At 41.1% G+C, this 144179-nt stretch overlaps 2 protein-coding genes across 2 annotated transcripts in view; one reads left to right on the top strand and one right to left on the bottom strand.

Moving 5' to 3' along the window:
* Positions 1 to 5594: 5594 nt before the first annotated feature.
* On the bottom strand, positions 5595 to 116863 carry LOC129190985 (protocadherin-16-like). Its single transcript, XM_054793876.1, has 21 exons — positions 116574 to 116863; positions 101575 to 103382; positions 31803 to 31991; positions 31045 to 31276; positions 30702 to 30938; positions 29424 to 30452; positions 28717 to 28904; positions 28544 to 28640; positions 26692 to 26849; positions 23023 to 23869; positions 17915 to 18154; positions 15353 to 15478; positions 14713 to 14922; positions 13587 to 14453; positions 12434 to 12547; positions 12148 to 12359; positions 11680 to 11831; positions 11438 to 11568; positions 10586 to 10872; positions 9528 to 9669; positions 5595 to 9372 (listed from the first exon to the last, which is right to left on the bottom strand). Exons 2-21 carry the CDS (start codon positions 103360 to 103362, stop codon positions 6776 to 6778), a joined length of 9843 nt encoding a protein of 3280 aa, XP_054649851.1. The 5' UTR covers positions 103363 to 103382; positions 116574 to 116863; the 3' UTR covers positions 5595 to 6775.
* A 22119-nt stretch (positions 116864 to 138982) lies between these two features.
* urb1 (URB1 ribosome biogenesis homolog) overlaps positions 138983 to 144179 on the top strand; it is a 34962-nt gene continuing 29765 nt past the window's right edge. The window contains exons 1-5 of the mRNA XM_054795034.1: positions 138983 to 139205; positions 139298 to 139437; positions 143734 to 143885; positions 143977 to 144106; positions 144177 to 144179. The exon at positions 144177 to 144179 is cut by the window's right edge and continues 94 nt beyond it. Of these exons, the coding sequence (XP_054651009.1) occupies positions 139079 to 139205; positions 139298 to 139437; positions 143734 to 143885; positions 143977 to 144106; positions 144177 to 144179 (552 nt within the window). The 5' untranslated portion in view covers positions 138983 to 139078. The remainder of the gene's footprint in view (positions 139206 to 139297; positions 139438 to 143733; positions 143886 to 143976; positions 144107 to 144176) is intronic.

Below are 144179 nucleotides of genomic sequence, written 5' to 3' on the forward strand. Positions count from 1 at the left end.
CTGTTTGGACAAGGGTTTGTAGGAAGCTGAGCACGGAGCATCCCTGGAGTCTCAGGGAAACGGCAGGAGAAACTTCCGTGCAAACTGTAGCTATGAAGGCTTTATGGGTAATCCAAGCATGAAAAGAAGGATCGCTCTACTGCTCTGGCCTCGTTTTCGCTGGACGGTAGCCTTGGCTTGTTGGGAGAAGAGTCCCAGCCATCCAAAAAGCTCCTTCAGATAAAGCAGCTCAGCCCTCAAATTTAAAGATCTACATTCCTAACATACATTAAAATTTCCCCTTGATTGATCCGCCACATTATATCGTTTCACCGACACCAGATCAGCGCCTTGCCTGCTTTTGAAGCTTTGGCGAGGCCGCGATGGCACAGAGCTCCTCAGCAGAACAGCCATGTTAAAACCATTATGTCCCCCAGTCGTTTTAGTCATTATGCCTTCAAGGCTGCAAAAGCCGTCGACTTCTGAGGAGCACGAAGGCTTTGTGGAAAATGTGGATGATGAGGGTAAATGTTTTGGGCTACCTCTTTAATGACAGGTGGCCGCGCCACAAGCTACATGTTCACTCCAAGCAAATAGAACAAAAATAGCTTTTCATTCAAACATCATCAAGGAAGAAATGTAAGAAAAGCAGAAGATCAAGGACAGACCCTTGAGGTACACCCTGTCATTCATCAGGTGAAGTATTATTGTATAGTATAGTATAGTATAGTATAGTATATAGAATTTTTTATTTTTTTTAGCAAAGCGTCAGTAATGAACTCATTCAATCCCAGCCATTTTAGACTATTTTGACTGATCTCAGACTCCTGTCTTTCATCAGAAAAAAAAGTTAGTTTCCTTTTGTCTTCTTTAGGAATCAGCAGTAGAACGCAGGTACGTTTCAGGAAAATATCAGTTCCCGACTAGAAAAGGGAGAAAAGCAGCTTTTTGTGAAAAGATACATTTCAAGCATAACTTTCACTTTGACACAAATATGTTTTGCTTTTGTGACAGCTCAAATATCTAAACTACTATGCCAACATAAACAACGCAAAAAAGGGGTTGTTTTACATCAAAATAAGTTATTTACAAATATAAACACCACAAACTGTTTACAATTTTCACATTTCGAACTGAACTATGTGTGTGTATGCATAAAAATGTCCCTACATTGCATAACCTCCTACACGCCACACTCCTCCACGCTCTCTCACGTCCTCCACGTTTTTTCCGTCCACATGATCGCTGCCGAGCTCTTATCAAATGGACTTCTGCCACCTTGTGGCCGTTTCTATGGCTTAAAATTGCTCTGAAGTGAAATCCATTTGTGGAGAGTTGTGTCATCACCTCTTGCGTAAAAAAAAAGTAAAACACGTATAAATACATTGTTGGGATTGGGTGTTCGGGTTTATAAAAACGCATAACTATCCATCCGTCCATTTTTTATGCCGCTTATCCTCATTAGGGTCGCGGAGGTATGCGGGAGCCTATCCCAGCTAACTTCGGGCGAGAGGCGGGGTACACCCTGGACTGGTCGCCAGCCAATCGCAAAAACCTAGAGGATCAAGGCTAGATCCTTGCGGCACACCACACCATTGCTTTGATAATACATCAGTTGTTCAAAATCAAGTTTATTTAAAAAATACTTGTGAAGCATGCAAGCAAAGAACAGAAATAAGAGTTGCATACTGGTGCGATACAGTTGGGAACTTGTCAGTACTACCTGAAGTGATCCTACTGGCACAGGGGCGTCCAAATGATTTCCAGCAAGGAACTCATACTCATGTAGCTATGCTAAGATGTTATATACTGGATATTTCAAGAAAAAAAGGGCATCTCAGCTTTGTGATATGGGTGAAAAAGCCTGTTATTAGTATCAACTTAGGTCTTTGCTCTGTTTTCCCACATTTTTGCTGTTTTTTTTTTCACATTCCAAATATTTCAACTATCTTCTTAAATCATCTTTGTAAATTTTTTCTCGTAATGTTATGATGTTCTTCACAAAATATTAGAACTTTTTCCCAACCTAATATTCCAAAAATTACAGCGTTATTTTCTTTAGTTTGGTTCTCCTAATATTACAACTTAAAACAAATAACATCCGTTTTGCTTAATATTTCGACCTTATGCTACTAAAATGACATTATTTTTCCTCATAATATTACATGTTTATTCTTGTAAAATTGCATTTTTTTTCTCGTTAGAATACGATTTCTTTCTCTTTGTATGCTGACTTTATTCCTGCAAAATTGCATCTGTTTTTAAATTTTCCAACTATTTCAAATTTCTTCTTGTAAATTTTCTTCTCATAATATTATGACTTAATTCATATAATATTTTGACCTTATTGCCATCATGCAACCTTTTTCATCAAGCTAACATTCCAAAAATTACAACTTTATTTTGTTTTGTTGGTTTCTCCTATTACGACTTAAAAAACATCTGTTTTCCTTAATATTTCAACTACTAAATTACATTACACATATTTATTATTTCTTGAATTCAATTCAATTCAATTGTGTTTTTCCCCTTTTTTATCAGAATGCTGGCCCTTGAAACTTTCCATGGCTCCATTTTGGGTTATTGAGGTGAGAAACACTATTGAATTGAAGAAATAACTCATAGCAAACCAGGAAGATGGTGTCCATGTGGTGTCTTGCTTCCCTGTTGTGTCTTTGGGAACCCTCACTTCTTGAAGTGAGGGTTCAATCTGTCAATCTGTCTTCAATGAGGGTAAAAGTAAATTTTCATTTATTCCTTTCATTCGTCATTTATACGCGTGTGTTCTGTGTTAACATTTTTGGCAGTCAATCACTGCTGACATCATTGACGGGATACGTAGTGGACTTCCGCTTCCGGTTGCCATTTTGTGACTTAGCAAGCTAGATTATTTGTTATTGTTTACTGCACGTAAAACTAGCATTGTAAAACTATATTCACTATTTAACTATGTTAAATGTTAACATTTTTGGCTTTCTGGACCTGATTAATTGGATTTACATGACTTGTTATGGGAAAAATTGATTCAGTTTGCACTAACCGTTTTGGTTATAGCCTGACCTTCTGGAATGAATTAACGACGCTAACCGAGGTTCCACTGTAGCTAAATGCATGTGCGTTAGCTTAGCTGCATATGATGGCGATTTAACGTCTCTTCTACTTGGCAGATTCATTACAGTTTATGTCTAGACAATAAGAATCGCTTACTTATCCCATTAATCAGTTGAAAGGATGTTTACGTCTTCTAATCACGACAGCGGTGACAACTCAATCGAGTCACAAAGCAGGAAAAAAAGCTTGCATGTTAAGGGAGCAGCCTCCTCCTGTGTATGCACTTTGTGTTGACGGCAAAATGACAGATCTCATTTGGTTTATCCCGAGCCTTTAATTTGAGCTTTGAGTAATGGCTTGGCCCGCCCTCTTACTCATATCATCTGTTGTGTAAATAGTGACCCCTGACATTAGGTGCTCCGCTTTATGGGAACCGCATTCGGCTCATTACCGTGACACCGCCGCCAAGCGTATCATCAACGGATTGTCCCGTTCAGTCAGCTCCACCCTTATTTCCAGTGCGGAGATGACAAAAAATAAAACATCCCTGCTTGGTGTGCGCAATAGCTGACAAAAGGGTTTATATGGCAGCTCTGAAAAAAAACAAGAAAAAATGTACTGGCCCCTTTTTTAGAGTTATCAGATAGGAAATACCCTGGCAATGACATGAATTTGTTAGCTGGATGCTAGAAAAACCATTAGCGCAGGGGATGATGCACTCTTGAAAAACAGCCTCTGCCTTCTTGCCTTGTTGGACAGCTAGCTATGCTTTTAAATCAACCAAGAAAGCAATAAAAACTGGTAGCGTCATCATTTTAAACTGCAAGTCTCATTCAAAGCAACCCTAAATACATTTACAGCAGAGCCGTATTTTCCGGGACCACCAACGACTGGCGAAAAACAGCAATTAATACGCCCATAAAAATGACGCACACACACACGGATCGCTGCCCCCCTCCAAATCCTCCTGATGGCTTGACTTGGACATTTTTGCAACAATTTTTGCGACTGTTGTAATTAGATTGTGTATGCGCAAACGACAGTGAGGCCCCTTTCCCTGACCCGAAGGCGTAGGGAAGTAACCCTCTCGTACACTGGGGATGACTCCAACATGTAGGCACGGATCTAGGGGGTTATTAACTCATTCAATCCCAGCCATTTTTCAAAAGACAACCCCTCCAGTACCTGCCATTTTTAGGCACACAGACTATTGTGTTCTATGGCTATGCAAACATGGAACCTACCAAAAGAAAGATGAGACTCATCTTTCTATCTTTTCCGTTCTTTAGTAATCAACAAGGGAGAAAAACAGCTTTTTGTGAAAAGATGCATTTCAAAAATGTCTTTCACGTTGTCACAAAGCTCAAATATCTCTACAACTGTACCACAACATAAACAATACAAAAAAGGGTTGTTTTACCTCAAAATAATAATTTATGTACAAATATAACACCATGAACTATTTACAATTTCACATTTGGAACTAAACTGTGCGTGCGCACGCGTGCGTGTGTGCATGCGCTAAAATTCAATGCGTAACCTTCTGCATGCTCTTCCACTTCCTCCTTGCTGTCGAGTGTGTATTTACATGCAAAAGGCCCTCGCCCTCGACCACCACCCAACACACAATGCACTGGATCCATATGTTTACCCCTGCAGGTAGGAGATTCAATGTGGCTTTTTCAAGCATGAGTGAAGGCCAGAACAACAGGCGCTCGCCTGCGAGCCCCTCTCCATGGTCAGGACCGGTGTCCCATGTCAAGGAGAAGTGCGGCCTCTCACTCATTGTCTGGCCAGTCACCGCGGACCTGTTCACCTTGGGAGACTCTACCAGGGGCATATATCCATCCATCCATCTTCTGATTATCCAAGATCGGGTTGCAGGAGCAGCAGCCTAAGCAGAGAAGCCCAGACCTCCTTCTCCCTGGCTACTTCGTCCAGCTCCTCCCGACGGATCCCAAAGCGTTCCCAGGCCAGTTGAGAGACATAGTCTCTCCCCAATGTGTCCTGGGTCTTCCCCAAGGACTCCTACCGGTCAGATGTGTCCTGAACACCTCCCCAGAGAGGCGTCCGAGAGGCATCCTGACCAGATATCCGAGCCACCTCATCTGGCTCCTCTCAATGCGGAGGAGCAGCGGTTCTACTCCAAGTTTCCCTCGGATGACAGTGCTTCTCACCTTATCTCGAAGGGAGAGGGTAGAAACGTAGATCGATTGGTAAATTGAGAGCTTTGCCTTTCGGCCCAGCTCCCTCTTCGCAACAACGGACCGATGCAGAGCCTGAGTAAGGGTTACCTCGAGGTCTTGTTCACAAGTCAGGGAAGGATGGAACGCAAGATCGACAGGCGGATTGGTTACCAGGGGCATATAGCTCCGGAAAATATAGCTGATATAATTTATGAATGATTACCGACTTATGATGAAGGAGATGTTTTCTGTGATAAAAAAAGGCTTATTTTCCAGGGAAAATAAATTAACCATAAATCAGCAAATTTTCCAGACCATGAACTTTGGATCGCAAATGTGCTTGGATCCACTGTACATCAATTTCCAAAAAATATGACAAAAGCAGAAACAAGAGAGGACACACCCGTTTTTCACCAAAGTTCTTTAATCAGGCACTTAGCTCAAAACATTGCTGCGGACAAGCCTAGAAATGTGAAAGTATACAAAAAGCCGAGGGTACCTCCAGTCTATCAATTAGCGAGTGTTCATGTACATACCTTGCTTACAGAAACACAATAATTTACAAAGCCTCTGAGCTTTTAGGTCCGCCAACACAATAAATAAAACGCCGCTCGTGTTGTTTAAAGTCAAGTTGTCAAGCATTAAACGCTGGGTACCCGAGAAAGGAAGTAAAATAATGGCAAAAGTGAAGGGAAGGGTTTTTTTTTTTTTACTCAATACAATTCATACTAAATCATGAAATGGCTTATAGGCATCTGTGTGGTGAATTATGGTGGAACACGAAGCATAAAACATTCTTTGCTGGTGTTGGAACATTCATACTGTAATTCATTTGCCATCCACTACATCAAATAACATTTGACTTTGATATCATCATCTCCACACAATCAAAGATGGAGCAGCATACTTTTTGGAGCTTGCCTGGTGTATTCTTAATCCCTTTCATGACGTTGCGCTGCAGTGATGGAAAATGAGACGCGTTAAGGCCGGTCGTGATAAATTAAAGCCCCTGACAAGATTTTCCTCTCACAAATTGAAAGGAACACTTTGGAGCGCTTCACATTCTTGATTCATGATAACCTGATGATGCTCCATTAAGACTAAGACGCCGCGTTCTAGATATATTTACAATGTACAATTTGTAACAAGAATCCCCATTCATCAAAGTGTTCATTTGAGCGTTAAATCCATCTTACAGTACAAACAAGGGTACAGTACAAGCTACAAATATACATATACAGGAACAAGAGCTTTTTTTTAAAATACTCTTTGAGACTTGAATGCCAGATCTGCCATAGAAGTATAAAAATATAGACAATGCTTTTCTACAAAATATTGACATCATGTATGAATCCCCGTTTGAATGTGCAAATCAACACTGATCAACAGGAGCACAAAGAGTTTTGTTCCTAATAAAAAACAAAGTCAATTTCGGCCTTGAGTCTCCCAGTTCAGTTTTTCTTCATGAAGGACCTAAGCCGGATCGGTAAAAGAACGGATGTGACCCAACATTGTGGTCGTAAAGTGGAAATTCTGCGGTTGGGATCTGTTTCTACAGTTTAAATCCTCAACTCTGCTTGGTCACTGTGCTCCAGATTGTGTTCTGTCGCGCTGATGATAGACGCCGAGGGGCCCTGTGAGACGCTGAAGGGCGTGACGGCCGGAGAGCGCGCCGCCAGTGGCGACAGTGAGGGGGAGAAACTTGGCGACATGGCCACAGAGCAGATGGATCCGTCGCTGCTGAGGGGTGATCGCCGGAAAGAAGACAGGTGAGGGTACGTCCTCCCCACGGCAGGCTTGGGTGGGACAGTTTTTGCCCCGGGGTGGGCTACGCATGTTATAAGCGGAGGGGGGTCGATTCTTGACTCCGCTTTGCTTTTGTGGTGGAAGGACCTGCGAGGGTGAGGGGGTGCGGTTTCATCTTTTAAACGCGCGATCTCTGTAAAAACACTGGCTAAGGGTTGGAACTGGGGGCACCAATTCAGCAGGTAGTCCCAGTTGTAGCTGCCCCTCAGCTCCTCATCACTGGCCACGATGGCAGTCAAGGAGCCATCTACGGCTGGCTTTCCATCCTCAGGGAAAGAGTAGTCCTTATGGTGAGAGATGCTGAGCCCCCGCCCCATGCCTACATAGCCTCCCCCCTCATCCCTGTAGACTGGAACCTGCCCAGCTAGCAAAGTACCATTCAGGCTTCCCATTTTCTTCCCTTTGAACCAATCAACAGAAGGCTCACAAGACACGTCCGACAATTGATCAGCATCCTGCTGGATTCCAGAGTCCGGACCTCGGGCTGAGATGCGTTCCTGCATGGAGGAGGAGATACTAGACACACGAGGGTATTCATTTATCATCCTGATCTCGTCGTCTTCTGCCGCCTCAGCCTCTGCAGAGCCACGGCCGCTTGAGTGGGAGGGGTCCAGGGATCCTCCGCGAGTGTACGGACCCCCGCTGCTGCTACCGCTGCTCTGATCAGCCGCATACCCAGGGAGGGCCTGATGGTAAATAATTTCACTTGCTGCTATTTTTGTCTCCTCAAACTTGTGCAGCATGGTGCCTGACGTCTTACTTCGGCCGTGTCTTTTGTGCTCCTTCCTCTGGCGCCTCAGTTTGACAAAAAAGAGCGCCACGGCGATTATACTCAGTATGACTATTGTTCCGAGTGAAACTGCGATGACAATAACAAGCAGCATGTTCATGTCTGTGGCCAAGCCAAACGACGTGTGGGTCACGTCGATGGTCACTTTGACTGCCGCCGTGCGTGACGTATGGAGAGGGCTATGGGCGGTCACGTCCAGCGTCATGAGGCGGACTTCTCGTTTAGAGCGGCTGACGTGTCTGCTGTAGCTGTCCATCTTCAAAAAGATTGCACCAGTTGATTTATTGACCTCAAAATAAGGTGAACTGTCAGCCAGTGAGTAGAGGACAATGCCATCCAGGCCCCCGTCTTCATCTCTGGCTTGCACTTTTCCGATGACTTGACCTTTCTTTGCACCCTCTGGCACTTTGAGTGAGACCTCGGGGGAGGTAAAAACCGGATCATACTCGTCCTCCCCTGTGACATAAACCTGCACTGTGACCGTAGCAGAATAGTTTCCAGCGTCCATGGCTACAGCCAGAAAACTGAAGGAATTCACCTTCTCAAAGTCAAAGGTAGAGCGAGTGCGTACTTCTCCAGATGTTTGGTTAATGAAGAAGGCCTCAGTTCCATCTTTAGAGTCTTTTACAATGTAGTATTTCAACTTTCCAAAAACCCCTCTGTCATGGTCAATGGCGTGCAGCATGGTGACTAAGGCATTCTTGGGCTGGTTTTCCCTGATGGTAGCTGTTACTTGATTGAGTGGAAAGAAGGGCCAGTGGTCATTGATATCCTTCACATCGATGCTGATTGGGGCAAAGGCGTAGTGTCCCAAGCCGTCTGTTGCTTGAACAACAATCATGTGGGACAACTGGCTTTCACTGCCCAGAGGTCGCTTTAACTTCAGCGCCCCAGTCCACTGGTCCACTTGGAAAAGGCTGGTCTTGTCCCCTGAGCTTATTGAGTACTGAACTTCCGCATTGGGAGCAGAGTCCGGATCAGTGGCGGATAAATGCAGTACTTCTGTCCCAGCAGCGGCACTCTCGCTCAGTACCACGCTGTACTCGACCCTGCTGAAAGCTGGAGGGTTGTCGTTCACATCGGTAACGCTGATTAGGACAGGCACGCTGGAGCTACGCTGAGGGATCCCACGATCTGATACCACGACCGTCAGGTTATAACTTGACACGGCTTCAAAATCCAGATCCTCCACCAGAATCAGGCTTCCGACTGTCTGGAAACCTTTCCCTTCCAAGAAGCGCACACTGCTCTCAATCTGGAAGGCATTACCCAAGTTGCCACTGGCGATGGCAAAATCAAAACCACAGTTGTCCCGCGACAGGTCTCCGTCCACTGCCTCTAAGGCTAGAACTGTGGAGCCTGGAAGTTGGTCTTCAGACACATAAGCTCTGTACTCTGACTGGTGGAAGGTGGGGGTGTTGTCGTTGATATCGGAAACTTGAACTTGGATGGTAGCGACGGAGGAGAGTGATGGAGTGCCCTGGTCTCGAGCCTCCACAACCACAAGTATGGAGGGATTCTCAAAATCAAACTCTGTTTTTTGGTTGATGAACAGCGTGCCTGTGAGGAAACAAAACAGAATATAACCTTGGATAAGTATTTATCCTGGGACCTTGAGCAAAATAACATTTATGAGAGTCTTTTGGAAAAAAAAGTTGAGTAATTCAGGAGGCTTTGTTTGGGAAAATGGTTCAAATGAAGTACAGTATTATTACCATTGCTTGGGTCAATGGAGAAGACCCCCCTGGTTGATGACATGACCCTGTAGATGATCTTTCCATTCTCCCCAGAGTCGGAGTCGGTGGCTGTGACTGTGATGAGAGCACTTCCTGCTGGGATGTGCTCTGACACCGTCACCTGCAGGACGAAGCATGGCACATTTATTAATAAATAAGTGCAGATGCATCTTCAAGGAAAACTGCACTTGTTTTGGAATTTTGCCCATCATCCACAATCCTTTTATGAGACATAAAGACGTCTTTCTCTTTTCTGTGCGTTCTAAAGATACTGTATAAAAAGAGATAAAAAGAGACAGCTCATTACTGCAAGTAATGGGACACACCTATGCCACCTACAAAGCCTGCTATTAAAACCCCTCCAAAAACTCCCAAAAAGGTGTTATGGTTTTGCATCCGTGCTGTGAGCACGTAGTAACAGGCACATTCATGATAACATGTATTACTTACAGTATTTTGTCGACTTTTGGTCCTTTTAAGCATTACTGTAACGTCCTTCCTCGGCACATTGATTTCACAAAGCAACATAGAAACTAACGGTAAACCTAGCCTTAACTTTTCCAAACTAAAAAAAAAAACAACAACACAGCAGTAGTCGCAGCAGCTCCAATATGTAGCTTTACCCTTCAGTACAAGTTTGGGTGAAGCTAGTCGCTAGCCGGCTACTACATAGCTGGCTGGTCGCTAGCCGGTGTGTTGTGGCAAGGCGTCTGTACGGCAGTAACGTATTTCGACGTTGATAATAATAATAACAATGTCGCTGTAGCTTGGTTAATATGCACGTCACATTATATTCAAATGGAGCTTTGTTGGCCTTTTTTGGATTTTTTTCAGAAGGCTTTATAGGCGGAATATGTTTTTCCCATTACGTGCATTCTTAGCTCCGTCTTTTTAGCGGTTTTTATATCTTTAGAACGCACAGACAGAAAAGAGAAAGACATAATGTGTTCATGTCTTACATAACAATTGTCGATGATGGGCAAAATTCCAAAAAAGTGCACTTTTCCTTGAAACAATCATCTGTGTTGAGGCCATACCTGATACAAGTCTTGAGTGAAGGTGGGCGTGTTGTCATTCACGTCCTCCACCAACACTGTCAGATTGGCCTCGCTTTGGTGCTCCGAGTCAGACGATCGGATGGTGAGAGTGTACCACGTCCTCTCCTCGTAATCAAGCGCTCCGGTCAGAGACACGCCTCCTCCGTAGCAGTGGATTCCAAACATGCCCTTGCTGTCACTATCCAGGTGTAGCTTGTAGGAAAGGGCTGGCCCGGAATCCACGTCATTTCCTGTCACCTGACTGATAACCGTGCCAATCAGAGTGTCTGATTGTGAAGACAAGAGGAGTGCATTTTAGTTAACGTGGTTGTATTTCGATGAGGCTATAATGTATTTTCTACAAGCTTATTTCATATACAGTGTGGCAACATCTTACTGTGACTACTTTTTCATAATGCTAACCAGAACTGTTCTGCCAGGGGATAATTACATCTGTGAAAGCCTTCAAAGTGTACATTTCCAGCTCTGCCATGATGCTAGTCCTAGTCATTCCCGCTTATTAGCCTTTGGACCATGGTCAGCAGGCCTTAAGGGACATGCAGCTTTCTGTTCCAGGGCTGAATTTCCATCCATTCATTTTCTTCACCGCTTATCCTGGGTCGGGTTGCGGGAGGAGTTGGAACCCCGTCAGCTGCCTTGAGCGTGAGGCGGACTATACGCTGGACTGCTCACCAGTCAAACATACTGTTGCCTAACTGTGAATGAGGCATTGAGCAGGAATCAAGCCTGCACTGGCTCACTGAAAGTCAGCTATGTGAACCACTACCTTCACTACCTTGGGCCAAGATTAATGGATTTCAACATGTGGACTAAATCCCTTTGTCCACTTACCCTCGGGCACTCGTATCTCCCGTGGCAGAGGAATCATGGGACTGTTGTCATTGAGGTCGATGATGATCACAGTGAGGGTGGCAGAGCCAGCCAGTCGTGGGGTTCCACGGTCTGTTGCAGTGACGACGAGCCTGGCACCGCAATGGCACAGTAGAGGGAGTACTTTGAACCATCTGCACTTTTAAGCTCTTGGCAGATCTTTTGAACGCATGAAGCAAGAAGAGAAAAACACAAAGCCTCACTTTGTTTGTGTCCAGATCTCTCGGTCCATGATGGCTGTGGTGCTGACGCTGCCAGTCAGGGGGTCTATCTTGAACAAACCACTCATGGACGATGACCTAATGGAGTAAGTCACCTGACCGTTTTGACCCTGGTCCATGTCGTCGGCTGCAACCTGCACAAAGATTGGATGTGGAGATATGAAAATACAGTGCATGCGCAAGAGCTGTTTCAGCGTAACTCGATCTAGTGAGAAATATTGCCAATGGAGTCCAAATGAAATAAAAATGGACCCGCTTCCATGGCATAACTGATTGTATACACTTAGCAGGAGCACTGAGAATACAGCCATTCATTACTGCACTGCACTGAGACTATCCAGGCTGCTGGAGACTGGAGAGTGTTTCTATTCTACTTCACAATTTCACACTTAAACAACGGCCAACCACAATAAACTGGGGTGGGGAGGTGGGTGTAACAGGCTACCGCACCTGGATAATAGGAAAATCGTGACCCTGTGCCTCTCGAATGTAGGCTACGTAGTTTTGGAGCTGGAAGCGCGGCAAATTGTCATTGACATCTTGCAGGATCAAGTTAACCGCCATATAGGAGCTGGAGGATGCCGTCTCGGCTTTCACCACAAGGCGGAGTTTGGGGGTCTCCTCGTAGTCCAGCCCTTCAGATTTCTGGACCCATATTTCACCTGGAAAAAACCCCTCAATGTAACAGTAAATTTGGGTAAATTTTCTGAGTGGACGCTGCGACTTCGACACTTACCGGTAACAGTGTTTATTCCAAAAGATTGCATCTTGTTTCCGCTGAAGAGACTGTAGCTGACACCAGTTTGAGACCCATCTGGGTACTGTGCTCGGGTCTGTGTTACTACTGTGCCTGCAATATAAAATACACCCATTGGTGACACATTTCTATTACCCCTTTTCCACTGCACTTTGGTGCTGGTGCAGATTTAGTTCAGGGCTGGAGTTGAACTATTGTTGGCTGTGAACAGGCCCTGCACCAGATTCATTTTCCATTGTCCTGGGGAGGTGTGTCATTACGTCATAAGGGTTACGCTTCCGATCAGGAAAAGATCAGCGTTAGTCACTCAATTTGAATAATGTTAATTTCTCATACGTCCAGACGAACATCAAGGAGTTGCCTGGAACTTTTATTTTGAAGATCACTAATCTTCCGTCAGATTTTGCCAAACTACCAAACAATTAAGCTATTATGCGGCTATTGTGCAGCTATTATTTTGTGTAATATTCAAGTAAAGAATAACTTTATGTAAGACTGCAGTATTTGTTCCAGGACGTTACCATAAAGCAGTGACCAAACACAGCTCTACCACGGAGATGCAACTTCCTGCTCTTCAAAATAAAATTCTTGTCTCCACAACCAATGCGCGATTGTATGCTAGAAATAACCATAAAAAACATTATTTAAATGTAATATGAGTGTGGATTAAAGGAATAAACCTAGATGGTGACTTACAGTACACATTTATATTCATAGTTTGTATGTGGTGCCAACACACTCCTTCATAGCAAATATTGATTTAATATTAAGAAATGTGCAAACAAATTTCAATTTTAATAATCCTCCACATCATTTACTGCATTGTCCGATGGACGTTGTGGTCAGCGGCGCAAAATCTATTCAGACATTTGCATAAAGTCTGCTCATATTTACAAAAAATGAGTCACGGAAGTTGAAACGGAGGTAGCAGGCGGTGCATTTAGCACTCAGCCCAGCAAGCTTTTGGAGCCAGACTTGAACCAAAAAATACGGCACCAGTGCAGCACCCCTGTGGAACCATGATAATGCAAAACAAACACTTTGAAAACATACTCTGAACCGGATCTGAACCAGTCACAGTGGAAAAGGGCTAGATGACATAAAGCTGACATTTTCTAGAATCTTGCCCTACCTTTTGCAGCGTTCTCCTGCAGACTGACATCTCGTGCCGTGCGAGAGAAGCGAATCCCCCTGTAGGTCTGTTCCTTGATATAAATAATGACCACCCCCAAGGAGGACTGGGCCGGATTTCCCTGGTCCATGGCCTGCACTATCAAAGTCCTCTGGGTTTGTGTCATAGTCTGCAGCTTCTCTGTGGCTTGGATGTCTCCAGTCAGCGAGTTGATGGTGAAGCCCCTCACAGAGTGGGCAAAGCGATAAAAAACAGAGCCATTGGCCCCAAAGTCTTTGTCCTCTGCCCTCATGGTGGCCAGCACTCGATGGCTTGACACACTGCTCGCAGAGATGTTCAAAATAAGCGGGTCATGAATGAAAAAAGGAGCGTTGTCGTTGACATCCTGAATGTGGACCGTGACCTGAGCGGTGGCGTTGCGAGGGTTTGAAGGCGAGGAGTCGGTGGCGCACACTTCAAAGGTGTAAGCGGCGGTTCTCTCTCTATCAAGAGGCGCCGCTGTGATTATACGGCCTGTGTTCTGGTCGATGATGAACACACTCTTGGATCCATGGCTCAGGAAGTACACGACCTGGCTGTTGGAGCCTTCGTCCAGATCAGTGGCTTTCACATCCAGGACCAACGAACCGATCGGTACATCTTCGGACACGTCCGCAGTGTAGCTGCTGCTGGTGAACTGGGGGCTATGGTCGTTCATGTCCATCACTGTCACCTCCACTGTGGCAGTACTGCTGAGGGGCGGGTGGCCCTGATCCTGAGCTGTGACCGTGAGTGTGTATCTGGCTCTTTTCTCCCGATCCAGGGGCCCGGAGGTGGACAGTGCACCAGACTGTCTGTCCAAGTGGAAATCCCCTCCAGGGTCTCCAGCTACAAAGAGCGCAAAGTCAGCACAGCCTAAATTGAGTGTGTCAATCCTGATAGCTAAAATGCCAAAAACATAAAGTCCTATAGGACTAGACAGATGGTTAGTACATCACAGCTTTTCTTGCATTTCTTGGAGGAAAAAGCCCAATATTTTACAAGCAATAAGTGTTTGGACCTGGAAAAGTAATAGCACAATTGTCTTCAACAAGCTGCAGTCTATTAATTGATATGTCCATGACGAGAGATTGTTTCCCATCCTCACCTGCAATTCTGTAGTTTATCTTCCCACTGTCTTCCGCATCCTGGTCTGTGGCTCGCAGCGTGAAAAGAAGCAACGACTCCAAGTTCTCGGGCACCTCGATGCTGTAGTAGAGGCGTCCAAAGACGGGGGCGTTGTCATTCTCATCCAAAACTCGGATCTTCACTGTGGTTTTGGCATGATTTGGGGGAAGGCCTCCGTCTTTTGCATAAACTGAGGCCAAAAAATAAGGAAATGAAGCAAAAATCATGAAATCGGTAAGTTTCCCGAGGCAAAGTGTTGCGTGATTGACAGCAGCGGTCAGGCAATAGGTAACGAGAGAAAAGGTAAACACATGCTTGCAAGTCCAAATGTCACATTAAGCGATTTGGAAGAGTAATGAGCCCACCACAATCTAATGGGCCCGAAGTGTTTTTGTTCTGTCTGGTTGAGTGTGATTGCTTTACCTTTGATCTTAAATTCCCTGTGCAATCTATTGGATTTTTCTTTATATACTGAGCTAAATTACGGTCTTAATCTTGTGCACTAAGAATAAGCATAATGAAGCATAATCAACATGTAAGGTCGCTAATGGACAAATCTGAGAGATGTTTTGCAAATTTTCATTTAATGGTGATGTTGTAGGATCATTACAGGGTTGTACCTGTCACAGTGTAGTACTCCCGCAGCTCCCTGTCCAGTGGCCGAGTGGTGGTTATGATGCCTGTCACAGGGTTGATAGTAAAACCCTCCACTGAGACGCCGCCATATGTCACCTGGCCATTGGTTCCTTATGGACAAACACACACACACGGTTTGCTTGGATTAAAAAAGACTTTAGAAAATCCTGTAGAGTTTTTCTCTACTGTGTCATACTATTTTTTTTATGTAAGCCCGTTTCCACCACTGAAAGAAAAAAAACATCTCCCAATGGTAAGTCATTATTATGAGATAATAAGTCAAAATTATGAGATGAGAAAGTCATAATTCTGAAATAAAAAAGTCAAAATTATGAGATAAATTCCACCGCTGAAAGAAAAAAGAAATCTCAAGAGGAAGTCATAATTATGAGAGGAAAAAGTCAAAATTATGAGAAAAGAAAGTCATCATTATGAGATGGGAAAGTCATAATTATGAGAGGAAAAAGTCAAAATTATGAGAAAAGAAAGTCATCATTATGAGATGGGAAAGTCATAATTATGAGAGAAAAAGTCAAAATTATGAGATAAAAAGTCATACTTGGGAGATAAAAAGTCAAAATTACAAGGTCAAAAGTCTAAATTATGAGATAAAAAATCTAAATTATGAGATAAAAAATCTAAATTAATTAAATTTTTAAAATATTTTGTTATAAACTTTTATAAATTAATAAAAAATCCAACATATAAAGTCAAAATAATGAGAAAAAAAGTCTTAATTATGAGATAAAATGTCATAACAATGAGATAAAAAGATAAAAACTGCGCATGTGCTGAAGGCTCCAGTGAAGAAAATGGCACACGCTCACTTTGTCTCATAATTTCAACATTTTATCTCACATTTTATCGTAATTTCGAATTTTTATCTCGTAATCACAACTTTCTTATCTCATAATTTAGACTTTTTATCTCATAATTATGATTTACCATTTGGATATTTTTTTTCTTTCAGTGGCGGAAACAGGCTTCCATAATTTTTCTCTAGTGTGTCTTATTTGTTTGTCGCTGCGTCAGCACTCAGCAGCAGCGCTTCTCCAGGTGTTTGGGCGCCACGTTGCGTGCTAACACAATGGAATCTGGCAAGCTCGCTTGTTTACTTCACTAATTGCTTTTTGGATTGAACGTTTACAATACTTTTCTTTTATTTGCTTCTCAGACTCACCGCGCGGAAATTCGCGCCCTCATTTGAGAAAACAAAACAACAACAAAAAAACAAAAATGAAGAACAAGAGAAGAATGTGCATTGGAATCGCAGTGTACAATTGTGCAAACGACATGGTTTTAACATCTAACTTAGTTGTCATCATGCTATAATTCACAGGAGAGGACGAGTGGATGGGTCGTCTCTCTTACAGTTCCCTGCTTCAAAGGATGTGGCAGGAGAAAAAATTGGTTCTGTCCTTCAGCTGGCGGTGACGGCCTTATTTTGGAAAATCCACACTAATTTTGGCCCTGAATGCAAAAATACACCTTGCAAAGTATGCTGAAAGGCCAAAAAAAATAGTGGAACAGTCACGACAGGGCATGACATGATAGTATGTATGGGTCATAAACAAAGATCTACAGCAGGGGTGTCCAAAGTGCGGCCCGGGGATCATGTGCGGACCTTGGCTGTTTTTTTATTGGCCCCTTGCACATTCTAAAAGTACAATTGAAAAAGAAAACCAAAGAACAAAAAAACAACAGCAAAAATTGAAAAATCAGCAGTAATTTTACAAGAATAAATTCAAAATATTAAGGAAAAACATTTGTAATCTAACGAGAAAATGTCAATTTTACAAGAATAAAGTCAAAATGTTAAGGAAAAACAATTGTAATCTAACAAGAAAATGTCATAATTTTACAAGAATAAAGTCCTCATATTATGGGGAAAAATAATGTCATTTTAGTAGCATAATGTTGAACTATATAAATAAATACACATTTCTCTTAAATATTCTGAAAAACAATATTCTGAAAATTATGTTGCGGAAAAAGTTACACGATAAAATTTTAAATAGTTGGAAAATAAAAAAAAAATCAGCAGAAATGGGAAAAAAAGAAAAAAATCTTTAAAAAAAACAAAAAACTCTATAATAATAAGTAATATTATGAGACACAAAACAAAAAGTTGTCATTTTTGGAAAATTTGTTTAGGAAAAAAGTTATAATATCATGGGAATAAAGTCAAAATATTGTGGGAATAAAGTCATAATATTATGAGTAGAAAACGTACGAAGATTATTTGAGAAGAAAGTTTAAATATTTGGACATTTTTAAAAAACAACAAAAATGGGAAAAAAAAGATTTTTTTCACCCTTATGAGAAAGCTGAGATGCAGTTTTTTCTTGAAAGGAATATAACTTCTTAGCATATCTTTATAAAATATCAGAGTGGCAAAGTTGCATCCTTTCGTTTTTCAGTATGCGGCCCCTGGTGGAAGAGGTTTGGACACCCCCGATCTACAGTAAAACAGCCTTTAGACGAAACAATACAATGCTGTTTCGTTTTTCATGTGGAAAAGACAGCATAGGAAGCACAAGTTTCACCTTGGTCCCGGTCTAAGGCCGACACCGTCAACACCGTCGTCCCTCCAGGCTGGTTCTCTGCGATCTGGGCTTCGTAGTGGCTCTCCTCAAACCAGGGCGCCTCATCGTTGACGTCCACCACGAAGACACACAGCAGTTGACTGGATGATCGCTGGGGGGTCCCGTGGTCCTCGGCCACGATGGTCAGGTTGAAGACGTCCTGCTCCTCCCGGTCCAGAGGTTTGAAGATAGACAGGGAACCTGCAGAGAAGATGGCTCAGGGGTGATTTCCTGTGTGTGTGTGGAGGATGGGTGTGTTTGGGTTACTGATGGTCTCACAGGAGCAGTTGTGAGACAACTAGGAAACATGCTGAAATCATCAGAGGCACTAAAAGGTGCCACTCTGCACCAGTCGTGCGATCAGGAAAAAAGTGTGAAACGTTGCCGTGTGAGGGCCAAATCAAATAAAATACACACACACACTCGCACACACACACACACACACTCACAGACTACCTGAACACTTCTAACACCACCAACGCTGCTCTAACAGCCTGGCCACAATTTACAAGATTTTCCACAGGAGAGCATGGCGGTAAACACACACTCCAGACACGCAACAGCCCGGCATGCCGTGCTCTCAAACCTTCCTTTTTTCATCGTCCTGCCTTCTTAGGCTGTGGCGCTCGCATCGAATCCCTTTCAATTTCATGCCTTCAAATTGCAAGATGAAAGAAAGAGACAGCCGACGCCAGTTTGTTTTGGACCTTTTTTTTTTTTGTGCGTGCTCGTATCTTTCTCAAATAGTTTGCCCTTGAGCTTTTAATCTGGTCCGAGTTACCGGCTTGTATGTTTCTTTCACTGGCTTTGACTCCTGCGTGAGCCGCTGTAACCCTGGTCACTGGTAACACATGTGTGCAAGGTACGAGGAAAAAAGAGTGGGAAAAAGGAAATTTCATTCCGGGTGTTTCTACCGTCTTAAGCCTATGTGTGGTTTGTGGCACCAACACTTTTGGACTTCACAGGGGAGGATGCTGTCTGGCATGTACAGTATACAGGTATGCATATATTATACAGTGTAACCATGGCTGGTGTCATTAGTCCATTCCAAAAGGTCCGACCAAATCGATTTTTCCCAGAAGAAATAATGTAAAATCCAATCAATTCGTTCTAGAAAGCCAAAAATATTAACACAAAACATGTTTTTATAGTTTTACAAAAAACAAAATAACCCAAACGAAGCCAAAGAAAGTTGCAATTCAAGTTGAATTCAAGAAATAACTAATAGCAAAGCAGGAGGGTGAAGTTCGTGTTGATCTTGCTGCCACATTGTGTCTTCAGTGAAGGTAAAAGTAACCTTCAATGATCATTTATCCCTTTCATTCGTCATTTATATGCATTTAGAATGAGTTTATTATGCATGTCACTCTATACTTGTGAAACTATGAAAACCTCTTTTCTGACGTGTGGCTTAACTGTATTAGTTAACAAAGAACTACAGAGTGGACTGCTGATGACATCACAGACGAGTGACGCTTCCGGTTCCCGTTTCCATGTATTAGCAAGCTAATAGGATGCTAACGTGGACATTGTGTGATAAAAATACGTTAGGAACACATACAGTGTATTAATAACACAACAAAACGCGGCCCATATTGTACGCTAACTGGAAAATGTATGCAAATCGAGGCAAAACACACTAATCAAGGTTCCACTGTAATGATTAATGAATAAATTCATTCTAATCCATATCAGACAGTGTGATATTCAGAATCTTTCTTCTTTATACTTTGTAAAAAACATACCTTTGTACTGTTTCAGAGTTCCTTACTCAATCCATTCCATCATTTTTCTAATACATTTTGATATGCTAAACATCATAACGTACAAAAGTCATAATTATGAGACAGGAAATTCATAATTATGAGATTAAAAAATCACAATTATTAGATTAAAAAGCCGTAATTATGAGATAGTCAAAATTATTTGATAAAAAGTCGAAATGATGAGATAAAGTCATAATACTGAGCTAAAAAGTCAAAAATTATGACATAAATCATAATAATGAGATAAAAAGTCGACGTTATAAGATAAAAAGTCCTAATTATGAAATAAGAAGTCAAAGTTATGATATAAAGAGTCAAAATTACAAGATGAAAAGTCAGTAAAAAACGTATGTTTGTACTCTATCATAAACCACTACAATGCTTGAGTTCTTTACTCTATCCGTCCCATCGTTTTCCACATATTGATATGCTAAACATCATGCTAAACATCATAATGTAAAAAAAGTCAATTATAAGATAAGAAAGTCATAATTATTAGCTAAAAAGTCGAAATCATGTGGTAAAAAGTCATAATTATGAGCTAAAGTGGAAATTGTGAGATTAAAAAATTAAAATTTTGAGATAAAGTCACAATAATGACATAAAAAGTCATGACATCAATTGTAATTATGAGATAAAAGGTCAAAATTATGAGATAAAAAGTCAAAATTAAAAGATAAAAAGTCATAATTACGAGATAAAAAAAGTCATGAGATAAAAATTGAAATTATGGGATTAAAAAGTCATCATAATGAGATAAAAGTAAAAAGTAAAAAACATATGCTTGTACTGTTTTATAAACCACTACATTACTTCAGTTCTTCACTGAATCCGTTCCATCGTTTTACTCCACCTATTGATACGCTAAACAACGCTCAACATGTCTCCATGTCCCCTCCAAACAGGAGCAAACCGGGTGCTCAAAGGATTTACCTTTTGTGTCCTTAACGTTTCCATCCCGGGCTTTGAGGAGGGGGGCCGGAGCGACGAGAGTAGACACGTGTCTCAAACGCCACAACAAAAACCCACGGGACCAAATTGCCCGAGGTCAGCGTTTGGACTAAAGCGACACAGTCTCACGCAAGCTCACAAACACACGAGACACGACGACGCACACATAAACACACGTAACTGATCCCCCTCCTCTAATGGTTCCCAGAAGCCTGAGAAGGAGAAGGAGGCTCTTTGCTCTTTCATGGATCATGTGCACATATGTGTGTTTATGTGTGTGTACGTGTGTGTGTTTAATATTTGTCAGGCCTCTTAGTCTGTCTGCCCTCCGACTGAGAGAAATAAGTCATAAAAGGAGAAACAAGAGTGATCTCCTCAGAACTTCTGCATATAAATACAAGAACCTGTGTGTTTACAGTCGGTGGGGGTGGGGTGGGGTGGGTGGTTTGGTGTCCCAGGGTGAGCAGATATACAACGCGCAGAGAAATTTTACAGGTGCTGCAAATTCTTCAAAAGGGGCCGTGAAATGACATGAACAGGTGAGCAGATGTGGAATGGAATTCCCGGCAGGTGGTGGAAATGGAAAAAAGCCAGCGTGAGATGGATGATCCACTTATTGAACGTAAAGATGCAGCCAATTCAGGCTTGAACTGCGCTTACACTTAGTTGACATGTATCCAGAACTTCTAAAGTCTTTTCTGCAAAATACTGAGGCCAGAGAGCAGACATACAACAAAGACAACCAGCTCTCGAGTCTCCTGGGGGGCGGCGCTAATGCCTTCCGTGGATGAGAATGATCACAACGGTGAACAAGCCATCAGAAATTCCTGGAGTCGGGACCAATTTGAATGGTTTCCTAAACATAGCGCTCTCTTTCGCATTTATGTCAAGAAAAAAATCTGCTCTTGGCTCCAAAATAGATGAGAGACAAGTTCTTTAAAAATAATGACAGGCACAATTCAATAAAACTTACATGCAAGCAGACAAGTCAATACAACCCGAACTGACGGCTTCTCGAGAAAATCTCTCACCATTCATGCTGAAATATTAGTTACTATAGGAAACGTGTGCTTCTGTGAAGGGCAGACTCACATGCCAAGACACCCAAGGCTACTTGAATCAGGTGATAAGCATGTGGAGGACTTGCTTTGGAGACGAGAGGTCTGGAGCAGATAATCAGAGCAAGCCGGTGTGGCATTGATGTGTAATGTCCAATTTATCTTAACGACTGACGTTTTGCACCACAAAAGGGTGAAATCGTTCTTGTTCGTGCATGTTGCGATCCATTCAATGGCCTGAGAACACCGTCAGGGAGGTCACAAGATGTTAACGGTGGATCGGCTTGCTAGCCAGGTTACGCTACACCGGGGGCATAAAACTCGTTGTCACCGTGGGCCACATCGCAGTAATGGTTACCCTCAGGGGGCCACCTGTAACTGTGAAACCATATTTATCTATCATCGTCTCATGATATTATGATACATACAATTATTACCATTTTCACTAGTCAAGGTCTCAAACGTAAACTTGAGTATACATCTATTGCATAATTCTATAATAATAATAATTGTGTTAATAAAAAATAAATATATAAATTATTCATTAATATAAAATAAGAAAATAACAATTTTACATTGGATTTCATAACAAAAAATAAGAACGTTTACATCAAAATTGACAACAAATACATTTAATGAAACATTTTTTAAAATGTGAAATGTCATTTAATTTAATAAAAAAATAATTATCTTTTTAGTTAAAAACAATTTTAGTTACAATTTTTCACTTAATATAATATAAATATATTTAAATAATTAAAAACAATTAAATATATAACAATTTTATTAACAATAATATTCAAATAATATATAAATATTACTATATTAAAACATACAATGAATAATAATAATATAAAAATTTAAAAAACATGTATATAAATTAAAATAATGAAATAAAACAAGTGTCTTTTTGATATGCATTATTTCCAGTCTTTCTCAGGCCACATAAAATAATATTGAGGGCCAAATGTGGTCCCCGGGCCTTGTGTTTGACACCTGTGGTCTACAAAGAGGTCAAGTATATTGTTTTGTCAGCGTTTTGGTACAACCTTTGCAGAGTGTCGGTCAGTTTCAAGTCAGGCGTGGAAGTAAAGCAACTAGGAAGAGAGATGGAAGAGCATAGTTAGCCTCCACTAACGTTCTACCTCTCGGTCAGAGATGCTGTGATGTCATTGTGAATTCCAACATGGCTGCTACCAATCTGTAAGGCTGCAGGTTATTATCTAATTTCGGGTGATGGGGTTCATAAGGCCTGTTTACCCAACATCCCAATCCTACCTCAAGCGGGACTTACCAGTGTTTGGGTTGAGGCTGAAGGTTCCGCCAGTGTTCCCTGACTGGACCCTATAGGTCACCCTGCCGTTCTCCCCTCGGTCCACGTCTCTGGCCATGACGTAGAGCGCCACAAAGCCGATGGGCTGGTCCTCCATCACGCTCACCGCCGTGGGCGAGCTGAACACCGGCTCGTTGTCGTTCTCGTCGGTCACATAAAGCCTCGCAGTGACCGAACTCCACTGCCTCTCGCTGGCGTCCAGGGCGGAGTCAGTTGCTTTTACGACAAGGATCAGGCCGGGGTTGACCTCGTGGTCCAGCTCTTGGTTTAGGGTTAGGATCCCAGTGGAAGAGTCAAGGGTGAGTAGACCCGGAACGTCGGGCCACTGTTGGACGATGGAGTACCTCAGGTCGCTATTGGGCCCGCTGCCGTCCTTGTCTATGGCTTGGAATGTGTAGACAGACGTGCCCGGCGGGACGCTCTCAGAGATGACGATAGTAACGGGGTCCTCGGGGAACTGGGGGGCGTGGTCATTGCTGTCCTTTATGTTAATGTCAAGGTTGACGAGGGTGCTAATGGGCGGAGCCTGAGAGAAGTCGTCCACCTCGATCTTGAGCGTGTAGTGAGCGTCTTGCTCATAGTCAAGAGGACGAGCCAGGTAGACGTCTCCCGTCAGGCGATCCACGACAAAGGTGCCGTCCCTATCAGTACCCCCCACCACCATGTAGGTCACCTCGCCCCCTGCTGGGCTTTCTCTATCGTGGAGGCGGACTGAACCAATGACTGAACCCGGCTTGGCCTCTTCCACCGAGTTGAACGCTATAGAATGTGAGTTGGTCTTTGAAGACGATTTGTTCATGTTGAGAACCTGCAATGAAAGACAGGATGTTTATTTGAGGAGCATCAGCATGAATTTAACGTCCCTCCGACAGCCCCTGGTGGCAGCGTTTTGTTTTTTTTTACCAAGTACAAAATATGTCATGGATTTTTGGCACAAGTAGAAACACATTTAGTCTCAGATTTGTGTTCTTTGGGAAAATAAAACCAGTTACAAGGAGTTTTTACAGACTTGAATCACATTAAGCCTGTTTGATCTGATACGTTTGATCGGGTCTGGAACCTGATGCCACTGGCAGGGAAAAAAAAGACTGTAAAATTCACACTAACAGTCGTCATTATTGTATTGTTAGAAAACAGCTCTTTTTAAGGCAATTGAATAAAAAAAAAACACAGGGAAGTTACACTACTGCTACAAATAAACTCGTAATAAATAATAAACATCATCATAATTAAAAACATTTATTGAATTTTTTTTTTTTTTAAAGTAAAGTATATGGAAAATGCTGTAATTATAGCCGGCGTTTATTTTCCTAAATCACAAAGAAATTTGAATTCTGTGGCTTCACTCTATTATGGTTTTTCAAAAATATACTTATAAATAAATAATGCTGTCAAAAAGTTTTGAAAAATTTGTCAAAAAATATGCACACTTAAGCAAATTGTACACATTTTTTGCCTAAATGAAGCATTTTCAAGCATAAAAGAATAAAAATATAAGGCATTCTGAAGACGCATTCAAACACGTGTATTATGATATAACGTGATGATCTGTAGTACTCTACAGTGGTCACTGGGTGTCAGTATTGTTACTGTAATGTTCGGTGAGACACACAAGCACCAGACTTGATATGGCACAACAGGCACAGTAATCCCTAACACAGGCTTCTGTTGCGCCTGTAAACCATGCCAAGCTAAAACTCAACTCTGAACCCCGGATGTCACTTCCTGTTCGCCCCCCACTCAGCTTTTATTTACAGTTGTCCCTTGCAATATCGATTATCGTTCCCTATTTTTCAGAAATTAATTACAGGGTAATTAATAAATGCGGTACACTGTGGTCTATTATTAGTCAAAGCATATTGAAATACAAGTGATATGTGGGTCAATAGGTGGCAGTAATGGCACAAAACATTGAGACATTAGCTTACATTACATTACCGTCACACTTCATGAAGTCATGAAGTCATCCATGGCATGTCCCACAGTGAAAAAAAACTTCTTCATTCCGTCTGGAAGTGGTACGTTTTTGGCTCCTTACATTTAGAAGAAGTAAAGTCAGGGCTAACTGCTTAGCTTGCTAGCTAGTGGCCGTCTCGAGTGGCCGTCTCGTCCCTGCAGCATAAGAGTTGTAATGTGGTGTAAACAATGAATAATAAAAGTGTAAATGTGACTATAGGTGTGTTATTTCATGTCTATAGGGCTCTAATAATGTTAAAAACTGTATTTAGAGAGTCATGAACAGGTTTTCTATGCTCTAACTAGAAAAATATTCAATTTATTAACATTGAATCCTATATTGTGGAAATTCATTTAACACATTTTGTCTTATAATATCTACTATATTGGCCGTCTCGTCCCTGCAGCATAAAAGTTGTAATGTGGTGTAAACAATGAATAATAGGAGTGTAAATGTGAATGCCCAATGTGACTATTGGGGTGTTATGTCATCTCTAGAGGGCTCTAATGATGTTAAAAAGCATATTTAGAAGGTCGTAAACAAGTTTTATATGCTCTAACTACGAAAATATAAGGAATCCTACTTGGCGGAAATTCACTTGTCACGGTCGTGTCTGAAACCTATTAACCGCGATAAACGAGGGATTATTGTACTGCACAACACGGCAAATTAAAAGCAGTTACGAATAAATTTCTCATAGTGCCGATGAGTTGATTGTAAACAACAGTACAGCAAGTGTGACACGCATGACTTACGCACTTACACTGAGTAGCAACATTTTAAAGTAAGTGCACAGGTAAATAAAATAATTATGTCATACTGCCATCTTGTGGCACTTTTTAAGAAAAACAAGATCAGGAGGGTGCCTACAGCCACAGCTGCTAATGCCATTGCTGTTGTGGACCATGCACAGGGCTTGCAGTTCATTAAATAGCGCCATTAATTGGAGCATTTACGGTAATTCTAATGAATGGGAAAAAAATGAACAGTAGTCTAGTCAGCATTGCATGGCAGTAATAAGCCTTCATGATATCTGACATGACAAGTTATAAATTGCTTCCACATTAGATGGAAAAAAGGAGACTGTGAGTAGATGACAGGCTTAGAAAATAACCCTGAAAAGATGATTAAAGGACATAAAATCAACTCAACGGGTTAGGACAACATTGCACTGTTTAATTCAATTATTGAATAATTATGTCTTTCAGTCTTTTTTTTTTTTCAGTTCGGAAAAACTGAGTTATAAATTTGTTTATATGGCAAAGTCAATTTTCCTGGAAGGAACACGTTCCTTCCACGGTGTCAGCTTTCTGCTCTGGGTTAGAAATTAAAGAATACACTAAATAGTATTTTGTCCTGCCACTCATTGCAAAAAAGGGGGCTACTGTTTTTAAAAAGTGTTGAAGTCGCGCCGTCGAGCCTCGATCAGAGCGGCCCACAGCTGGCACTCATCACCACGCCAGCTGGGAGTGTTTGATTCAGACCCACTTTTCCATTTCACGTCTTTTGAAACGTCACAGGGGAAGAAAACGGGACGGAGGCTTGTCAGGGTGAGGCTGATACGTCTGAGGGGCCCACAGACGTCGCGGACCCCTCTTGGCCCCCGCGTCTAAATACAGTAGGTGAGTGCTGAGTGTGTGTTTGGCCTGGCTGGGCTCCAGATGAAGACTGACCTGGATGGTGAGGGGGCAGGAGGCACTGCGAGGAGGTAGTCCTCTGTCCGTGGCCATCACCGTCAACGCATACTCGGAACGCTCCGAGTGGATGAGAGGGGATGATGAGTGCAGGTCGCCAGTGTTTGGATTCAGAAAGAAGCGCTCAGCCCTCGGACCTACAAGACACGTGGTCCAAAACTTTATATACATGTAGAAATATAGGGTTCAAAGCAATACAATTCAAGCTGTTTTAGCAATTCCACCTTTTTGTGGTCACAATTGAGGTCGTATTTGTATGTTTTTCGAAACCTGAACGCCCAATCCCAAAGACGTATTTATACATCTTTTACCTTTTTTTTGCGCGACAGGCAAAAAGAAGTAATGATCCAACTGCACACTAATGGATGTCACTTTTACAGCAGTTTTAAGCCATAAAATGGTCACAAGGTGGCAGAAGTGCATCTGATAAGAGCTCGGCATGTGAATTTGAATGGAAAAAAACATTCATGACACTAAGGAGGAGGTGGAGGAACGTGGAGGAGTGTAGCCTGCAGAAGGTTACGCAGTATGGGGAAATTTTAACGCATTCACACGCACACATACGCGCTAATGCACGCGTGCACACATTGAGTCCAGTTCCAAATGTGAAAATTGTGAATAGTTCATGGTGTTATTTTTGTAAATAAATTGTTTTTATGATATAAAACAACCCTGTTTTGTGTTGTTTATGTTTTAGTATAGTTGTTTAGATAACTGAGCTGTCACAAAAGCATAAAGTCAAAGTGAAAGTTATGACTGAAATCTTTTCACAAAAACCTGATTTTCTCCCTTTTTTAGTCGGGATCTGATATTTTCCTGAAACTTACCTATATATGTTCTATTGCTCATTACTAATGAATGGAAAAAGGTAGAGATGAACTTTTTTTCTGATGATAGACGGGAATCTAATATTTCTTTTGGTAGATTCCATGTTTACATAGGTATAGAAGACATATTTTGTGTGTCTTGAAAGATCAGTCAAAATTGTCTCAAATGGCCGGTACTGAAGGGGTTGTCTTTTAAAAAATGGCTGGGATTGAATGAGTTAAAAAAATACCCTCAGACAGTAAGACAGTAAGGGGGTGTTCAAAACCATTTCCATCAGCGGGCTGCAAATATCCTCCAGGCCACACTTTGGACACCCTAGTCTTAAGGCAATGTACAGCAATCAACAGTAGCTCAAAAACATGTTTCCAAGGTGAAAAAGTCAAGTGTAAATGATACAAAAGCAGAAACTCTGTGTGTCTCACACCACTGGAACCCAAAGGGCAGAACGTTTTTGCGTGCCTCTACTTTTTTTTTGGGATGTAGCCGAGCCAATAAGCGAATCCTCCAACCTAAGTAGAGGACACAAAAAAGGACCAATGCGATTTAAATATTTTGGAATAAATTCAGCATTTGACGCGGCCAGGAAAGTAGGAAAGTTTTTACCTACACCTACACAAGTCCCCTGTTGGTAGCCTGCTATAGCTAAATAGTTAGCTTACTAGCTAGTTATACTGTACCAGAAGGAAATGATGATGGTTGTGATTTAAACTTTTTGGTATGGATTGAATATGTGATCATGGCAGGAAAGAGGGAAAGTTGTTTTAGCTAAATTAGGTTAACAACTGAACATTATAGTTAGCTAGTTAGTTGTACTAGATACCAGAAGGTAATGAGGATGTGTTTGATTTAAGTATATTTGTTTAAATTCAGCATTTCAGAGGGCAAAGAAACAGTGTAAGTTGTTTTAGCTACATTAAGTCCACTGTCACATGTTGCATGTCTGCAGACAAATTTTATTTTGATCAGAGATGCCCACTTCATGATTTACTACTTGATATTGTACCTGACAAAGAGTAGAGTACGGTGCCATTCTCTCCTTCATCAGGGTCTTTGGCTTGTATTGTACCCAGAAGAACCCCAGAGGACTGACCCTCTGATACCTGTTGATTAGACAAATAAATATCACCAATGTCATGAACCACATGTCATTTTTTGTCTATGGTCTTGTAAGATCACCTGAAGTATCATCTTTTTCCCAGCCTGTCTGTGGATAAATACTGGAGCATTGTCGTTGTCGTCCAGGACACTTATGAAGACGGTGCCGGTGGCGCTGCGAGCGGGCGAACCTCCATCTTGAACGACCACCGCCAGCTGGTAACTGGACTGCTGCTCTCGGTCCAGAGTGGCCCTTGTGCTCATCTCACCTGAAGCAGCGGAAAGGCCTCATTGGGGGTGATTGTACAAGCGACAGTAGCGATGCAGGCATTAACGGATGACACACGAGTATTAAGATGTACGAGCACGTCTGCATGCGCAGTACATGTTGCAAGCGTGGCAGATGCTGTTGAGACTCAGAAGGCTGCCAGAAAGTCATCACAAATCAGAGAACACGTTTCCTCCCACAGACTAACAGAGTCAGCAGGCCAATTAGAGCACAAGACGATGCTAGCGCTGTCAACACCGTCTGAATTATTTATCGTGGTAAGGAAAATACTATTTTATCTTTAATTGTTTTTTTTACTATAAATAATTGAAATGTTCTGTGGGGAGAATGTATCATAATAAATGTCACTCTGAAACATCTTTTATTTGCAACTTTGAACAAGAATACTCCTGGTTGACATATCCAAAAACGGTAGTCAGGGTGTTACGTACAAGCAAACAAACCGAAAAGCAAACCCCCTTAAAGTACTTACGCTCAGTACATCCCATTCACGACTAACCTGTGTGTGTGTTTATATGGAAGTTGCGGTCAGGGTGCAGCAGGCGGTATCCGAGGCGTCCGTTGGGGCCGCTGTCCCGATCAGTCGCCAACACGTAACCGAAGCCCGTCCCTGCCGGCAGGTTTTCTTTCACCGCCATGAAGACCCTCGCCTGCGTGAGTCGAGGGGAGTTGTCGTTTTCATCTGTCACGGATATCCGTACGGTGGCGCTGCCGGTCTTTTTCAAATGTCCTTGACCCGCAGTAGCCAGCACTGTTAGGAGATACATGTCCTTGACTTCTCGGTCCAGGGCGCTCTTCACAAAGAGCCAGCCGCTGTCTGCAACGATGCCAAAACCAGCAGCGTCACCATCCGGGCGCAGGTGATAAGCAAGAGGGCTGAAATAACCGGAGCCAGACGTTTCTCTGTTCAAGGCACGGACCCGCAGGATGCGTGTGTTTATCGGAGTGCCTTCTTTTAGTTCCACTCGGTAGCTTAGGGTATCAAACATGGGTCCCTGGTCATTCTCTGCTTGGACATGGACCACCAGCATGAATGTAGCGGTAAGCTGAGGCACTCCATTATCTTTGGCAATCACTTGGAGATCATAGCGGGGAATACTCTCATAGTTAAGGACCCCCACCAATCGTATCTCCCCACTGCTGCGTTCTATGCTAAAGGTCCTCTGCACCCCAGTCGGAGAGGACAGATCAAAAGACAGCTGGCCATTAGCTCCAGAGTCTCTGTCCTCAGCTTGTACGCGATACACAACAGTTCCCATTTCAGTTTGCTCTGGAAGCAGCAGGGACTCAGAGGAGGAGGGAAGAAACACAGGCGGGTTGTCATTAACGTCCTCGATGGTGATGTGTACGCAGGTCTGACCAAAGGCCGGGGGGTTGCCGGTGCGGACCTGCACTTCCAAGTCAAGAGACGACTGGACTTCGTGATCTAAGGAAAGACTGGAGCGCAGGGCCCCAGTATCAGGATCCACTGTGAAGTATCCTGTGGGGTCCCCGGAGCTGATGGTGTAGGCAATATCTCTTGAGGTTCCTGGCAGGCGGGGAAAAGAGACACAAACCAGAGGCAAGTTATCATCACCCAGGAGGCTGCAGTGAAAGCACTTAAGCATACTCCGAAGAGGCCATTTTTCAATTTAAAAGGGTGGATTATAAAAGCTTGGAATATGAAAGTATAAACAGTTGTGAAATGGAATTTATGATTGATGTAAATTTACAGGTAAGCGTGTGTTGATCCCAAGGGAGTTAAGACTGATTGACGGGTGCAGCTTCTGGTCCGTACCTATCTTACTTTTGGCCTGAACGGTACCCACGACGGTCCCCTGCAAGACATCCTCGGAAACGGTGAAGTAGTACTGCGCTTGTTCAAAGACAGGGGGTGCCACCAAGCCTGCCACCACACTGATGTTGACCTTGGCATTAACAAGGGCAACCAGACCTCCGCCATCCTGAGCTGAGATCACCATCGGTATGACCGTGTTGGCCTTGCCGTGGACGGGCCGAGAAAGAGAGATCACACCTGCACAATCAAGGGTACATTGAATGGAGTCATCATGTTTAATGGCCGTTAGCCTGGGTATTATACACAAATCTACAGATGTATAAAATAAAGAGGATGCACCGACCTGTGTCTTTGTTGAGGGTGAAGTAAGGAGAAGAGCCTCCAGATGCAGTTTTGTACGTAATCTTGCCATTTTCCCCCGAGTCTGAGTCATAGGCCATCACTCGGACCACAGAAGTCCCAGGAGCGCTTTGCGAGCTCAGGCTGACAGCATAGCTCAGCGGGTAAAAGGCGGGTCTGTTGTCGTTAATGTCCACCAGGTCTACCTTCACGTAGGCTAGCGTGCTCAGTCCGCCCTGTCCGAGAAACAAAAAGATCTCTTGTTATTTTATACCGTCACATTGGATAAATCACCAAACACTCATATGTGTTGCAAGTAGAGCGTATTAATGGCGCAGGGGAATAGCAGAAATAAAATTCAATGCATAGAGTGACCTCTGAGAATAGTCCCAACAGGTCAGATTGATAGCCTCCCCCAGGAGAGGCCTGCTCAGGGCGAGAGGTCTTTCCGCAGTCTGTTTCATAGGCTTTTCATTTGTGCCGAATACAATGCAGCCATTTCATTTGGACCAGGTGGCAAAAACAAAGGAGGCAGCCGTTCAACCCAATAAAATATTACTGCTTGACAGCTGAGGCAGTTTTTTTTCCCCCATCTAATCGTTTTAACATGGCCATCATTTTCTTTCATTTCTCAGCTTGTATTTTCATAGGATTATTTCAACCAAGTCTATGCTCTGCAGCCCGCACAGCTTACACTTGGTGTTGCTGGGTTTATGGGACACATTAGTGTAAAGTATTGTTTTCATAAAGACCAGGCCTCACCCCGTCCACCGCAGTAACCGTGAAGTCATAGCTGCTCTGGCCGACATCCCGATCCAGTGCGGCACGAGTGCAGATGACACCGGTCTCCTTGTCGATGGTGAACTGAGAGGCAATGGCATTGTTAAGGCCCGAGCCCAGGGAGTAGGTGATGGAGCCGAAGGAGCCGCCATCTGCATCTGTTGCTATCACCTATGAAGAAGAAAGCATGGCTGGTTGAATAATGACAATCCCAAAGTCAGAAGTCAAACGCAGGATATATTACAGTCCAACAAGAGCATGATAGCAGGTGCTGTTTGAAAGCATCTTTGGATTCTATTTTATTTATTTGAGCCAAGCAGGCCCTCTGGCAGGATGTGGGCTCTCGGGGAATGAAGGAGGATGACTTCTCCAGGATCCGGGAAGGATGCCAGCATGGGAAACTGCCTGCTTCAGGACTGGCGTCTGTCTACAAAGGACAGTGACAGCGGCGGCTGCGGAACAGCGGTATACCACACAGTTCGCTTCAGTGTGGCGCATTATACCCTGTAATGTCCCCCACGCTTGTGGTGTGGTTTTAATAAGAGCACGCCATCTACAGAGGGCTGGAAGCGCTGGCGTCGTAAAAAACGTAGCTCACGAATCGTCAGCCACGCAGTCGTTTACTACATACAGGATCTCCCACGACAGAGCGGGGCAAACAACGCTGACACCAGGCCCCTGCAGACCAGCAGCATAACAGTTCTCTTACAGTAAGATTCAATCTAACAGGTTTATTACTCCGTCCCTATTATTATGTTTTCATCACAATTTTTTGGTTGTTTGACTATGTGAAATGTTCTCACACAATTTCAACAAAACTCTGCTCTTAAAGTTTTGGCATACATGTTGTGGGTATCTATGAAGGTGTACAATCAGTATTGATCTATATCAGGATTGTTCGGCCTTGGCGGAGGTCTTCTGGACACCAAATGCAGTCTCAGGAACACTTATTACATATATTTTAACATTAGACAGCCAGATGTTCAATTTATGAGACCCTTAAAAAGCCTCCAGCCGGAATTTTAGATTTGTTTTTCTCAGTCGGGATTTCTATTGCTGTTTAAATCCTGCCTTTCTTCACGGTCTGATTGTACTGTCATTGGCTGTTCCTTCGTCAATGTTCATGCAATCATTGGGCGATCTACATGTCAGTTATAATACGCAGAACCACTGATCTGTCAGTGACTTTATCAACACTGAGGAGATGCCATGACATCACTGCTACATCATCGCTTTCCTGTCCATAATCTCCTTGGAGAAAAATACCAATATTTTGGAAATGTTAAGTGTTAGAGCTCAGAAAAGTAATCGCTCAGCTGTCCAAATTGCACTGTACATTTTGCTCTTTCACCGAGTTGGAATCATTAAGCGACAGTGCTGCTATGAAGTAGGATCAAACGTAAATGTTTGTCTCTCAGCATCTACAACACAAGTCAGGGGTGTGCAATCTTTTCACAGCAAGGGCCGCATACAGGAAAATTGAAGGATGCGGGGGGCCTCTTATATACATGGAATAAAATATCTCATTAATAATCATCCATCCATCTTATCTGAGGTCAGGTTGCGAGGGCATCAGCCTAAGACGAGAAGCACAGGCTTCCCTCTGCCCGGCCACTTTGTCCAGCTCCTCCCAGCGGATCCAGCTGAGAGACGTGGTCTCTCCAACGTGTCCTGGGTCTTCCCTGAGGCCTCCTACCGGTCAGATGTCCCCTGAACACCTCCCCGGGGAGGTGTCTGGGAGGCATCCTAATCAGGTGCCTGAGCAACCACATCTGGCTCCACTCAATGCGAAGGAGCAGCGACACTACTCAGAGACATAGCATCTCACCGTTTCTCTAAGGGAGAGTTGAGCCACCCTACGGAGAAAACGGCCATTTGTACCCGATATCTTGTCCTTTCGGTCACTACCCAAAGCTCATGACCATAGGTGAAGGTAGGAACGGTGATCCACTGGTAAATTTAGAGCTTTGCCTCCATTAATAATCAAGTGATTTTTATTTTTCCCCAATATGCCGAGGGCCGTTAAATAGCCCCCGGGCCGCACTTTAGACCCGCCCGCCACAAAAGTAACAGGCAGAAAACAGAACCTGTTGCTGCAGTGTCGCAAAACACCTGAGTCGGCATCAGGAGTGGCGCCAAGAAAAAGAAAGTTCATCATCCAAAGCCGACTCTCTTTCTTAAAAAACAGTATTCGTGAGGGTGAAACTGCGGAATCATTCATTCAAGGCGATGAATGCTTGGGAGGGGGGGGTGCCGTCATTCAGGCTCCACTCTCATGCCGGAGCAGATGGGAGGCGTGGATGATTGTAAGTCCGAACAGAGGGCGAGTGGTGTGTGGGAGTGAGACAGCCAGCGATGAAGAATAATAAACCACACGAGGAAAGGGGAAAGCGAGCGCAATAGGAGGCAGCTACTCCATCTTTAAACGCGCTCAGGCTGGGCTTGCACGGTAATATTTTATCAGTTTGACTCAAATAATGAGCCCACAGTGTTATGCGCTTGTTTTCTCTGCAGTTGTTTGACAAGTATTAGCAGCGTGGGGGGTTAAAGAAAGGTTGCGGTGTGAAGAACTACTAGAAATTATGAAATGCAGCTAGATCCACAGTGGAAATATCTCCTTTCTCATGGTGGACCCATTCACAGCAAACTGTGTGATATTTGAGCAGATTTCTTTTGGTTGTCCAAGGTTCACCCACATGGAGCACATAAAAAATCCATACAAGTTTCATATTTATGATATGAAATGAAAAAAGTAGTGGGGGAAATAAAAGGAAAAGTTGGAGGGATGGTTGCCGCAGCCGTGTCAAACTTTTATGCTTCCCTTCAACACTCAACTGGGCCAGTTTGAACAGTTTCACTACTGCAAAGTAATACGGTGAGGATGTTTGGATACGCGGCTTGGATGCGCAAGCACAATATGTTCCATGTGTTTAGCGTAAGGCTCATTGATGGGAATGAGCTCTCAGATAACAAACCGCACATTTGCATCAAGTCCCAACCACTTCTGGCCTGGAGCGCCCAAGGCTATCATCTCAATTGGGCCCTCCCGTGTAGGTTAACGGCGGCGCATCGGTGTCATCTTCCTGCACAGTTTCCCATACAAGATGACATGAGGCCGTATGCAAATGAAAAACTCAAGACGGGAAAATTAGCCAAGCCACAAACCGCCAAGCCAAGGGGACGAGGAGAGCCCAATAAAACACGGCCGTTGGCTTGAAAACAAGCGTCGTAAAAGTCTGAGGAGGGGAAAATGAAAAACGCTGCAGTGGAGCTACGATGTCACGACAAGATCTTTCACCTCAAACGTCTGCCGCAAAGATTAGCTTCTTTTCTTGCATGTTGACTACCAGTGGAACCTTTGAAGTCATACAATTCAAAGTTTGACCAAAATCTTCGCGTTCCAACCTCTGTCACACAAAATATCATGTGTGTATATTAGAGATGCAACAGCACTCGTTCAATCCCGGCCGTTTTTCAAAAGACTACCCCTTCATTGCTGACCATTTTAGACAATTTTGACTGATCTTTCAAGGCACACAGAATATTGTGTTCTATGGCTATATAAAAATGGAACCTGCCAAAAGAAAGATTAGACTCCTGTCTTTCATCAAAAAAGTTTGTTTCTACCTTTTTCTGTTCTTCAGTTTGGGTTTATATTAGTGAGTGAGTTAATTGATGAATATGGTGGAAAACAGTGATCAGTGACATTTTTGTCTCTTTTGTCTTTGTCTTGGACCAAACCAGTAACTGAACCGATTACTCGATTAATCAAAACAACAAGATTCGGATTAATCGACTAAGAAAAGAATCGTTAGTTGCAGCCCTAGTGTATATCTCGCAAGACTCCAGCAAATCTTCTAACACGTCAGCTCAGGTGAGCATCGATAGGATTTAACACTCGTGTTGTTTTGGGGTTTTTTTTGTTTTTTTTGTGTTGAAAATTTGATAATGACCGTAGAACTGGAAAACAGTGGGCTGGCCACAGTACAGTAAAATATGACAATACAGTCTTCCCTTGTTTATCGCGGTTAACTGGTTCTAGACCTGACCACAACAAGTGAATTTCTGCGAAGTAGGATTCCATATTCATAAATGGAATATTTTTGTAGTTAGAGCAGAGAATACCTGTTTAAATACGTTTTTAGCATTATTAGAGCCCTCTAGACATGAAATAACACTTCTATGGTCAGTCCTTACACTTGTACTACCCAATATAGTTGACATAATAAAAGAAAATAAGACATCTTAAACATACTGTAAATAAGACATTACCTAGACTCACACTTCAGCATTGACAGGATACCTGGTGGGTATTGTCTCATCAATAATAATAACGTTCCTGACACCTAGTGGCCAGTGTAGTAGAATACGACTACAATGCCCAGTGAACATTCACACTGGAGCTGCTGTCAGCCACAACTCACTGGCTCTGTCCACACTGTGAGCCATGCTAAAACTCAGCAACTCTACAGTACATAGCTTCTAAATGTCTTATGTTTGTATTTTGTATTTGTATTTTCATTCATTTAGCCATTCATAATGGAAAATGCTTAATTTGGGCCAAGAATACGTACAATTTGCTTACATATGCATGTTTTGACTAATAATAGGCCGCATTCAACCACAAAACAGTGATCATTTATTCATTTATTCATTTTTGAAAAACCGCAACAAGGTGAGGGCGTGATGTTCGAACCGCGATGCAGCGAGGGACCACTGTAATCATAAAAGAGGAACGGAATGTACATACTTGCTGAATGTATGGGGAAAGACTGACCTCCCAAGCACAGTCATTGCTCGTCATCAAAGACAAGAAAAGGTAAACAGTGGTGGAACTTATTTTTACACTTGCACAAGAGTTAAGACTGTTAACATGTGACTTAAAACTTTACAGATAAAGTGACCCTGGCACAGATTATTTCTATTCCTACTATTGGATATGGGAAAATGTATTTGAAATTCAAACAATCGGCAGGTTGACCAGAAAAAAAGACAAAATATTTAAAAAAAACAGGAAAAAAGGGAAAAATTGGAAAAAGAAAGTTGTTATTTATTAATTATTTATTATTTATTTTTTCAATTAATAAATACATTTATTAAATGTAATAGAATATTAAATGTATGAAAAATTATACTGTAAATATTAAATTAATCTATTAAATAATTTTATTTAAAAACAAAATACTAGTCACTATTAAATATTAAATTTTATTTAAAAATAAAATACTCTTCACTCGGTCATGGTCATGCTAACAGGCCTCTGTTCTTTTCGCACCCTCTCCTCTTCATCATGTAGGTAATTCACAACCTTCTATTTGGATTCAAAAGGCTGCAAACATAATCTGGGATCATCAACCACAGCGGCAGCAGCGGCGGCAGCAGCAGCTTGAGGTTTTCTCCCCACACTCGCGTCGGTGAGTGAGGCATGATGGCCGTCTTATCAGCAGTGTTTGCTGGAGCCCTTTTAGTAAAACAAGCTAGGAGAATCCAACCATAACTGGGACACTTTGCGGTTCTCCCATCAGATTCCAGGAGCCTTGCGGAGGAGACCGTCTGACGGTTGTGTCCACTAAGGAGAAGCAGATTCACATGCCTCTGTATATTTATCTTCAATATGCTGAAACTGATCAGGGAGCCTGACGCTCTAAAAAAAGAAAAGCAAGAAAAAGAACCTCCCGGCACACTGGCTGGTCTTCCTTTGCGGTCGGAGAGAAAGTCTAGGAAGGTCGTTATTACCATGGTTTTTCTTCACCAATGGACTAGAAGAGTTCTCCTTAGACTTATCAAATATGGCTCCTTAACTAATAAACACGCAATCAAAACTGAGCATTGATTGAGTGGCGAGGCTTCAGGACATCCTGGAGGACTATACAACCACCTGCTGGTGACTTTGGTCGTATTTTCCCAGGCTACTGTTCTTCCACCAGCCTCACTGTGGAAATAACGACAGTGAATAAATGAGTGACGTAGAAAAACCCCCACAGAGGCCCATAAGGAGGTTTTTAATCACGCTCCCCCAGTCAAACAGATTTGTCTCCCGTCGTTCCGCCGTGAAGGCCGACCAATCAGGACAGCGGTGCTGCCAATCCAAATAGGCCGCAAATGATGGAGCGCGTATGTAAATGTTTGCCCACTGGGAAATTATCGCATGCATCCATCAACTGCATTCGCATGCAAATGCCCTTTCAGTGCACCTTAAAACATGCAATCAATGTCAGAACGCTGCAAACATCGGCGAGAGAGACGTCACGGCCCATCAACGTCACGCCAAAAGACTGACGGCTGAGCTAGATTAAGCGGGATCTTCTGAGCAGTCATGGCTCAACCCAGTGCAGATGAGAATGGAGAGAAATCAAAAAAGAGCTGGGCCAGAAATACTGGACCTCTAAATCTCGGGGGTCAACGTTTACGAGCGTTTGCTTTTATCTTCCTTGGCTACCTGAACGCAGCGTATACCTGACCCAAAATGTGCTTCACATTTAAAAGGCATGAGGCTTTACTGATACAGTCATGTCAGAAAAGTAGGACTTCCCATGTTCACTTCATTTGTAAATGGTAAATGAGCTTTTCACTTGTTCAAGGTTTGAGTTCGAGTTGACTTTCATAATCATTACACCACAGATGTCCAAAGTGCGGTCTGGGGGCCACTTGTAGCCCACAGCAGTTTTTATATTAGCTCACTCTAAAAGTCTAATTTAACAAAAAAAAAAGGAAAAAAAACAGCAAAACTGGAAAAATCAGCAGTAATTTTACAAGAATAAAGTCAAACATCCATCCATCCATCCATTTTCTATACCGCTTCTCCTCTTTAGGGTCGCGGGGGCATGCTGGAGCCTATCCCAGCTGACTTCGGGCATATTAAAAGAAAAAAGTTGTAATCTAACAAGAAAAATTCGTAATTTTACAAGAATAAGGTCGTAGTATTACGAGGAAAAATATTGTCATTTTAGTAGCTTAAAGTTGAAGTATTAAAAAAAAGACGTTATTTCTTTAAACTTACGTGATATTATGAGAAATAAAGTTCAAATTTTCTGAAAACTAGGTTGAGGAAAATATTAAATATTATGGCAATAAAGTCATAAATAAATAGTTTGGGAAAAAAAACTAGCAAAAATGAAAAAAAACAGCTGTAATTTTATGAGAATAAAGTCAAAATATTAATAGAAAAAGGTTGTATTCTAACGAGAAAAAAGTTGCAATTTTACAAGAATAAACTTGTATTATTATGAAAAAATATTAAAAAACTTTTTTTTTAATGTGGTGTTTTAAAAAAGCCATAATATTATGAGAAACAAACAAAAGAAAATAAAGTTGGAGAAAAAGTTATAATATGGGAATAAGAACATTGAAATATTTTGGGGGGAAAAACACATGCAAAAATGCGCAAAAAAGAGCAAATTTCATGCTAATAATACGCTTTTTATCTACATCACAAAGCTAACATGCAGTTGTAGCACATCTACATGTGTTGCTTTACTAAATATCCAAGTGGCAAAGTTGCATCCTTTCATTTTCCACTACATGGCCATTGCTACATTAGACAAATGCTCACACTTATGGACAAGTTTGTCAACCAACCTTGCTCAAAATTTACCGACATGTGCTTGCCAGTCCCCTAAAGGTGTGTGCCTGGTGGTGATTCGACTAAACCCTCTGAAGTTACAGTGCGTACAGTCAGCACACAACTGCAGCTTCATATTGTACAGACTAAATATTTTCTTTAAGTGTTCTTTTAAGTTTCCAGTACAGTTCAGTCGGGTTTTCCACGTATGTTTGGATCAATAAACTCGATCAGGCTTGCCTTTCACCTCATGGTGCGTGCTTGGTGGGAACGGGGCTGGAAGGTATGTCACTTACAATCCAATATAGCCGCCATCAGCGTGTTTACAGCCATGTTTTGACCACATGTCTTTCCTCCATGAGTGGATACTTTCCTGGTATGATGGGCTGGAAAACTACAAGTCATCATCATCAAATACAATTTCAACAACAGTTTCAAAGACCTTTTATTGGCCAAACTCCCACGCAAGCAATTAAGAGGCGGCGGATGATAGACCGACGCGGGACATGCTGATCATTAAAAGCCAGTAAAGGTAAAGAGGGAAGTGTGGGGGTCGAGTGGGTGGGATTGCAGGAATGTGGCCAGCTTTGAGATTTGCACAGCTGGTGTAAAGCCTTCTGCTGCTGCTGGTGGTGATGATGATGTCCTGGCATCACTTCTGAGGAGGGTAAAGACCTCCTGGTGTACCCCCTCACACTAAGCACTAGAGTAGGTCACATGTCAGTGCTATAACAGTCCACTACAATGCAGCGATACATGTCGGATGTTTGAGACATACTAGCATGGACCAGCACTGGATAAAGAACATGAAACACTATTAGCTATCATCTGGGAGTCGTTAATAACTGTTGCAAACATCACGTCAAAGAGGCCCATACCGTAGCGCTTGTTTATGGTTTCACTGCTGCAGACCAAAGTGCTGGATGACTGATTGGACCCAAAGAATAACGGCACCATGTTCAAACCCAAACTGCCTGCAGGCGAAATGGATGGTTTGGCCCGAGCTCTTTGGCGTGTGGGTCACAAATTAATTCTCTTCCAAAAGGAGCGCAGCTTTTGAAATCCTTTGAATGAACATTTTTTTACATCAGCTCCCAATTATCCATTTGCATAACCTCTTTTGTACGCGCTTCAGCAACAGACGTTGGAGAAAGTCACGCTTTCCCGATAATTGCAGAACAAAAACAGCCGTGTCAGAATCTCCTCCCTTCAGTGTCCTTGCCTGACTTCATAGGAACAATCAACTGCAGATTTGTCTTTGTCCAGATGTCCATTAAACCCCGTCTGCGGGATTGTCCCTGAGAAGGGGCATAAAAACGCCAAGGTCACTAAGCGTCTTCATCAATCCTCCTCGCAAGTATACGATCATGTGACGCTTGCCAGATCGTCTCATCCAGAGCGAGCGTCAACTGTACGTAACGGGGCGGATGGTTTGACCTGGTTATGTGTTGCTGTCCCGCACATGTGCTGAAGGAAAGCCAGAAGAACACTTCTTAGGTGAACGCTACCAGAGCGCAGTCGTCGGATGTCAGGAAAAAATGTTTTTTTGCTGCACTTAGAAAATGTTTTGTGTCCATTATTCCATTTGAGGGCCGCACGGTGGCCTGATGATTAGCATGTTGGTCACATACTCAGGATATCGGAAAGATCTGGGTTTGAATCTCTGTTTGGGCATCTTTATGTGGAGTCTGCATGGTCTCCCCCTGCCCGTGTGGGTTTTCTCCGGGTGCTCCGGTTTCCTCCCACATTCCAACAATATGCATTTCAGGTGAATTGTAGACTCTAAATTGTCCATAGGTATGAATTTGAGTGTGAATGGCTGTTTGTCTATATGTGCCCTGCGATTGGCTGGTGACCAGTCCAGGGTGTACCCCGCCTCTTGCCCAAAGTCAGCTGGGATAGGCTCCAGCTTACCCCTGCGACCCTTATGAGGACAAGCGACATAGAAAATGGATGGATGGATGGATATTCCATTTGATTTGTACTATGCATTAACATACATGTGTATTTCTGCAAAGTCTTGCTATAATTAACTGCAAAACAATCATCCACATGCTTATCACCTGATTCAAATAATGAAGAGTTGGACATTTTCTCTAGAAGCCATCTTTTCAGGTTGTTTTGATTTGTCTCCTTGCATGCGTGTTTTATTCAACTGTAACTCTCATTCTCAAAGAACTTATCCCTTCTCTTGTCTGTTTTGGAGCTAGCCTGACACTGGACATTTTTGTTTTGGTTGCCCATTTTCTAAATGTTACCCTGTCAAAACATTAAAGTTTGGAGAGTGGACGGCATGATGTCGGGGTATTAATCAGATGCAAAGTAGGTGGTCCACAGTCCAGCTTAGAAAGACTGCGCCATGTCTGAATATTCTCATGCATCCAGGTAATTGTATTCTCACGGCGTTGAATCAATCACAACTGGACTGTTTAGGCTGTCTTATAAGACGTTTCACCTCTCATCCGAGCAAGAGTCATCAGTTCATGTTCAAAGACTAGACAGGACAGCTCTGTTCTGAGGGGATGGTGGAGGATGCAGAAATAAATAACTTGGATCCTGCACCATCCCCTCGGATGAGAGGCCAAACGTCTTTTTAGACAACCTGAGCAATCCAGTTGCGATCGGTTCAATGCCCTGAGACAGACTGCACTGGAATGTCAACATTGACTCTTGTTAGCGGCGATAATAGCGAGATTCCATTCGATTATAACATTTCTGGAGCCGACTACTGTATGATCAATAATCGTATCGAGGCTGATGAATATTGGTCTTCAATGACTGACACAACAATGATAGACAAATACATTCTTGTCGACTAGAAATGTCGATAGGTACATTTGTAACGCGACATCACAGTGAAGGCTTTCAACATTTAAGCTCTTTATCGTCAATAAAACCAGAGCTCTTAAATAAACAAACACTACGTCAATAGTTCTTCATGTGGTCCGCATTAAAACTGTTGAGCTGTCAAACAACAAAGACGTCCCTAAACCCCACAATTCAATCATTCTGCAGTTTAGTTTGCTGTTTGACACAATTTTCAGTGGTATGTTGGACTTTTTTTTTTTTAACTTTCATTAGACTTTCTTGTCAAACTGAAGCGTCTGTCTTTCATCTGGACCTTCCATCTGGAAGCGATTAGGCATCAAACCATTTAAGAGTAGAGTTTCTGAAAAGGCACAACGAGCAGAGAGGAGAGATATTGTGCAACAAGAAAGGAAAAGAAAGGGGCAGAAAACAGCAAGGATGGGGTTGGAAAAGTACAGTATATTCAAGAGTGTGCAGGCGGCGTGTAATACGATATTTTAGCCATTAAATTATCTGTAAGGGCTAATCAGGCCCAGACATGTTCCAATAATTATGACAAAGTGCCTACTCAGTATATTGCACACTCAAATCAAGTAACTCTCGGACAATATTCTGTGTATACTGTTGGGAAGTAAAATATGTTTGACATGTTTTCAAAGCGCCAGCTTTTATCTGATGTGCGGCCTGATGAGGATTCCAGTGGATAATGTGAGCCACTGGACCAGCCAAATTTTGCTTTGGGAAAAGACCACGGATGGGAATGTTTAAAGGATCCCTGACATGATTCATCAACTTTGCTTGAATATGTTAAATATTGTTAGTAATTACGTTCTACATTGTTTGATTTTTGAAAGCAAACGCTAAATTTGCAAATATTCCATTTGTAGGTGTTGGTGCCCCCCGTGACGAGCTCGCTCTCACAGTTCAGCCTCATGTCCGGAAGTGACGTCATCAAGTAAAAGTACACAAACGCTTCTCGAGGTGGATGGTCAACTTGGTTCAGTACATTTTTCATCAAAATAGTAGTCATGCCAAAACCTCGTGTTGCTGCTGGATGTTGACAGGGTGATACTACTACAACAATGGACGAAGCAAGTGCAGAGAACGAGAGACAGATGGACGCCCACCTCGAGTTCTCTTTGCAGTGATCATTACACTGATGACTGCTATGAAGGAACACCTCTACAAGAAGCATTTGACTTGAAAGTAGGACATAAATGCATTTTGAAAAGCGATTCTATTCCGCCAGGAAAAAGGAAAAAAAAGACCACATCAAAGTTGCCACAGTCATGTCTTGTTTACATAACGTCTTCTAAACACTAATCCATGACAGCGACAAGGCTGTAAAGCATTATACATGTTATATAAACAGCTTATATCTCATATATAACATATTTAAGCAAAGCTGATAAATCATGTCAGGGACCCTTTAAGGCATCGATCGATTCTCCAACTGTTGATTCTCCAATTTCAGTGGTCATTAACACATTTGATAAACCGCATGGAACATGGCTGACAATTCTCAGGGAAGGTTTGCGCTGCATAGGAAAATAAACAAAACTAAAGCCTCACAGAGAAGAATTAACCCATTGGCCACCTGGACGGACGGAGGACAGCTCGTATAGTAAACCTGCACAAGACATTTGCCTGTTTATTTTGCAAAGGTCAAATGGAAGAAGTTATTTTCTTACGCACGCTGATTGCTGTTTGGGCCGCTGGAAAGTAAAACAAAGAAAGAAAATTGCCCGTTGGAGATTATTCCAGCACTGAAGAAGTCATTTTGATTGACAAATCTTGTCACACGGATTTATAAGGAGCTTGTCTTTGAGAATGCATGTAAGACGGATGTCCAGATACAGATATAAATTGTAAAAACACATGTCTTCATTGGTGAGTAATGTCAAAAACATCATTTTGGATATGACAGCGATGAGGGACATTGCATGGACAAACCGACCTGAGGTCACGCCTGCACTGGATGCCCTGGCCTTTCAACTAAACCCCCAAAGTGTCCTTATGTGGCTTCCATGCCGACTGAAAAGATAAAGCCAGACTTTGCAGCAGGAGACAACTTTGCAACCTCTTTGTCAGGACTACAAACAGGTCGACTCAGGATGTTTATGAAATCTTCGGTTATAAGTTGGTAAGATTACTCTGTTTAGTTTCCTAGTTTCATTATACAGTGGAACCCCGGTTTGCGAGTTTTTTAGTCAGCGTCAAAAATGTAGCCTCGGTTTGCGTAGATTTTCCGATTAGTGTACGATATGGCGTCCCTCTTGTTGTGAATCCAACTTTGCTCATAATGTATTTTATCGCAAAATGTCTCTGTTAGCCTCCTGTTAGCCTGCTAATACATGGCAACAGTAAGCGAAAGTCACCTCCGTCGCCCCGTTAATGTCATCAGCAGTTGACTGTAGTTCTTAATTAACACAGTTTTACATGCATAAAACACTTGCATATAAATGACGGATGAAAGGGGTAAATAAACATATGAGGCTACTTTTACCTTCACTGAAGACGACAAAGACATGATGAGGCACCACCTTGGTGTTTTGCTATGAGTTATATCTTGAATTCAAGTGTTTCTCACCTTCTTTATCAAAATGCTGCCACTTGCATCTTTCTTTGGCTACATTTTGGCTTGTTTTGCAACCATGATTCAAAGAAAGGCAGAGACTTGAGGTGAGAAACACTACTGAATTCAAGAAATAACTCGTAGCAAAACAGGAAGGTGGTGTCTGTGTTGGTCTCGCTAACAAATCGTATCTTTGGCAACAATCACTTCAATGAGTTTTGTTTTGTCATTGCAAACCTATAAAAACATGTTTTGTGTCAACATTTTTGGCTTTCTGGAATGGATTCATTGGTTCTGCATTGTTTCTGATGGGAAAAATTAAACTGATTGGGTTAGAGTACGTTTCGGTCAGACTCGGACCTTCTGAAGCGGATTCATTCGGACACTAACCGAGGTTCCGTTGTAATAACAACGGTGACTTGTATAACATATTTTTGCGCTTAAATGACAATTAACTATCCTAAAATGTAAAACAACATTACTGGTGCAGTATTTAAAACATTTATGATGGCCAAACTTCAACTCCCGAAACAGATGAATTTTATTTCAATCATTTTTGAATCGGAAAAATGTGATGGTTGGACTGTATTTATGTTGAAGGTGTGTTCCGCTATGGGACATATCATGATGCTCTCTCAAGCTGACATGAATGTTTTTACATGATAGTGTCTAATTGTGATTTGTGTCCCTGTTTCATGAAGGCGAAGAAAGCGTTCCCTTTTCTCCAACAAAAAAAAGACATTCTGGCTTTACAAACACGAACCCTTCCCAGCATGCGGGGGGTGCCTCTGCACTGTTGTGGTCTTGGCTCTGCTGCCTGCAGATCGTGGGGGGGCTGCCGGCGTTGGTTGCCCACTGAGCATGGCAAGAACAAACACTGCACAGATCCTGGTTCCTAAAGATCCAAGCGTTTGTTTGATGCGGAATATTCATCACTACTACTATCTCTGTGTGGGGTCATCTGCTTTCTGGTCATGTGATGCTTTTTAGTGCATGTCAATGGCAAAAAGCACGACTTCTTTCATCGATACCCGCAGTCCACATAGGGGATGACCACGCTGCACTGCACTGGCATTCATTTGCATTGTAAGGCATTCAAAGAGTACATTTTAATCTCATCAGGCTGTGGTCTCCGCACAGCAGCGCACAATTAGTAACAATGAGAAACACACTGCAGGCTTTTCATTTAAAGCAGGGGTGTCCAAACTTTGTCCAGCGAGGGCCACATAGTGAAAAATGAAAGGCTGCAAATTTGCCACTTTGATAAGAAGTTATATATATTTCAAAAAACTGCATTTCAACGTTGTGATATAGCTTAAAAAAAAACAAAAAACGTATTATTAGTGTCAACTTTTGCATTGCTATTTTTTTCCATTTTTGCTGTTGTTTTTTTTTACTTTCTTCTTAAATAATCTTTGTAATTTCTCGCAATACTATGACTTTCTTTCTATGACTTTCTTTCCTATGACTTTATTCCCACAATCCAAGTTTTTCCCCAACCTAATTTTCCACAAACTTTATTTTGTTTATTTCTCATAACATTACCGCTTTTAATAACACTTAATATTTCAACTGTATGCTACTAAAATTATTAAATTAAATTGAACTATTCTTCCTCATAATATTACAAGCTTATTCTCATAAAATCAAGACTTTTTTTTTCGATAGAATACAAATTTTTCTTGTAATATTTTGACTTTATTCTCGTAAAATCACAGCTTTTTTTTCATTTCTGCTGTTAATTTTCCAACTATTTCCACTTTCTTCTTGTAAATTTTTTCGTAATTATGACTTTATTCGTATAATATTTTGATATTATTCCCATAATATAACTTTCCCTTTAAACAAATTTTCCAAAAATTACATTATTTTGTTTGTTTCTCATAATACTACAACTTTCATCTTTTTTCTTTAACATGTCAGCTGTACGCTACTAAAATGATATCAACTTTCCTCATAATATTACGACTTTACCCTCTTAATTGTGACTTTTTTCGATAAAATACGAGTTTTTTGTCTTTTACTCTTGTAAAATTGCAATTTGTTTTCAAATCTGCACTTAATTTTCCAAATATCAAAATTTTCTTGCTGTAAATTTTGTTCTGGTAATTATTAAGTTATTGCTATAATATTTGGACTTCAGTCTCGTAACATTATCACTTTTTCAACACCCATTATTTTCCAAAAATTCCAATTTTATTTCTTGGTTTCTTTGTTTTTTGTAATATTATACCTAAAAAAAATTTTTTTAAAACATCTTTTTTCTTTAATATTTCAACTCTATGCTACTAAAATGACGTTATTTTTCCTCATAAGATTACAACGTTATTCTCGACCAATTACAACATTTTCTTGTTCTATTATAACGTCTTTCGCTTTATATTTTAACTTCATTCTTGTAAAACTACTGCAGATTTTTGCTGTTGTTGGTTTTTGTTTTTTGCTTTTCTTGTTAAATAATATTTACAGAATGTTCTGCGGGCCAATACAAAAAAAGCCGCGGGCCGCAAATGGCTGCAGGGCCGCACTTTGCACACCTTTGATTTAAAGCATCTTATTTGCTCTTGTGTGAAAGCAGAGCTTCCTATGCTGTGTCTGTAGTTTTCTCCGACGCCAGCTGCAGGATGCACCACATGCGTGCACACAAGCTTTGCTGCAAACTCCAGAATGTGAGGTCCTTCGCTGCTAAGTAAGACCGGGATGCTTTTAGTCGCCTTTGTAAAGCTCAGCACACGGCGCCAAATCTGTGGTGTGGCAAGAACTGCACTCCTCTGAAGCTCCTCAACGCTTAATTTACAGCCACAGCCCGACTGAAACAAGCGAAACTTCATCTCTCAGTCGCCTTCATGCTTTTGACAGCAGCAATTGAGAAAAGATTTAAACGGGAGGCCAGAGGAGACGTTTCAGTGGACTTTTATGTTTATTGCCACACTGAAATTGTCATTTCATTGTAGATTGTTGCAAAACAAAAATGAAAATAGACAGTCTGGGAAGCAGGATTGCGTTATGAATAGCTGCAGACCACACTGGTCCATCTCGTGGGAAGCTTCCCCACAAATAAACTCCAAACAGGATCTATATTTGCAGCAAGCCAAGCATGAGAATGTCTTACGGTCAAACTAATGTCTAGAAACTATGCGTGAAATTGCAGCATAAATATGAATTTGTCAGAGAGGGAAGTCAACATGCAGAATATGGTACAATTTGGAATTTAATGATGTTCTAACAGTGATATATGTCTATAGAGCTTGTTTATGAGCACCAAACATGATATAAAAATCGATCATGTGTATATGCCCGCCACTTTGAACAAAACCAGGCTTTGCTACACATGTTAACAAAACAGTTTGAAGGCTAATTTGATAAAAACCTGGCCAGGATTATTTTTTATTATTCGATATTGCAAGGTGTATCGCAGGGGTGATCAAAGTGCGGCCCGGGGGACATTTGCGCCATTCTTAAAATACAACTAAACAGGAAAACCACCAATAACAGCGAAAATTTAAGAAAATAGCAGTAATTTTTACGAAAATAACGAGGTTCCATTGTACTGTAATTCTTTAACCACGAATACCTCATAAATACATGAGTACAGAATAAGTCTAAACCCGCTACACCCACCGCTTGAAGGGAGAAATCTGTGTAAGGCTTCGCTACACATCTTAATCTAAAACCTGAAGCTCTGCCAAGCTCTGTCAGTCAGCTACAGACGTGGGAGCTGTAAGCTTGAACATTTTTTTCTTAAGCAAATATGCTAACCTAGCCTGATGTTAAAATGTCATGTTAGCACCTTCCCATCACATAGCTATGCTAGTGCTGCTAACGTTCGTGTCCTCCTGTCCCACGCTGTAATGTTACGTTGTTGTACGTGATATATGGCTATATCACTACAAGTGCAGAGTTACAGTATATGCAGTACATATACGTCAAAAGTGGATTAGCATTAGCATTTCAGCTACAGACACACAAAATGGCGTGTTCCCAGTAGGGTTTACAAAAAATAAAGCACTTTTAAAGCGTCTCAATTCCAGCATCAAGGCAAAACACTATTAAAAATCGAAATGGGAGCATCCCAGATACAGATTGTGTGTATGTGTATTATTAACTAGCTTATTAGTGGCAGCATATTGTTGGTTGGTAACCTACATCATCAGATATGTTCAGAGTATTTTAAACTTCCTCCAAGTGCTTTAGTTTTCCGCTCACATTCAATCTTCCCTGCTGCCGGCTACTGCTGCTCCATTTAACGATAAAGTTGACAGACGTTCCCTCCATGATGTAACCTGGAGGAAATCTAAGCCCTGTTGGCGCCCGCTCGCACTTGAAACAAGGAATTCACACTGACTGAGCTCGATTCTCTACCGTCGTCCCCGCAGTCGACGTAAAAGACTACAGACGAAGACAACCGGCATGCTACATGCTCGTCTCACGGCAGGCAAGCGAGGTGAAGGAGTGCATTGGAGGGCGGGGTTAAGTCAGGCCATCGGGGGTCACCAAGGCCTACTGGAAGCATACACATAAACACAGCCTGTCACCCACTGATAAACACTGTCAAATAAATGAAGACTGCTAAAGCACGGCAGGTTCTTACTTCCTGTATAGGTCTGTTTAAATGTAGGCTAACAGGCTAATTACACAGCAACATTTCCACATGGAAATGGATGCTTTTAGGACATTTGTTTGCACCACAACAGCATTGTGGAGCCTGGAAAGGCAAACATTTGAAAACACTTCTCAGAATCGAAACCAAAACAACAACAACGGCGGACCACAGTGCTGTTGTAGCTTTCGTGCTTAGAAAAGCGTACATTTACCGCAAGGAGTTTTGCGCCATGACATACCGTCTGCTTATAGCAATGTCCTAACACCGTTCCCCCAAAGATTGTCGCAATTCTACAGGAAGAGTCACCACTAACGAGCTATTTTACCATCAGGTAGGTGAACAAATTTTACTAATATAAATGAATAAGTATGTAACTAACATACATATGTATTTCGAAGGTACACATTAATGTCACACTGACCTGCTATGATTATCTGCTCGCGACGTCTCGTCCCTAAAACAAGTCCTCCACATACTTATCACCCGATTCAAATAGCCTTGGCTGTCTAGGCATGTGAGTCTACTCTTCATTGTCTCTCTCACAGGAGATCCCCCCTCTCCTTGCAGATGTGGTTTCCAATATAAACTATACTATAAGTATTCTCTAGAAAATGTTGGTAGCATTTTTGGGTGTCTGGAACAAATGAATTATTACTATTATTATTGCTTCATTTTGCGTATGCTTTGTTTTTTGGGATGGATTTGAACAAAACCAGGGGACAGTATGTAGGAATAGTGTTTCTTTACAAAGTGGCATCACCATCTACTGGCCTGGCATGCATATTACATCATTTTCAGCTTTTATTGTGACACAGCCCAATAGACCAATAGTGATGTGCGGATCGGTGCTGGTATATCGATACTTCCGATACCAGCATTCACTACATCGATGCATTGATTTATATTCCTAGGATTCAACTACATCGATCTGGGTTCTCAAGTTTCCATTCAGGACGACATATATATCGATCTAGCATGGTTTAAAAGGTAATCCATCGATTGAATCGATACGAGGAAACTGCCAGAATCACTCCGAAATCACCACACTTCCTGTTCTTTTACAAGCAGATTGCCATGAAATATTTTCCTCACTGCGATTCATTTGCTGTGAGCGCCTTCTGAACCCCCCCACAAGCTAAATAAAAGAAAAACGGGCAAAGGGGGTTTCATTTCCTTTCTGGGATATTTATTTATCTTTAGCTTAAATATTTAGGTGGTTGTCTAGTGATATTTTATCTTGTATACACGTCTGGCCGCCTCCTCTTTGTGTGATTCATTTCAAACAACGAGTCCACGAGAGGGTAGGCAACGAGTGCTCAGACGCGCAACATCAAGCAAACCTATTGGAAATTTGGGGACAAGATGTTTGCTTCAGCACTCGTGTGTGTTGGGTGATTGCGTGGAATGAGGCTGGCGTGTTGGGCTTTTTTCTGGTTGCATTAAGTGGAAGGATGCTCAGTGATAACAACCTTGGAGTCCAAGCTCTTAAACCAAGTACAATTTTACCGACATTAAGAAGAAATGTCAGGTTGCACAATCAATGCTGTGCATGATAATGTCACATGAGATGCCAGCATGTTGCATCAAAGGGTTTGATGTACTGTACTTCTTTAAGGGACAGCGTTCTACTGGTCACAGCTGGCAAGCGAGCTAACGAATGTTGATTTTAAAGGAAAGGCTTGATGACGACAATGGGTTTGTTTTGTTTTGCAGCCGTCAAAATTGACATTATCATTATAGAAAACATACATCATATAAATTCTTCATTTATATTTATTATTACAAATAAATGTTTAACGTACCGGTACTTTATTTTTACGTAGTATGTATTATTAAATATCTTTATAAAGGTAATTAATGTTAACTTATTTTAGTTGCATATGTTATGTAATCTTAATCCATTTCATTTTATATATGTATATATATATATTACATTTATTTATTTATTGACGATATCCATCCCAAGATGGCCCTGACAGCTGATGCCAGAAATGGTTTTATTTTGCTTAAGCCATATATGAAATATATATCACAGAAATGATTTTATTTTATATTTATTTTGAATTTAAATTATAAAATTTTTCATTGCAAATTCAGATATAATTATTTTATGTTTATATTGTATATATATTAATTCATTTTATTTTAAATATTATTCAATATTTATTTTATTTAATATATGATTTATTATTAATTTATTGTATTGTTGTAACCCTTCTCTCTCCCAAAGTCAGCTGGGATAGGCTCCAGCATACCCCTGCGACCTTAGTGAGGATAAGCAACATAGAAAATGGATGGATAGAGGTAGTGTTATATATTATTTCACATGAATTTATTTCATTTTTAGATATGATTTATTATTTATTTTATTTATTGACAATACATGCAACCCAAGATGGCCCTGACATCCAGGGTCAAAGGCCATTTCATATCATTTTCAGGCAGCTACGTGTGTACAGTACAGCAACTGTCAATGGTTGTCAACATGTTATGAGTGCATCCAGTGTTAAAATGAGTTGTCATAAGTCACGGTGTGATTATAACCGTAGATGTTGCTAAAATCTTTTCACGCAGCTGTCCCAATTTGTTTTTCATTAAACCGGAGCCCGATGGTACACAAAGACATTGCGATTCGATACTGGAATGCATTGTTTTCTCCTTCTCCGATGAATGCAGGTGCGGGCTGCAGCACGCTTCAATGTGTTGTCTACTGGCGCCCTCACACTATCAGCGCTTGTTTTATTAGCTCCTCCCATAAGTCCCACTGGCCAAATTGATCCCAGGAGGGGGCGGAGACTCAAACAGGATGACCTCATGCTGACTGTAGGTTTGGTATGATGATCGTATCAAATATCAGCTAGAACCCCAAGAAGTGTGATTGTTATTGTGCCAAAGATGACAGTAAATATGATTTTAATAGATGTCCATTATTGCTTTGGACACAGACTACCTCATTCACACACCCACGCTTGCACTCCTGATGACCCACACGAACCACACCTACTTTACGATGATTTCCTTCATAAACTGCTGGCCTTTCAAGCGGCTCCACTTGCCATTTTACAACAATGCTGCACAAGATAAGGAGTAAAGAAATGCATATGAACTGCAGAACCTTTAGAGGCTTCTCACAGGAAGACAGACGCACAGCCGGACTTTTTCTTTTCATAGCCATCCAAGAGCGAGTCCTCCGAAGTGTTAAAGTGGGCACACACTGTAAAGTATTTGGATTCCAGCTGACACTAATAGAGTAAATGACCCGCAATGGACAGTTAGAACTCAACACTTAAATGCTTCCACTGGTCCAAACTTTATCCAGCGAGGGCCACATAGCGAAAAATGAAAGGATGCAGCTTTTCCGCTTCGATATTTTGTAAAGCAACACATGTAGATATGCTAAAAGTTATATCCACCTGGGTTTCATCTCAGCTTTGCGATACTGTAGGTGAAAAAGCACATCATTAGTATCAGCTTTGCTATTTTTTTCGCCATTTAAAACAAAAACTTTTCAGAAATATTTTTCTCTAAATATTATGACTTTATTCCCATAATATTATAACCTCATTTCCCAAAAATTACAATTGAGTGTTTTGTTTCTCATAATATTGCGACTTAAGAAGAATCATGTCTCTATGCTACTAAAATGACATTATTTTTCCTTATAATATTACTAGTTTATTCTCGTGAAATAGAGACCTTTTTCTCATTAGAATACAACTTTTTCTCCTTACGTTTTGACTGTTCCTCGTAAAATTACAGCTCTTTTTTTAGATTTCTGCTGTTGTTTTTTCATTATTATTTTCCAACTATTTCAGCTTCTTTCGTGTACATTTTCTTCTCGTAATTATGACTTTATTCCCATAATAGCTTGACTTTATTCTCGTAACATTAGAACTTTTTCCCGCAACATAATTTAAAAAATTACAACTTTGTTGTTTTGTTTGTTTCTCCTAATATTCCGACTTCCAAAAATGTCTTTTTTTTTTTAAATATTTAATGCTTTATGCTACTAAAACAATGTTACTTTTCCTTATAATATTACAACATTATTCTCGTATAATTACATCCTTTTCTCGTTAAATTACAACTTTTTTCTCGTAATATTTTGACTTTTCCATTTTTTTTTTGTTAAATTATATTTTTGGAAAAAACAGCCACGTGCCGCAAGTGGCCCCCGGATGGCACTTTGGACACCATGCTGTACATCCTTGCTGTTCCATTAAGACCAGCAGATGTTGGTAATCGTGTGATTCAAACACACCAAGAAGACTTTGCCAAAAAGTCCAGGAAAGTGACAACTGCATAAAAACCTGACAAACATCCTTCCTGACTTGGTGGTGCAGCTTCCGTGAGGGGAAAGAAGATGTTACACCACATTTTTGACCAGTGACGTAGGATCCGGGACTATGTGTGACCCAGTAAAAACTGACCCCTGACCCATTTTGGGTCCTGACCCCAAGTTTGGGCAACCCTTTCAACTAATTGAGCGTTTTTAGGAGCCTCAAGCATACTTGCGATGAGATTTAAACACAAAGAAGCTCAACCTAATCACATCCAAATCCAACACGTCAGGCCCCAAGTCAAAAGGTCAACCAAACGTCCAACTGCCCTCTGACATTTCCTTGCAGCCGCCATCTTGGTTTCACGTGGAAGCCTGAAATCCCCAATGAAAGGCGGCGAAATAAATCAAACTGAGGCTAGCGTGTCCATGAATGAACTGCTTATTTATGACATTATGGTACCACATAATTGCAGTGCTTAATTGAAGTACTTGAGAACTTAATAATAATGACTGATTTATCTGTACAGACCACTGTATGAGCTGCTGGCACCAGCATTCCTGCATACAATCACGTGATTAACAAACTCAAGCTGCAAAGAATTTAAGTTTACCACCGACACTTGACCATGCCCCCCAGGGGGGCGCGCCCCACTATTTGAGTAGTGCTGAGGCAAAGTACGCATTTTAAAAAAATTGTTTTTACGTCTCAATATTAACAGTGGCACCGTTTCCAAATGTGGACCAGCATGGTGTTCAGCTTTAGAGGCGGCCCCTCGTCCTGTGATTGGTCAGCCTATTTGTGCTGCAGAACAAACAACGAACGGTCAGGTATTAATCTTGCAAACAAGAACACGACACCCGAACAAACCACGCTATTATTGCCGTCCTGCTCTAATGTCTCAAGTGATGTCAGGACAACCGGATCGCCAACCTCTGTGACCCCCCCGCCCCTCCCACCGCCGAGCGCTATAACGTCGGGACGTGGCGACAAAGGCAGGAATAAATCAGAGTTTGGGTCCAGAGGGCAGATTTACTGTGTGGTCGGGTACCTAGAAAGGACAGGCACGCAAAGGGTGAAAGGTCGCCATAGCTCTTCCTGTTCTGTGCAAGCAAAGCAAGACGGAGTAAAGGAGTTGAGGTTCAGTCGTCGGGGACAAGGTGGGACACACTGCAAGTTTTACCATGTAGGCGAGAATATAAGAGGACTTTTTTTCAAGACCCATTCTTTGGAAAACATATTTTTTAATAAGTCACTGTACTTTTATTAGTACACTGGGTTCTGGAAGCAGGAAAAAACAGTAAATCTCATGTTAAAGGTGAAATATTACAAATATCCTTCCTGCACACTTCCATAGGCCTTACAGTAATCTCTCACCATTTCACGCTTCAAATTTCACGGCTTCACTTCACAGGTTTTTCAAAAATAGATTTATTAATAAATCATGCTGTTTAGTGGTTGAATAAGGCATATTATTAGTCAAACATATGCATTTATATTTAAGCACATTTTATGTATTTTTTGCCTAAATTAAGCATTTTTAAGCATACAAATGGCTAAATGAAGTAAAACACAAATATAACGCACTCAGAAGATGCATTTAAAGATGTTGTATCATATATTGGTCACTAGACGTCAGTAATGTTACACTGATGAGACAATAGCCACCGCAGGAAGTACAGTACACAACAGGAAGTAACAAAAGAACAAGGAACTCTCCTAATGCTAACATTTGTTATTTCTGTCTTAGTTTCTCTGATTATGTCAACTATATTGGGTAATAGGAGTGTAAAGGTGACTGTAGGGGTGTTATTTCATGGCTAGAGGGCTCTAATCGTGTTGAAAAAAAAAAACTTATTTAGAAGGTTGTAAACAGATGTTCTATGCTCTAACTGAGAAAATAAAGAATCCTACTTCCAGGAAATTCCCATATCTCACTGTACTGATATAGTATCCAAATTGATAAATAGCCATATCTCACTATACTGATGAACAGGTGCGTTAAAATGCGCAAGCAAGTCAGCTGTGGTATGTGCGTATGAGGTGAGTTACGGAGTTACGATGCCATTTACTGTGCAGAGTTGGAGCAACAAACTACACAGAGCCCATTGTAATGGGGTGACGAGCGAGGGTGAGCAGGTGGAGCCAAATCTAAACAAAAAATAAAAAAAATAAAAACATGTATCTGTGGCGTTCCAAATGTATTCATGTCGGGCTGCCACAAATGAATGAATGCACGGGAAACACTGTTTCACTTCCAGACAGTCGTTGAGCATCAGAGCTCTTCCTCTGCTAACAACCTTTGACACGCGTTTTTTTTGTCCGTGAGTGACATGAAGAAAAGCTCTGGCTGACTTGGCGCCACTTGTTGGATTGCATGGGGAAGTCTCGAGACTCCAAATATAAAGCCTTCTGATAAAAACCTCCAAAAAGTGCCAACGACGCTCCATTCACATACTGTGCTGTGCATATGAACCAAGCTACAGGGCCATTGTTATTAATATTGTTATTAACATTGTTACTCCCAACAAGTACAACCCACACCGGCTGGCTACTAGCCGGCTAGCTTCACCACACACTCGCTCACAATGCCTCAGGCCACTAGTGAAAGGTAACGCTACATATTGGTAATATTGCTAATGCTTCAAAAGAGCAATATACTGTAAGTATTACGTGTCATCATGAACGTACCTGTTACTACAGCACGGATATAAAACCATAAAACCTTTTTGGAGGTGTTTTAATAGCCGTCCCGTTATGTGATTAATCAGCTGCCTCTTTTTAGCTGTTTTTAAATCTTTAGAAAAGAGAAAGACGGATTTTCATGTCTCACATGAGAATTGTGGATGATGGCCAACATTCCGAAAAAATTGCAGTTTTTCTTTAAGAAGCCCAAAACTTACCACTTCCACAAGAAATGGGAGGGGAACTTTTTATGCACGCTATCATGTCAGACATGCCATGGCTGACTTCATGACTTGAGTGTTAAGGTAATGTAATGTTAAGCTAATTTCTCGTCAGTGTTTTGTGTCATTACTGCCGCATTGTGACCAGAATATTACATATTACTTGTATTTCAATATGTTTTGATGATTAATAATAGGCCTAAATAATCCCCCAAAAAGTGCAGTTTTCCTTTCAAGGTCAACCAGTCTTGTGTTCAACTTTACAGACGCTCCTGTTTTCCTCATTTTTAGCTTTTTACTACGATAAAGCAAGCAGACGTCCACTAAGTCCAGCATGTGTTTGCACCGGTCTTGTCTCTGGGCTCTCGTTGATAAGTTGCCTGTTTTTGCAGCTTGAAAACATTCCTCTGATAATCAGCCGTGTTCTGACCCGCCTGCCTTTTAGCCTCATATGGTCTTTATTCCGACACATTCTCTCAGGCACCTGTTAGCTGAAAAATGGCCGTTTTGTGCTCGTGTACGCTGACACAAGCCAGTCCATGGATGTCACGCTCCACACCGCCTCGTCTCATTTGGACCTTCAAGCGTGAGTGAGATACGAGAGAGGGGTCACCACACTGTAGACCGTGACCCCCATCAAAGCGGGTCCTAGCGTGTTGGATGACAGTGCTCACCGAGGAAGGATAAGCGGCCCTGAAAGACACACACACGGCACTCACATCTTACATTTACTGGGAGGACAGCCAAATTCCAGCACTGCCAGGGTGCCCGGGGGTCACCGGTTTCGCGGGTCGAGTCGGCCCAGAGAGCGTTAAGCCTTCTTCTAAGGTGCTGAAAGAGAAACTAAACAAACACGGCAGTGGCAATAAACAGCCACGGGAGACGCAAAGAAGATGGAAGCGATGTTTTTCCTGCTTTGGCGTGACAAGAAGAAGGTCATTCACCCTTTCACTGCACTTCAGAGTGGATATTTATTTTACGTTTGATGCATGAGCAGAGAAAATGAGTTTTACTCAAAAGCTAAAAATCTAACAAACCATTCTGTTGGGAATGACGGACAATTCGCCCGTTCCAGAGTCAAACTGTCCCCAAAAGCTTTATTAACGCTACGAGGAATGTTTGAAGTAACATTTTAGATGAACAGCTGTCATACTAGTGTAAAAAGACGTTCTAACCAACTACATGAAGCCATTTCAGTAGAAACAGAATGCTGAAATGCAATGTAGAATCATCCTAGAAGCGTGTTGCAGTCTGTTCACCACCTAAGGGATTGAACCAGCAACCATCAGCAGGGTAGTCACATGTCATAAGGGATGTCACATGTCATGCTACATGTAATATGAATTTCCACCAGCAGGGGGCGACATTACAAAACGTCCATTCGTAAAATATTAAATTATGGAAAATGTGGCAGTTTTTAGAAAAGTCCTGATTGATATACGTAATGCATGAGCATTTTAATGTTGGAATGTTTTGGGGCAGTTGAGAAATGTGGCAGTAGATAACGGGCAAAAAAACCCGGCAGAATATGAAATGTTGGGATGTAAAAATGGAGAAATCTACATAATATGGTGCACAATTACACATGGACTGAACCAGCAACCATGCTGCTGGAAGACGACCATCATCATCGATCATCTACACCTGAACCATGCCCTGTAGAATAGGCGGGATCTTATAGTAGTAGAAAAGGGGGCACCATTTAATTTGTGCATTCCTTTTCAGTCTGAATTTGAAATGTGGGAAAGTAAAAATGCAGGCTGAATGTTGAAATGTATAAATAGGTTGAATGATTACAGCAAGCTCGAGGATCGAACCAGCAACCATCGGGTTGGGAGATGACCAATCTACCGCCTGAGCCACATCTCCCTGTAAAATACGCGGAATGTTACAGTAGCGGAAAACGTAAAGTGATTTTTCACCAGTAGGGGGCGCAATTAAATTTATCCATTCATTTTTTAGCAGAGTAAAAACAGCGGAATTTGAAACGTCGTCATGTAAAAATGCAGACTGAATGTTAAAATGTATAAATAAGTTGAACGATTGCTGCGGGATCGATGATCAAACCAGCAACCATCTAAATATTGTCACAGAAAAATTGATTTCATTTTCGATCCGATGCCAAGTAAAATTCAGGCTGATATCAGCGATACCGATCATATACCGATACTTTGTGCAAATTCACTTAATGTGTCATCTCATAAGGAAGACAAGATGTTTCATTCATTTAATGATTCATTCATTTAATAATGAAATACATTATTAGGTTAAGCAATCTGTTTATTTATTTGAAAGTACACTGAGGTCACGGGCTGATTTACAATATAGCAAAGCTAAAAGACTAAATCATATAAAATATTCAGGCAAACGTTCCTTCAAATGACTCAAGTATCGAAAGTATTGATATTTTGATTTGGGAATCTATTTTAGAGTGTGAAGAGCTGGTATCGGAAGTATCAATATTCCAGTATCGATCCGCACATCACTACTGGATTATTTCAGCAAAGGAGAAGTGCTCACAAACACAGACTTAACCAGATCTGTCAACAATATTTGAGAGAAATCGGCCTTTTGTGTATAAACCGCATCGGTGTATAAGCCGCACCCGATAAATTTAGAGGAAAAAACACATTTGTCCATGTGGTGCACGCGCATGAGTCCGTGAGGACCAGGCAGCTCTTTATTTGACAGGAGCCAATCATGAGCTATGGAAAAACTCACAACAAGCTCGTCAACCCAATGGAAATTGCAGGAGGTCATTACTCAATAGAACAGTCTGACTCACGGTGTCATCTTACAAACATCACTAAACTCATCACACAGCAACTTAACACTCAAAAGGTATATCTAAGAAATAATGCATTGTGTCTGAGCAAACATTTCATTGGAGGACAAGCGGCACAGAAATGGATGGATGGATGGATGATGCTGCAATGCTGCTTCTGTCCAGCAGAGGGAGCCACAGGAGCCCAGAGCCCAAAGGGAGGCTGACGTCATCGCAGCACCCCCACAGGCACCAATGAATGCATTTTGAATGAAACGTCTACATTTTTGGGTGACTGTGAATACAAGAGTTGTCTAAAAATATGACATTGCGTGTTCCAAATGGAGGCGTTGAGTGAATTTGCTATCCAACACTAAGAGAAGGGAAAACCATGAAGAAAGTGAAGGAAAAGATTTGGAGAACGTCTTGGAGGCAGTTTCCTGTGCGGCTGGGTCCTTCCAGCGCTCATTCAGCAACAAGTCCACAATGTTTTCCTTGCCTTTAACACATGAAATCAGCGCACCAAGTCAAACACTCACAGCAGCCAACAAAAGTTGTTCCAATCCGCCACTAAAGGAGGACATTTCTGCAGAAACGGCTGAATGCGAAGCGAATCCGAATCGTGCCGCTAATCCTCCACGACCACATACAAAGCTAGCAAACATTTTGCAAAAAAGGTCCTGAATGTGGGCTAATGAGGGATTAGCCGCGGCTTTCGTAAAGAAACCCCAGGCCTGGTTTTGCTGCGTTATTAGCGGAGTTGAAAAATGGCACAAAGAAAACATATTGTAATCCAAGAAAGGAAGAAAAGAAGCCAATGGGAAACGAAGACTGTGGATTATTGGCCAGTCATGGGATGGCTCAAAGTGCACCAGAGTGACTTAAGCTCATTTGATGGGTTCACCATTCACATGTCACATGACGCTTTCTTGTGTGTGTGCGCATAAGTACGATCATGCACTCTCCAGAGAGATTAATAATCATTTGAGATCGCCGAGGTAAAAGTGCAACACCAAGTACACCACACTGCTTCCAATGCAAGACATCATCACACAAAAAATACAACTTCCGATGCTGCAAAAAACCCAGAACTTCAAGCCTTGATCTCTACATTCATCTATGCAGGAAAACCCTCCTAAGCAGCACATTTACATTTTTTTGCAATGCTGACACTAAATTGTGCGAGCAAAGGGTTCAATCTGTGATCAATAAATAATGAGCCATGACGGTATCATCCGGTTGCTCCAAAATCAAGGAATACAATGTCTGAAGAAGAAGAAAACAAAACAAAAAGCTGTCCAATCATGTTCTTCAGCGTACAGCCTTTGGTCACATGACAGAAATACAACGTGTCCAGTAAACATATATTTCTGATCATTTTGGTGGGGGCCGAAGCACCAAAGGCAGGCTACAGTAAGTCAGTGATGAATTTGTCTCCACATTGATGTGAACATTACCTTTGATTTGTTTCCGTTTCAAACAACATTTGTAATAAAAAAAAAAGACTTCTAGCGGATGTCATCAGTGGAGCGTATAGTGGAATATGATTGGCTGTACTGAGATATATGTTGATGCCTTTTGGCTGCTGCAGTGCCGCAAAATGAGATGACTTTTCCTTTCAGCCCCATTAAGCAATTACCCAGGGAAACACTTCTTTCTTTGCCAAATATTCGCTTCGGGGATCAAAACCTTTTTTGTGTGTGTGTGTATTGCACACTCCTTGTGTGGCCTTGACGGAAGGACCAGCGGATTACCTTTTTCGATGCCAGAAATTCAGCTGGTAGACAACGTCTAAGCACATTGAGTGCACTCTCAACATTTCACCTGAGTTTGAAACAGTAACGTCAACTTTTTATCCCAAAAAATGGATGTCAAGCCTTGGTGGAGTGGGGGCTTCTTCCCAGGGAGGCTTGGTCGGCAAGGCCTTCATGTTTACGAGGTGCTTTGAAACCTGATGATGTCACAGAGCGGCTGTGAAAACACGACAATATTAACCTCCTTCAAGCTGGGCTGCGCCATGACTCACGCTTGTTGTGCGCTAAACACCTTTTAAAGTCAATAAACTGCCTCCAAGTGACAAATATTGTGATTGAATACTCACCACCCACCACCATCTTGAACCGGCATCATGTTTGTACGTATTGTCGCATCATTTACAGTATGTCTGAAGCTATTTGCACATTTAACACATTTTATATATGCTGTACATGTCATGTTTGCTGTCGCTCTGCTGCCGCCTATCTGCCATATGTTCACAGCGCACCTCAGCAGGCGAGGGTGGAGCCGGCTGAACACACCTGTGGCCAATCTGCATCAGCTAATCACTGAGGACTCTTAAGCCAGGCAGCGGCGACACACCAGTTGCCAGATTGTACTCCTTGACTCCGAGACAACCTGCTTCCTGTACCGCTTTGTCCGGCTCCCTGCTCACCTGAACCTACCTGCTTAGTCTTTTGTGATCTTCTCCTGTAAGGTTTGCCTGCAGTGTATTTTTGTTAGCGCTAGTTTTTGTCCGAACAGCCTTTTGCTGTTAGTGTTTTTTGTTATTGACTCTTACCCTGTTTGTACTTTGTGTTTTCATTTTGGACTCTTTTTGTACATTAAATTTTCCTTTTTGTATTTTGCCTCATTTGTCTGCATTTTGGGATCCTGAATTATTTGCCGTGTTCCACGGCCCCGCATGATAGTACAGTACTGATGTTGATGTACAGTACAATTGAATGCTGAGTTGCATGAGAAGTGACAAAAGATCATTCAAATATGATTACATCGGTGACCTGCGAACAATTTACACTCAAACTGGACTATTTTGCACCATCACAGCACCGGCATAAGGTCCTCCCACAGTAAAGCCACAATAATAAACAATGGCGTCAGTCGCCGCAATATTCTGCTGCAAACGTAGTAGTACTTTCTTAAAATTCATTAATTTTGTTTAAAAAAAGGAACCAATTAGTCTAGTTGATGGATTTTATTAGAGTTATCTAGCAAATGCAATGCTTTTTTCTTTGCACAAAATGCTTTCTTATTAATTATTAATTATTGTGATTTCATTATTATTTTTCATTAAAAAAGGGCCATACTTTTCCAGTAATAGATATGTGATTTATCCAGAAAAAACTTTTTATACAAAATGCTCCAAATTATGTTTTTGTACGAAATGCTATTAATTATTTTTATTTCATTATTTTTCTTAATATTCTTTAAAAAAAAAACCATATTTTTCTACTAATAGATCATATTTGAATTATCCAGCAAATTTAATGCATTACCTTTTTTTAATACAAAATGCGCCAAACAAAATAAAATGAAATATAATGTTCTATTTATTAATATTCACACACACAAAAAAAACTATATATATATATATATATATATATATATATATATATATATATATATATATATATTATTTCTAAAATTCATTCATTTTAAATAAAGGAAAACATTTTTCCAGGAGTCAATAACGTGAGTTAGCAAATGCAATGCATGATGTTGTTGCACACAACGCTACACAATTCTTTTTAATTACTATTATTATGTTTCTTTATATTCATTATTTATATATATTAAAAAAGGTACATATTTTTCTAGGAACAGATAATACCCGAGTTTTCCAGGGAATTGAATATATGATTTTTTAACACAAATTAAATGATTTTCTTAACATTCATTCATTAAAAAAAATACAGAAATACAGAAATAGATAACATGTGAGATATCCAGCCTGTCACCAGGGAGAACTCAGCAGGATTCAAAGTGTCGCCGTCGCACGTGAAACACTTCAACAGGCTCAATGAAGAAAGTGGGCGATTAGAGAAGCTAACGCTGACTCGACACAACACACGCTTGATGACAAACATATGCAAACCTGTTACACAGCACCAGGCGTGACCCCTGCCAGCCCACACCTTCTGACCAGATGTCCTCATAAAAGTTCTCCGACCCCACAACAGAGGCCCCACTCACACGGGGGCGGGATTATCACACAAGCCTACTGGAGGGAAACCAACTTCCATGCAAATCCAATCAAAGGCAAATTAAAGACTTGTCTTCTTTTTTGTTGACTTATTTTAAGTCTGATAAGGAGGGGGGGCGGGAAGAAGGAGGGGCGCAAGATGTTTATTTCTTTGCCACATGTTGGGCCTCATCTGCTTCCATTTTTATGCCATTTTTACATGCAAAAATCAAGCAAATTGTGATTTTTATACTCTGCGTGCACAATAATAAACAAGCTCCAATACAACAACTCGATCAATTTTTTATTATTTTAACGTATTTCCACCGTACGACGGAGGTTTAGGGCCACATTGAAAAATAATAACCATCTGAGATTTCAAGAATAAAGTCGTAGATTTACGAGAATAAGGTCCTACATTTACAAGGGAAAAAAACTGTAATATTACGAGAATAAAGTTGTAAATTTTCTTGTAAATTCTCTTGTTAAGTCGTATGTTTACAGCTTTATTCTCAAAATCTCAGATTATTTTAATACTCCGTTGTACTTATTTGACCTTTGGCCTTGGCCAAAGGTAATATTACGACTCTCTTTTTCTTTGACTTTATTCTTGTCAAGTTCCAACTTTTTTTCTCTTAAAATGTACAACTTCAGTCTCGGAAATGTACAACTTTTTTTCTCATAAATTTCCGACTTCAGTCTTGTAATATCACAGCTTTTTTTCCTCGTAAATTTACGACTTTAAATTTACACGTGATATGTGATGAAGGTTCTTTGAAAGTATATTTTACGAGCTTTTTGCGAAATCTAAACTTGTCAAAATAGCAGAATATTTTTAAAAAATGTATTCAAGCCAGGAGACGGCATTTTTGAGTTACATCATATATGTGACGACGGCTCTTTAAAAGGATATTTTACAAGCTTTTTGTGAAAGTTAAGCTGGTAAACATTAAAATATTACAAAAAACTATGTCTTCAAACCTGCAGATGGCATTTTGGTTTGGAGTATTTGAGTTATGTTGTGTAAGATGTCACAAAAACTCTTTAGAAGTATATTTTACAAGCTTTTTGTGAAATCTAAACTCGCCAAAATAGCAGAATATTTATTCATCCTGACATTTCATGATGCTTTTCCCATGAATGCCTAATAAATGAGCTTCAAAATCAAGAGAAAAGCGGGTTTTTCGGTGTGATGACCCTGTAAAAAGTGTAATCTACATTTTTCCGGGGCCTCAAGGGTTGGATATTTCGCCGAAAAGAAAAAAGCCCGGCCTGTTATTCCAACATCTTAGCAGGCGATCCTGCTCAGATAATAGGAAGACGTCTTTGATTTGAGGTAATTCCTGGTAATTGTTTCCAGAGCGAGGCGCTCGGCGACGAGGAATGCAACGTAATCTTCTCATATTGGCTCTGCTGACGCTCTCACAAGTCCTGGCGGGGTCGTCGACCCGCGTCTGACACGCCTCCTGCGTGGATAGTTGAAGGCGAGGGAGAATGAAGGACTCAATCACCATCAAGTGAAGCGTGGATGCACTTTGAAGGCATTGAAGTGTGCCCCCCATCTGGAGGTGAACTCACTTGATGGTATTTATAATCAAATATGAAGGCGAAGATGAGCCAAAGGCCAAATGTCACCACAGACGTTCAGAAAAGCTTCTGCTGATCTGAGGTCTGCTGCACCATCTTGTTAAGGATTTGCTTGATGGCAAAGGATTTTGTCACCGCACGGACAATGGCTTCCCTCTCTGCTGCCGGCTTGTTTTCATTCATTAGGCAACGGCGTGCTCAACGGCTAATCCAATCACACAGCGGCCTTTTCTCACGGTTCCCAGCCGAGCCTCCGCATGACCTCGGTGCACCCGCTGGCCGACACCGCCACCCGACAGGAGGAAATTACGAGCGAGATAAGTGAAAACCCAGCAAATAATAAATACCGTGACCCCACAAAAGTCACAAAGAACCCCCACCCTGGCCTTCCTGTCTGTTCAGCCGGCCAAGTAAGAGCATAGAGCGCTGTCACACGCAAAGCACGCATCTCCAACCTTTTATTTAGAACTTTTTGAAAACGTTTTGAAAATAGTTTGTCTTCTCGTAATGCCAACCATTTTTTCTTGGCTGTAAAAGAGAAAAAATTGAGAGTTTGTGTGTCAGATTAAAAATATGAAGGGGCGGTAGGGTGGTCGTCTCCCAACCTGAAGGTTGCTGGTTCGATCCTCCGTCCTCCTGTCATCGCGTCGAAGTGTCGTTGGGCAAGATAGTGAACCCCCAGTTGCTCCTGATGTGCTAAAGTGCCAAAGCGCTTTCGAAGCCTTGGAGGTGAAAAAGCGCGATACAAGTGGAAGACCATTTACCCTTTACTTTGTTTGTTTTTGTTATTTTTTGAGATAATCCAATTTTTTTATAATGATTGGGGGGGGGAGATAAAAATGAAAAAAAAAAGCTTTATGACATTTTATTTTTTCATTATTTAAAACTTTTTTTCCCAGATAATTTTGAAGGGGAGTAAAAAAACAAATACAAATAAAACACAAAATATGTTTTTGTTTGTTTAGTTTTTCTTTTATCAGGTTTTAAAAAATGACACATTTTTTTGTGATTTTTTAAAAACTTTTTGTCAAATTTTTGTAACTATATTATTTCTTTTTTAATTTTATTTTTTGGAGGGGGTGAAAAACAAACACAATTTTTTCTTTTTTTATGTTAGTAAAAAACAGGTTTCTCTATTAGATATTAAGATTTTCAAAAATATATTATTTTGGGGATAAAAATTAAAATATATATATTTTGAGGTTTATTTTATTTATTTATTTTTATTTACATTTTTAAAAAGTTCTTATCAGATATTTTGATTTTAAAGACTTTTGTGAAAAAAAAAAAACATTAAAAAAAAAAAGCCTTGTAAGTTCTTTTTAAAAAAAAAAGTTTTTCTTTTATGTTTATCATTTATTTATTTTATTTTAAAGGTTTTAGGAATATTTTTATCCGGAACTTGATGCTTTCTTTTGTCGTGTTTCACGTGTACATAAAAACTATTGGTAGAGGTGTTCTTTAATAATCCACCCTGATGTGTTTGAGCAGACTTGGACTGCTGCTATCAGGTTAACCTTTAACTGAGTCGTGGAGAAAGTTGATTATTAAAAAAGTAAATCAAGACGACTGAAACAGCGGAGCTCTGATCCCTGTGACCTCCTTCCTGCAAAGTTCCTGCTAATCTGGACTTCTCGGCGTCCCATCAGGTGGATTCATTGTCGGTGCTGTCCTTCCAGGACTTTGACCAACTGCAAGGAACAAAAAACTCTTTGATAAACGCACGGACATTTGTCAAAGTGTCCGCGAGCGCTCCTCGGGTTTCACTGATTCGCATCCTGTTTTAAAAGCCATTCATTTCCTTTAAAGAGACGTACGTTCATGAAACACAAAGGCATGTGCAACAATTACCGACACTGTGACCCAGACGTCACTTCACATTAGAATGTGGACTTCTTCCCAATTATTACACCAGTAGACGTTTGCTATTACCGATGGACATTCACGTCAAAGCGCCACATGCTGACGGTCTGTCTTACAGACTCTATTCAGTCCGTCTGTGGACCGTCCTTTCTCTTCTCAGCTGCTTTGCATTTCCCTCCGAGAAAGGCCGAAAGCCACGGGCCTCCTCGGACTAATGCAGGAAGCAGATCACAGCGAGATGAAAGCGCAAGGAGCAGCAGAGGAAGAAGACTTTTGGAAGACGCCGTGTCACTGTTGGTTTTCCTCTCGTGTCCATATGGAGAAACATTAAGATTCCCGGACGGCACTTTCAAGGGAAGCGTAGCTTTGTTTTACTTTGACTCAGGCCGACCCCTAACCCCCGTCCCGAAGCTCCAGAAAAAGCTCAACTTCCAGTGCTTCAATGATTCTTCTGTGATCAATGGTGACGAAGGATGGATTTGTTTTCAATCAGGGGAACAACTGCAGGATTACGGCAGAGGCCTCAAAAGGCCTGCCGTATTTTCACAACTGTCGTCTGCAGATTAACGCGCTTGACAGACGACAAGCGGCTGGCGACGACGCACGGATGTACTCCCACCGACACCAAAGTCAGCTGGAAAAAAAGAGCCTGAAACACCGGACGCTGAATGGTGGAAGGAACCCAGCGGGCCGCCCAGCATGGGTAATGTGGGAATGAGCGGACCTTCACCTCCGAACTAAACAAGTTCTCATTCACGGAATGGCATTCTTGGCGTTGACGTGCTGTGGAGTCACTAGCGCCTTGGCCAGGAATGTGGGACGTCCCAGTCTTTTGTCAGCGACAAATTAGGCCTGCTAATTCGCTTCTTGTGATGCATTGCCGCCATCAGGAGAAATGGGCGCTGTTTTTTAAAAAAAACATAAGCATCAGAGGACGTGTGCTAGCCTTGATGCTAGTTTTAAAAGTGCTTTTAGTAAGCACCACCAGGAACACGTGTTTTGTGTGTGTGTGTAGCTTTAATGCTAATGAGCTGAGTGTGTCTCCAAGAAGCATTCATTGAATTAAAATGCTAATAAAATGGCCTCCTTTTAAGCCTTCAATGTATTAAATTGTATGTATTAAATTGGTGTAATTATGTACTACTGTATGTAGCTATTACGTTGAATGAATCAGGTAATCCCTCGTTTAGTGTGATGAACTGGTTTCCAGACCGTCCGTGAAGTAAGTTTCCTTATTTATAAATGGAATATTTTCATAGTTACAGCTTAGAAAACCTGTTTTTGACCTCCTAATTCAATATAAAAGACGTAGTTACAGTGTTCCCTCGCTACATCACGGTTCACCTTTCGCGGATTCGCTCTTTCGCGGATTTTTTTTAAGTGCAATTTTGCAGCTCTCCACTAATGCATTTAACTTCAGAGCAATTTTAAGCCATGAAAACGGCCACAAGGAGGCAGAAGTGCATTTGATGAAAGCTTGGCAGAGATCACGCGGTCGGAAAAATCACACATGACAGGAAGGAGGAGGAGAGCGCGCGGAGAAGTGTAGCGTGCAGAAGGTTACACATTATAGGGAAATTTTAACGGAAAGCTCAGCTCCAAATGTGAAAATTGTAAATAATTCATGGTGTTATATTTGTAAATACATTGTTATTTTGATGTAAAACAAGTTGCATAGTTGTTTAGATATTTGAGTTGTCACAAAAGCAAAGCATATTTGTGTCAAAGTGAAAGTTATGCTTGAAATGTATCCTTTCACAAAAAGCTGGTTTTCGCCCTTTTCCAGTCGGGAACTGATATTTTCCTGAAACGTACCCGTGTTCTACTGCTGATTCCTACAAAATGGAAAAAGGTAGAAACAAACTATTTTTTCTGATGAAGGACGGGAGTCGAATGTTTCTTTTGGTAGGTTCCATGTTTATGTAGATATAGAACACAATAGTCTGTCAAAATTGTCTAATATGGCCGCTACTGAAGGGGTTGTCTTTGGAAAAATGGCTGGGATTGGATGAGTTAACATTATTAGAGCGTTCTAGACATGAAATAACACCCCTATAGTCAGTCACCTTGACTCTCCTATTACCCAAGGTAGACACAGTAGACATAACAAGTAAAATAAGACATAATTTAGACTCAAACATGTTAGCATTGGGAGAGTTCCTCATTGCTGTTCTTTTTTTAACTTCCTGTTCTGTACAGTACTTCCTGCGGTGGCTATTGTCTCATTAATGTAACATTACTGACACCTAGTGACCAGTGTAGAATACTACATATCATCACAACGTCTTGAATGCATCTTCTGAATGCCTTATATTTGTATTTTACTTCATTTAGCCATTTTTATGCTTGAAAATGCTTCATTTATGCAAAAAATACTGAAAATTTGCTTGAATGCATATTTTTTGAAGGGATAATTGGCCGTGTTCAACCACGAAACAGCACATTTGAAGTGCAAAGGGGTGAGGGAGATTGCTGTGTGGAGCATTATGTCTTCTTGTAGTAGAAAAATAATCTGACATCTGGGCCAGCTTCTTCCTGCTCCTTGTCAGACACATTACTTTTTTTTTTTTTTTAGGTGTGTAGCGAAGCCTTTTTTTTTTTTAAATGAACAAATGCGTCCTTCAAGTGGTGGGTGTATACGCGGCGCGGGCCCATCTAGCTAGAGGTGGGACAGAGTCTCTGCCGAAAGCGTACCTTGAGTGTTTTCAGCAGGATGACTTGTGAGCAGCTGCTTCTGATCTTTCCTTCCAAGTGTGTGTTATGTCTGCACACACTGATTGGATATCACACGAGCCCCCTTGTATCTCCTCAGCCCCTTGAGACGTGGGCTGGGAGCCACTGAGCATTTCATTAGAAGAAGAAGAAGGTGTCTGAACAGCTCGGAGCGGAATACATTTCCACAAATATATGCTGTGATGATTTATTGTTTGCCTTGCTAATCCCTTTTCTTAGAGGCAAAGTGAGAAAAGCTTCTTCATTCAAGCCGCTGTTGTCATCCTGCGACATTCAACACAGTGATGTGAGATGTTCCAACAATACACGTTGATAGCTGCATGAAGAAGCTATCCCGCATATACAATATTTCATCTCAGCTTTGTCATGTAGCTGAAAAACCCTATTATTAATATCAACTTCGCTCCATTTTTCCTAGTTTTGCGGCTGTTTTTTTTTAAATTTTCCAAATATTTCAACTTTCTTCTTAAATAATCTTCAGAAATGTTATTTTTGTAATATTCTGACTTTATTGTCATAATATTATAACTTTTTCCCCAACCTAATTTTATCTTTATTTTGTGTTTTCTCATAATATTACAACTTTTTCTTTAATATTTCAATTTTATGCTATTAAAATAACATTATTTTTCAGTCTAATATTACAAGTTTATTGTCATAATAATAGGACTTTTTTTCTCATGAGAATACGACCTTTTTTCGTAACGTTTTGACTTTATTCTCGTTTTTCCATTTCCGCTGTTTTTATGTTTTTATGAAATTTTCCAAATATTTCAACTTTCATGTTAAATGATCTTCCTAAATTTTCTTTTCATAATACTTTGACTTTATTCCCATCACATTATAACTTTTCCCGGAAACAAATTTTCCAAAAATTAAAACTTTAGTTTGTTTTGTTCGTTTCTCATAAAAATGACTTTAAAAAATAACATATTTTTTTCTTCAGTATTTCAACTCTATGCTATTAAATTATTGTTTGAATAATTTTTCCTTCTAATATTAGGAGTTTATTCTCGTAATAATGCGACTTTTGTCTCATCAGAATGCAACCTTTTCTGCTGTTGATTTTTCTTTTCATTTATTTTCCAATTACTTTGGCTTTTCTTCTTTTACATTTTCTTCTGGTAATTACCACTTCATTCCCATAATATTTTGGCTTTTTTCACAAATTAATTTTCCAAAATTACAACTTTAGTTTGTTTTGTTCCTCATATTATAACTTGATTAAAAAAAAAACATCTTTTTTCTTTAATATTTCAAAGTTATGCTACTTTTTCTTCATAATACCACAACGTTATTCTCATAAAATTATGACTTTTTCTTGTTAAATTATAACTTTTTTCTCTTAATAATTTGACTTTATTTTTGTAAAATTACTATTTTCTTGTTAAATGATATTTTGTGTTGCGGGCCCGCAGGCAACGATAGCATCCTGTGTAGTGGTCCTTGTTTAGCTTGTTTGTGAAACGGAATTGGCGCCGGATCCCTCGGGGACGTAAGCGAGAAGGGAAGGTCTGCAGAACCCTATCGCCTCCTGAGGGATTCTGCAGAGTCCCAAGGCAGGCAAGCCTGGTCTTTGGGCGTTTTTGTGCATTTTGTGCGTCGGGGTTGGGTGGTTGGTTTTTTTGCACGTCACGTTGAGTTAGTCCAGCAGTGTGCCGACTTCTGGCGAGACTGCAGAACAATATTTTTCCAAGATTGGCCTACGGTGCCAGTGGGCCGAGCCTTGGGGAGTTTGGCCACACTGCCCTCTTTCACAGTTTTTTTTCCACTGGACGGTGGAACCGGCGAAATCAAACACGATTTTTAATCAATCTGGTCTGTGGCTCGTCTAAACTTCTATCGTGGAATCACAAAAAAACCAAAAACTAAAAAGCCAAAGAAAAATCACCAGTGGAAGCTTTAAGACTGCAGTTCAACCTCTGGGTGTCTTTTTTGTGCCCCAAAACGACTTCCTCTATCTTTGGAACGCATGAAAGCGCACATTGCCAGCCTATCAGCATCGCTTTTCTTATAATAAACAGCGAGCTGCAGCGAGGTTTATTGTCCTTATCTGCAGGATGCACCAGGAACACGCTGGAGGCCCGAGGATGGTAACGCAGGATAAAGCACCCGTACTCGCTCACCCTCAGTGGCATCACTTACTGATATTCTCTGCAGTTTTCGAAAGTCCCCTCCAATGCAAAAGTGATTTTATTGCGTTTTAGGTTTTTTTCTCATACACTCTGTCTCCCAATTTTACGACTTTTAAAAAATAACCTATTTTTCTCTTTAATATTTCAACTCTATGGTACTAAAAATGACATAAAATCACAATTGTTTTTTTTAATTTGCCAAGTAGTTCACTTTTCTTTTTGTAATTATGTCTTTGTTCCCATAATATGTTGACTTTATTCTAAACGTAACTTAACATTAGAACTTTTTCGCCAAACAAATTTTCCAAAAATTACAGCTTTATTCTAAAAATACAGTTTAACAAGAAAAATGAACAAAAACAACAATTTTACAAAAATAGAGTCAAAATATTAAGAGAGAAAAGTTGGAATCTTATGGGAAAATGAGAATCACATAACAATATTAGGAGGAAAAATAACATTCTGTTAGTAGCTCTTGTTGAACTATTAAAGAAAAAATACTTTTTTTTTTACAGTCAGAATAATAAATCGTCATGTTTGCAAATAAAGTATAATGTTACGATATTAAAGTCCAAACATTATGGCAACAAAGTCAATAAAAATACAAGAACAAAATTTACAAGGAGAAATTTGAAAAAGTTGTGGAAAAAAAAAGAAATTAAGTCTAATAAAGTTGTAATTTTTTGAAAATTAGGTTGGTGGAAAGTTATAATATTATGGGAATAATATTACAAAATATTATGGGAATAATATTACAAAATGAAAATTTAGGAAGGTTTAAGAAGAAAGTTTAAATATTTGAAAAATTAACAGAAAAAACAACAGCAAAAATGGGGGAAAAAAAGAGGAAAGCGAAGTTGAAATGAAGAAGGCTTTTTCGCCAATGTCACAAAGCTGAGGTGCAGTTATTTTCTAGGAACGTACATAACTTCTTTGCTTATTTTCGTGTGTTGCTTTACAAGCTATCAAAGAGGCAAAGTTGCATCCTTTCATTTTTCACTACGTGGCCCTCTTTGGAATAAGTTTGGGCGCCCCTGCACTAACGTGTGGGCGTATTTAATGAATTATTGGTGTTATTTTTTAAATGTGAAAAATATCGTCATGAGCCCTCAAGCAAATTCTGGCCTACTTTCCGCCCGGTCAAACTTTCCTACGATTGTCGAGAAGACGTTTGGACCCTGCAGCTGTCCACAGGGGACATTCAGTCATGTTCAGCGCTGTCTTGCCAGCAGCTGTGGTTTCCAATACGCTGTCTCTATACGCTGCGTTTCTATGTGCAACTCATTATAGGTCCGAAGGCATCATTCACTCTTTTTTTTTTTTTTGGTCGGCTTCATTTAAAGTGGCTTTGCGTGGACACCTCTCATTTCCTGCGAGGGCAGACATCCTGCGTCTCGTAATCCCTCCGTCGACCTTGGCGCGGGAACGCACGGACCGAGCGCCGGAGGCGAGAGTGCGGAGGCTGCGTGCTCCTTAGGCCAGTTTTTCCTCTGTTAATATTACATTTGATCCCAGGTTTTACTCCTCAAAGCGGAGCGGATATGATTTGTCTTATGAGGGAGCGGGGGGCTGAAGGCCAACCTGTCCTTCGTTGACCTTCAGGGTTATCACTGGTCCGCTAGCAGCATGGAAGCAGTTAGCCTGCGTGGGTAAAAGGAAGCTGGCCTTCTTGACGGGACACATGTGGTCCACTTAGTCCACACACGGCACCTTGCTTCCTGGCGTCCTTGTTTGCGTTGGAAGGGATGCAATCTGTTGCTGGTTTTCCACATTAGCTCCAAACATGCAACATGAAAAGGGAAATGAATTCCATCTAACCTGCTGCGTATGAACACCATCAGCACATTTCAACCACAACTTGCTGTTTTTAGCGTCTTCTCCAGCGCCCGGTCTCATAAGCCAGGTTTGAAATGCAATTCCTTCTCCTCCTTTGCTTCCAAAAAAGCAATTAAGCACAAATGAAGTTTACGCTGAGCGTTTTCTCGCATTGGACGAGAACATTGCAAGTTTTCACGACGCAGCGCGGCACATGACAGCGGCTGATGGATTGGTCTTGTGGCGGCTGAGACGGCTCACAGGAGATTGCTACCAGATGAAAAGGTCTCAGGGTGCAAACTCGGGAATTAAAAAAAAAAAACTAAAGACGCTTTAGTGAGGATCAGATGGAATAAAGAACAGTAGTGTTACATGGCGGGGAACACAACTTCATCAGGAACTCAGTGTTGGATAACAGGAGATTTGAGGGAAATAGTCTTCGTTTGTGGAAGAAAACTCTTCTACCCCTCAGCCGCTGCACACAAAAGAGTGAAAATGTGTCAAAACATGCACCCCTACTGTGTTTCCTGTGCTGTTATTGTTATGACCAATACACCACATGGGGGCGCTGGTCTAAAAGCCCATAATAAGTGGGATAGGCACGCACCGTTCACTATGCTGTACAAAAACGCGCACTGTAACTTTAGGGTGTTACACCGGATCACCATGAAATTTGGTACACAAGTTTAGGGGACTGTCAAACACTTGTGTGGAAAATTTGAGCAGGACTGGTTGAAAAACATGGCTGCCACCTGGCAAAACGTATTTCCTGAGACACCCAACGAATCATCCATAAGTCATTGGGCATTTGTCTTATGGTGATAAAACCTTGAGGTTATCTGTATTTCATGTATGCTAGCATGTCTTCCAAAGCATTTTGACCACAACCCGTAGGGGGCGCCGCTAATGTCATTTGCAGTCATGGGAATCAAATCAAATCATGAAATCATGAGTTAATGTACTGTACAGTATTTGTTTGCTGTAATCTAGCGCTTCCACTCCTGAACCGCTGCACACAAAAGAGTGAAAATGTGTCAAAACATGCACCCGTACTGTGTTTCCTGTGCTGTTATCGTTATGACCAACACACCACACAGAGTCCCTATTATCAAACCCCATAATCGGAAAGATCGGATCGGCACACACAGCTCAATAGGCTACACAAAAACACCCACGGTAACTTTTGGGTGCTTGACCAGATCACCATGAAATTTGGTACACACCTTTAGAGGACGGTCAAACACTTGTGTGTGAAATTTGAGCAAGACTGGTTGAAAAACATGGTCGCCATCAAGCAAAACGTCTTTGCAGGGACACCAAACTAATTGTCCGTAAGTCATTAGATTTTGTCTTATGGTGACAAAACTTTGAGGGTAGATGAGTCAGGTCAGTTTTACCACGTGTACATTATCATGTATGCTAGCAAGTCTTCCAAAGCATTTGGACCACAACCCATAGGGGGCGCCACTAATGTCCTTTGCAGCCATGTGAATCAAATCAATTCATGAGTGCATGTACTGTGCAGTATTTGTTTGTTCTAATCTAGCTCTTCTGCTCCTGAACCGCTGCACACAAAAGGGTGAAAATTTGTAAAAACATGCACCCCCACTGTGTTGCGTGTGCTATTGTTTTCCTGTCGAATACACCACATGCTGGCGCTGTTATTAAACCCCACGGTTTGACCCCATAATAAATCGGATTGACTACAAAACACCAACTGTAACTTTATGTTGTTCAGTTGAATCACCGCCAATTTTGGTACACGCCTTCAGGAGACTGTCAAGCACACGTGAGTCAAATTTGAGCAAGATTGGTTGAACAACATGGTCACCATCAAGCAAAACCTCTTTGCAGGGACACCTAACCAATTAACCATAAGTCATTGAGCATTTGTCTTATGGAAATAAAACTGAGGATATCTGTATTACATGGATTACATGGCTAGCATGTCTTCCAAAGCATTTTGACCACAACCCATAGAGAGCGCCACTAATGTCATTTGCAGCCATGTGAATCAAATCAAATCAATCAAATTGTGTGTATGTACTGTAGAGTATTTGTTTTTTGTAATCTAGCTCTTCTACCCGTGAAGCGGCGCACACAAAAGGATGAAAATTAGCAAAAACATGCAGCCCCACTGTGTTGTGTGTGCTATTATTTTCCTCACCAATACACCCCATGGTGGTGCAGTGATTAAACCCCACAGTTTGACCCCATAACAAGTCGGCTTGACTACAAAACACCCACGGGATCACCACCAAATTTGGTACACACCTTTAGGGGACTGACAAGCACATGCGTGTCCAATTTGATCACGATTGGTTGAAAAACATGGCCACCATCAAGAATACTGTATTGGCGAGGCACCTAACTGATTGTCCAAGTCCAGGTCTTGTGGGGTGTCCTCATTTTGTCACATGACTAGTAGCTGAAAGTGTTTTTCCGTACTTTGTGGCTTGGTTTTGCTTGTCGGGTGATAAAGTTTGTGAGGAATATAAGCAGTAAAAGAAAAATGCCCCACTTCATCTCTTCTTGTAAGACACTGTATCTATATTGCAACAGACTGGATTGTTTTGGCAGAGCTAACTTTTAATATATAGATATAATAAATCATGAGGCTTTTGAGGACATTTTCACGTTCCTTCCGTGACAAAATATGTGCTGCCTTCACCTGCGTTGGGATCCACAAAGTTTGTCTAGGAGGGTTTGGCCTTTTGTGTAAACATGAAACGCTCCCTGCGAAGAAAACACGTTTTACGAGCGCTACACGCTCGGACTGTAAAGTGACAAATGAAAATAATTACACAGGACACAACTAACGTCAGCCAGATGTTGTTTTAGCTCGGTGGAGGGGACCAGAAATATGTGCGCGCTTCCCTTAATCCAGCTAAAATGTACAATTTCAGCCGGTTATGAAAATATTTTTCCCTCCGCAATATCCTCCAGATAAACGAGCGCGTAAAGAGCCGCCAACACACTCCGCTTCCTGATAAATCAGACGTGGTTACACACGAAGAGAGTCCACCCCGAGGACTTTCTGCACTTGAATTAGTCATTTACCACATGTCATCTTTCTTTCCAGGTTAGCATTTCTCCTGCGCTACCTTATATAGGTTATATAGTGTTAGATATTATTTTTACATCTTTCGATTCAGTCTATTAGCTTCTCATAGAAGGCCTCCTTGACACACACAAACACACACACACACACTCAGCACAACAAGAGTTGCACAACACTCACAGATAACCCATGGAAAAGAGGAGACAGTGAGGAGAGGATAGTAAACAGACACGCTGTCAACATAGTGAGAACAAGTTCGAGCCAGTCTCTCTGACACAAACTTAACTTTCACTTTCCAGGCACACAAACTTGAGTTTCACGCTCTAGAGGGGCGCGGCAACTGCAAGATAGACGGCGTATTTTCATTCTGGGCTCGCTTCGCCCATCTTCCTTAAGCCAGCGCTGTAACCAAATATGTATCGCTGTTGTTTTTAACACAATTTGAAAACCTTTTTCAATTGTGTGATCGTTGGCTATTTCTCGGATAGCAACACAGTCCAAAGAACCAGGAAGAAAGGCTAAAGAAAAGCAATAGCCTTTAGCATTGTTAGCAGGAAGTTTGAGGAGGTACAGATGGTACTGAATCAATTGCAGCATTTCGAATATGAGTGACGAACGCAATATTCTTCATTTCGGAATAAAGTGCGTATCTTTTGGTGCTGACCCCTTCTGTACTGATGGCCCCTCAAACGTAAACGCTGAGGCTCATTACGAGCAGCAAAGCGGCCATGTCCGTGTCTCACGCCCTGCTCGCAATGACGGATATGATGCTCGCACAGAACACACGCAATCGCTTCGAATCATCATGTTTGCAATGATCATGTTTAAAATTGCCATGCTTGCAATTGCTACAGTTAAAATCGTCATGTTTGCAATCGACACGTTCAAAAACATTGCGTTTGAAATCGTCCTGTTTGCAATCGCTACATTTTGTCACGTTTAAAATCACCACGTTTAAGATCACGTATGCATTGGCCGCATTTAAAATGGTCACGTTTGCAATCGTAATTGGTCCAATTATCACGTTTAAAATGGTCACGTTTGCAATCATCGCATTTAAAATCAGCACGTTTAAAATGGCGCCGTTTTTGCAATCGTCAGGTTTAAAATGGCCACATTTAAAATCATCATGTCTGCGCAAATGGTCGCATTTCAAATCGTCACGTTTGCAATGATCACTTAAAATCGTCACGTTTGAAATCGTAGCTCCTCCGATTATCACGTGTAAAATCGCCACATTTAAAGTCAAGGTGTTTGCAATGGTCGCATTTAAAATGGTCATGTTTGCAATCGTAGTTTCTCCAATTATCACGTTTAAAATAGTCACATTTGCAAGCATCGCATTTAAAATCATCCAGTTTAAAATCGCAGTTGCTCCAATCATCGTGTTCGAAATCGTCACATTTGTAATCATCAGGTTTAAAATTAGAAAAAAAATATCATCAGGTTTGCAATCGCCACATTTGAAATCATCGTGTTTTCAATCGTCGCATTTAAAATCAGCACATTTGCGATGATCACTTAAAATCGTCACGTTTGCCATCGTAGTAACGCATTTGTAATCATCAATTATCACGCGTAAAACCGTCACACTTGCAATCATCGCATTTGAAATTGGCATTTTTGTAATCATTGCATTGAAAATCACCAAATTTACTGTCGTCACGTTTAAAATTGCCACATTTCAAATCATCACGTTTGTAATTGTGATCACTTTTAAAATCCACCCATCCATCTTCTATGCCGCTTATCCTCGTTAGGGTCGCTGGTGTGCTGGAGCCTATCTCAGCTGACTTTGGGCAAGAGGCGGGCTGGTTGCCAGCCAATGGCAGGGCACCTACAGACAAACAAACACCACTCAAACATTCACACCTATGGACAATAGAGTCGCCAATGAACCCAACATGCATGTTTTAGGAATGTGGGAGGAAAGCGATGAAAACCCACGCATGCACGGGGAGAACATGCAAACTCCACACAACAAAGAGGTGCCCGACGGAGATTCGATCTTCTGACTGTGTGGCCAACATGCTAACCACTCGGCCACCGTGCGGCCCCACTTTTGAAATCGTCACGTTTAAAATCATCACATTTGCAATCGTTCTGTTGAAAATGGTCATGTTTCCAGTCGTTACATTTCCAAACATCACGATAGCACTTCTACTGGCAACCGGCACGTTTAAAAATGTCGCGTTTGCAGACATGAAGGTTCCAATGGTCTCACTGCAACCATCACGTTCGCATTTAAAACGGTCAAACGTTACATTTCCACTGAGCACGTTTGTAATTGTCATGTTTCCAGCGGTCACGTGTGAAATCATCACCTTGCCCGGTCAGGCCGAGCATCAGGCTTCTGTCACGGTAGCAGCCGACGCAAACTTTTGCTAAACTAACAAAACATTCCCAGATAAAACCCCGACGGCCTGTTTTGGCACCTGGCAGCGTGAGTGTCGCCGCTCCTGCACAGAGACCAAGGGGGGGTGGGGGTTGTGTGTTTTCGGCTGCCCTGTCAATCAGAGAGCAGTGCAGGACTTTGTTGTACGGCCGGGCCCTCCCACGAACCAGACAGAAGGAAAGCGAGTGGGCTTGGCAACCATCGAGGTCTGTGGCGCGGCCCCTCCTTTTCACTGGGCTGGATAAGCCCGGGAGTGTGGCGCCTCTGAGGTTAGTGGGCTGCCTTGTGGAGACACCAGCTCCATCATGAGCCTATTTTTATTCCTTTTTTTTTCCTTTTCCCCATTCAGACCTCCATCACCCCCCCCCATCCTCCTTGCCTTCTTCTTCCTCCACCATGATGATGGGATGTGTTTTAGCCACATCCATGACAGAGGAAAATGAGAAAGAAACACCAACATGCGCTGGTTTGCATCCAAGCACGCTTCCTTTCATGCTTTTTTGCGGAGCCTAAAAGTAAAGACGGCAAAAAATATACCCTGCTTCTGGTTTGTACATACGCACGCAGCGTTCTGGGAGTGCAGCAAAGCTTCTATCAGCAATAACAACGTCTCTCGCCTCTTCCTATATACATTATTGAAGTAGTTTTGGTTTTTATTTGATTTTTTTTTCTTTTTTATTTAAGAAATGTGCAAAAAAAAATGGCCATATTGTGTCAAATCCACGACCTTGCATTATTTCCTCATTTATGACAGGCTTGAGCAAACATGCATAGCATTGAAATAGAACGTATTTATATTTATATTTACAGTGGAGATCGGACACAAGCCGTTTCAGGATTTGTTCAAATTTAGAATCAATTTTTAGCAGTAATTATTACTAATTATCTGTTCCAGGGCCACAATGTGCCAAAAGTAACATTTAACCCTTCTTATCGATAATGCAAGTGTAATACAATACACACAAGTGTAAAAAGAAGTTAACCCGCAGTCTGGAACATGCAAAAACAATAAACTGTGTGCTTGAAAACAGAAAATCCTGGCCAAACGCCAAATTGTACAACGTGAGGATCCCTCTACTGCTGCTTTTTGACTGGCACTGCCCGCTGATGTCCGTTTGTACAACAGTTTGACCCTGGAACAGATTCATTCTGACTGTTAATTTACCTGGATGCTTTAATTTCACCTTTGAACGCAGCTCGCACGAACATCTTGGGTTCGATATACAATGTAAATAAGTCACTAAAGTCATAATATAAGATAATTGCTTTGAGATATTCCACAAAATTGTCTACATTTTTGATTTTCTGATAATTCAATTTGATGTCCCCATTTCATCCTGTTCTATTTGTCTTCGTTGAGACTGCCTTGTTTTTCCAGAACCGCGATATACAGTACATATACAGAGCTGTTTGTCAGTAAAATGTGGTTTGTTGTCGCTCTTAAGTGTTTTGTGTCCATTATTACGTTTGATTTGACTAATATTAGAACACATTAATGATTATCTGCTCGAGGCAAGTCCTCCACATGCTTATCACCTGATTCAAATAGCCTTGTGTGTCTCACCATGCGAGTCTTCCCTTCGTCGTCTCTGTCCCTCGCACGGGGAGGGGTTGACCCCTCCCCTCGCATATGTGCTTCCATATATCAAACACATTTTGGCATGCATAGTCAGACATTTTCTCTCCGGGTCGTCTGTTCAGGTTGTATTGATTCGTCTCCTTGCATGTGAGTTTGATTCAAATCTACCTCTCATTATTCTCAAAGAACTTGTCTTGTCTCTCATCTACTTTGGAGCCAGCAGCAGGTTTTTCCCTTGACACTGTTTAAAAGTAAGCAAAATCAAGCATTTTCCTTTAAAAATCTCTCTCTTTTACAACTTTACCTCTAATGCAATTCTTCAAAATGCGCATCGAATTATCCGCATGCACAGCCCGCCAATGAAAAGCGCAATTATCATGCAGCTTGCAAACTTCCTTCCTCCGAGCCAAGAAGAACGTGAAGAAAAGGAAGCCATGAGAGCGATGGCACGGCCTTTGTCGTCCACGCCGGACCGTTGAGGGAAGCTGCGAGTGTTTCAGGCAGCTAATCCAACATGTTGAGCCAATCCACGTACAATGTGGCTACGCCATCATGTCAGCAGGGTGTCTTTAGCATCATAAAGCAGCCCGCGTCAACACTTCCTGAGGCGCCATGTTGCGGGCCATAAGCCATTCTGCGCACGCACACGCCTTCGACCCCTGTGGAAATTTTTTCTTTTTTTATACAGCAGGATCGCCCCTTGAAAGGGGTCTGGACCGCGCTCTTCTAAAGAGACCACATTAGCACTGGGCTTTATGGGAACAAGGCCACTGAGGTACCGGAGCTTTCTGGAGAGCTTAAATAACACTACAATTAGGACCGTTCACTGGGTTCTAGAAGCAGTAATTTGGTTGTTAAAGGTCCAAGGGACTATCAACCATTGAAGTTTTTTTTATACTTCCTGCACACTTTCGCTACCACTCAAAAGTTTAGAGACACTTTCTCATTTAATTGCATGAGAAAGTGTCTCCAGACTTTTGACTGGTAGTGTGCATATGACTTATATGGAAATACATAGGATTTGGGAACAGTACATTGTCCCCATAGAGGTTTATTGTTGGTAGAATAGAATACAATAGAAGAGAATAAGCCTTTATTAGTCCTCCAATGGGGAACTGTAAGCAGCACACACCAACGATCCAAGACCAGGAAAAGGTACTGTATATATACATTGTCATGTCCACAAATACTACTACTACTACGTATGCAGATGGGATTGGAGGCTGTACAACAGCTTCAAAATTTCTCTTAGACAGAACAAGAACCCGACTGAGGTACCAGACTTCAAGGGTCAAACCCACTTAACATATACTGTATCTTTTTCAACACACTACTAGAAGCTATTCTTTACTAGTTTTCATCCACGTTTTCTAGACATTTATGATGGCAAGATCCTTATTCATTTACTCAAACAGTATATTCAGTCCAAGATTGAGGTAGCAAAGATCAAGGGTGAAATAAAAACGTGCGGGGGAACCTCAGCGGTCATGCTAGGAAGCCTCCTTTATCTCCAATTTGGATTTTTCGCATAGAATGTCACGAAAATTGAATTAATCTGTTTCAGGGTCAAACTGCGGCCATCATAAACCACATGATAAAGCGTGCAGGCAATGTTTGAAGTCACTTTTTAACATTCTTAACCTCAAAACAAGCGTAAAAAGAAGCTAACCACTGTGAGGTGCGTTTTTACAGAAGAAGTTTGGCTGGAATTCCAACTAAGACGAGATGGTTGCTTTGCTTTTTATGCATTTTACCAGAAAAGAAAACAAGAAAACAAAGGCGGGGCGCCGTATAGCACAGCGATGTGCTCTTTGGTGAGGCAAAAGATTCCAAAGCTGTGAGTTAGTTTGGTGCACCTCCTCCTCTTCCTCCTCATCCTTCTCTTAGGCCACATCTGAAGAGCGGGGATTGGAAACTAACCTCCACTGTCCTGACAGTCAGGTCCCCGTGTGATGTCATCAGAGTTAATCTCCTGAACCGTTGGAGTGGGGCCTCCGGGGGGCTCCACCCAGCCCCCGGGCCCCTTTGAGCATGAGTGGCACTGGGTAAAGGTTACTAGCAACAATGACCTTTACAGCTGCACTGCACAGGAAGGGATTGTGCCAAAAACGACACAAACAGAACGACAATTCACACAAAACCTCTTGGTGCTACATTTGTAAAAAGCGCTTTTCGGCCATAGAACTCTTTTTTTCTATGGTTCATCTTATTACGACCTCAGGGAAAAATGTAAATATGCTTGCTATGCTTTCACAATGAAAAAAACTTTTAAAAAGTTATGAAACAGCAAAGAACTCACAACACCCCAGTTTTTGCATGATTCGGTTTTCGGCCAAATTCCCCCCCCCCAAAAAAAAAAACCCGCCATGGGGCCAAAGAAAGTTGCGTGTGCCAGCAATTAGATAAAGAAGCTGAGAAACCTCCCTTCCTTCCCTTCCGCACCTTGCCGTCTTTTCTTCAATAAACGTAAAAGTGATGTTTAAATGTTCGTTGATCCTCTTCATTCAGCATTTATCATTGCCTTAGGAGGCAGTCATGGCAACAAGACATTGAGACATTAGCTTGCATTACATTAACTCGACACTGCATGAAGTCACAAAGTCAACCATGGCATGTCCCACATGAAGAAAGAAAAGTTCTCCTCTCCATTCCGTGTGGAAGTGGTAGGTTTTGGGCTTCTTAGGTTTAGAAGCGATCAATTTAAGGCTAACTGGTTAGCTAGCGAGCTTGGTAGCTAGCGGCCGTCTCAAGTCTCTGCAGCGTAAGAGTTGTGAATAATAGGAGTGTAAAGGTGACTATAGCCGTATTATTTCACGTCTACAGTGCTCCAATAATGTTAAAAACAGTATTTAAACAGTAATAAAAAGGTTTTCTATGCTCTAACTACATAAATATTCCATTCATTAACATTGAATCCTATATCAGGGAAATTTATCGCGGTCGGGTCTGGAACCGATTAATTCTAAACGAGGGATGACTGTAATTGAATTTACATAATATCCTCTGGGGAAAAAATGCTTCGGTTTTCATACGTTTCGGTTTTCGTCTAACCTTTTGGAACGAATTAATACTGAAAATCGAGATATTAGTGTACTCATGGACAGTGGACAAACTGCTCTCCATCATGAACCCCACCCACCCACTCCATCATGGACAACAGAGGGGCAGCGGGGCTCATTCTCCAACAGACTCCTCCAGTTCCGTTCCCACAGTCAACGCAACAGGACTTCATTCATTCCACGTGCCATCCAGCTCTACAATACCTCACCTGTCTGTAAAAGATACAGTATTTCACCACATTATTGCGCTGTTATTATAGCTCCTGTAACCGAGCTTATTTCCCTTGGGGATCAATAAAATCAGTCAAAGTCGAAATGAACCAGGTTAAGAAGTATATGGTTTCTGCAAAGTATAGCCTATGGAAACAGAAGAATGCTGTGTCCGTTATCATTTATCCGAAATTCAGCTAACAAGCAAGCAAGTTTATTTTTTATTTATAGCAGACAATGTGTAGACAAGGCAATTTATATGTATGTTTATTAATTAAATGAATCATGAATTAGTTTATATTTATGAATTTATGGAATTTAGACAATTAAACATACAATCCTTCTGAAATCATTCCATCAAATCATTTCATAAACATAAACGTAACAAGTAAATTAATGAAATGATCAAATACTTTAGTTGTCATATGTACAGGCGTCTAAAAACTTTTTCACTTCCGATACGATACCAATATTTAGATTCATAAATGCATACATTTATATAGACATACATTTATTTATACATTATACGATGTTTTTGTTTCTTCTCATCCTACTTATTAATTAACCTTTTATCTTTCATCTCTATTTATTTAAAACACCTTTTTAAATTCAAAAATATATATATTATATTATATATTATATTCTTATTATTTTTTACCATTTCTTTCATCACTCTCATCATCTTCTATTTTTTCTCTCCCTATTAGAAAATGGGAACATTTAAACACAGGAAGCGGACAAACTCAGTAATTTCTGAGACATGGAGAAGGGGTGGCATCAAGTTCTTCCTGCTCCTTTTCGGACATGTTGAACTGTACATGCGATGCACTTCAATGGAAGTTGGCATGTTGGAAATAAAGAAAAGCATCGTGAGCATCATATTTGTTGCAATCAGGCAAGAATATTTATGACTGATAAAGACAATCATGTGATCCTTGGAGTAGCATAGTAAGCATGACAAAGTCCAAGTCAGAAGTCCCATTTAAATGTCATCTTCATTGAGAAAGTTCCACTGCCCCACTTCCTTTACGACGTGATCTTTCGCAGCAGTTGTCGCCGCTACTCAACGCGTCCACCGGGACCGTTTTTTGGAAGTACGTAGTTCCCCTTGCTTATTACCATAACCGTGACCCATGACCCCGAGGAGATCATTCTTCATTTCCCCTTCAGACGAGCCCAAACCAGACCAGGATGCGGACAGTCAAGAATCCCGCAGGAGTTCTCCCCCCGCTGGCCCGAGAGCTTAGAAAAACAAAAGTGACTGACTGAGGCAGGACTGACGAGCATTGTGTGCCTTGGATGCCGCAGTAAGTCTTTTATTTTCATACTTTCATTCTGGATACAGTATCCACTAGGACTTTTTCTCTGGGAGATTTGAACTTTTTTGATTGGAACTTTGGACAGGAAAGACATTTTTACATTCCACACACTGGACAAATCCACATCAAGGTCCCTTATTAGGCTGAAGTGACTTTTTAACAATGTTGGAACAGTAACGTGCGTCCCTAGAGCACCAAATGTGTTCAAAAATCAATCATCTTCCTCACTTGTTTGAAAACGTACTCAAACGCTCGCTTTGGAAGCTGCAGCTTGTCTTGTGTATCGTGAACAGAGCATCTCGTCACACTCCTGCTCATTAGTATTAAATCTACACACACACACACACACACACACACACACACACACACACAAGGGTACGTTTACCAGTCAGGCTTAAAAGCACTTTTAAACGCTCTCAATTCCAGCACAAGGCGAACATGCTTCCAATACACTATCGTGGCACCTCTGACCCTTATTTAAAATTGGTGAAAAATACTACAAAATGAGACAACATACATGACAAGAATGCCATTCTAGCCTAATAATAGTTGTTTATTGTATATTTTCTATGAAATGTCATCAGTCTTCCAGCAAGCGATACGAAGCATTAAAGCGCCTGAAGGTCCTCCGAGGAGGCGTTTATAAGCTGCAGAGGATGCGTTTTTATCTGACGCTTCATTGGCTCCCTCCCACACCTTTGCTACATTTGGCGGCCCCCAGACAATTTCACCGTCAGAGCCGTGAACTCTCGGTGCACTTTAGACTGTGAAGGTCGACGTCTTTTCCTGCGGGTCACGACACGCGAGCTAAAATAACGCAATTAAGTCATGCAAACTCTTGGCTCGTCTCGCCGTATCAATCTGTCTTTATCGAGGCCTCGTCTCAAAAACTTTTGTTGCACTTTTGTGTGTTTTGGCATGGTGCGGATGCAGACGGCTCCTGCAGGAAAATCCTGCATCTTGCTCCAAACTTTCCGCTGTGGAAAGTGATCACGCTGGCATGCGTGAGGCCAGAACATTTGATCTTTCCCATTCTCTGGCAAAATCCTATTTTTCATTCTATTTACAAGCCCCTTAAATCCCCACACAAGTCTTTCATTCCACTTTTTCCACTCCAACAGTGTCTGAAGGGAAGTGCATTGCATTATGTTGGACTTTGACATGTGCAGGTGCTTTGGTTCAGACAATGTATTATTATTATTATTATTTAATAATGTTGAACCAAACATCTGAACAACGTAAATGCTCACTTGACTTTTCATGAATCATGGAGGCTCAGTGCTTTGGGGGAACAGGATGCTGCTTCATTAGGGAATCTATGATTGATATAGAAAATGAAATACCATTTTTCTAGATTGCCTTAAAAAATATGAATTTAAAAAAATGCCAGTTTTGATTTAGATGTAGGTGTGGTAATACAGTACATTTGGACTGCCACAAATAGATTTGGTGCTACCAGTTCACCCTCGCTCATAAAGACATCATAACTCGTCTGAGAGCCTCAGACTCTCAGAGAGAGCTGTCCTATCTAGTCTGACTGGTGTGTGTCCCACCTCGTCTTTGAGCAAGAACTGATGAAGCCTGCTCGGATGAGAGGCGGAACGTCTTTGAAGACAATCTGAACAGTCCAGTTGCGATCGATTCAAGGCCCTGAGAATATAATGACCTGGATGAATGAGAATTCTCACAGGCATTATAACGGGACTGTCTGTGAATGTAGCTTGTCGTTCCAACTCCGTACAGTAGATGGCATCGTAACTCTGCTTCGTAACACACCTCATACACACGTGGTCTGCCGGAGAATAAGAAGACGTCGCAGGAGGGATCAGTATCACCAACTGAGCAACTGTGTCGTTAAATTTACAGTTTTCAGACCCCTCTAGGTTCTTTTTTTCAAAACAGCGACTACATGAATCCCTCGTTTATCGCGGTTAATTGGCTCCAGACTGGACTGTGACAAGTGAATTTCCGCAAAGTTGGATTCCTTATAAATAGAAAACTTTTGTACCTTTTTAGGACCTTCTAAATAAATAATACAAATGAATAAAATCTGAATCTAATGATCCCAAAACAGTGCATCCCACAATGTTGTGTCTTTCCCTGCAACTGTGCGAGTTCAACAAAAGCCTCAGCTTCACGCTGAAAGATTTGTTTTTGCGGCTTTATAAACAGGAGTATGTGTGTAAATGGAGGGGGTGTCGCTGTGGGATAGCACTGTTGTTGTTCTGGAGGAAGTGTTTTCTGGGCTGATAGCGGATTGAATCTAATCCTAGTCTGTCTTCATTCGGACGTGTGGCGTCCCCATGACGCCCCCGCGGGGCAGAAACAGCATGTGGAGGGTAGACTTCCTCCATGACTGATCCCAAGGCCTAGCACAGATGTGTGTTTCGTCACCGTGGAAACGATCTGATACACAATATAGAGTCACATGATTAGAAAGTGTTTAGCTGCCAAGCTAAATAAATAAGAGATGCTACATGCTAGCATGGAAAAGTGTTGACGATGCTGGAAGACGACAAATAGTCGCAGACCGCCCCGCTATGTAAATATTGTCAACCACGACCTAAAGCAGGAAAAAAAACAAACAGCCTCTGAGTCTGATGATTAGCCTGCAAAAAGCGATGGTGTTTCTACTTGCAGCGACTCTCCACCCTCCCGTGTTTCCCACCGTCTCCGTGGCAACAAACCACCACTTCAGCCTCGTCCGCACGCCACTTTTGCACGCACACCGCATGAAACCCATCGCCTCCTTTTCACTCTCAGCATCTGCTGCCTTTCTCACTCGCACTCATTTCTTTTCATCGTCATCATCATCATCATTGGCGCCTGTTCTTAATTAGCCCCTCTAAAAGACTCTGAGTGGCTTTTTGTTACCTCCGCCAAGAAGCTTTTGTTTGCGGCGCTGTACAACAGTTTGGAACTACAGCCAAGATGTTGCCGCTACATTGACATAGACTCTGATTTGACTCAACTGTGCAGTGTGTACGCATATTAGATAGACAGATACTTTATTGATCTCCAAGAGAACTTCACACCCTTTGATTAGTGTTACTTAGCTTATTAGAAGCTGGCATTTCCTTTAACGTTTAACCAAGATCTGATCCGCTTTCATTTGGATGAAAAGCCATCCACCACAACAAATTGATTTCAAAACACCCCTTTAGATTGGAATCACACATGTATTCTGTGTACAGCGACACGAGTGTTGTGTGAAACCAGCTTGAATCCACATTTGATGCAGTTTAATTTGGGGGGAAAAAATAGCAAAAATTCCAATATTCAAATCGGAGTTGAGTCGAATTTGTGACAATTATGCGAGTCATGCGGTCAAAAGTTGCAATGTCAAGCCAAATTTAAGTCAGATCGGATCCAGTTTCATTTTGGTAAGAAACAATTGTACAAAATTACCACAAAAATCTAAATGACCAAACGTTTATATCCAGTTTCAATTCCACTTGCAATTTCTGAATCCAAACTAAATCCAGATCAGATCCAGTTCAATTTGGGTAAAAATCCACATAAAAAAAAAATCATAACAAAATTATCGAAACAACTTATTTGATTTGAAAAAAAAATGTACTGCTTATACTGATACAGAAGCTGTTATGTAACAAAACCAAATTTAATCCAGATCTGATCCAGTTTGATTAGGGAAAAATCCGTAGAGCATAACAAAATGATAACAAAAAAAAACATTTTATTTGATTATAATCAAATTTGCACTGCTCATACTGGCTCAGAAGCTGTTATGTAACAAAACCAAATTGAATCCAGATCTGATCAAGTTCAATTTCAGTAAAAATCCACATATCCTAACAAAATTATCAAAACATTTATAAATCAGATTGGCACTGCTCATACTGGCTCAGAAGCTGTTATGTAACAAAAACTAAATTGAATCCAGATCCAATCCAGTTAAATTTAGCTGGTCATCTGCAAAACCCTCAAATCTGATTTGACCCACATTTGGCATGCATGTACTGTATATAGGGTGAGAAGTTGTAAAGTGGAACCACATTTAATCTGGATCTGATCCAGAGTGTGTATTTGGGCACAATGTGAATATAACCCATTTACCATATGATATGCATATTCATTGCCAACAAATCAGGTTGTACGACATCTTAGAAGTCCTTTAGAAATGTTTAAAGACATACTTAAAGAAAAATGAAATCACGTGCAACATGGCCACATGATGAGGTGATGGATGGATGCCCCCAACAAGCCCCCCCCACCCTTCGCCGTACGTCTGTTTGCGTGTGTTTGCGTGATGACTAAAGAGCGGAAGCGGCAGGCCACGGGGTGACTTCACACTTAAACAGCCTGTTTCCAAGTCATTGGCTGAGCTGCGGGAGGGTGAGTCCCCCCCCCCCACAAAAAGAAAGTCTTCCATTCAAAAGGAAGCTAAACTAATTCCACTCTCTAAAGCAGCAAGGACAAAATGAGGAGCGCATTAATATGCCAGCAGAATGAGCGAGGGGAACGCGGGTGGGGTGTGTGTGTGTGGGGGGGCATGAATAAAAAATGTAGGTTTAGCAATGATGATACGTACAATGACAGGACCACACTTTCTTAATTTCCTTATTTTAACACCGTCAAAGCTTTGTAAGAGCGCAATGCACATGCAGGCTTGCCGTGGTTTGGATCTTTATAGAGGGGAGAGGGTGTAATTAGGGGATTCCATCACTGGAAGCTTCCACACGTACGGCAGCGAGTGGCATGGTTAACATTAAAAGGTGATCATGAAACCTCCTCAGTTCTTCATCCTTTGTTTGCTATGGAGACCACACACCCAGGAGACGTTTCCACACGTACAACTCCTCCGCTTCGCCTCAGTTGCATATTTATTTTTAATCAAAACTGTCCAATCAGCATTGTTCTGATTGTGCAAGGATGCTGAGGATGCTGATGATTATTCTCTCAGCTGTCATGATACCTTCAACGGAACCAGCTGGGATCTTTGCAATGGAAAGATGTGCACCCAAAAACAAGAAGCCACACTCAATCATTTCAAAACAACAAACAAACAAACTAGACTCTACACACTAATCTGTAAAAATCACCATTTTTGGTCACACTAATTCTTTAATGAACTTTATTTTAAAGTGTGATATTGAGGAGTACATTCACATAAATGTTGCCACTTCTACTGCTACGTACTCAGTCTTAATGAAACTTGGCACACATTTCTAGCAAGAACCTACAGTATAACGTTTTGGTACAGATCCAAACAAAGATGTGGCTTCAACTCAGCATGGGATTCTGATGGTAAGATAACCACGGGAAAAAATATCACGGTTTGATTATAACTACAGCTGTAAAATATGTTATTTTGAAATATGTCTATTGAAAAGAGAAAAAAGTCAAAGCAAAACGGTCATTTTTCAACCATATAATACAACACGATGAAAGTGGAAAATAAATAAGAAAAAATAACTGAATTCTTTGTAAATAAATAATAACATGTAGCTGTCAATGCAGTCTGCTGTGGCTAATCCTGCAAATCAGGTCACAACACAAGAAATATTTTATATAAAAACAAAAAAAAAACAAGGCAAAATGCAAATAAATGCTATCAAGTGGCTCAAGAAGGTCACAACATAAATAATAAAAATAACTCAATGTTACGTTATTATTTCATAGTGGCAGGTCCCACTTTTCCACACACTTCCGTTTCTGGGTCATGTGATTGTTAGCACCTGAGTGGTTGCTGCAGTGGAGAATGAGCGCTTTATACCACTTACCCTCCACTCCGGTCTCCTTCTTCGTGACCCTCGATGTGAGTAATATGACAAAAACAGCGCAGCCTTACCGGTGCCGCTCAAAGCTAACGAGACAGCTAACGACTTTTGGCAACGCATCAAAGCCCGGTTCTGACTGCGAGGAACAACACAGGACGTGACAACGTACAGTATGTCCACGAAGTGCCAGCACTGAATCTCCTCTCTCATATCGTAGTAACGGTATGACGCAGTATTTGAATGGTTTTGAAACCTTTTCATACCGCGGTATACTTTGAAACCAGTAACCGGCCCGTGCCTAGCTACAACACTTCATTTTCATTTTCCGCCATTACGGTCCACTTGCAATAGGACCAAATGGGGCAGGCTTGTCGTCGGGATTTTTTAATCCAGCGCATCTGACGTATAATACCAGTCAAACGTTTACACACGATTTCCCATGTTGTTGAAGTTCTATTGTTAGTGTTTTTTCCGGAAACAACTTTCTTTTAGGTTCTGAGTGGCAAAAATAGCCCCATGGCAAGGATTTGGACTTGACTTGACAGCTTACAAATGGCTTTTCATTAAGTGACACAGTTGAATCTGTGATTTTGTAATGGTTTCCCATCTTTTCTATGCCCTGCACTCCCAGATAACATTGTTTTTCTCAAATCACCAAAAGTAACTTCTCACTAAAAGATCAAGAAGGCAAACTTATACTGAAGTTACCTGCACATTTTAAGCCCAGGAAAAAGTACAGTACATCCAGCAGTCCAATGTTTAACTTTGGAACACATTAGCATGGGCTGTAGCAAGTGTCCTGATTTCCAACTGTGCTATTCCTGCACTTCCACTGGCAAATTGCCACATTAATCACCATTCCCACGTCGCAGCTAATCACGGAGCCAACGCAACATGTTGTTCATTGTGCAAACAGGCACCAGTTGACTCTTAGCTTCCCCGGCGGGCATCAGACCAAAAGATCTGCAAACAGAGCCCACGTCGGTGGGAAGTCTTACCGAGTGAGATTGTTTGACCCACGAGCACATGAGAGTACTCAAGTCGTTCCGCTCGCGAGGGTGCCAAAACATTGACCTTAGTGAGAATTAGGAGGAGGAAGACGTATCGGGCTGACGCAATGTTGCATCGACTGTTACTGGGCCAACAGCTACAAACGAATGAAAGTTCTGGTGGGTGCAGGAAACAAATCCCCGCAATCTCAGACGGTGTACAAAAACAAGACCAAAGACTACCGATGTCTTCAAAAATAGAGAAATAGCATTGAAAGTTTGAGGAACGTCAGGTCAGTACTTTTAACTTCATTTTCCAAGTTGCAGAAACGCCCATCTGATGCTGAGGTGCCTGCAGAGCAATGATGTGCAATGATCGCTTCAGTTTGGCATCATCTGCTCTGGAAATGTTTCTGCTGCCATTGCTGGCATGGCGAGGCAATCCGGGAGGCATCCAGAGCACTGATTGGAACGTACTCCAACCCCAAACCCGTGCCCACGAGCGCTACGACACACACATCTGCTCTGATAGCACATCTTGGGTGTTGCTCGCCTGCATAGAAGCTCTGCCTAATTACAGCGCGCTGCCTCTGGGTTGCTTGCAGCGCCAAGCTAAATGTGTTCTTCCAACAGGCTGGTTAAAAGAAGCACCGCTCTAAACATAAACTCTCCAGCTAATTAGCTGGAGCACACAACCCTGCGGTCATTAGCTAAACAAGAGGCCATCTTGTCTCATGACAGGATGGACAACCTTGGATTCTCACCAACGCAAAGGGGGGTTATCATAGTGGCCTCCAAACACGCCAACAAGAGTGTGAGAGCGGACCACCGTGGAGGATCCCGTCTGACTGGAGAAGGCCAGGGTGCCTCGTTGTCTGAAACCAAACTCGGCCAACCAAAATGTAAAAGTAGAGCATCTCTTTACCGCAAACCATCCGTCTACAAGTGGTTTGTGTCGTGGCCTCCTCGCCCGTGGACCACAAGACTTAAGCCGTCCACCTTGGAAGTATCAGCAAGACTGCTAATTACCTCCACCAGGGACGTACAAAGTTGGACTGCAAGATCATTGAATGTTTTTATTGGTTTATTTATTAGTAGAATTACAGAAATCAACGCAGTTTCCCACAAAATCAAAGTGGAAGGGCGGGGCTTGGGCCACGAAGCAAACTAGCAAATGGTGCTGAGCCAGGATTTTGGTCCTTATGTCCCCCAATAAATAATGCAGAATTCCCAAAGACAAAATGTATACATAGTAGGGGTGTCAAAACTAGCGCATTAACGGCGGTAACAAATTTATTTCATGAATTATGGTAAACATTTTGCGTAATTAACACATGCACATCATGTCAAGCCATGCCTCTCTGTTACGACAGCAGACGGAAGCATAGTGGCGTGTCCCCACACAGACACACAAAGTCCGACACTTTTTTATAACTTTGTTCTGACCTGAACACATCAACAGCAGTGCAATTCCAACACCATATCCAGTATGCATCTCCGACTCACAAAACACATCTCTCGTCCTCCTCGGAACGACACTTCCTCATCGTCACGAGACAGCCTCGAGATGCATTAATGGGCACTCTCAAAAATCACAAGAATGTCCTAATTATGAGTGTATGTGTGGTCTAAATAAGCAGAAAGGCAAAGAAAAACAATAAGTGGATATTCTTATCTCTCACTCACGTAACTCTTGCTGCAATTTGATGCATTAAAGTATGCTCGGAAATCCCAGAAAAATACATCTGCGCTCAAAACGCGAATTCAACTTAAATTACTTGGTGTCTTTGAACGCAACTCTTCATGGCTCATAATAGCAAGGTGTGATTCAAATGTTGTGCTACCATTAAAGAGTCTAGCGTTAGGCAAATCGATTTGCAGACATGTATGCTATCTCTTTGCTTGAGTTCAATTTTTAGTACATTTGGAGCCGTTAGTACATACAAATTTATCTTTTCGATTATGTATCTTTTTGTTCATAAAATACAGTAAAAATGGGCATATTTCGCACATAGTTAATTAAACTGATCAATTTAATTAATCATTTGACAGCCCTACAACATTCATCATTAATAATAATGTGAAATCATGTTTTCACATGTTGTATAAGCTAACTCTTCGACCCCAGAAGCACCGCACACAAAAGGGTAAAGAAGAGTCCAAACAGGCACCCCATATTACCATTTTTCTAACAAATAGAGCATATGTTGGTGCTGTTATTCAAGTTTGACCCCATAATAAGTCAGATTGACTTCCTCACACAGCTCAGTGTGCTCTACAAAACACCCGCTGTAACTTTAGTGTGTTTAGCCCGAACATCACAAAATTTGGCACACACCTTTAGGGGACTGACAGGCACATGTGTGTGAAGTTTGAGCAAGATTGGTTGAAAAACACGGCCGCCATCAAGCAAAATGCCCTGTGGTAACTGTGAAATGATTCATGAGATGTATTTCATTGTAACCTTCATGCATGTTCAAATGAAATTAAACCAAACCAAAACCAAACCAAACCTTGATCATTTGTCTAATGATGATCAAACTTTGAGGACATATGTATTACATGTATCATGTATCATGTAGCATGTCTAACAAAGCATTTGGAGCACAACTCATAGTATAAGCTATACTGTATGATATCCATGAAGGTGTTGGCCTAAAAAAGTAATGTTCGGCCTTGGTGGAGGTCTCCAGAACAGAAAACAGCTGCTTTCCATTAAATCAGATCAAACTCGATCATTTCCTAATATGATGTCTCATCCTTTGGCGCTGGGCCACCTTCCCAGCTTTAATCAGCCCAAATGGATCAAATTAGCAGTAGAAATAGCATCGTGTGGCCACACGGCCTGCGACTGAACGCTCTTTCCGCCGCCTCGCTAACAATTCCACTGGCAGCCAGCGACGCAGCAGCGAGGATGCCGGGAAAAAAAAACGAAGGCCTGAGGTCGCTGGCAAACGCGAGCGTTGCATTCTTTGTAAACAGTCGCGATCTGGATACGGAGATAATTGCGGCGGTTGAGATATTTTGGGCCTCGGTGTATGTAGTGCATGCTTTTCTTGGAAGGAGCTCTTTTGTAATTAATGCAAAACACAAAGTACTGCAATGCCTTGCAGCGTTTTCAGGGGTGGGATCAAGTTTCCCCGGTTACTGATTCTTTGTACCTGGCAAGCTGTCACTCAGCGTCTGCTCTCCAGTCTGGTGGCCCCTGACGGACAGCTGGGGCTTGTATGGATGATTTAACCCGCATTTGCTCAGGAACCGAATGGCTACTACCAGCAGATGATGCTTCCTGATGCCCAGCTTGTCCGGCCACTGCCAAAGCATGGAGAGGCTGTGAGAACAGAAGGCCTGGCAGCCCTTGTCCCAGCGAGCCTCTCCGCCTCATTCAGCTGTCCTGACGGACGAGGAACGCAAAGTGAATAATGGACTCTATTCACAAAGGTCAAGCAAAAGTGCTCTTCACGGGTCTATGGAGGAGAACACACCTGCAGTCCAAAATTACATCCCTTTCTTTGTCGCATTATCAAATTGGATAAGCCTGGGCCGATCTGATCGGGACCCACCAGGCAGTATGCGCTCACATCCCCCAAGGGGGGGAGCTCCAGCACTCGCAGGCCAGTAGATGTGATGCGTTCACCTGCTCTGGTCCTTGTGTCACCACTCCAGAGGGAAGCCACGGAGGAAGCGAGGAGGTGTGACGGCATTGCGACCCAGACACGACCGTGTGGGAAAGGAAGCCGGCAAAGATAAGAAGTCTGGGGAAGAAGGAGCGAAGAGACAAACAAGAAGGAAAGTGATGGAGATCCCACCCGAGCGTGAGGGAGAGACAGCTGAATCCAGCTGTTGACTCGGCGCTCGGCCGCAGCTGCCAGAGGTTGACTCTCCCTCTGGAGCAGCTCCCATGTTTGCTTTCCCTCGCAGACACTCAGGAGTTCCGCTGAGAGTTCTGCCTCACCTGCAGCAGACGCTCTGGCGGTCAGGCTGCATTAATGAGATCTCTTTAAGCCCATCTTCCTTCCTCGCCAGATGTGGGCAGGAAACAACTTGACATCGTTAAAACGCCGCTCGACTGCCAGCGTGGCTCCATGACTGCCTGAACAAACCCTTGACCGGTCATTGATTAGTAAAATTAACAATTGACTTCAAGGGGTGTAACGGTACGTGAATTCGTAATCAGATTCAGTTTGGTACCAAGAAGCCTTTCGCCTGCTTGCATCCACGATCCTGTTCTTTCAGTCACGCCCCAAAGCTCATGACCATAGGTGACCATAGGTGAGGCTGGGAACATACTGTAGATTAACCGGTAAATTGAGAGCGTTGCCTTCCGGCTCAGCTCCCTCTTCATTACGGTGGTCCGACCTTGCTCCCTACCCGCAGGGTGAAAGCCACCCTTTTCCTACTGAGAGCCATGGACTCGGATTTGGAAGTGCTGAGTCTCATCCCAGAAGCTTCCTAATTTTTTTTTAAGAGAGTGTCAGAGCGAGTACATCTGCGGGGATGCTACACTTGTCTCCGTCAACCGTCATTACAGAGAGGTGTGGCTTGCCATGACGCGCATGTAATTCATCAAATAAATGAGTTACCGCTGTTAACGTGTTATTTTTGGCAACCCTAATTATTTTTAAGCAAATATGTGGTTGGCTACTGCAACAAGTAGCAAGCGACTACTGCGTAATGATTCATCCAGCCGTTTAATCTTGCTTGCTCTACTTTCCAGGGAGAGCTGAGAAAAGCCAGCATTGCTTCAGTACATCTTCATGTACATTCTCTCTGGAATGCATCCATGATTTAAAAACCCTCTCTGCCTCACAGATGCACGTGGGATTTGCATAAGAAATCGAACCTTGTTCTTGTTCCTCCACAGAACATTTCTCATCAATGTTTCAGTTGCTGCTCGATCGGGAAGGGCACCCGGCGTAAATATTAAGGCATTCATGTGATTGACTCGCTGCGGTGACCTCTAACAGAGAAAAGCTGAAAGTCAAGAAGTTTCAGTTGCCCCCAGCGGACGACCTTACTGTGTGCTCATTTTCACTTCTTCCAAAGTTCTACCAAACCACCGTGCTAAATATGCAAAATGCAATAATTTAGTGCCTGAAAGGAAAATCTGGATGCTCAGTCACATTCTTAACACGTTTCCTCCCACCGATTGGCTTGGCTGCCTTTTCCAGCGGAAAAGGTCTTCCAAAGTGTGCAAAGGATTTTTTTGGGTGCGTTTTGGCGATAAGTTAAACCTCCAGTCAAGTCAAGAATTGGTATTTTGGTACAGAAAGCGTGTAATCAATTCCCAACAGACGTTTTCTGTGGAGAGTTTGTCTGTTTTGCTGCCAGCTTGGATGACATTCCTGCGAGATCCGTCTCGCTGGAGGCGAGCTGACACTGCATTTGTTTCTTTTCCCCCTTCGGTTAACTAGCCAGCGCCGCTGCGGGGGCCGCTCTCGATGCAGGGAATGGTAAAATTGCAGGAAACTGGATGTGCTACTTAATGTGTTCGCAAATGTAATACTTCCTTGTTGGGGCACTGAGGCGAGTGTCGGGCCTGATGCACATCTGGATGGAGTGTGGGGTGTTTGGGTCAAAGTTGTCTCGCTAGAGGCTGCTGAGCACATTTTATTGCACTGAGACGTCCATCAGTGAATTCATGGGCTTCCGAACAGCACAGGAAGGAGGAGGAAGCGTTGCGGCCACCAAAGCTGTGATTGATCTTCCACCAAATTATCGTCGCACTGACATCACTTTTTCATCCGTCTACCAGCTCCTTTTTTGTTTTGCTTTGATTTGCCTCGGTCGGCAGTGGCTCAGAAGGTACAGCAGTCATCCAGAAACCAGAAGGTTGGTTGCTTTCAGCCATGTTTCCTTCAGCCTACCCAAGGACAACAGATGTATGTCCAGATGTATCACCAGTATGTGACTGTGACGTGAATGAATAATGGGATTCATTATTCAGTATCTTGAAAGGCGCTATAAAAATTATTATTGTTAAATCTGCTGTAAGTGCTATTGACAGGCATGAACAGTTTGTGGATTTGATTTGAATTTTACTGGATGCAATCTGGAATTCAGTTAAATATCTCAAATCCCCATCCATTCCATTTATGTTGTGTTGCTGCTACATCTGCACGCAATGGAGCACACAGTGCAGTTGATCATAATAATTCTGGCCCTAAACAGGCCGCATCCATGCTTGGTAGCGGTGTAACGGTACGCCAAAGTGATGGTTGGGTACATTAAAGAAATTACAAACTATCCCAAAAATATATTTGTTTTAATTTATGTTTAGTAAGTAATTAATTCATGTATTTAATACATACCTTGGTTTTATTTTTTTCATGTATGAATTAATTAAATAATTGATTTAATATCACATATTATATTTTTATTTTCTTTCAATTGTTAGCTTATTATGTACCTTGGTTTTATTTGTGTGTTTGCTTATTTAATTGATACATACCTCGGTGTTAAGGTCCCGGTTCATTTTGGGTACAGTCGGGAAACAAAATGCAAAACATAAAACTGCTTATGTTTTGTGTAAACGGCTTCAATGAGTTAAAAACTGCAGAGAGCTTCCAGTTAGTGTTAGTGTTGGCACATTGATCGAGTTGTACAGGATATTCATAATATATTTGTCGTTTATCTAAATAATGTTATGGGGGAAGAGAGTCTTCAAGCTCTGGCTTCTCCTTGACCCCATCGCTAGCCACGACTAAAATCCAATTAAGTGCATGTACCGTTACACCAGCATTCACACTATTAAAGGTCACCATTGACAAATGTACATCTAACAGCACTACGACATAAAAGAAATGTTGAGTGGATTCTTGCCTCAAAGACATATGTCAATTATTCCCTGCACATTCATTAATGAGTCATTCGTCCTCCACCGCCCCCCCGTGGACTTTCAGAGTCAAACTTTTATAAAAAAAAAAAAAAAGTAGTATGCCGTGGTCGGTTAATGATGCAAGCAGCAACAGTTTAACTAACATCCCCGATGTGTTGCCAGACGTCGCCAAGCGCTCGTTCACACAGGAAGCGCTCGCCTCGCAGATGGATTACAACTTCAAGACGTTTGCACAGGCCTCGCAGCAATCAGCGGACGTCTCGTGTTGCCTACGGGACAGGGGGGGCGCTGCCGCCGTGACAAACGGCCCATTCTACCATGCACATGAGGGGACGGAGGGGGGTGAGTGAATAAGATATGGGCAGAAATCACCCCAAGTTAAGGAGAAACGAGGTGAAATCAGATAAGAATTTAGGTCGAGACAGGGAGGCCCCGCCCTCCCTGCTTGCTTGTGTCACCTCTGTCACTCATGCCAGAGGTTGTCAGGGCTCATTTCCCCTTCAACCGCCTGGAGACCCCCTCACGCTTTTCCTCTGGGACAGAGCTGCAGTTGAGTGAGGTGTCAATGACTCCCCCATGCAAGCAACGCACCAACCGATTCTTCATTACTTTGGAAGAGAAGTCACGGCAATCATTGCAAAGGCTCGTTACTTGCTCTCAAGTTCTTATATTCTTCACCGAGAATGTCGAGAGCTTTCACGCACAATTACATCACGTGATGGCATCTGCGTTTGGGTTTTTATTGGAGTTTGTCTCTTTTTTATTGTTGAAAAGATGGCTGGTGTTGAAGAAAAGACTCGTCGCCACAATGCTTGCAAGTCCACTTGATGTGCAAAGTGGCAGCCAGCACCGCATCCACATTGCTCTTATCTGATTTTTTTTTCTTTTTTTGGCATCAGCCTATCCCAAAAAGAGTTGCATTGGACACAGCGCAGGAACTCATAACAGAGATTAAAATTAGTAATGGCTGGTGGATGCATCTCGCGGTTTTGAAATCTCGTTTTTCACGTCATATTTGATTTCCCTTCTTGACGTTGACCTATTTTCCTTGCTTCAGATTGAATTACAGGACCGATTAACAGGCTTCATCCCTTATTTTTAGTCATCTTTCCTGCCAAAACAACAACATGATCAATTTGTTGTTAACTGATGGAAGCGGCAAAACGACACAGCCAGAGAATAATCGTTAGCCGCCACGCTGGGGACCCGTGGAGGCCAGCAAAACAACAAACCTCTTCAAACGGTCCATCACAAAAGCCGCATTAATGTTTCTCAATATTCGGCGATGACAAAAGAGGCCATTTTAATGTCTCGCTAAGAAGTTTGGCTTTCCAACAGGACCCCTGAGTCAAAGCAGGCTGTTCTCACACGGGCCGCCAAGCAGCGTCCTGGCAGGACGGCAGAGTCCAGAGAAGCCCTCCTCATACTTGGACACATACTTGGAGAGCACGGCTGAAAAGAAGGCTGTGATACTTTGAAGGAAATGCAGAGGAAAGATAACTACATGTGGCTTTATAGATATTTTCATCAGCATGAGCTCCATCCCACGCTGGGTTTCCTCCAAAACACACATTTTTAACTATTCCTTGCTTCGCTCTCCAATTTCTATAATCAATGTCAGTTTGTTCCCATCTCCCTCATCTTTGCGGTTCCTATGATTTATAATTAGGGGGACCTCACACAAGAAGCCCTCGTAGCTTCTATTTCTGCATTGGAGCCAGGAGTCGCGGTGAGGCCCTCGTCTCTCCCTGCAGCCCTCCCTCTCCCAAGGCCAAACCCTCAGCCAAGAGCCCGTCTGCTCAGCCCTCCGTCTGGACTGCGCTCGCTATCCAAGTCTTTGATCCGTGCAAGATCCCAGTTTGTAGGGAAGAAAAAAATAAAACATGCACACTGGAGAAAACTGTGTGTTTGAACAAAACGAATCTCAAGTCCCGACCAATCTATAATGTGCCTGAACTTCAGTGCATTGTGTCGTCTTGGGACATTTTTTCTCACGCTCAACCAGCCTAATTAGGGTGCCTTTTGAGAGTGAAGTGACGCTCCTTACTTTAGGTCAAGCCCAGAATTTAGAAAGAACCCTTTTGAGGTTTTTGTGGATTCATCAAGAACTTTACACTGCATCTGGTACTCCAGATGAGGTTCCATGTTGCTTATCACTTTGGCATAAAAAAAACGTGCAGACAAACCTCTGTTTTGTGCGCCCCAGTTTTCATACATTCTGGTTTAAAATATCTGCTAAAATTTTGCCTCGGTTTTCATACAATACTCCATGTAACAAACTAGTTCGACTGCCCTTTTGTGTATCACTACGCGGAATCAAGTGCCCAAACAATAACAGAAAACCAAGGTTCCACTGTAATTGTTACAAAAGCAGTCATATTTAGATGTCATTATTGTTCTTACAAACAATCCCTTGAGCAATCCAAGTTTGTATTGTTCACCCACTAATAGGGAACGTGAGTTGGGGTTAGACCGTCGTGAGACAGGTTCATTTTATCCTACCAATGATGTCTGTGAATATTCTCATTCATCCAGGTCGTTGTATTCTCAGGGCTTTGAATCAATCGCAACTGGACTGTTCAGGTTTTCTTAGAAGTTGTTTCGCCTCTCATCCGAGCAGTTCATGCTCAAAGACTAGGCGGGACAAACACTTGTCAGACTGGATAGGACAGCTCTAGTCTTGTGCAACTTGGTGCAAGATCCAATCTATTTATCCTGTAAAGGAGGCGGCATGTCCAGACAGGAATGGTTGGCTCTTTAGTAGTGTCAAATGACAATCGTTGGGATACAATGCAGTGGGGCCTCTGCCTGCCAACCATGGCCATTTGCGTGGTATCACCCTCATAAGCATTCCATTTAGATCCAATAATGGCCATGGACCCATCCCTATTGTTGCAATATAATCTTACTAACCCGTCTTGCGATGGTCTAACGTGGCTCAAGAAAGGGTTCCAATCTTTAACGAAATGTCTTACCTCCAGGATGCACGTGCCCGGAGCGGTGTCCTCGTTGATAGAGACATTGTAGAAGTTGGCGTCAAAAACAGGTTCGTTGTCGTTAATATCCTGCAGTATGATGTGGACCACCGAGGTGGACGACAGTGGTGGTTTCCCTCCGTCTGTGGCCAATATAGTTATGCTGGGGTTGGGGTTCTTTTCGTAATCCAGCTGGGAGAGAGTGGTGATAATCCCCGTGACCGTGTCTATGCTGAACCAGTCGGCGAAAGCACCTTTATCCCGAAGGATGCTGTAGCTAATATCCCCATTGGGGCCCTGATCTTTGTCCCTTGCTGTCACCTGGAGCACAAAACTCCCCGGAAACACCACTTCCGGGATGACCTGACGGTACACCTGCTGATCGAACAGCGGAGGGTTGTCATTGACGTCTGTCACCTGGATGGTGAAGGAGGATTCGGCCCGGAGAGGAGGCGTACCTGAGTCTGTCGCCATCACCCTCAGCTCATATACGTCTCTCTCCTCCCGATCAAGAATCTGGTCCACACAGACCAGATAGATGATATTGTCTTTGGTTGTCAGACCAAATTTGCCATCTCCACCTTCTAGGGACACATTGACGTTGGCGTACTCGCCGTAGTCTGGGTCTGTGACGGAGATCCGAGCTACGTACTGCCCTGGCTGCGCGCCCTCTGATATCTGAGGAGATCCATCCTCGCTGAGAAAGATGATGGTCATGGTGGGTTGGTTGTCATTATAGTCCCTGACGTGGATGGTGACAAAGGCGTTGGTCACCTCCGGGTGTGTTGCGTTATCTTGGGCTTGGACCACCAGCTCATGGACTCTCCGCATCTCAAAATCTAACGGTTTATTTAGGGTGATGACGCCAGTGTGGGGTTCTATGACAAAATAACGGTCGGGGTCGCTTTGTCTTCGGTTGATCTCATACATCACCATGCCATTGCCTCCTTCGTCTGCGTCCGTGGCAAACACCTGCAGGATGTTATTTCCTGGTTGCAGGTTCTCTGATATGATGGCATGATAGCGGCTCTGGTTGAACACAGGAGCGTTGTCGTTAATATCCTGGACTGTAATATCTAAGATCATTTGATCAGTTCTTTGAGGAGAACCACCATCAAAGGCCTCCAGGGATAGCGTATAGGTGGATCTTTTCTCTCTGTCCAGAATGGCATTGACCACCAAATCCAGATAAAGAATTTCATTGCTTCCCCTTCTGGTCTCCAAGGTGAACGCCTGACCAATGTTTCCATCCTTGATGAGGTAGCCTTGTGTGGTGAAGTGACCCCTATCTGCATCAACAGCTGGATCTAGAGGAAACCTGGTACCAATGGCTGTCTGCTCAGGAATTCTGAAAGCAGTGCGTCTTTTTGGAAACGTTGGACCGTGGTCGTTGATGTCATTCACCTTGATGTTCACTTCCACCGTCACACCTGTCATGGTAACTGCAATGAAGTTGTATCTATCCCTCAGTTCTCTGTCCAGAACCTTGGCAGTCTTAATTATTCCCGTGCTCTCGTCAATGTCCAAGTCAGTGCTCACGCTGGTTCCCTCGTGGTCAGAGATGAAGTAGAGAGATGCTGTGACACCAGGGGGAAGCCCTGCGCTTATGTCGCCAATGATGGTTCCCGCGGGCTGCTCCTCATCTAGCTGCAGATCCAGGGTTCCTTGGACCACCGCTAGAAGCTCCAGGAGCACGTAGAACATTAGCACCACCCTCCTCAACCACCAGTTGTCGCGGCGCGAAGGATCCATTGCAGACTTCCTCAAACCCTTGGCAGCTGTCTTCATTGTGTCTCCTTGCCTTAAACCTGCAGACACACACGAGGACAAGCTGAGCATCATCAACAACCTGACAGCAGCAGAAACAAAATTGATAAGTATTATTTCTGTGTTGAAATACAGAGTGAGGTACTTTGAGAAAAATAATAAACAGTACAAAAGGACTTTCCCATATGTTGAACCGGCACAAGTCCCGACCACAGGCCCACACATAAGATTTTCCTACACTTCTTACTTCACCTAATAAGTCAACACCTTGTTCCCCCTGCATCGCGCTCAGCCTGCCTTCGTAACATCAAAACCACATGCCGCAACTCACAAACTCACATCTCTTTGGCGGCTGCCACTCCATCTAATTTTAAAAAAAGGCGCATTTTTGCTGTTCACCATAGCAATAGACTCCCTTTTAGTCTGTTAGGACAGATATTGCATGGAACGTATGTGTGCGCGCTAAACACACTGTCCCTACAGGTATATGCAAATATCAGTAGTTTTAAGTGAACATATCCTTGTGTTGAAGTATTTATAGAAATGTCATTAATATTGACTTAGTAGGCATGCTTGGCAAAAGACCCACATAGCTGCTAAAGATGCAAAAATGAAGAAAATGAGCAAAGTGGAGCAACGAAGAGCATGACCATGAACAGAACCCATGCTGTGCATAGGACCCCATGATCCATGGTGTGGGGGTGTTTGCGCAAGGGGGCGGTAGGTAGCCGGTAGGGGCTGCAATGACACCACTCAGCAGAATAACAGAATTAAAACGTCAGAATTCACCCATACACCTGTCAGTCCATGTTGGTGTAATGGTACAGCTGCTGCCTTTAAAGGCAAATGGTGCGGACAAGAATGTATAGGCGACAATGCACAGGAATACAGCGGGAGACAAATAAACGCCGAGCGTTTTGTGAGGTCGGATTTTTTTGAGATGCTAATATATTCATCTTTTGAACGCAAATTGTTTTGTAAAGCCACACTCTTTACTTAACTGTCCCCAGCAACGAAACGGAACTATGTTCTTCATCACAGAAATCTGAACAGAACGGGACTTAGGAGACCAAGTGGGGGGTAAGTCGCTGTTAATGAACTACAATGCTGATGGGGATGTCATACAACTTCATGTCAAGAAATCCAAACTATCCCTTTAACCACAATAAACAAGGGATTATTTCACTCCAAAACATGAACAGTATCTAACTAACTTCTGTTTCAAGTCAAACAATCTAAAAATAGCTTTTAATTGGGTAGTGAGGTCCTAACAATGCGGTGACCACAGCTGCCCACGGGGGTGGGCATGTGATTTTTTTTTTTATGGGGGGGTGGGCTCTAAATCCATTTTTGCTTAGGGCCCTAATTTGGCCAGGGGCACCCATGTTCCTAGTTCAACAAATACTGTATCCTCACTTTTGTGGTTTAAATTTGACTGCTCGGCGGCTCCAGCTCCTCACGGCTCCACCTAGTGGTGTGACTGACACACGCGACATATCCCCTTGTGTCCCCCCCCACTACGACAGCACGGTGTGGCCATGCAGCACGTCGCATCCTCGGCGGTGACGGATGACAGGCGAGTGGAAGGGCTCCGTGAAGTCTAGCGAGCTAACTTCTTCTGGCTTTGCACCATTGCAATTAACGTCTGCTGGAAGCTGGCCAGAAATCCGGAGGGCCTTTCAGCGCCAACTTCAGAGCCTTCAGAACAAAAGATGCTAACTTTAATGTCAGCAAATAAAACATGTAATTGTTTTGACACAATGCAGGCAGGGAGTCCAAAAACAAAATGTTTGGTGCCTCTAAAGTCACACAAACGTGACACCACAAAAGATTCTCTCGTCTGATCTGCTTTTTCTTTGGCTTTCGTGTGACCTTTATTCACTAAAGGAGCACCCTCAAGAAAAGGTGCTGAGATGAACAAAACAAACAAACAACTTTTTTTTAAATCAAAGTTACTTGTTTGAACTTTAACTTCTAAGACTGGAAAGCTGAGATGCACGAGGGACATCCAACAGTGGTTCACTTATCTTTACACTTCCATGACTGTTATTAATGTTAAAACTAGCCAACTGTTTTTTTCAAATGCCTACACAGATAATAAAAGATCAGTTTGACCCTAAAACAGAATATTAGGCTCCAGAGGTGACAGCACTGGTGGTCTATCAATAAATATCATTTAGAAATGTCAATGGAGGTGAACAGATTCAATGTTTGAGGACCTTTTGCGGTCTGCTGCAGATGATACAGAAAAATAAATGTTATTGCATATTTGATGTTTACGGTAATCCTTCGTTTATGGAGGTTAATTGGTTCCAGACCAGACAATGATAAGTGAATTTCCACAAAGTAGGATTCCTTATTTATAAATGGTATATTTTCATAGTTAGAGCATAGAAAACCTGTTTATGACCTTCTAAACACATTTTTTAACATTATTAGAGCCCTCTAGACATGAAATAACACGCTTATAATAACTTTTACACTGTTATGACCCAATATAGTAGGCCAGGGGTGTCAAACTCTCCTTCAGGGTGGGCCACATCAGAGTTAAGGTTAATGTATATTTGCCTCATTTTGGCATTTTCACTTTGTAATGTTTTACCAACACACTTACATTGAAAGAAGTACAAGAGTATACATCGATTGTATAGTTTAATAATAATAATTGTGTTATTATTAAAATAATTGTTATTAAGTGTTCATTAATAAATAATTAAAAATAATACTCTTAAATTGGATTTGACAACAAAAAATAAGAACTTTTCTGTCAAAATTGACAATAAGTAGATTTTGGAAAAAAAAATAGAATACTTAATAGAATAAGTATACAGTAGACGCCCCTACAACGTAAATAATCCGTTCCGAGAACCTTTATGTTATAGGGTTTTTATGTTATACGAAGCGTAAAATACATGTAAATAGCCTAATCCGTTCCAAGATCTTCCCAAACTCACCCCTTTGGCACTTCAAAATATTCAAAGTCCACCAAATATGGTGGGCAAATATAAGAAAACGTTAGCATAAACATAGTAGAGTAACATTCCAATATAAAATAAGGTAATAAATAAGATTCCTGTAAATGAATAAAACTGAAAAACAAAAACAATCCTACCGTTCATGAGATGTCTTGATCAGGAGCGCAAGTGGAGGCAGGAAGGAGGAGGAGGACTAGCCTGAGTCGAAACGCGACTCAAAGATTCTAAGAGTCAGCTGGTCTCACAGACAAACGCACACGCACTACACGATAATGCTGTGTGCCAAATTTTAATTTGTAACTTAACTTAATTGTTTAAGTTAGTTTCAGGGCGACTACGAAGAGGAAGGAGGTTGAAGGGACAAGCCTGTCTGTCCGAAAATCAGCCAATGAGAGCGTGATGCGTCAGAAGGCGTCACCAAGTGTTAGTTTGAACTTGCACCGACTTGAGGCATTAATAAAGTTGATTGAAAAAAAAAAAGAAAAAGACTTGCACTGCCTTGACGCTTTATGTTATATGGAATTTCTTCTGTAATACGAAGCAAAAACTTTACATAAAATTCTTTATGTTCAGTGGAATTTATGTAAAAGGAGGTTTATGTTATGCGAGGTACTACTGCATTAAAGTACAAATATACAAAAATATTTTTTACAATAACATTAAAAATGCTGAATTCAATAATAAAAAATATAACTATATTTAAAAGTACAAAAAAATCTATAAAATTTATTTTAAAATATTATTTAAAAAATAATATTGAAATAATAAAATAAAATAAGTGTCTTTTTGATGTGCATTATTTCCAGGCTTTCGTAGGCCACATAAAATGAGATGGCGGGCCGAATCCAGTCCCTGGGCCTTGAGTTTGACACCTTTGTAGTTGACATAATAAGAGAAGGTAAGACATAAAAGACTCCTGCTCGTTTGTTTTGCTGTAAATGCGTTGCGGTGCTAGGGCAGAAAGTGAGGTCGGGTGTTCTGAGTTGAGTTTTATCTTGGCGTGGGTTACGGCCGCAATAGTAGCCCATGTTAGGGATTATTGCGGCTCTTGCAAGATCAATCAAACCTGCAATAAAAGCCTTTTGCTCCAGCCATCAAGTCTGGTGCTTGTGTGTCTCATCCAGCATTATAGTAACATTACTGAAACCTAGTGACCAGTGTAGAATATCACATATCATCGTAATGTTTTTGAATTCATCTTCTGAATGCCTTATATTTGTATTTTACTTCATGTAGCCATTTTTATGTAACTAATATGTAAAATGTGCTTTACTTGCTGTGTTGCTAATGCCCGCCACTTTAAGCATGTAGCAACTTTGCGAGTGCTGTTCTTGGCTAAAGCATCAGCACAGCCGGCGCTTGAAACCTTTGACAGCACTCGAACTTTCAAGTCTCCGGTATTGATTTATATTCGGCAACCCTGGGCATATTTTTTATTTTTTTTGATAAACCTTTCTGTAAAGCACAAAGGCTACGTTTCCAAGGCCAGAGTCTTTGTCAGAATGCCACAAGTGAAATAAAGCACCCTTTGCTTTGGGTAGGACCTCTGAAGCGCCAAGCAGCCTAATGGATCTAGCAGACATGCTCGGGTAATTGCACAAAAGCAGCTTTAAAGTCGGATCTAAGGTTTGTGTATGAAGCTTGGGAGGAATTTGTGTGCTAAATGTGTTACCCAGCCATGGACTCACACAGGCGCCATTACCGTTTGCACAAATGTTTACAGGTCAGTCCACCCTTTAAAAAAAAAAAACCTTTTGCACTCCAGTTTGAGCAGCATTGACTGTGAGTAAGTGAGTAAGTCAATCCCTTTGTGGCGTTCACGCTCATGTTTACTTTGCATCTTCATCTCGCTGCTTTCTAAATCCTCAGAACCGAGCTAACCGAGCCCATCCAAGGTTTCAAGGATTTCCATGCGGAGTGAAACATCTGCTTTAACACGGTGGATTTCATTGCGCTGACTGTGTCGCCTTCTCCATCATTTCCGCACGTCAGCAAACATAAGAAAATACATTTCACTCTTTCACCTTCTTCGCCTGCAAAGCGCAATCTGTCTTCCTGCAGGAGGAACAAGACAAGCACGTCTTTCCTTTTGCCAACGCTCGCAGAGGAAACACATCAGTGCTGTTACCACATTACATAATGTCTACATTAGTGCCAAGCCGTGTGCAAAGTACAATACAGTAACAACGTAAGCGGCAACAATAAACACGCAACCTTAACTGTTATTGGCTGGGTAATCCAACTCCCCTGGACGGTGCAATATCGTGAGATATTGGGTGTACAATGACGTGTGCATTATCTTTAAAATCAGCGCACACTTACATGCGGCCCAGTGTTATAAAGGCGCATGCACGCACCTCTACCGCTGCACAAAAAGACAGCAACACTCGTAAATCAATAACTTCATGTTCTGCTGTTAAATAAGCTTTAAAAACATGACAATGTCGCACATTTCTTATTACAGAAACCAAAAAGCTCCCTTTTACCCATTCACACACAGACACTGAGTTTTGCCTCATGGCCAATTGTGCAAATTATCCGATGCCCCCCAACAATCCATGCTTCTATTCAATTAACCACTTGAACTCCTATAGTCACCGGGGGCGTGGTCTACAAAAGCAAATAACCGCAGGGGCTAATCTAAAAAGCATTAGGTAAAAAAATATTGCCATTAAGCTGCGGCTGTAGGCAACCTCCAGATGTAGTTTATAGTTTTAGCAAAAAAATATGCAGTCAAACCTATCTTAACGGCCACCTGTATAGAACGGCCACCTGCCTATATCGGCCACTGAAAAATCCCCCACAGAAAATGTACGTGTTATAGACCCTGTGTGTAGCGGTCACCTGTTTAACGCGGCCAGGGGCCACCCATTTTGTATCCCTTGGTCAATATCTGACCGCATATAGCGGCCAAAATGCCGACTCAAGCAGAAGCTTCATGCACAAAGAAGTTTCGTTTTTTAAGCAATGAAGCCGTCGTGTGTAGACTTTAATTACTGAGTCCCAGTTCGACATAAAAAAGCCATCTTCTTACTTTGCAATGCCGCCCTGAAAAGATTCAATGACGGCCAAAACGGTAATCTTCCCACTTTGCAATGCCGTGAATAGATTCTAAAATAGCCAAAACACCTGAATAAAACACCCAAAATATCACTTAATTGCCGACTAATTAGAGATTAGAAGCCCATTCAATAAGAAAGGAGCGATGGTATTGTTAGTTTACGACGATCTTCGCACCTCCTCCGCACTCAATTGTTCACGCACACACCCATTCATGACTGCTTCACACGTATCCTGTACATATATCCTCACACTCGTTCACTAACATTTTTAGGTCTTGCTTTTAAAATCGTGTTTTTAAAAAAAATCAAAGATGGAAATTTGTGACGTTCTGCAGGACAGGAGCGAGCGTCCCCTGTCCTGCGCTCTTATTTGCGGGCTGTGCCTTCTCCGGGGAGGAAGAGGCAGCCGCTTCATGCCTGGTGGGCGCGCAGCTGCAGTCAATTAACATTTGTGGCGGATAAAAGGCCAGCGCCGTCGAATGTGCGGCGCTGGTTCATTGTTATTGATATTACTAGTTTCCTCACCGGAGCTGTTACCTAGATTTACCTACCTGTTTATGTGTCAACAGAGCGTTTTCCCCTACGTCTGTTGGTTTTGCTCCAGTCTTTTTGTGAATACATGTTAATATGTGCGTGCACAAATTCAAAATGGCCGCCAACCTGTCTATAGCGGCCTCTTTTGCCGTTTCCCTTCAGTGGCCGCTATAGACAGATTTGACTGTATATATATTTACATTTAAAACAAAAAAAAGCCCAGCCGTAGTAATTTTACAAGAATAAAGAATATATAAATATTAAGATATTAAGAATATATAAATATATATAAATATAAAGTATTATAATACATATTTATATTATATAAATATATATAAATATTGAGAAAAAAGTTGCAATATAACAAGAAAAAGTCGTAATTTTACAAGAATAATAATATCATAAGGAAAAATGTTATTAGCATGAAGATAAAATATATGTTTTATGTGTTTTTTTAAGAATATGTTTTTATATTTTTAAGAATATTATGAAAAACAAACAAAACAAGTTAAGTTGTCATTTTCTGAAAAATTAGTTGTGGAGAAATTTATAATGTTATGAGAATAAAGTCTAAATATTCACAGGAATTATGTGAAGAAAATCTACCAAAAAATTGAAATAGTTGGGGAAAAATATCATAAATGAAAAAAACAGCTGTAATTTTATGAGAATAAAGTCAAAATATCAAGTTTGTATTTTCAATTGAAAAATTATACTAAAACAAACTTGTAATATTATGAGGAAAAATAATGTCAATTTAGTAGCATAAAGTTAAAAATGTAAAGAAAAATTTTATTTTTTTTGTTAAATCGTTATATGAGAACCAAACAAAATAACAAAGTTAGAATAAAGTTAGACAATCATGGGAATAAAGTCAAAATATGATGGCAATAAAGTCATAATTATGAGACAAACATTTCCAAAAAAAGAAAGTGGAAATACGTCGAAAAAAAACCCAGCAGAAATTGTAAAAAAGCTGTAATTTTATGAAGATTAAGTCAAATTATTAAGAGAAAAAAAAGTCACAATTTTATGAAAATAAACTTGTAACATCAAAATAAAAACAAGGTCATTTTAGTGGCCTAAAATATTAAAGAAAAAAATTGCCTTTTTTAAAAGTCGCAATATTATGAGAAACAAACAAAACTAAATAAAGTGATAAAATAAAAATAAAATGAAATTTTAGAAAATTTAGGTTGGGGAACCTTATGGGAATAAAGATATAATATTACAAAAAGAGCAAAGCTGTATCACAAAACACAGATGCAGTTTTTCTTAAAATATGTATAACTTCTTAGCATGTTGCTTTCCAAAATGTCAACGTGGCAAAGTTGCATCCTTTCATTTTTCACTATGTGCCCCCCCCCGACCTATACTGTACATACAGTAAAACATATGGCATCATGAACAACAATAGTACGCCATACTTCAGCTCTTTCCAACAAACCAACAACAAGTTTCCAAGGGCAGACATGCTTGCACAACTTTAATCACAGCAACTAAACCACATCACCACCAAGTGAGGGAGGGATGTGGGGGGGGCTCCATGTCACCATTCCAGTCAACTCTGACTGGATTTGAGGCCGTGCCAGTCTGGCCCAGGCTCAACGGAGCCAGGATGAAAACCACAGGGAGGACGGATGGACGTGAAGATGACAAGCGTGGAGCTAAGCTAAGCTTTGAACCTGGAGGGTTTTTTTTGTTTTTTTTAAGTCAGCTGGGGGGTAAAGGACAAGAAAAGCTTCAATACGCGTGCACATCCTGGTCCTATAAAACACACCATGAGTCCACGAAAAAGGATCATCAGCGTTCCCTCAGCAAGCGTGAACGATCCAACTTCCGCCTTGTTTGGACATGGTCACAGCCGGGGGTCAAAGGTTGCTCTAAGGTCAAAACTATGTAAATATCTCTAAAAGACTTCATATTGGCCCTAACCGGGGTTCGTTTCCATTTTGTTGATACCCGTGTCCTTTCGCCTCACTTTCTTAATAATTTGTGCTAAAATACATGGAATTACTTATATTTATGTTTTTAAATGATTTTTTTAAGTAATTTTAATTTTGTTGGTACGCTGTGGGGAAAAAGCAGATGCCACCAGTTGAGAACCCCTCCCTGGGCTCCACTATCATCATTTTACCGCAGCAGGTGTGCGTTTGTACTTAATGTATGCACAAATCTCGTTGTGTTTCTTTCTGTCCCACCACAGCGTGCGCTCTTATTAGAAACCGGACACCAGGCGCGAAGAGAACAACGGCTAATGTGGGGTTAATTCCGTCTAACGTAGCAGCTGCCGTCTGGCCCAGCGTGGCATCCGTGTTCCAACGCCGTGTTTCTGCTTTAATTGGCGCTATCTTCATGAGATGTTTAGCTCATGACTAATGCATGAAGGACGAAGATGATGAGCGAACAATGGAGTTGTTTACAGAACAGATATGTGATATTTGGAATAAAACAAACCTCATGTCTGAGAGTGAGATGCACACAGAGCGTGACCTCTGTGTGCATCTCATTCTTTTTCCAAGGACCACGTTGCAGGGCGACAATTTGACTGTGATTTAAAAGTGGGTGGCGTCCAAAGAAGATGCTTTGGCTCATCCTGATGGAGCGCTTTGCACAGCACTGAGGCTTCCTGACATAATCCTTGGATCGTTATTCTTCTACACTTTGCCCAGAATCTTTCCTCTAACTCGCATTGTTCCTCCTAAAGTCCCCCAAGGCGACAAGATAATGACGGCAAATTTGTGAGACCTTTGGAAGAACATGCACGGATGTATTTTCTTTTGCTTTTGATCAGATGAGTTGTTTTTCACTTGGAGCAGAAACACAAAAGTGGCTTTTTTTGGGGGGGGGTTCAAGTAGGCTCTCCGGAGACGTCAATCAAATGCTGAGAGACAATCAGTCACACACGCGGTGTTGATACGTTACTTTTATTTGCTATTATTACAGTAATCCCACGCCACTTCAAATTTTGCGGCTTTTCACGAACATGTTTAAGAAATAGTCGCTGTTTTGTGGTTGGATACCGCCTATTATTAGTCAAAACATATGCATATTTAAGTAAATTTTGTGTATTTTTTTCATGGTTGGATAAGGCCTATTATTATTTTTTTTAAACATGCATATTTAGGCAAATTTTACACTTTTTAATGGTTGAATATGGTCTATTATTAGTCAAAAAACATGCATATTTACGCAAATTTTGCATATTTATTTTCATGGTTGGATACAGCCTATTAGTAAAAAAACATGCATATTTAAGCAAATTTTACACTTTTTAATGGTTGAATATGATCTATTATTAGTCAAAAAACATACATATTTACGCAAATTTTACACTTTTAAATGGTTGAATATGGTCTATTATTAGTCAAAAAACATGCATATTTATGCAAATTTTACACTTTTTAATGGTTGAATATGGTCTATTATTAGTCAAAAAACATGCATATTTACGCAAATTTTGCATATTTATTTTCATGGTTGGATATAGTCTATTAGTAAAAAAACATGCATATTTAAGTAAATTTTAAGTTTTTTAATGGTTGAATGGTTGGCAATCGTCAAAAAATAAGCATCTTTAAGCAAATTTTCCTTTTTTTTTTTAAGAGTTGAATATGGTCTTTTTTCGTCAAAACTCATGCATATTTTAGCAAATTTTGCGTGATTTTCCATGGTCGTATACAGCCTATTATTCAGCAAAACATATGCATATTTAAGCACATTTTACATTTTTTTTATAGTTGAATGCGGCCTTTTGTTAGTCAAAACACATGCATAACTCAGCACATTTTGTGTATTTTTTTCATGGTTAAATACGACCTATTGTTAGTCAAAATATGCACATTTAAGTAAATTTTACATATTTTTTATGGTCAAGGAAAGTACTGTACAGTGGTGATGTGCAATACCACTGATTCCGGTTTGAACATGGCGCCCTCACTCTATCACGGTTTTTCAAAAATTAATTAATAAATGATCACTATTTCGTGGTTGAATATGGACTATTATTAGTCAAAACATGCAGGTAAATTGTATGTATTCTTGGCCCAAATTAAGCATTTTCAATCATAAAAATGGCTAAATGAACAAAAATACAAATATAAGACATTCAGAAGATGTTATATGTAGTGTAATATCCCTGACGTTGTGTGACGCCTTTACAAGGTGGGGCCTGGGAAGTGACGTGTGTGTGACATCAGCTAGCTACTGTAGAGTTGCTGAGTGTTGGCATGGTTCGCAGTGTAGAGAGAGCCAGTGACTGGCCTGAGTTGTGGCTGACAGCAGCTCCTGTGTGAATGTTCACTGTGCCATTGCAGTGGTATTCTACTACACTGGCCACTAGGTGTCCAGAACGTTACACTGAGACAATAGCCACAAGGAATGCTGGCAATTAGGGAAGAGCGAGTACACCACTATCTGTATCTGTATCTGTTCACTTTTCTAAATTATCTGTATCCGTATCTGTACTCGGAGTGAGCGGGGTATAAACCGGAAGTGGGAAGTTATTATATTATTATTTCTCAAAAGCACCGTGTTCAGTACTACGTGCAAAGTTTTCCAACTGACTTTACATCACCAGCCAAGTTAGAAGCAGGCAGACGAAAAAAAAAAAAAAACACCAGCAGTTTGCGGGTCTCTCTTGTCAAATGCACCGCGTACGTAACGAAGCAAGTTTACCGAGTAACTTTAGATACGAGCTGAGCTGAGGAAAACCTAAATAAAACCCGTCCGGAGTGGAGGCAGTGACCAACGCGACACGAGCCGATTTCAACACTGTGCATACGTAGCGAAACAAGTCTACCAACTAACTTAAAATATCATACAAACCGAAACAGGGCGAAATAAAGAACGTGAGCTGGAGTGGAGCCAAGCAAGCAGAGAGTCATTGTCTGTATTGTGTCTGTGAAAGAGTGCGAGGCAAGGCTAGGTAGGGGCGGTCTCTGTGTGTGACTGGCCAATCGTGAAGCGTGAAGAGTGAATACATAAGTAGTTATCCAGTGAGCATTTTCCTTCATCACAATTACGAATAATGACGAGCTGTACTCGTCTTTATCAAGCTGTACCAGGCAAAAATGCATTACCCGTAACGGATACTCATCCCTCATCCCTACTGTCGATGCTAACGTGAGTCTACACAATGTCTTATTATCTTTAAGACGTTGTATTTTTTATTCTTATGTCAACTATGTTGGCTAGTACAAGTGTAAAAGTAACTACTGTGCTGTTATTTTTCATGACACCACATGGTGGCGCTGTTATTACAGTCAGATTTTCTTGAATTCTCTCACACAGCTCCATGCGCAAGACAGAACATCCACGGTAACTTTAGAATGATTAGCCGAATGTCTGTGAAATTTGGCACACACCTTCAGGGGACTGACAAGAACATGTGTGTAAAAGTTGAGCAGGATTGGTTGAAAAATATGGCCGCCATCAAGCAAAACGTCTTTGACTTGACAACTAATTGTCCGTAAGTCATTGAACATTTTCCTAACAAAGATCACGCTATCTGTATTACATGTATGCTAGCATGTCTTCCAAAAGATTTTGACCACAACCCATAGGGGGCGCCACAAGTGTCATTTACAGGCTGGTTTGGAGTAAATCAAAAGATGACATTGGGACAGAAGGGTACGAATGCAGCAATGATGCCCTGGCATCGCCTCAAACTACTTTATATGATTCTATTGTTGCAACATGGTTGGGCTGGAAGATTCTGGCAAAATTTGGAATCACAGAAAAGGAATTGGGAAACTATTTTTCCACAAGAAGTTCAGGGACTTGTACAGGGACTTGTACAAGAATCTTCCACTGAACACTGAGAGACCCTTAAAAAAACGAAGTTAGTTTTGTTGTGCTTTTAAGAAATGTCCAATGGCGTTTCTGCCATTCTTTGCGGGAGGTCCCGGTACCACGGCTGAATTTTTTTTTTTAACAAATGATTTCAAAGACTAAAAATAATCCATGAAGTCCCAAACATGGCACGCTGGCCCACTCCACAGTGGTGTGTTTGTGTGAATTGTTTCTCAATTTTGGGGCAAAAAAAAGAAGACTTATTGGAGAGCAACAATTGTTTTCAACACAACGGGGCTGCAAAAGTTAAGAATCTGGTGTTAAAGAGCGGAACTCCCTCACACACAGGCGGTGTGCAGCCTCGGTTGAGGCTCTGATACGAACATCTGACAGCTTAAAAGCTTCCATGAAGTGAAAAACAGGCAAATAAAGGCTTTCCAGGTTGTGTGAAAAGTGCTAACAAGCGTCCTGTGTAAAAATAAGTGTTTTTTTGCACCCTGGTTAAGAAAAAGTTAACACAAGTTACATCACTTGCAAACACCATGTGTGATGATGGAGCCCAGCTGAGATTGCTGATTTATTTACAGTAAGGACAGTGAAGCATCATGGGAGTGTGATGACACACTTTGACTGTGCAGACACGCGTGTGATCACCTGGTGTGCGTGTTTTTGTGTTATGTTACAAAGGCAGTGGGTGTAAAAATGACAATATCTGCCCGTGCAGGCACAAAGAGAACAGTTTTGCTCGTATGAGGTTTAGTGAGTGTCTCCTCTGGAGGAACCTCCACCACATGGAGGTAATTAAGGTCACCCTAACATTGGGAACACCTCTCAACAGTGCACCGACATGGATGAGAAAGTGACTTACATTCATGTGTTTCTCTCAAGTCCGCAAACAAAAGTCCTCTCAGTGCTTCCCAGTGACGAGCAAAGTGAAAGTTGCATCCATCTTCATGTATCCTCAGCAGGAGGACTCACTCACTCTCTCTTCTGGAGCTTCACACTTTTGCACAATCTCCCGCCTGCGAGGCTGTGAACTTTCTCCTCAGGCTTGTCAATGGGACTGCAAACTTGGGAGAAGTTCCTCAAGAGGTGTTTTTCCAGAAGATGCGCATCCACTGCGTTGTTGTTAAGTCAACGTTGCTGCTGCTGCTGCTGCTCGGCTGCACGCTGACTGCAAGCAAAGCGAGTCCGGCCAAGCCGAGGACTTGCCCCCCCCCCCAAAAAATGTAATATATTCAACATGTGACGGAGTGCAGCCTCCTTCTCTTCCTCCTCCTCCTCCTTGCAGGGCTGCACTCTGCTGCCACCATGCTTTGCAAAATGGAACTGTGCATTGTAGACGATGACTAGACCGGGGGTGTCCAAACGTTTGCCCTCCAGCGAGGGCCACACAGTGAAAAATGGAAGGATGCAACTTTGCCACGAAGGAGCTATATATATTTCGAGAAAAAACTGCATCTCAGCTTTGTCATATGGGTTAAAAAGTATCAAGCTCTTTTTTTTCACATTTTTGCTGTTTTTTTAATTTTCTGATTATGTCTACTTTCTTAAATAAACTTTGTAAATTTTCTTTTTGTAATGATTATTATTACTTTAGTCCCATCATATTGCGACTTTTTCCCCAACATAATTTGCCAAAAATGACCCCTTTATTTTGTCTTGTTTGTTTCTCGTAATATTAGGACTTTCTTTCTTTAATATTTCAACACTATGCTACTGAAGCTACATTATTTTTCCTCCTAATATTACAAGTTTTTTTTATGAAAATTGCGTGTTTGTCTTGTTTTTGTCTTGATATTTTGACTTTATTTTTGTAAATGTTCTTGTCATTATTATGACTTTATTCCCATAATATTTTGATTTTATTTTCGTAACATGATAACCTTTTCCACAACCTAATTTTCCAAAAATTGCATTTATATTGTTGAGCTTGTTTCTCATACTAATACGACTTAAAAAAAAACTTTTTTTCTTTAATATTTCAACTCTATGCTACTGAAATATTTTTCCTCATAATATTACAAATTTATTCTCGTAAAATTGCACCTTTTTTGTCATTAAATTACAACTTTTTTCTCTTATAAAATTACAGCTTTTTTCATTTCTGCTGCTGCTGTTGTTGTTTTTTTCCATTTTCATCTATTTCAAATTTCTTCTTGTAAATTTTCTTCTCGTAATTATGACTTTATTCTCATAATGCTTTGACTTTATTCTCATAACATTAAAGATGCACAATATCTTTTTTTCAAACCAATACCAATAACTTTCTGATAACTTTTTCATAGCTACTTTTTTTATTTAGATTGACAGTATCTGCAGTTTGTGCACACCTGGAGGTAAGAAGGACTTGATCAAATTAGGATGTGACCAACTGCTCCTGTTGATTTGTCCTAATCAAATATCATGACATCACTACTACCACATCACTACAGTCAGGAGAACCAGAGTATAGAGGGGAGGGAGCCACCTGCTGTGTCCCAGCACAGTGCACAATATTCGGACAAATGCTCTAGCCGGTGTACCGCTATGGAGGTCAGGAGAACCGGCGTATAGAGCGGGAAGAGCCACCTGGCGTGGTCCTGCAAGGTGCACTGTATTCGGGCACACGCTCCAAGCAGCCAGTGTGACACCACTGGGGTTTCTGGTATCTGAGCTATTTTGCATGGATTTATCGGTATGACGTCATAATTCCCTCATATTGGCCCGATAATTATCGGACTTGTACCCCTACATACTGTAACATAACAACTTTTGCCAAACATGACAACTTTATTTCTTGTTTTGTTTGTTTCTCATAATATCACAACTGTTTTTTTTTTATATTTTAAATTTATGCTACTAAAATGACGTAATTTCTCCTCATAATATTACAACATCCCGCAACCCTCTTGAGAATTAAGCGGCACAAAAAATGGATGAATGGATGGAACATTACAACGTTATTCTCATAAAATTATGACTTTTTTCGTTACTTGTTAGAGTACTACGTTTTTTCTCTTACATGTTTTGACATTAAATTATCACGGATTTGTACATTTTGAATTTTTTTTTTTTGTTTTCTTGTTAAATTATATTTTGAGAATGTGTTGCAGGCCAATAAAAAAATCAGGCTGCAAATGACCCCTGGGCCACACTTTGGACACCCCTGGTCTAAACATATATCACAAGGCCATGATTAGAATGCTGACTTTTGAATGACATGGTCAAATGGGTATTACTCTATGTTCATTATTATAGCTCTACTATGTATGTAATATTTTAATATGTGAATAAATCGCGGAGTCAAAATATTAAAAACTATTTTTACTTCAGTCCCTAAGCGTACCTAATGTTGTGGCCAGTGAGCGATACATGTTAGCAATTATATAATTCTATAATATTTGGGAATTAATTGTGAGTCAATTCAGTTTTTTAAAAATGCAAAAATTGAACCCCAGAATTTTAATTTTTAAAATATTTTTTAATAGATAATTATGTTATTGTTATTGTTTTTTCAGTATATTATTTCTCTGATGTACTGCACGGTGGTTGGTGTTCAAGTGCTTTATAAATAACATTTTTAAAAATATATATCAGTATAATAGACTTTTCCTTTTATATTTAAATAATTCGATTTTTTGGTTATTATTGACATTATTTACTTCCAATATGTTCTGATTGTTTTGCAGGAATCACATAGCTTTCACACTTTCTTATAAAGGGGTGTGAAAGTACAGTATGTCTCCTTGCCTTAAAAAAGGTATAAAGTTTCAAAATAATGCTTTAGAACGCTGACATTTCTTGACCTTGAATGCTTCTTATTTCTTCATTTCTGCCAGAAAAAAACATTATAAAGTCTTCTTAATGTGTTCATCAAAGCAATAAATGATGTATTTAGAGTTTGACTGTGATGCTCAACCTTCCATTCACCTTCTTGCAACTCAACAAATGATGCAAACCTCACTATTACACACACACGCGGGCACACACACACACACACAGTGTGTTGCGCCTGAGGCTGTACCAGCCTCCACAAAGAGACAAGGTTTTCCTCCACCTGTGTCAGCTCCCAGGAGCGTGACTGCTGCGCTCCCTCGTCACGTTCACAAAGGTTTTATCAGGGCAGAGGCGTCACTTTGCATCCAAATCGCTCACAGAATTGCTGCTTTTGGAATTTCAGACTAGACTGGAAATAGGTTTTTTTGCTTAAAAGTTTTGCTTAAACTCAACTAAACCTTTTTTTTTCTTATCTGACCCAGTTCTCTTTCCCAGGACTCGCTCCGTGAAGTCACCAATGCGTTCCAGTGCTGGCGGGCAGTCATGATTACTGTGACAACACACACACACACACACTATTAGCACAAAGCTACACTATTTCCTACGTTTTCATGTCACTTTTCTTGATTTAGTAGGATTTAGTCCTAAAAGTACTGCAGTGTAAATGTAACTAAACATCAGCACCGTGGTTGATTGAAAAAAATCATGTGCCAGTTCCACTTCCAGTCCCTTAGGTGGCGATAATGCTATTATTTTGCATCTGCTGGAACTGATGGGTCACTGCCCTGTTAGGCCCCAATGTTAGAAGACTGTAACCATGCAAAGTGAAAACTGACAGCCTCATGTGCACCAAAATTTGGCTTGTTGCTTTCAACATGCACCGACCCTCGACAAAGTTTCTAACTACGGTGTAACCTTGGTTAGCGTCATGAATTCGTTCCAGACAGTCCGACTTTAACCAAAACGTACTCTAACCAAATCAATTTTTCCCATAAGAAATAATGTGAATCCAATAAATTCTTTCCAGAAAGCCAAAAATGTGAACACAAACCATTAGCAAGCTGCTATCAAGGACATTTTGTCATAAAAATACATTAGCCGTTCTCACGCAGTGCATTATCACAACAAGACGCGCACCATATTGTACAGGAACCGGAAAACGTAGAGCGAGGCCAAATTACGCTAACCGCCGCATATGCTAACCGAGGTTCCACTATATTTAAGATACTCGCAAAACAATGATCAAAAGATAACCTCTACTAACAAACTGTGATAAAACATTCCATCTAACTAAATAGCTCGTAAACTAACTACCGATGATCAACACGTCAACCTTTACAACAACCATGACTGACTACCTAACCGCTACCTAACCAAGTAACTGCTGTTAACAAAACATTACAACTACCTTTCATCCTAACCAGCAATGATCAAAACATAACCTCTACTAAGCAACTGACCAGCTAACTAACCAACTATCTGTGATTCAAACATAACCTCTACCAAGCAACTAAATCTCCATCTAGCTAACAAACTGTGATCAAAACAACTGATAATTAACTCAACTGTAAGCAAAAGTTAACATCAGCTAACTAATAACCAATCAACTATTATTTTATAACATTACTTCTACTAATTAACTAACTAAGAAACAAACCAAACTGTGATCAAACCAAAACAACCTCTAACAAATCCACCAACAACCTGAGATTGAAACTTAGCCTCGACTAATTAACCTCCAAAATAACTTTAAATGAATAGCTAGCTAGGTAACAATCTCATAGACAGCAGTCAAAACATCACTTCTTCTGACTCACCGACTAACTAGTTAAACTGTTGCCAATATTTACAGTAATCACTCGCCACTTCCAATTTCCTGGCTTCACTCTGTCATGGTTTGTCAAAAATATATTCATTAACAAATCATCAGTTTTATGGTTGAATACGGCCTATTATAAGTCAAAAAATGTTTGCATATTTAGGCATTTTTTTCTGTTTGTTTTTTTTTTATTTTGCCTAAATAAAGGATTTTCAAGCAAAAAAAAAAAGGCTAAATGAAGTAAAATAGAAATATAAGGCATTCAGAAGATGCATTCAAAGACGTTGTGTCAGTAATGTTACATTGATGAGACAATAGCCACCACAGGAAGCACCGTGCAGAACACAAAGTAAAAAAAACAACAACAAAGAACTCCCAATTCTAACATGTGTTAGTCGATATTATGTCTTAATTATGTTTTATTTTCTCTTATTATGTCTACTATATTAGGTAATAGGAGTGTAAAGGTGACTATATGGGTGTTATTTCATCTCCAGAGGGCTCTAATATTGTTAAAAAGATTTATTTACTGTAGAAGGTTGTAAACAGGTTTACTATGCACTAACTCATCACAGTCGGGTCTGGAAGCAATTAACCAAGATAAACGAGGGATTACCGTAACATTTACTGACTATCTAACTAAGAAACGGTGATCAAAACATAACGTCAACTGACTAACTAGCTAACTTCTATCAAAACATAACCTCTACTAATTAGCTAAATAGCCAGCTAACAATAGCAAGCTAACCAGAAATGAAAGCATGAGATGTTGTGTGCTTTCTTGAGCAATGTGTCACTGTGTGGGAGCGGGAATGCAATGTTTCTTAAGACACATCCTAACCATCCTCCCCGACGACTGGGTATCACATTTCTCATGTTGCGCCTTGGATGAGGGCAAAGATGTAAAGAAGAACAGAATAACATATGCGGAGGCCAGCAGGCCACGTGCTGCTACACGAGACAAATCATCATCACATTGTTGTTGTCCTTTTGTTTTTGTTCATTTCGGCTCACTGACAGATTACACCGATGATTGAAGAGCATCGCCAGACAAAGATTGACTCAAAGTGTAAAGAGGAGAGACGCTGTTTGTGTTTTTGCGTTCTGTCCTCCAGAACATATCAAGATGTCACTTTGACTGCAAATATCCTCTCCTCGTTTGGATTTTGATTTGGTGAAATTAAAAAGCTGTCATTAGCATTGCGTCCAGACGCGGAGATGGATGGCGAAATATCCTGCAGACAGTAATCACTCTTCATCTTGTCGCGTCTGTCTGTTGTCATTCTAAAGCCACGCGCTGAAGCAAAACCTCGACGCCACTACTGACGTTTTTGCAAATTAGCGTCATTAAAAAAGTTGTTTCAAAGTAATAATCTGAGTTTAAAGCCCTCTCGACACTAATGCACTAAATGTGTTCTGACTGTAAATATGCATCCGTCCAGACAATAATAATAGTACTATCAATCACTCCAATTCAGAATTACTTCACTGGCATATTTAATATTTACACACTAGATAGGAAGCTGAACGTGATTCTTTTAATAATGGAGACATTTTGCGCCCTTTAGATTATTTTCTCAAGTCATTCTGACTTTGAATGAGTATACTGGACACATTTTGAAATTCAAACAACTGTCATTCCTCATATTAGCCTGAAATGGCAACACTGCAAAAAAAAAAAAAAATAAGGGCACATTTGGTCCTCACGACAAAAAATGGCTCTTTGAAAATGCCATTTTTGATTGCACAGTTCTCTTAACATTCAAACTCATTTCAGCCTTTGGATTTGCTCCTAGATTTGTACTTAGACCATTTAATACAAATTCAAGAACAAGAAGCACAATATTTCTTTTCCGATATAAAAAAAAACATGTTGTGGCATTATGGAAACATGCTGGCCTTTGAGGGGTTGAAATACTCCCAAAATATATATACAGCGAACCTCGGTTAGCGGTTAGCGTGTTTTACGGTAAACATAAAAAAATCGATGTCAGAATGTTGCCTCGGTTTGCGTACATTTTCCGGTTAGCATACAATATTTTCCGGTTAGCATCTTGTCTTGTTATTAATAAAGTGTGTGAGTCCAACTGTGTTCTTAAGGTATTTTTTTTAACACAAAACGTCCCCGTTAGCATCCTATTAGCTTGCTAATACATGGAAATCGGAAGCAGAAGTCAGCTCCGTCGCCCCGTCTATGATGTCATTAGCAGTTGACTCTCTAGTTCTTTGCTATACTAACACAGCGATGCCACAATTCTGAAAAATCACACAAAACAAGTTTTACGATTATAGTTTAACACGCATAAAACCATTTTAAATGTATTTTTGGCTTTTTGTAACGGCTGAATCGGATTTACATGATTTTTTTAATGTGAATAATGTGTTTGGCGAGAGTACATTTCGGTTAGAGTCGGACCTCCCGGAACAGATTAATGACGCTAACCAAGGTTCCACTGTATATATATTTCAAGCTGAGATAGTTCTAAAAGACTGACTCATTTAAAGTTGAAAAAACAATTAAAATATGATATCAAGCTGACCATTTTTGTCAATAAAAAAACCCACCTACTATTCATTTTTACCCAACAAATCAATGCAATGTTCAGTGTCTTTCTCTTGGAACTGAAACTACCCCTCCCAGCTGTCTTTATATTGAAGGTTAGCAAGACTGCATTGTAATCCTGTTCTGCTTGAGATACTATCAGAACTTTGCTTGAAAGTCTTAATTTTATGTCCTTTATTTCATGAGCTCGCCTTTTCCAGGTGGATGGGCGTAAAATATTTGATGGCCAAACCACAATAGAGTGTTAGGGCGTGGGGGTGGGCGGGGGTGTTCCAGCGGGGGTCTAATGTGGACTCTAACTGAGGCAAAACACTAACCAGAGGCACCCGTGCGCCGTTTCCTGAGGAAATACGAGCCGCTTCAGGGTTGTGTAAGGTTAGGTTTAAAGGCTGCGGACAGGAGACATTGTGAATTTATCTTACACAGGGAGACATTTGGCGGCATGTTGTTTACTTCTGTACACCCTCACTGTTTGCGTGTTTCTGCATCAGATCGTGAGGCAACAGGTGGTTCTTGTTTTGGTTGTGAGAGTTGGGCTTCTTTGTCAGCTGGAGGTTAATCATGATTTAGCATCTCTTTTATACATTCCTGTTTAGTGTCAGTACTGCTTCCCGACACCAGAAATTGGCGCTATAAATCATTCATTCAAGGAATGAAAACATAAGAGTCGTTCCACTGAAAGGTCGACTGACTCTTTTGAAGTGCCTGGCTGGTGTTTAGTGGGTGAACACAGAGGGCGAGTTCATACCAGGCAGATGACTTCAAGTGATGCGCCTGTCACTCCCATGCATAAATCCTACATTGTTTAAATCACGCCGTGTTATGGGTCTGAGAGCAACTGTACATAAAGGAGTCGTTCATGTCCTTTGATTCCATAACTCAACTTGCCATCAACGTTTGATTGCGCTATGATAGTCGTGATATGTTTTTATAGTCTCTGCTAATAACTTCCCACATGAATTTCCTGTGATCAGGCTATCTCAAAGCGGAAAAGACAGATGTTGATGAGATGTTGTGTCATGATGGGCTTTGGTTAGATGGACAGTGGGCAGGGTCAGTTGCTCTGTAGTTAAGTAGCTAGAGGGTGAGGTCAGGCGGTATCTAGTTAGTCGAGAAGGTGTTGTAGGTCAATAAGTGTGGTATGTAAGTCCATCGGTAGGTAAGTAGTACAGGCTGGTTGGTTGGTTTGTCTGTCCATCGGTCAGTGGGTTGCACGCAGTAGTTATGTGATTTGCTAGGTACATCCACTCAGTCCTTCTGACCATAGGTGTGCAAGCTGATAGGTAGGTTAGTCATGCAGTTACTCAGTAGGTCAGTAGGTGGTGAGGTCAGTTGGTCAATAGGCAAGTCCTTCAGTCTCTTCAACTTGAGGTCGAGCTAAGTGGGACGATGAGCTGTAGTTACAGTATGTAAGTAAGCAAGCAAGACAGCAAGTTGGTTGGTCTTGCTTGCATCTGTTAGTCGGTGATTTGTGAGCAGGGCATATAAGTCCGTTGGGAGGTGAGAAGGTCAGGTAGGCTGGTCACTAGCTTGGGTGATGTGATTTGCTCGGTAGGGGTAAGGTAGGTTGGTAGGCCCGTCTGACCATAACTGTGTTGGTTGATCATGCCACGTCAGCCGGTCGGTCAGTAGGTAAATACTGTAGATTAGCAGGTTATCAAATCTCTTGGTTACAGGTAGGTCAATCGGTAAGTCTGCAAGCAGACTTTTGGTTGGTTGGTTAGTCCATCTGTCTAGAGGTGAGTGGGTAAAGAAGCAGGTTAGCCAGGCAGTTATTAAGTTAGTAGTCGATCGGAAGGCTGTTAGTCTGTAAGTTACTAAAGGGTGCTTGGTTTGATAGACAGGTACGTAACTTAGACAGTTTATCACAAATGGGTATGTAAGGTGATAAGTAGGTTGGTAGGTAGAAGGTAAGGTCAACCGGTTGGTAGTTTGGAAGGTAGATAGGTTGAGAGGAAGGAAGAATGATTGGTTACTAGGTAGGTGGTCAGTACTAATTTGGTAGATTAGTTGAAAAGTCAGTCAGTAGCCATTTACAGTAAGTAGGTTTATATTTTGGGTAGGTGGTTACTAGGTACAGAGGTGGGAGGTCAGTTGATTGGTAGATAAGCAGGTTGGTAGTTAGGTTTGTCGGAAAGTATTTAGCCCAATTTGAACCTAAATAACGGCCAGGTGTCTAAAAGAGCAGCTCTTTCAATACAGCTTATGCTGTCATTAAAAACGTATTCTCTGCCTATCAACCAAGCCTATCAACCAAGCAATTTTATTGTGAAACATTCAAGTTCTGAGCTGAGTGCACCATAAGGAATGTGTCTTTGAGCAGCAACAATGACACTTCACCTCAGCAACACACACTCTCCCAGGCTGTCCACACTGAATGACCTCTAATTAATACACAATCAATCAACATGCTGCTCTCCCGCAGGATGGAATTCCTCACACATTGTAAGAAGTCCAACTAATTCTGATGGAGATCACTTTTGCTCTCCAGGAATGCATTATGCGGCCCAAAGGGAGGAATGTGCAGCATTGAGAGCGACGCTCTGGAATGTCCAGGCACAACAATTAAATTGTTCAAGCAAATGTTTCTGTGAGAAAGCATAAAGCTTGAGGAGAAAGCGGCCTTTAATCCCATTACTTCGCACACTTTCACAACAATGGCGTCACTTGAGAACGTCCAGCCAACGAAGACTTGACTCGTACCGTCCTGTCCAGAGCGACCTGAGGCTTGAATTCCACCGTCCTCCCACATCTGCATGTCAGCACATCACAGGCAGCTTGGCGGGGGTGGGGGTGGATGGAGTGGCGGGAGGGGGTTTAGCTCGCTCGTGGTATCAAGCAGATGGAGTGGCAGGATAAACTGAAATAATATATAATCGTGGAAACTCATTTTCTCTGCCATGACTGAGTTGCTGTGAAGATTTTCTTTGGCAGATGTGAAGCGTTTTCTCTCGGTTCCACAGGAAACATACACGACCCACACCCTTCCATCCACGGCAAACTGTATGCCTTTATTTATGGCAGCCGGACCTGAAGGGAACGGCATCAGTCAATCATAAGCCACCCATAGACAAAAGAAATATCAAAGTAAACATTTGCTCCATCATCTTCTTAAACGAGGCCCAGATGGGGAAAGAATTAAGGGCTAGGCCCAAGTGTCCAGGAGACTCCAACACTTTGTTGATGCGACGCTCCAACACAAACGATGCTGGTTTGTATGTACTTTTACGATTGCTTCAAAACATATCGGCCACTACGACGGAGTATTTGGGCCACATTGAGAAAAAAACAAATCTGAGATTTCAAGAATAAAGTTGTAAATTTACGAAAAAAAACCTTATAATACTGTGAGAACAAAGTCGTAAATGTGTGAGGAAAACCTTGCAATATTACAAAAATAAAGTTATACATTTACGAGATAAAGTCCTAAATTAATGAGAAAAAACTTGCAATATTATGAGAAGAAAGTCATGAATTTACGATAATAAAGTCGTAACTTTGTGTTACAGGCATTGCTGAGACAGCTATGAAAAGAGGGGGCTTATGCGACCTTTGGCATGTGGAGGGGGCTGGGTATGGAGGACGTGTGAGCGGGACATGCGGGAGAAGGTCTAGACATGCTTATCTGCTTGTGCTCAGCTGCTCCAGGTCTGTGTGGTTCTTTCTTCGGAATAGACATAGTTTCTTCCACAGTCTTTGCAAGGTCCTGACATTGATGATGTATTTGATCTATTTTCCCTCTGACACGTATGACACGTAATATAACGACTTTATTCTCGTCAATTTATTCTTTATTCTCATAATGTCCCGTAATACTACAAGTTTTTTCTCGTCTATTTATGAGTTTATTCTCGTAAATTTACAAATTTATTCTCGTACTATTCTGAGTTTTTTTCTCGTAAATATTTTTTTTAATGTTATGTGTGAGAAGTTATATCTATTTTTAAAAACTGCATCTCAGCTTTGTCATACAGGTGAAAATGAATATGAATGAACTTCTTTCTTAAATAATCTTTGTAAAATTTTCATCTCGTAATATTGTGACTTTATTCCCACAATATTTTGACTTTATTTCCATAATATTACAACTTTTTCCCCAACCTCATTTTCCAAAAATGACAAACTTATTTTTTGTTTGTTTCTCATATTATTACGACTTAAAAAAAAAAAAATCACATATTATTCCTTTATTTCAACTATGCTACTAAAAGACATTATCTTTCCTCATAATGTGTTTATTTTCACAAAATTATGACATTTGTTCTCATAATCTGACCTTTTTTTTCTTGATATTTTGACTTTATTCTCGTAAAATTACAGCCGCTTCTTTTTCATTTATGCTGTTGTTGTTTTTTTACATTTTGCAACTATTTCAACTTTTTTCTCGTACATTTTCTTCTTGGAATTCCAACTTTAGTCCCATAATATTTTGACTTTATTCTCGTTACATTGGAACTTTTGTTGCAAACTAATTATTTTACTTTATTTAGATTTGCTTGTTTCTCATAATATTACAACTTTTTTTAAAACAATCAAATTTTTTTATACTGTATTTAAACTTTATGCTACTAAAATACATTGTTTTTCCTCATATTGTGTTTATTTTGGTAAGATTACAACCTTTTGTCTTGTTAGAATATGACTTTTTTTTCTTAATATTTTGACTTTATTCTCTGAAAATTGCAGCTTTTTTTTTATTTCTACTGTTGCCGTAACTATGAAAATATTCCATTTAGAAAGAAACAGTGCTACTTTGCAGAAATTCACTTATCACAGTCAGGTCTGTGAACCATTTAACCGAGATAAACAACTGATTACCGTACTGTAATCCTGACATAATATAACAAAACCATACCTAATAAATCTAAGCCTACCATTCTGACCACTTGACGGAGGACAGCTTTGTAAACAGGCAGGCTTCACTAAACATCTTAAAATGCAGCCTGGAGCTCTGCCAACTATCCGTCAGTCATCTACAGATGTGGGAGCTGTAAATCTGATCATATAGTTTTTCTTCAGCGAATAGGCTCACCGATCATGATGTTAACATATAATGTTAGCACTTTAGCATCACATAGCTATGCTAGTGTTGTTAATGTTTGTGTTCTTATGTCCCGCTCCCTAACATTACGCCATCTATTACGTTGGACATGTGCAGAGTTACAGTGTATAAAGTACACAAGATACTCTGTCAGAGATGGACACAGCTCATTAGCATTAAAGCTACACACACACACACACGCACACAAACACAGTGTCTCCAGTATTAGTATTGTGGCACATCTTACATTTATTTAAAATTACTGACAAATACTATAATATGGCAGCTTTAAAATAAAACGCACATTGTTTTGAGTTGTGTTGTTTTGACGGTTCCATATTTAGGTGCCAGTTTGTCCAAGGGTCACATGATCCTTCCAGGGAAATGTTTACATAACAAGAAGCAGGGCTGCATTGTGAGGGATGTTAAATGCTTCCTTATGGAGATGCGCATATAAAAAAAACAGTCTTTGAATGCCGACATGAACCACACATCAAAACAGTAAAAGTGGAGATTTATGAGGAGATTTTTACATGTAGCTCGTAATTAAAATATTTGTATATCTTGTGAAGGATGTGGAAGCTGCGGCGAGTCTTGTTATCTAGCAGTGGCCATCCAACGAAACAGACTCTTCAGTCATCCTCCAGGCTTCTACTGATGCTCCAACTTTTTATGAAAAAAATGTTCAAATCATCACGCCTGAATTATTACCGCCATCGTGTCTGTCTGTCCCACGTCCCAAAAACACACAGCAGGAACTGGCTGAGCAAGAAGCCATGAGAGATATTCATTCATTATCTTTTCAAACGTTGGCCCGAGGAGAGATATGAGCTGCAAAGAGCTGTGCAGCAGCTGTAAAGACAGACCATGTTTTCCTGCTGAATGGATGCTGTACTGCACACTCGCTTCATTACTAACACATGTAGGCAAACTAAACACATGCAACACAAGGGCTGGATCGACAACTCAGCCTTTGCAAACATCATAATAATCCTTACTTTTGCTGTACACCACTCTCAACTACAGCCACAATCTTAAACATTCTTCTCAGTGTTGATGTCAATCAAAGCTGTACCTAATCAAGGGGCCAGTGAGAGTGTATTTGATACTTGTCAACTTTCCAAAGACCTCTTTATTTTCTAATTATAACACAAGATGAAAACCTTTTTATATTATCCAATGTAACAATATTTTGTGAATTATTCTAAGGTAGATATAGTAAAATATGAATAAAATATATTTATTATGCTTGTAATTTTATTACAAAAAGACACATAATATGGACACTGTATGTATGAAAAATAAAAAAAAAAACTATAAAGATAACATGACAAGCACAAGAGGAATAATGCATATTACCTAAAGTAATACTATTTATTAGCATAAAAAATAAGTATTTAAATAAAATGAAAAGATAAAAATGGCAAAATTATCATGAAGTAAGACAATAAAATGGAAAAAAATCAAATAAAATGTATTTAAATATTATGATATAGTGTATTATTTGAAAAGAATGTTTGAAGTCATTTTTTAAAAAAGTTCAATTCAACAAAATATTGAATTAAGTATTAAAATGTATTAAAGTATTTAAATAAAATATAAAGATAATAAAAATGATAAAATTATAATGACAAAACATGACAATAAAATGGAAAAAAATTAAATGTAATCTATAAATCAAATTTATTTTCAAATAATTGTTAAATACAAGACGAATATATTATTTAAAGTAATAATATTTCATGAATTATTCCAAAGTAAATATATTTTTATTATTATACAAAAAAGACACACTACGGATATTGTATCTGTGAAAATAATGCATCAAAAAATAAAGTATTGAAATAAAATGTAAAGGTAAAAATGACAAAATTATCATGAAATAAGACAATAAATTGGGGAAAAAAATCTAATTAATATATCAATATCAATAAAATGTATTTAAATATTATAATGCAGTATATATATTTTTTTTTAAATATTGTAGTTGTTTAAAAAAATAGTTCAATTTAACAAAACATGTCGATTTTAATTAAAATGTTTTGTATGCATGTTTTATGTAATGGTACAGCTGCTGCCGTTTAAGGCAAACATTGTTATTCTGTACTAAAAATAATTTCTTCAACAATTTGTTTCTCATGTATTTGTATGACTCCACAACATGCATCTAACTATATTCAGGCTCAAGTCAAACAATACAAAAATAGCTTTTGACACAGATGCTAGGGGTGTGCCCTTTAATGGTTGTTTGTCGTACGTCATTTTGTAATGGGGCCAAAATTTGGCCAGGGGTGGCCTTGCAAGTGTGCAACATCACATGCAAACTTGGACCAAACTACAGGCTTGTCCTGAGCAAGGTTGCAGAAATGCGCGCCACTCCCCAGGAAGAGAGGAGTATTTTAAGGAGGGCGGACCCAACACCAGCATGTCATAATTCAGCATTAGTCATGTGAGCACGCTCGATGCTGAGGAAGCCATATGTGCTTGGCTTTGCACAAACACTATCATCAAGGCCACAACTAAAAATAGCGACATCAGAAATGACAGATAAATATACGTGATGTTAATAGCCGGATGAGTGTTGTCGTGCAAAACCACATCCCGCTTCTTCACTTTGCAGCTGAAAGGCGTGAGGGCCGAGTCGTCTCGCTCCGTGACTCATCGGAGCCTCCAGCCCAATCGCTCACGGTACCTCATGGCCCGGCTGACGGCCCAGATAAAGCTTGGCTGTGATCAAAGCGAGATGCAAGTTTGGGAGTGTGAGGTCAGCTGAAAGAGAACAGAACATGGAAGTGAGACAATGCTGGTGCGTGTGATCTAACAGCATCTTTCTAGCCTCAGAGTCTTTGGCCCGGTTACAGTCAACACCCACACTAAATGCTTAAGCACGGGGGCCATTTTTAGCCTACCGCTCTTTTCATTGGCACATTTCTAAAAATAAGATAAGAAAAGATATAACTTTCTCTATCCCACATTGTGTACATTTTATAGTTGCAGTGTAAAATGTACATATAAACAAGCCAAAAAAACATGAAAAAAGATTAAATTATCTATGAAAACTACAAACATTTCCACAACATTTTTGAATGGGCGTGCCTGTTGCTAGCGTGTTACATGCACGGTATGGCCTGATGGGTGAGTACCTAATCAAGTGGCCCTTTTTCAACTTTGCCATAGTTACACAGAATGTAAGCAAATATAAAGAGGACTCTCACCCATGATACCTATCCAGTGATCTAACACATCTTGGGGTTCTTTGCATGGCCTGAATGGTGGGTACCTAATCAAGTGGCCCGTTTTCAACTTTGTTTGTCAATAACGTCGCCGTAGTTCAACAGATATGTAACCAAATATAAATAGGTCTCTCTCAGCCATCCGGACCTATCCAGAGATACGACATGTCTTGGGGTTTTGTGAAGAGTATGGACTGAAGGGTGGGTACCTAATCAAGAGGCCTGTTTTCTGCTTTGGTCGTCAATTACTTTGCTACAGTCACCAAGGACGTTACACACTCTAAAGAGCACGCTACCCACCATCAAGATCTATCCAGTGTTATATTTTTGATTATTGATTGATATTGATTTGTCCTGCATTACAGTAGTTGCAGTAAGATAAAAGGAAAACATGTAATAATAAGTATGAGGAGTAATAGGATGGGCTGCGCTTTGCTGGCAGGCCCATAATTATAAATAATAACACAATAAGAACACACAGTGAAATTATTTCAGTCCACATTTTATTTCATGCATAAATTGAAAAGACAGTTTTAATAATCCTCGTCTGCTGCCTCCCTAGCTCGCCTGTTTCGCGTCTCGCTGAGGCCTTCACTGACCTGCCGTGCTCCTCCTAACTCCTCAACTCCCAAGACCAGATAGTCAGCAATAGGAACCTAAAGGGAAGAATTGAATGAGAACTCTACATGCGTTCTTTTGACAGGTCGAAACAACCTCGCAGGTTTTGTTTTCAGAAGACGCAAGACGGAACGGTCTAAAGAACGTGGTCCACAAGACCTCCCTTCACTCCTCCCGCCGAGACGGTAGAGGAAGTGAAAGTGAAAGCCAATGAAAACAGAAGGCCTGGCTTTGATACACAGACCGAGACCATCTCATTCATGATCCTGCAGGAGGAAGAGGAGGGAGGGGGTCACGGCGAGGCCACAAAACGGCGCTTCCGATGTCGCGCGAGCTCACCGGGGCCCTTTGCCAAAGATGTTGTTTTAATGGCGCAACAGAGGAGGGGAAAAAAATGACAGGGTGTCACGGCCACCAAAGTGTTTTTCTCTACGCATCACAGGGGAGCTGCCAGGGAGGAAGCTCCTCGCAGACCATCTCCGGTCTGGAATAAACATCAAATCCAGCACACGTGGACTTCACTCTATACTCTAGGTGCCAGCGAGGACATTTGTTGGAGCAATGCTCACAAACACGGAAAGCATCTTTTTAAGCAGATAAACATCAACGATTTGACTACTAATACATAAATGTTGGACTCCTTTCCTTTGTTAAGGTTTTATGTTGTAGTTTGCCTTTCAAATACTACTGTATGTATTGTACATACCAGAGGATTCCTTATTTATCCATTTTTGTAGTAGAGCACAGAAAACCTGTTCACGACCTTCTAGATAGATCGATAGATTGATAGATAGATAGATAGATACAAAATAACAAATAATTTATTACAAAATAAAAAATGATACATTTTAAAATGAATTAAAAAATAATAATAAAAAGCCACTAGGTGACAGTATCCCCCTTCAAACAACTTTTTGTCCCATCTACAGTTAGGTGGTGAGTAATCAGTAGTTTTACTTTATTGTAGTTTTACTGTGAATGCAGTAAATATAGCTGGTTGGGCATCATTTGAATTTGAACGAGTCCTCGTTTTGATTCCATTTCCTAATGATTCTTGATCCAGATGCTTTTAAGAGGCAGGGTGATAAAAGTTTGCATGGTTTAAATGGGGATGCTAACCAGAGCTCTTTTTGGATGAAATGTCTGAACTTCTCAATGAATTGTTTCACGATATGAACTTTTGATGTACTTTACGATGAATTTCTCACAAAGTGAGCATCGAAACTAGGAATTGTAGTCAAAACGTTTGAACGATCCTGAGAGAACTGCAACGTTAGTCCCAGTACGCATCAATGCTCGAGACTCGATTTTATTGTTATTTCCTAAATGTAAAAACTCCGCATATATACCAAGTTAGTTGTGTAACTTTAGTAATGATTTGGAGTGCATGAGAAAGTGGAAAAAGAAAGCATAGCTCAATTTAGTCACATGGTCATTTATGAACAAGTACTGTATATTGTACAACACCGCAGTAAGAGAACCAATGTTGTAATCGCGGCAAGGGGCCAACTGCTGTGTCAGCATGAATGGCACCGATAAGTTGATTGTAAACAACAGCATGACACGTGTAACACGTATGACTTTCATTCCAACAGCGACTTTTTAAAGCGCATGCAAAGCTGGATAACGCTGCTGGATGTTCACCGCTTCTTGTAGGGCTCATTAAAAAAAAAAAAAAACATTAAAAGGTTGCCCACCGCGGCATTTGAGAGTGGTTAGCTTATTTTGACACTTCTATGACAGTAAGGAACGTTATTAAAAACATGTCATAAAAGTTTGAATTTATTTCCTTGTTGTTATTTCCTACAGTGAAAATTATCTTGAAATGAGAACAATTTGGAAGTCAACCAGCATGGCGGAGTTGTGTTGTGTTGGACTTGTGTTGTGAGTGCTGCAGGAATTGTGTAAACAGTATTCCGAGTCGGAGTTGGCTCACAGTCATCCGTTGTGGAGAAAAAGGACATTTCTGCACGTTTCCTAGAAGTGTTTCCAATCATCTCTCTGAATAGTGACAAGCCGCAAGCCAGCGGTGCATTCAAGGCCCCCGAAAACCCCAATCTGGGCGCAGCTCAGAAACTGGATCGGCCCTCAGAACGCCTCCTTGTGGCGAGGGCCTCCTCTGAAGGCGCAGAAACATCTGCACCTTACGTGAGATGAGCTTCACATCTGGCCACAGTCCCGGCTGTTGAAGGGGTGTGGCCACACCGCCGCAGCTGCAGCCAACCACTCCCAGATGTTGCTGATAGGCCCCGGCGTCTGGCTGTTTGGAAGGCATGGGGGTGACGTTTGATCCCTCTCCCGGCATCGGGCCGCGCCGTGTGCGTGCCGGGGGCCCGGGAGGCTCGGCGAGGCTCGACGGAAGAGGGCCGACCTCACAGAGGAGCCTGCGGTGCGCTGTGGCTGACACATGGCTCTCGGGAAGCCACCTCGCATCTTCAGCCAGACCGAGCTGGGCCACTTACATTGTAATAGAAGCACTAAACACATCAGTTTGATATACAGTGTAACCTTGTGACTTGCGCCCGAAATAGAATATAAATGCTTGCAAACCATATGTGAGGATGCACCAGAGAAGATTCCTAACACTGTCTCGTGCCATGTTGGATATTTACACTCTGGGAGCGCCTACATCCTGGTCTGACAGCACCCTCTGTATCCAGGCTTTTTCCACCAGGGGTCACATACTGAAAAATGACATTTTGTAAAGCAACACATGTACATATGCTAATTTAATGAAGTTATGTATATTCAAAAAACTGCATCTCACCTTTGTGATCTAGGTGAATAAACCTTTTATTAGTTTGAGATCTTTTTTCACCCATTTTTGCTCTCTGTATTTTCCAAATAGTTGAACGTTCTTCTTAAATAATCTTTGTAAATTTTATTTTCCTAATATTAGAACTTTATTCCCATATATGCATTTTTGGAATTTTTTTTCCCAACCCAATTTTCCAGAAATTAAATGACTTGTTTTTTCTTTAATATTTCAGCTCTTTGCTACTAAAATGACATGATATTTCATAATTTACAAGTATATATTTTCGTAGAAATGCAACTTTTTTTCTCATTAGAATACGACTTTTTACACTTTTTTTTTTAATTACAGATGTTTTTTTTCCATCTCAGCTGTTGTTGTTTTATTTTTTAATTTTCCAACTATAATTATACAACTATACAATTTTTCTTGTAATTATGACATTATTCCTATAATATTCTCATAAATTTTTTCCCAAACCTAATTTTCCAAAAATTACAACTTTATTTGTTGTTAGTTTCTCATAATACTACAACTTTTAAAAAATTACGTCTTTTTTCTTTCATTTTTCAAATTTACGCTACTAAAATGATGTTCTTTTTTCCTCATAATATTACGACATTATTCTTGTAAAATTCCAAATTAATGACAACTTTTTTTCTTAATATTTTGACTTTATTGTGGTATAATTACTGATAGGTTTTAATTTTTTTAAATTAAGTTTTCTTGTTAAATTATATTTTAATTTTAATAAAATAAAATAAAATAAATATTTTCATATTTAGAGCATAGAAAACATGTTTACTAAATGTGTTTTTTAACATTACAGCCCTCTAGACATGAAATAACACCCCTATAGTCACCTTTACACTCCTATTTCCCAGTATAGTAGACATAATAAGAGAAAATAAGACATAAATAAGACTTGTGCTTGTGTGTGTTGCTGTAAATATGTTCCGGTGCTAGGGGAGCCGAGTGACATGCCGACAGAAAGTGACGTCGAGGGGTTCACAGTGGAGTTTTAGCTTGGCATGATTCATGGCTGCAACTGTAGCTTGTGTTAGGGATTATTGTGCCTGTTGTGAGATCATTCAAACCTGCAATAAAAGCCTGTTGTTCCGACGATCAAGTCTGGTGCTTGTGTGTCTCACCCAACATTACAGTAACAATACTGACACCTAGTGACCAGTGTAGAATACTACATATCATCACAACGTCTTTGAATGCATCTTCTGAATGCCGTGTATTTGTATATTAATTATTTTAGCCATTTTTATGCTTGAAAATGCTTCATTGAGGCAAAAAATATGTACTGTATTTTTGACCAATTTAACCGCAAAACAGCAATGATTTATTAATGAACATATTTTTGAAAAACCATGATGATACAGTGAAGTCGCAAAATTTGAAGCGCAAAGTGGCGAGGGATTATGTGAGCCAAGTCCAGCAGGTCATTCGGGGCTACTACGCCGTCACTGTCCCAACTGTGACGATCTTTGCACACCTGCCATTATGTTACAGAGGGATGATATTTTGGGAGGCATCAAGGCAGAGCGTTAAAAATAAACACAGCAGTTATATATGCTGCGAGAAAAGGCTGCACGTCGACATCGGCGACAGACGAACCCTGACGCCATGCATGCCGGTGAGTATAGTAGCTGCGCTTCACGCCAACTTTGAACACGTCAGCATCACAATACCAAGAATAAAGCAATTTCACCTCGGCTTGTCGGTTTGTTTGTTTGCAAGATTGCACAAATGCTATGTGTGCCAAGCCGTGGTGTAACATACAAAAACAGAGTTTCTCATTGCACTTCTAAAATGTTTTCTGTTGATCTTTCCATTTGATTTCTTACTAATATCAGCCAGAATTATGCATGCATGCACATGCACACACATGATGTGATGGTGATGTGAAAAACTGTTTGTCCCGTTCCTGATTTCTTATTTTTTTGCATGATTGTTACACTTCAATGTTTAAAATTGTGTTGTCAAAGACAACACAACTGAACACAAAATGCCATTTTAAAATGACACTTTTGATTATTAAGGTAGAAAATAAACAAACCAACATGGCCCTGTGTGAAAAAGTGAAACGTTTCATTAACGTCATACTGACTTTGAGGCTGCTCGAAGCTGGAGGCCTCATGTCTCCAAAACAAGTCCTCCACATGCGTATCACCTGATTCAGATAGCCTTGGGTGTCTCATATCTCAAGTGACTTATTTTCTTTCAGAGGAAACCTTGCGGTAGCTCATGAATCATGAATAGCAAGTGATATATAAATGTTATAAATGTTTTAACTCTCCCGACAGGACGACTGGTCATTGAATATTCCTGTTACCCCTCTTGTCGACTTTAGCTAATAGCGCTTGTTGATTCCGTGCAGCCTAATTTATTTGCATGATATAAATATCCACATAAGCAGTTGCAGTGGCGCAGCTTCCTCAACCTAAACTTGCCCAAAATTGCATCACCCTGACAGGACGCCATCAGAAAAAAAAGTTTAAGCCTTCAATTTGAGAAAGTTTCATTTCATTCAAGTGAGGCTGGAGGCAATCCAGCCTCATCAGTTGTGTTTGAGCCTAAAACCTTCATAACATCAGGGGGTTGGGCAGTTCTCGCTCCAACTTTTAATGAGTTCAACCTTACGAATGAGATTGTAATTCATCATATTGCAACAGACAAACTTTTGCACACTTAAGTGTGATTTGTCCCAGAGGAAACAGCTGCTTTCTTGAATCTTGCGTAGTTATTTATATTTAGGCTCATGCTTCTCTTTGCTTCTATGTGTAACGTATTGGGTTTAGCCGTAATGAAATGTGCCCTATGAATAAATTTGCTTTGCCTTGCTTTCACCCTGAAAGTGTCCTTAAAATAGTTTTTTGACTCGGTTTCTGCACCGCAGGCAGATGTGTTTTTATAGCATGCACAGCTGTGGGCTGCAACTCGCTCACTAGAATCAAGAGAAACATCCCAGACGATAGCAAAATACCAGATGCAAAGCCTCACTCTAAAATAATTCCTTTTACATCACAATATAGGGCATTATAATTAGACTTGTTGTTTTTTTAAAACAACCGTGTGAGTGGTTGTATAGTGTTAAATTGCAGCGAGTGTGTTTGATTAATTATGTTCCTCGTGTGATTTGAAAGCTGCTGTAAGCCAATTAAGATGAAAGTACCATATGTTTGCATTTCAATCCAAGACTGATAGAGGGAGAAAAGAGGACGCCTAGTGGTCACATAGCTGAATTAAAATCAATAGAGCCAAGTGTGGTTGCGTATTGTCGCTTTTTTGTAAAAAAACAATCAATGAAGTGTGGTGAGAGCAATAGTAAAAAGTGATTATTTGTGTACGTTAATGTAAAAACGTTTTAATATTGTGAATCAGGTGGCATTACGTTGAGCTCTCTCAGCCAAATGCGGAACTAACGTTTTTCAGTCACCGTTTCCATCAGACTGTCAAGCTTGTCGGACTTCTGTGCCTGTTTACACCCCAACGTGCACAGCAGTGGCAGAGCTACACTTATGACAGCTGAGTGAAGCTTTAATGTGTATTATTTAGCATATATTGACTTGAAAAATGAGTAAAAAGCGTCGCAATGAAGACGCGGTGGGATCCAAAGTGGCGGCCAAGAAAGAAAAGTTGTCTGAGTTTAATGGGACTGTTTTTAAAAGCATGCTAAAGGATCCCACCACAGCCATTAAGGGTGAGTTTTTCAACACACATGGATTTGACCAGAAATCAGTGCCATTTATTCTTTGAGGCTTCTTACCTCGGTTACTTTGAATCGCCTTGCAGGACTTGAAACATTCATAAGCACCGCCAAGAAGCTGCCATCCTCTGAGCTGTACGATGTGGTGGAAGGCTACATTAAAATTTCCATGGAGTGTGCGGAGATATTCGGATTGCTGGAAGGAGACAAACAAATAGAGAGTGAGGTGAGGTGTAATCGTATGAAAAGTGTTTATTTAAACTAAGCCAAAATCTAACCCAGGGAGTTCCAAATTTATGCCACACCGGATAAAGGGTAAATTGAAGGATGGGGGCCATTTTGTACATTAAAGATGTTAAAAACAATCCAAGGTTTGTTAGACCAACTGTCTTAAAAAGGAAGAAATTGTTTTTTTTTTCAATATTTGAAAAACCAAAGGTTATTATTAACTCATTTTTATCATTAATTACTTTTACGTAATTAAGTTACGGCATCGTGTCAATCCACACCCCTGTTTGACTGCAGACGGAAGTATAGTCTATTTTTTTCTAAGTAATATATTTAATTACAAAAACAGAAGACAGATCGGTAACACTCCTGTCAAAACGTTTCCAAACGCGTGCTGCTCTTGCTCTTTTTGGCGTCCCTGTGACTTACACCGCGTCTCCTCATTGGCTCACACCCCGGAAGTGCTCTAACTTTTTTTTTTTTTGGAAGTCTACTGAGTCTCCCCACAGTCACACAGAGGCTGACCAGAACACATTAACAGCAGTTTAATTCTCAGTAGAGAGTATATCAACCTCCAACTCACAAACACGTTTATAGTCCTCTGAACGTTATGATACTGTGAGATGCATACAGGGACACTCAGAAAATCACAATATCTGCATTATGCGTGTATGTGTGGTCTAAATAAACAGAAATACAAAGAAAAACAGTAAGTGGATGTTGATATCACTCCCTAACTTAACGGAAGTACAATTTGAGGCATTTAAGTAAGCTCGGAAATCACAGAAAATACGACTACTCTCAAAATATGTTAATTCAACTTAAATTACTTGCTGTCTTTGAACGTAACCCTTCATTGCTCTTAAAGGGATAGGTTGGATTTTTTGCCACAAAGTTGTATGACATCCCCCTCAGCAGTGTAGTACATCTACAATGACTTACCCCCCACTTGGTCCCGCAAGTCCAGTTCTGGTCGGACTTCCGTGACAAGGAACGTAATTCCACTTAGTTGCTGAAGACAATTAAGTAAAGAGTTTGGCTCCTCAAAATAATATGTGTTCAAAATAAATTTGTATCACAAAAATACCTCGAAAATACCTCGAAAACATCAGACCTCACAAATCGCTCGGCATTATATTTGTTGCCGTGTCCATTCTTGTATATGTGATGAAGACGCTCGCATCTTCTTCCGCGACGGAGAGGCGCAGCCATTTTGTTTCGTGTGTGTGTTCCAACAAAACAAAACAAAAACTAAAGAAGATGTTTTATATATTTTAGAACACACTTTGTGTTAGCTTTGGGTCAGAGGTGACAAAATGTATTAGTTTTAGTTTTATTAGCATCAAAGCAAATTTGTATTATCATTACTTTCAAATCTGCCGCAGGTCGATTAAAAATGAGCTGCATGCTGACAATTTTGAAAACATAGAAGAAAAACATGCTGCATGTCAGCTTTGTGTTATGGGTGACAAAGCATATCGTTAATCTTACTAGTATCGACTTTTTCTTGCTCTTTTTTTCCCCATTTTTGCTGTACAGTATTCCCTCGCTACAACGCGGTTCACTTTTCACTGCCTTGCTCGCTATTACACAGATTTTTTTGTGTGCAATTTTTTTTTTACAGTGTAGCATCCTTTTCTTTTCTTTTTTACAGTGTATGAACCATTCTGGCTTGCTTAATTTACATAATTGTTCGATCGCTAGTAGTGTGGTTGTTTAGTGCTGTATGTTTGCAAGTTTTCCCCCAAACGAAACTCACAACCTCGACTAAACGCTCTGCACCGACAAAGGCACCTGCAGTTGCACCCAAAAGGTGCAGCCGCCGGGCACCAGCAATGGATGCAAAAAAGGCTTTAACTGTCCACTGCAAGACCACGGAGAGGCTGCCTCTGCGGATGCGGTGGCAGAGGCAAACATGAGCAAATTTAAAGACATCATGGAGAAAGGGGGGTATAAGCCTGAACAAGTTTTTAATATGGATGAGACAGGCTTATTTTGGAAATACTACATTGCTGATTCAGCCCATTGACCAAGGCGTGATCCGTGCTTTTAAGGCCCTCTATGCGCAACATACTGTATATATTTTCTCATGTCTGAGAAAGGTGTATAAAGTGTGTTGTGTGGTTTTCCAGCCTTAAAACATATATAATACACAAAATAAAATCCTGTAAATGAAAAAACATATAATAAACAAAAAAACATATCCTGTAAATGGAAAAAAATGCACTGTAAATGAAAAAAAACATATATAATAAATGAAAAAACATATATACAAAATGAAAAAAAGATCAACTTCTACTACACACATTTCACTAGACTTTTTTTTTATCCTAACCCCCACGTTGAACAAGGGAACACTGTATTAAAAACAAAAAAATATATATACTGCTCAAAAAAATTAAAGGAACACTTGGAAAACACATCAGATCTAAACTGGGGGAAAAATGATCTTGAATATCTTTCCTGATAATAAGTGGGTGATGTAGTAGTAATAAAATGATGCCACATCATTTGATAGAAATGAAAATGATCACCCTATAGAGGGGGGAAATCAAAGACACCCCAAAAATGAAAGTGAAAAAATGATCCAGCAGACTGGTCCATTTTGCTAAAATGTCATTGTAGCAACTCAAAATGATTCTCAGTAGTTTGTGTGGCCCCCACGTGCTTGTACGCATGCCTGACAACGTCGGGGCATGCTCCTAATGAGACTACGGATGGTGTCCCAGGGGATCTCCTCCCAGATCTGGACCAGGGCATCAATGAGCTCCTGGGCAGTCTGAGAAGCAACCTGGCGGCGCCGGATGGACCTAAACATAATGTCCCAGAGGTGTTCTATTGGGTTTAGGTCAGGTGAACGTGGGGGCCAGTCAATGGTATCAATTCCTTCATCCTCCAGGAACTACCTGCATACACTAGCCACATGAGGTCGGGCATTGTCATGGACCAGGAGGAACCCAGGTCCCACTGCACCAGCGTAGGTTCTGACAGTGGGTCCAAGGATTTCATCCCGATACCTAATAGCAGTCAGGGTGCCATTATCTAACCTGTAGAGGTCTGTGCGTCCTTTCAGGGATATGCCTCCCCAGGCCATCACTGACCCACCACCAAACCGGTCATGCTGAATGATGTTGCAGGCAGCAAAACGTTCTCCACGGCATCTCCAGACCCTTTCACGTCTGTCGCATGTGCTCAGGTTGAACTTGCTCTCATCAGTGAAGAGCACAGGGCACCAGTGGTGTAGTTGCCAATTCTGGTGGTCTATGGCAAATGCCAATCGAGCTCTACGTTGCTGGGCAGTGAGCACAGGGCCCACTACAGGACGTCGGGCCCTCAGGCCACCCTCTGTTTCTGATTGTTTGGTCAGAAACATTCACACCAGTGGCCTGCTGGAGGTCATTTTGTAGGGCTCTGGCAGTGCTTATCCTGTTCCTCCTTGCACAAAGGAGCAGATACCGATCCTGCTGAGGGTTGAAGGACCTTTTACGGCCCTGTCCAGCTCTCCTGGAGTAACTACCTGTCTCCTGGAATCTCCTCCATGCGTCCATGTACCTCAGTGATGCCCTGGTCCAGATCTGGGAGGAGATCCTCCAGGACACCATCCGTAGTCTCATTAGGAGCATGCCCCGATGTTGTCAGGCATGCGTACAAGCACGTGGGGGCCACACAAACTACTGAGAATCATTTTGAGTTGCTACAATGACATTTTGGCAGAATGGACCATTCTGCTGCATCATTTTTTCACTTTCATTTTTGGGGTGTCTTTGATTTCCCCCCTCTATAGGGTGATCATTTTCATTTCTATCAAATGATGTGGCATCATTTTGTTACTAATACATCACTCACTTATTATCAGGAAAGATATTCAAGATCATTTTTCCCCCAGTTTAGATCTGATGTGTTTTCCAAGTGTTCCTTTAATTTTTTTGAGCAGTGTATTTTTTATATTTTTTGGCATGTACTACGGGCCAATAAAAAACAAGCTGCGAGTCGCAAATGGCCCCGAGTCACAATTTGGACACCCTGGCCTTACAGAAACAATGAGAAATTGATTTTGGTAATGATTGATGATCAATGCTGTTAATGTTGGTCAGCTGTGGCATGAACTTTTTTTCCCTCATAACCTATTTTGATTCTTTGCAGTGTACCTAAAATGTCTTGTAATGGTCTGATGCGGGCCATCTGTCTTTTTATTTTTAGTATATGCCACGGGCCAATAAAATACGAACTGCAGCCTGCTAATGCAAATGAGTTTGGACACCCCTGGTCTAATCTGAGCTTGGAATGTGTGCAGATGTCGCTGATCTTGGAGAGTTTGGAGGTGATTCTCCTGAGGACAGCCAGCGATTTGTCCCACTTCAACATGGTTGGCAACACAATCGTGAAAAAAACGGTTTCCAGCCACATGAAGCGGATTCAAGGATGTTTTCTGTCACGGAATCACAGGTCAGTTTAATTAGTGGAACCTCGGCGGATGAACACGTCCTAGATGCTGACCATCTGAAAAACTTTTCTTTTTTTTTTTTTCCCCCTCCAGATTGGTCCGTCAGTGCCTCAGCCTCCTGTCTGCGTCCGTATCTCAGGGGCCCGAGGCTGCCAGGGAGGTGCTGAGTCACATTCACATTAATAAAGCGCTCTGTGGGCTCGTAAAGTGGAAAGATAACAAGGTAAAGACGGAAATAGTCGCTTTATTATGACCATCACTTTTCTTGTTTGACTATAATCAAACATTTGCAGGGA

Source organism: Dunckerocampus dactyliophorus, chromosome 12, assembly GCF_027744805.1.
Source record: "Dunckerocampus dactyliophorus isolate RoL2022-P2 chromosome 12, RoL_Ddac_1.1, whole genome shotgun sequence".
Lineage (NCBI taxonomy): Eukaryota > Metazoa > Chordata > Actinopteri > Syngnathiformes > Syngnathidae > Dunckerocampus > Dunckerocampus dactyliophorus.

Coding starts and splice junctions, on each gene's coding strand:
- LOC129190985 (XM_054793876.1), bottom strand. CDS start 103,362: ATGAAGACAGCTGCCAAGGGTTTGAGGAAGTCTGCAATGGATCCTTCG. Junction 11,569..11,679: donor GAGATCTGGACACAAACAAA/GTGAGGCTTTGT, acceptor TTGCGGTGCCAG/GCTCGTCGTCACTGCAACAG. Junction 9,670..10,585: donor TCACTCAAGACTTGTATCAG/GTATGGCCTCAA, acceptor TTCGTCCTGCAG/GTGACGGTGTCAGAGCACAT.